This window comes from Engraulis encrasicolus, chromosome 16 (genome assembly GCF_034702125.1).
Source record: "Engraulis encrasicolus isolate BLACKSEA-1 chromosome 16, IST_EnEncr_1.0, whole genome shotgun sequence".
In the NCBI taxonomy this organism is placed as follows: Eukaryota; Metazoa; Chordata; class Actinopteri; order Clupeiformes; family Engraulidae; genus Engraulis; species Engraulis encrasicolus.
In genome coordinates, this window is record NC_085872.1 from 25,249,235 (window position 1) to 25,393,413 (window position 144,179).

At 42.7% G+C, this 144,179-nt stretch overlaps 6 protein-coding genes and 1 long non-coding RNA gene across 9 annotated transcripts; 3 read left to right on the plus strand and 4 right to left on the minus strand.

Annotated features, from left to right (window-relative positions):
- The first annotated feature begins 15,135 nt into the window (after window positions 1-15,135).
- vipr1a (vasoactive intestinal peptide receptor 1a) lies at window positions 15,136-51,003 on the plus strand. The gene is made up of 13 exons (XM_063219090.1): window positions 15,136-15,962; window positions 17,845-17,932; window positions 22,006-22,116; window positions 31,641-31,747; window positions 33,806-33,909; window positions 44,491-44,620; window positions 46,258-46,411; window positions 46,679-46,739; window positions 47,643-47,709; window positions 48,060-48,151; window positions 48,258-48,387; window positions 48,773-48,814; window positions 49,229-51,003. The coding sequence occupies exons 1-13, from the start codon at window positions 15,915-15,917 to the stop codon at window positions 49,418-49,420; spliced, it is 1,326 nt and encodes a 441-aa protein (XP_063075160.1). The 5' UTR covers window positions 15,136-15,914; the 3' UTR covers window positions 49,421-51,003.
- On the minus strand, window positions 39,584-42,682 carry LOC134465437 (uncharacterized). The gene is made up of 3 exons (XR_010038156.1): window positions 42,321-42,682; window positions 41,255-41,398; window positions 39,584-40,624 (listed from the first exon to the last, which is right to left on the minus strand). It is a non-coding gene; the product is annotated as an uncharacterized LOC134465437 (long non-coding RNA).
- Window positions 51,004-55,978: 4,975 nt separating the features above from the next.
- On the plus strand, window positions 55,979-64,271 carry zbtb47a (zinc finger and BTB domain containing 47a). The gene is made up of 6 exons (XM_063219092.1): window positions 55,979-56,069; window positions 58,641-60,119; window positions 60,803-60,950; window positions 61,299-61,414; window positions 61,812-61,956; window positions 62,816-64,271. The coding sequence occupies exons 1-6, from the start codon at window positions 55,989-55,991 to the stop codon at window positions 63,259-63,261; spliced, it is 2,415 nt and encodes an 804-aa protein (XP_063075162.1). The 5' UTR covers window positions 55,979-55,988; the 3' UTR covers window positions 63,262-64,271.
- A 2,263-nt stretch (window positions 64,272-66,534) lies between these two features.
- On the minus strand, window positions 66,535-76,134 carry klhl40a (kelch-like family member 40a). Its single transcript, XM_063219094.1, has 6 exons — window positions 74,776-76,134; window positions 74,047-74,207; window positions 73,195-73,302; window positions 72,758-72,943; window positions 71,384-71,542; window positions 66,535-67,893 (listed from the first exon to the last, which is right to left on the minus strand). Exons 1-6 carry the CDS (start codon window positions 75,895-75,897, stop codon window positions 67,782-67,784), a joined length of 1,848 nt encoding a protein of 615 aa, XP_063075164.1. The 5' UTR covers window positions 75,898-76,134; the 3' UTR covers window positions 66,535-67,781.
- Window positions 76,135-79,622: 3,488 nt separating this feature from the next.
- On the minus strand, window positions 79,623-88,080 carry hhatla (hedgehog acyltransferase like, a). Its single transcript, XM_063219095.1, has 12 exons — window positions 87,893-88,080; window positions 86,473-86,613; window positions 84,894-84,961; window positions 84,654-84,767; window positions 83,104-83,298; window positions 82,621-82,830; window positions 82,086-82,257; window positions 81,607-81,751; window positions 81,468-81,503; window positions 81,075-81,276; window positions 80,808-80,949; window positions 79,623-80,465 (listed from the first exon to the last, which is right to left on the minus strand). The coding sequence occupies exons 2-12, from the start codon at window positions 86,576-86,578 to the stop codon at window positions 80,320-80,322; spliced, it is 1,536 nt and encodes a 511-aa protein (XP_063075165.1). The 5' UTR covers window positions 86,579-86,613; window positions 87,893-88,080; the 3' UTR covers window positions 79,623-80,319.
- A 7,287-nt stretch (window positions 88,081-95,367) lies between these two features.
- ctdsplb (CTD (carboxy-terminal domain, RNA polymerase II, polypeptide A) small phosphatase-like b) lies at window positions 95,368-122,379 on the plus strand. Of its 2 annotated transcripts, XM_063219096.1 has the most exons (8): window positions 95,368-96,096; window positions 111,699-111,856; window positions 112,845-112,877; window positions 116,089-116,190; window positions 117,301-117,357; window positions 118,377-118,469; window positions 119,298-119,483; window positions 119,733-122,379. In XM_063219096.1, exons 1-8 carry the CDS (start codon window positions 96,021-96,023, stop codon window positions 119,856-119,858), a joined length of 831 nt encoding a protein of 276 aa, XP_063075166.1. In that variant the 5' UTR covers window positions 95,368-96,020; the 3' UTR covers window positions 119,859-122,379. The 2 variants fall into 2 exon arrangements, with proteins under 2 accessions (XP_063075166.1, XP_063075167.1); XM_063219097.1 differs by lacking the exon at window positions 112,845-112,877.
- A 357-nt stretch (window positions 122,380-122,736) lies between these two features.
- Window positions 122,737-139,127, minus strand: plcd1b (phospholipase C, delta 1b). Of its 2 annotated transcripts, none has more exons than XM_063219099.1 (15): window positions 138,959-139,127; window positions 135,944-136,105; window positions 134,561-134,789; window positions 133,916-134,045; window positions 133,478-133,706; window positions 132,435-132,636; window positions 131,760-131,904; window positions 130,233-130,385; window positions 127,999-128,142; window positions 126,973-127,132; window positions 126,279-126,395; window positions 124,962-125,140; window positions 124,691-124,823; window positions 124,409-124,558; window positions 122,737-123,906 (listed from the first exon to the last, which is right to left on the minus strand). In XM_063219099.1, exons 1-15 carry the CDS (start codon window positions 138,984-138,986, stop codon window positions 123,803-123,805), a joined length of 2,265 nt encoding a protein of 754 aa, XP_063075169.1. In that variant the 5' UTR covers window positions 138,987-139,127; the 3' UTR covers window positions 122,737-123,802. The 2 variants fall into 2 exon arrangements, with proteins under 2 accessions (XP_063075169.1, XP_063075168.1); XM_063219098.1 differs by lacking the exon at window positions 138,959-139,127 and adding an exon at window positions 137,315-137,596.
- Window positions 139,128-144,179: the final 5,052 nt, after the last annotated feature.

Genomic DNA, 144,179 nt, shown 5'->3' on the forward strand with positions numbered 1-144,179 from the left:
CAGCTAATTCATGCCCATCACTGATCCAAATCTGCTCTTTTGCTGAGCACAGTAATGCAATAATGCAATTTTGGAACTTAATTAAATACCCTAATGTTTCAATGATAAATGGTCTCTCTTCCAGTATATCACCTCTGGATATACCTTTTTTCAGTTTCTCCGACCTAGGAGAAAAGGGAGGGTGTTTCCAACTGTGACGTTTTGATTTACAGAAGGAATATCCCAGCTGCCTTCCCTTTGCATGTGATAACCAGACTGCGGCATTCCAATCAGACATAAGTGAAAGCTTTTAATATTGTTCAGCAGACACATTGCCAGAGGTCAGGGTTCATCGAAGATAAAATCTTTGCAATAAAAATGTGCCCTATGCAACCCACTTATCTGATGAAGGTCAGCATCTACTGTATGCGTTTGATAATCACAATGTCAAATGCAGCCCTGCACATTTTATGCCCGAGGAAGAAACACTCATTTGGGCTTGTCCTACCTTCACCCCAAACATATGTGTGCAGTGAGCCCACCACACAATATTATAATGACTATTTGGAAGGAAGAACAAAAAGGGCAAAGCTAAGTTATAATGACAGGATGACATTTCCTATTGAGCATTGAGCAAGCAGTTTCAAAAATGTGGTATGTTTTGTGTGTTTTGCAAAGAAGACATTGCCTCATTTGCAACTCGTATCTTGCATATTTTTCCATTTCTTATCGCCCTTAACAGTTATCCATTTCTCTGAGGCAAGACAGATTAATACCTCAGTGTTGCAAGTGCTTGCTTTCGGCGTCGTGTTTATTTTTGTGCACTAAATATTACCACTCTTGCGTGCATTCAGAATAATCAAAACATTTGGGATGCAAATTCTTTGCAATGCATTCAAAATGCATGCCAGCATTTGTCACCAACATGACTGTAATGGCAGTGCTAATGGCACAGCTGTAATTGTCTTTCAGGGTAGTGCCCAGAGAGAGTAGTAGTCCATGGGCCGGAGCAGAAGTTGGTATCACCTGGGTGGCAAAGTCTATCAATGTTTTTTGTAATCCTCCATGCCTGAGGGACATTATTTGGTATGATAGCCCTCTGGAAGTGGTAGCTTTCTTATATTTTTACTAGTGGTGGGCCGTTATCGACGTTAACGTGCTGCGATAATGTGAGACTATTGTCGCGCGATAAAGAAAATATCGCACGTTAATCTATTCTCAAAATATAGGTTTGGAGTTTGGGTATGCACGTCACCCTAGCGTTTAATTGACAGACGCTTTCAGACTGCGCTCCAGTCGTTTCTCATCTCCACCTGTTGCTTCAGCAAACTTACTAAATATGAAGTGTTTACATGCTGTAAACATTAATCCCTCTGCCGTGGTAGGTGTTGTTTGAGTGCTTTTTCATAAGTGGTAGACTAAAAAGACGTTATTGTTTGAGGTGAAGCATAGAGAGACATTATTGTGTATGAGTAGGTTACCAGCCCGACATAGCCTACATTTCCTCACGAATTGCATGGGACACATAGCCTAAACATCTTCCAGAAATCTTGCCTGTGCCATAATTGTAAAACATTCCGTGTGATATGCATTTTGAAGATTGTCAAACTGAAAATTGTAATATCTACTCTCACTGAATGTTTGTGTTGCAATCGCGCACATTTGCGACTCAGTGAGATATTCTCATGTCAAACGGTAGCCTACCTAATAGCCTAATCCTCGCGGTTGTCGCGCTTATTTTTTTTTTGCAAACTGAATTCATTTCGAGTTGTAACTCCTCTGGTGTTCTAACTGAGAAGAGCTGTCAGGTTTAGGCCAAATCGCCGTGTGCCAGTGCTGTAGGATCTAGATAGCCAGTAGCCTGGCTCTGCTGAGGGCTGCTGTGCTACTGCCTACTGCGCGCAGAGCTACTCTCTCTCTTAAAGGAGCCGCTGCTCTTTTTACCATCAGTGGCAGATTCTCTCTCTATCTCTCTATCTCTCTATCTCTCTCCATTAGAAATGCTGAATTGTTGAGGTAATTTTGTTTAAATAGCCTAAATGTTTGATAGATTTATCTGTATTTGCCTCTACAACTTATAGCTGTTAATTTTGAAATTTCAGTATCTTATAACTGTAAATGCTTCCTAACATATTGGACACCCATTACACATATTGCAGTGTTTTTTTTTTTACATCACCAAGTATCAACATGACCATTTTTTGAAGATGAGATGCATTTTGGAAAAAAAAGAGGAGCTCTGGTCTAATGCGCCATCTGTTTTAAGAATCCCCAAGGTTTTTTTCGGCATTATTTCGCTAGCGTGCCTATTCTGAATGAGCCATTTTGATATAGATTAATCTAGATTAATCTAGATTAATTTCATAATTACAGTGAGATTAATCTAGATTAAAAAAATTAATCTATGCCCACCCCTAATTTTTACTCACTTTTATAATGACACCCTGTGCATTTCGCAATACATGCCTATATATGGATGTAGGCGTATGCAAGTGTCTGTGATGATGGGATATATTTTTATTGATGTTACATCACATGTAGACACCTTAGGGATTTAAAAACCTGTATATTTTTCAAATCCCTAAGGTGTCTACATGTGATGTAACATCAATAAAAACATATACCATCATCACAGACACTTGCATACGCCTACATCCATATACAGGCATGTATTGCGAAATGCACTGGGTGTCATTATAAAAGTGAGTAAAAATATAAGAAAGCTGCCACTTCCAGAGGGCTATCATACCAAATAATGTCCCTCAGGCATGGAGGATTACAAAAAACATTGATAGACTTTGCCACCCCAGGTGATACCAATATGTGAAAATTTGGCCTCTGGCTCACAGCCTATAGAGAGAGAGAGGTTCCATTGGCCCATTGTTTCCGGGTTCTATTATTGCAATGGGGAGGGGAGGGGGGAAATCCCCCTTTAGGCAGACCTAGGCAGACCTAAGGACTGTTCTATTCATTCTAGGAGCATTATGACACGCCCCTTTAGGCAGACTAGAACCTGGTCACATTAGGTGCCCATAGAAACCTATTATGTTGGCATATCTCTATATACTTAAAGAATCTCTGGTAGTGCCCCTTTGTCTCTCCGTATGAGCCCTCATGCAGCTCTTCCTGTGCTGGGGCTCCCTGTTACAGATGATCTGCTTGATGCGTCTGTTGTAGAGCATGACACGGGAGTGGATTTTCACTCCCATCCCATCCCGGTCCCAGAAAAAAAAACCCATCTCGGACTGCAGTAAAAGAAACAAGTCCTATCCCGTCCACTCCTGAAAAGAATGTTTCCCAATCCTGCCCACTCCCACTCAAAATCATTCCCACTCCCGTTTCGTCAAGAACACGAGCCTTTTTTAAATGAAAAAAATCATCATCTATTTTTGGCATTCCCGCTTCCGCTCATTTTTATTCCTGCTCTTGCCCACTCCGAGTCATCTTTATTCCCGTTCCTACCCGCTCCTGATCATCTTTAAAATTTTGACTCACATCCCGCGGGAATCCTACGGGACCCACAGGAATTCCTGAAAAATGTCATCCTCTAGTCTGTTGCATAATGCTGACATACACACACCATTCAGGGGGTGGGAGTGGAGGTGGGGTTTGGAGGGGTATGTCCTCTCTGAGATCAGTAACTTTGTTCCTCTATCCTCGTCTTGTTGGAAGTGATGACTTATGGCTCGTAACTGGGCCTTCGGAGCTGTTAAACCATATTTTATTAGCTGGATCCCACTCTCCAGTCCGCACTGACACTTGGAAGACCCTGATCAAACACAGGCTCTCAATCTTGTATGACACAGGAATCTCCAACACCGTAATCCCGCCATGAAACACGAGCAACAGCAAAGCCCGGGGCCGTGACTCATAAACTGGTTCCAGATACAAACATTACATCTGAGTTAATATACTGTAGGGGCCATGCCGCTCCTCGCTATGCATGCAGCCCTTTGGCATAGATGACTCAAGCATTGTGTTCTCGTCCAGTGTATTTGGTTAATGATTAGGGAGCAGAAACACTGGGTGTGTGTCATCATATTGACAGATGTGTGTTTGATAGAGTATCATACGAAGGGAGAAGCAGCTCAAAGGCAGTGCGCCCTGGGAAATGCCCTGCTGTGAATCTTTAGAGGTTTAGAAAAAAAAATCATATTGATGAACTGATGAACTGGCTTGTAGACCACACTTGATAAGGGGAAGCCCTGGTGAAGATTGTTGTGACAACCAACCAACCAATCAAGACTTGTGTTTCTGGTATTGCTAAACTGCCTCTTGATTTTTTTTAAAAGATTCTCTTTCATTTTATGGACATCAGTTTGACAGCTCAAAATATGACTTATTCATCAGCTATACCCACTGACGTATAGTCACTGCAAGTTACATAGTGTTCACCTCACTGCCTTACAGCGAATTCCCTACCACAGCAGAGAATGTGCATTTACAACTTGCAGCCATTTGGAATATGGGTGCAGTATAGTTATATATATAGCAGACATGCACCGAAGCACGACTACGCAGTGTGGTCATGTAGGCTATTAAAAGACGTAGAGTAGACGTGCAACACTTAGTCCATTCAGACTAAAGTACGATTGTTTACTTGCTTTGGTCCGAACCAAATGTTTTCATTGTTCAAATGTTGCTATTATTATTCATTTTGGTGCAGTTCGCTTTCACATTGTGCATTTTAGTAAGTGCATGAAAATCTGTCCACAAAGCTATGTGCCCAGAGAATGTTTAGCCATTGGTCAGAAATGAAGCACGCACAAAATGCTATTAGCGAAGTCCAAAAGTTTGCAGTACAATTAATTTTCTATTGTACAAGACAAGAAAGGGCAAGGCAGCTACGGAGATAGCGCTCAAATCAACATGGTGCAGATAGACAACGTGAGGGGGGAAACCTTGTACATAAAATATATTCAGGGCTGATAGTATTCAGGCTCCATGCCTGATTTCAGGCTTGACAGAGTTTGCAAAAATAAAAACATTGATAATAATTAACCATTAGGTTATTCTTATCTCAGAAATTGTTACAGTTTCAGGGTTTTCTTCTACTATCAGGCTTGAATAATGGTCATACACAGGCTATTAAATGTTTGAATAATGTGTCAAAATAGGCCTACGTTACGTCACTATGCAGTATCTTGTCGTCGTCGTTAGAGCAGGGTAAAAAGTTCGGATTTTTTTTCACTGTCACCTCTGTATATTACATACAGTGAGTCCAATATGTATTTGATCCCTTTCTGATTTTGCCGGTTTGCCCACTAATAAAGACATGATCAGTCTATACATTTATGATAATATGTATTCAAACATGGAGAGACAGAATATCACAAATAAATTCCAGAAAATAACTTAAAATAATATATTTTAATTTATTTGTATTTAATTTAGTCAAATAAGTATTTGACCCCTCTAGCTAAAGAATATAAAGTGCTTTGTGGCAAAGCCCTAGTTGTCTAGCACTGAGGTTAGATGCTTCTTTTAGTTAATGACAATGTTTGTGCATATAGTAGAAAATATTTTTGACCATTTTTCTTTGCACATTATCTCTAAAACATTAATAGTTTGTGGCTGTAGCTTGGCAAATGGGAGGTTCAGTTCTCTCCATAGAATTACTATAGGGTTAATATTTGGAGACTGTCTAGGCCACTTCACGACTTTAATATGCTTCTTATTGAGCCACTCCTTCGTTGCTTTGACTGTATGTTGTGTATTATTGTCATGTTGGGAGATCCAAAAATGGCCCACCCTTCAGTGTAGTGGTGGAGGGAAGGACGTTTGCACTCAGGATTGCACATTACATGTCTCCCTCCATCCATTCGTTGACGATGTGAAGTTGTCCTGTGCCTTGGCCACACACACACCCTCAAACCATAATGATACCACTTTCATGCATGATGGTGAGGAGGGTGTTCTTGGGATCATAGACAGTAGTACTCTTTCTCAAAACACATTGAATTGTGATAATGCCAAACATCTTGATTTTGGTTTCATCTGATTACAGCACCTCCTTATCATATCCTAAATCAGTCTGATGTCCGTTGGCAAACCTCAAGTGGGACTGCACAGGTTCCTTCTGAAGTAAAGGTACCATGTGTGTACTACATGAATTTAAACCTCTGTGGCATTAAGTGCTACCATAGTTTTCTCTGTGATTTTGGTCAGTAGCTTTGATATCATTGCCTAGTTCATACCGTATAGCTCTAGGGTGATTTCTTTCTGTTCTCATGATTATCAAATCCCTACAAAAGGTCAAATCTTGTATAGAACCCCAGACAGGCTGATGGATAGTCATTTTGTATTCCTCACATTTTGGAAGAAATGCATCAACAGCTGGGTCATTAATACCCAGTCTCTTTCTTGTGGCTTTGCAGCCCCTTTGTTCAGGTCTAAAATCGTGTCCCTAATATCATTTGACCACTCTTTGGTCTTTCCCATGCTGGTGAGGTTGGAGTGTGACTGATTCACTCATACTATGGACTGATTCTGCTGATTCAATGTGTCTTTTATGCATGTTAGTATGTACAGGTGTCTTTAATTCAGATGACAAGTTGATCGGAAGTGCCCATCTGGTCTGTGGGCCCGGAACTGTAATCAGTTGGCAGGGGATCAAATACTTATTTTGCTCGATGAAATGGAAATAAATTAATATATATTCTCTTCAGTTAATTTCTGGATTTTCTTTTTGATATTCTGTCTCTCCATATTAGAATACATATTATCATAACATTAATTGACTGATCATGTCTTTGTTAGTAGGCAAACCAACAAAATCAGCAAGGGATCAAATACATATTGGACTCACTGTATGAACTTTTCCTACCCGTGACAGTAAAAGTAGACCTATTAAATGTGCACTCATGAGCGTTATCCTCCATAGCCACTTTGCCCTTTATTACCAAGGAGGCTATGTTTTCGGTCGCGTTGGTTTGTTTGTCTGTTTTTTTTGTCAGCAGGATAACTCAAAAAACCTATGAACTTGAAACTTGAACAATGAAACTTTGTGGAGTTGTTGGAAGTGATCGAAGGAACAAGTGATTACATTTTGGTGGTGATCCGGATCTCAAACTGGAACCAGGATTTTAAAAAAGAAGCTTAGAAATCTACACGCCCCTAGTGACCGGAAATTGAATTGCGGGACAGGGTGAATTTTGGCATTCCAGTTTCTAACTCTACAAAAAGAAGGCAGAAAGACTTAAAATAAAAAATAGGGTGTAACGTAGTCAAAATGTTCTCTCAAACAGCTTCCTTGGCGGAGGTCTGCACTCTCTGAGTGCATTTCTAGTTGTTCTATAAAATAAAGCTGAGGTGCATAACAGCAGCAAATATAGGCCTATTTTACTCTTAATTCTCAAGATAACATATAGGCCTACTGTGAGGAGGTATCACCCTTCTCACTGATTTTGATGACTTGCACGAAGTTGACACTTGTTTGATGAGCTGTAGGCTATGGACTGAACAAACAGCAGGATTCGTAATGTACTGTAAATAAAATATTTCCCTAAATCCACACGCCTCTACACTCAGCCACAACGTTCATCCTGACTGTGATATGCGGTTGCATTTAAGGTTATATTTTTGAAGGGAACTTGTTGGACATAGTGGCAAGGCGTGGAAGTTTTTTATATGCTTGGGGAGATTAGTTATTATTATGCGTCTTGTTTCACCATCATATGTGCTTGATCATCATGCAGAGGGCCAAAGGTAGGCCTATTGCATTGCTATCCATTCAATTTACGGTGAGGTTCTGAATAAAATTAAAACAAGTATTATCTGTGCCTGTGCTTAATTTGCGATCATTTACACTGCTGGCAGTAATTTCTCTCCAATGCATTCACATGAGAGTGAAATTGTATCTAAAACAGTCTCATAATAGACCATCACAAGGCTACTTGGATATAGAGAAGCAAAAAATATTCTCTCTATGGACAGCTATGCACTCAACTCAGCACTTCTGCAATCGCTGTGTACTGTGTGTAGCTTAAGGCAATCAAAGACTCTTCCCAGAATTCATGGGAATTCAATTCATCATTCAAAGCATGCATTGATATGGCAAAGTGTGCATGCGCGCTGCACAGAAAAAAAGCAGCAATGCATCATCACGAACGCGGCCATAAGTGGATTGAAAATGGCGCTTGCAGGAAACTGTAGGTGGGGTGTTGCTTCCAGACATCACTTAATCATTTGTCCTTTGTGCTGTTGTGTAAAAAACACACTTTCAACACACCCTTTGATTCTGCATGCTAGCAGCAATTAAATATGTCACGCAATGGGTGTTGCACACATCATAGTGTCCGTCCCGTGTGGGATGCTCATACCATCCCATCATGGGTGTTGAAATTTCAAAATGGGGCGCTCAACCAGATCAAAGCTTATTTTAACGGGAGGAGAGTTACAATTTTGTGTAAACCACCTGTCATTCAAGAGGTTGAAAACAGCTATTACAGCAGTAAGCCGTAGCCAGAGTCATTAACACACCTCCTCATTTCATTTGTCGGGTTGCCCCTGCCATAGGTCCCCCTTGTACCTCTCTCCTTGACAATAAGTAAAGCGAGGAGAGGCGATTGGCATTGCCTTGGCAGCTCTAAATAGATTGACCTGAGAAATACAGGTTGCTGATCCAGTTATGTGTGGAGAGGCAAGGCAGTAGGGTGAGAGCGGCCTTGTCTGTCTGAGAGAGAGAGAGAGAGAGAGAGAGAGAGAGAGAGAGAGAGAGAGAGAGAGAGAGAGAGAGAGAGAGCTGTTTGAGATTCAGGACAAAAATCACCACAACAACAACAGCAGCAATAGCTGAGCAACACAAAGTATGTCTATGGAGATGCCGTATACAAATGTTTTATGTCAACCCGTGATATGTCAACAATGACTGTTGGACTATGTTGAGATGTGTGGTGAAGAATATGTGGCATAGTTTTAGACACCAGTAACAAGTCTGGAACTTAAGAAATGTTCTGATAACTAGCCAGAAAATAAAAACTGATGTTACGGCTAATGGTCAGATCTGTATCTCTGTGGACAACCATCCCAGAATGCCATAAACCGCTGACGTTACACAGCCTATGTATCTAGGACACGAAATTCTTTGTCAGAAGTAGAATAGCTCTTTTGCTACTTTAATATCTCCCCAGCCACACAGGCAGTAAATCAAAACATCTGGGCCTTATTTGTGTCTGCCCCCGGTTAGTGGCTCTTTTTTTTCATCTTCCGCTTGTGACAGACAACAACATGCAACCGAGAAAGGGTTTCCCCATCGCCACGCCACCCACCTTCCATGGCCCTGCACACCATCCCCTGGCATTGAGCATTGGCGTGGATGGAGCTAAAAAAAATACTTGCTGCGTGTTGGTAAGACAGGTAATTAGTCATGCTGTATTTATCCACATTCTTTGTCACGCTACCTCTCTGTACAGAGGAGATCTATGCCTTCCCAAAGGACGTTCTCACTACATCTTTGTTTAGACTGAAAAAAAAAAACCCTGGATTTTAGACGGCTCTAGAGTCCAAAGTGGAGGAAGTATAATTGCAAACAGCAAGAATCCCTGGCTCGGATACAACATAAATTATAAATAACACGATATATCACCACTGGGATGTACTGTATGAATGATGATGGAATATAAAAACAGTTAAGTTGGGGATCCTTAGCTCCTCTCGAAATCAAACAGTCAAACCGCTGGATGATAACAAAAAACACCAATAGCACTATTTCTTCAATTGAACATTATTAGAGAGAAAAAAAAATGCTTTTCACATGACAACACTCAGGCTTACAGTCCATGAAATGGCTTATTGCATACACAAGCACAGTACAAATAAATATAAGAATATACTACACAAATAAACACTTATGGAAACTTTTATAACTTATTCATTACCAAGAAAGCCTCAGCTCCCTAGGGACAGGCCAGGCCTTTACTGTAGTTTGTAATCTATGTCCATCTGTCTGCAGATTATGGTGTTTGTTACGGGGCTCCTTCCTTGGTCCATCATAACAAAGACTAGTTAGCTATGCTGCATTACAACGTATAGGGCCCCCGGTCTCCCTTTAAGACCGCAAGCACACTGGCCCCTTGCAAGATCAATCCACGTCTTTGGAAAGCTCTTTCTTGTAAAGCTGATGTCCTGGATTTAAGCCATGCATCATTTTCCACCGTTAGAGGCCTGAGGCGGGCGGTGTGCATTTTTAACCCCCTCTCTGCAAGTCAGAACTTGCATGATGGACACACATACAGTCAGAGTCAGGGACTGGAGGGAACTGGAGCAGACGCTTAGGGGAGTTCTGCTCACATGTCGGATTTCAACTCGACTCGACACGTCCAGTGGTTGTCCCCTTGCTGCTAACGTAAATCTGTCACCATATTCTACACACAGTCTTGGTGTGTGAGAGCATGCTCAGACTCAAGATGGTGTGTTTTTTTTCTGTGTGGATGGTACTTCTCACATCCCCTCCTGTGTCTTCAGCGCCACAGGGGGCTGGATTACACCTCAGTAGCTTAGACCAGTGGTTCCAACAGGGGTGCCGCGGGCCCCCCTCAGGGATGCCGCGGAAATGTGGCTGATAAATAAATTATGTAATATGATACATATTTGTCTAAACTGATAAGTTAATGCTAGTCAGTCAGTGGAATCTTTCATCTACCATTTACGCACAATAAAGTAAATATAGGTCGCCCCAGTCAGCTGCAACTTTGAACGTAGGTCGTGTGACGTCTCCAAATGTGTTACTTTTCTAAGCTTTTGTGGTATCGGATGCGATGCCATGTTATGGCGTGTTGGTTTGGGGTGCCTTGAGATTTTTCATGAATTGAAAGGGTGCCTCGCCTAAAAAAAGGTTGAGAAACACTGGCTTAGACAGCTGGCTGCACTGTCACAGGTAGCAGCACAACACCCCGGGCTATTGGAGAACACAGAAGGGGAAGGATGTGCATGGACAAATAAAGTTTTCTTCCCTCGGAATATGCAGGTTACACTGGCCAATGTTAGAAAACAGTGGGGAAGGTGCAATGTGCTGTGGTGCAGTGCGAATGGTGCTATTTCTTGCACCCACTTAATTGAGTATGTTGTTGTGAGTGATGAATGGAAATAGATGTCTGCTCATCACATCACCGATTTTAGATCAGTTCAGCAAGTGACACAGCTGGTTTCTTTGTTCTCAAAGCGAAAGTGAATTGAGATGAGGCACAAGGTGGTGGCAGCATGGCTGACGTGCACTGATATAAAATCACACTGATGAGAATCCACTACGTTGTTGTTGTGGGTTTTCATGATACATTCCTGTTCAGTCAAAACAATACAGTTTGAACTTCAAGTTGAAGTGTGAATGGCAACTGAGGGACCTATTTGTAGGGCCTACTGTGGAGAAGACATTCAGAGGGAGAGCCCCTTAATTCATTCTACTACACAAGCAAAGTTATACATAGCTTTTCTGTTTGATATGGTTTACCTCTATACCTCTTTGTACTTTCAGTAATTTTCTCAGCTTTGTCGCTTGAACCATTTGAATCAGGACCTTGATCCTGGAATAGTCAAAGTCTTTTTTCTATTCTCAGACACTTTTTTCGCTAGGGTTCTCGGGGTGGGTCGGCTGTGAATACTATACTTCGACTTATACAATTTTAAACATGAAATGTAATAGGTTTGGATTTTGGAACATGACCTGGCAGCCCACAGGGACTGGAGAAAGTGGTACAGGCAACCCTTAAAAAATAAATACGCTCCATTTACAGCAGTGGTTCTCAACCTTTTTTGAACAAATGCCCCCTTGACGTCATTACAAGCCTCCCAGCGCCCCCTTGACATCATCATAAGGCTGCCGATGCCCACCTTAGTATTGAAAAATAAAATGGACTAATGCCCCCCAATGGGAACTATGCCCCGCCCCGACTCAGCTATCCTTCTCAGCGCTCCCCTAGGGCTCCCCAACGCCCCCTGGGGGGCTGTACCGCCCCCGTTGAAAAACACTAATTTCCAGCCTAAAACTACCATGCAGTCTTTCCTTGCCATTGACAGCAAGAATTTCATTCTGCCTTGAAGGAAAGATTCAACATTCAGTATCCATACTCAATCACCGTAAGCTTTTAAATATGTGACAGTTGTGTTTTGGCTATGCCCAGGTGTGGTTTTAATCATGCTGATGCTCGAAGCTAAGAGGTCCTCAGGTTGGGCTCGGTTGGGGGGTGGGGGATGGAGTTGTGGTGGTGAGGTCTGTCTGTCAGGGGCCTCAAGGTGACATGTGGCAGGTCAGTGAGGTAACTGGCCAGGCTAGTGCGGGACTTGCACCATGTGTATCAAGGTGGAGAGATAGATTACAACATGGCCAGAGCAGGCGACATTTTGACACGTGAAATTTTAAACTGGGCTTTTTCTGAGTGGTGCTTGCTGGCGTTTCAGCTATACATGTCACTTTCCTGGCTATAGTTTTTGTAAATGCTAAAACGAGGGTCCCCGGTGCGCAGTGCTCTGCGAGTTTTAAGAATTTCACCATCAATACACTTTCCTCCACAGCAAAACTAAACATTTTTGCGGACAATCTATCAAATAGTCTATGTCGGAAAGACTTGTGTAAAATAACCTACACGTTTTCAACTTCATCCAGTGAACAACTAGCCTGGGCGAATAGCCGACTGTTGACTCCGTCAATCAGTCTGGCAAAAGCCATGAGGAATCTGTCTCCGTGGACGATGGGAGATGGTCTGATCTTACTCTATCATTTAAATTAATTGAAGTTCCAAACTCAAATTAAAACCCATATTGTGCGTTATTAGCATGCCTGTTACGTTATAGCGTCGCAAAAGCATACAAATAACAAAACGAAAGTGTGAATACAGTTACCTTAACCAATCAGTAACGGAGCTCGCGGGTGAGTTCTACGACACCACTCTCAACTGTTTGCTGATTGGCGAAACACTGAGAGAACCGAGCTCGAGGCTTTTGCCAGACGATGTGCGGAGCCAAAATCTTGGGTGGAGTACATGGATGCCGTTGCCAGGCTAGTGAACAACCATGTGTGCCTGTAGTAAAATACTTATATTTATCCCAAAGGAAATTAAGAGGTATCTGATTTTAATAAAGTTTGTTACACATTGTATACTAATCCATACTCTTCCATCTTCACATTTAATTCTTCATTCAGCATAAGAATAAGATTAACATATTTATCGTTATCAGATATTGCATGGTTTGCATTAAATAGAAGAATTGTGTTCATGATAATGTGAAATTTGTATTTTAGTGTCCAATTTAACTCTACCTGTCAGTCCCATTCCTACTTCGTTACATTAGCAAATTAAACAACTGGCAGCTCATAAAATATCTATAAATAAAGGACTTTAATCTTGGAAGGCCGTGAGAAGCAACAGAAGTCAAGTCGACATCATACAGCTTCTACGCAATCTTCTCACTTCTCTGGTCCCTGACATATGATACATGTATGGGTGATGCTTCATGGCTATTCGTTTCTGTTTTTTTTTTGCCCAAGCGTCTCCCACTATGGGCTGACCAACTGTCCCGCATAGTGTGTGCACGATTTGAAGCCCAATTCATGCGGCCTGCAAATTCACAGCTTGTCCTGCATGATCAGTGGTTGATAAAAAAAAGTTGGTCGCTCTATCTCCTTTACACCAAACTTTTTTTTTCAGACTCGCACTCGTCGCTCAAACGTGACAGCCAGCAAACAAGAGCAGACGTTGCAGCAGGAGATGACTAGAGCGTAGAGTTGATACTACATTACATTGCACTTAGCTGACGCTTTCGTTTATTTAAGGCGACTTACAGTTATTATTTTTCAGGGTATTGGTTACAGTCCCTGGAGCAATGTGGGGTTAGGTGCCTTGCTCAAGGGTACTTCAGCCATGGGGATTTAGGGAGAGGTCAGGGGGGATTCGAACCTGCAACCCCTAGATTGTAAGACCAACTCTCTAACCACTAGGCCACGGCTGCCCCACAGCTGCACTCCTGGAGGATCCTGCATCATGGTGGGGACATGTCCATGTTTTGCAGCCACAGTATGTTTATGTTCCTCCTCCTGTTCAGTGAAGCAATTGTAAACTTGAGTAAAGCACTTTGTGTTTGGCAATCTTATTTGTAGGCTACATCTGGTAGAAATAGTACTCTCATTCTCACACTAATTGGCTGTTGCATGCCATTAGGATGTTGTTGTAGTTATGCTAATGTCCTAACAGCTTGTTTTCATTGGGTTATTTATTGGCGATTTTTCTAGGAATATTTATGATGAGGGAGAGCTTATTTATTTGTGCAGACTATGGGGGTTCAGCACTTTTCATCTGATATTTGTGCAGTTCACAAGGGTTGATTCATGAGCACACTCAGCAATGTTTTGGGGACTCCACTTCATGCCTTGTGGCATAGAATGCCTATGGTTAGAGCAGGGGTTCCCAAACTTAGCCATGATAAGGCCCCCCCATCTACCAGTAGTATCTCAGCTGAGGCACCCTAATAAGGAAAGTGTATAAACACTGTCCACACGTGTTCTGCACACCCTTCTCATCTTGATGTAGTTGGCAGATTCCTAAATCTATTAAAGTAGAACAGGCAACGTGTATTAAGAGATATCACTGAGGCCGTTTACATTACCACAATAATCAGGTTATTGGAATAAACAGGTTATTGGAGTAAACCGTTTATTGTCGTTTAATTACAGGCAGTCTGTCTGTTGCACATGTTCCACTCAGGTGTGTCACACTAACCAGGAATTCAAAGCTTGTGATTGGCTACTTTCTATTCTAGAATGTGAATATCCCGATAATATTTAAGGTGGATACAAGTATGTCTTGAGAAATCAGTTAATTAGCCAAATCCCTACCTGTGCGAATCGGATTTCTCATAAACCAATTACTGCAATAAACCGATTATTATGAACTGTTTACTCCGTTTATATGAGCACTTGAATACACTGGTTAGCCTACTCCAAAAACCTGATTATAAACTGTTTATTGATGTATGTATACACTGACTCACTGATCATGGGAAGCAAGAATTTTCAAATTTAGGGCATTTCACTGTGTCTTGAAGAAAACAAATTCATTCATCTTAAGTGTACTCCACTTTTATTTTATTTACTGAATTCTTCATTTAATTTAGCTAATTCTGTCTCTAATTTGCCATGTCCCCTCTAGTTCCACCTTGTGGCCCACAGGGGTCCCTGGCCCCTACTTTGAAAACCACTGATTTAGACAGGGTAACCAAATCTACCATGTAAGATGGTATGTAAGCCAGTGAATCTTCCTGAAGGGTGGGTGTCCCACACATGTCCCTCAGAAACATAGTGTAGGTACCCCTTGTTCCTCTTGGATACTTATTAGTAGGTGGTCACCCTACTCAACAATGAGGCATAGATCTACTTTCATCGACAGATGCCCACTACGCCTTTTCCTCCAGGACCGGTCTTCCCGCTGCCAGAGTTTGTTTTGGTCCGCTGGTTTACAAATTAACTTTAATAGTTTAGAGAACCCGTCTGATACCTTACATCACAAATGACACATTCACTGCAGTCGACTTCAGAGGTGGCAACAGGCGGACAGTGGAGCACAGGAGAGCTCACCAGCGCGCGCTTATTCGGAAATTAACTAGCCTGGTCATGTCACTTTATTGTTTCAATGAAATTGCCTTGGATTTTTCTCGACTTCTGTCGTACAATTACCATATGTGTCCTGGGTTTTAAGGAATACACCTTTTAAGGTTTGCGTTTGAACTGGTTATCTGACTGCGGTAGATCTCGCTCTCAGAACGTACTTCGGATGGATATGATGTGCTCTCCTACACTTGCTCAAGGACCAACGGTGACTTATATGTCCCATGTTGCCCTCGATTGACTGTAAACTTTCCACTGGATTTTAAAAGTGGAGAATTGTTATTGATACACGACAGCAGACAAAAGCGGAAGAAGTTTGAATTCGAGCTTGGTACACTTGGACATGGATACTTACGCCTTAACGGGGTTTCTTTTCATTGCGTTGCGACTGGTGAGTAAACGGTTGTTTAGGCAGTTCATTTAGATAGCCTAGTGCTTATGGACAACATTGATGTAAATCCAACATGTAGACTAGATTCGTGTTTGGGTGTGCTTTGTAGCGTGTATATATAGGCGTACGCGTAACATTAGAAGCAGACTAAAAAGAAGAGACTTTATTTGAGGTAACTTCGGGCGTATGTTCCAGTGCGCAAGGGATTTTGAATCCCTTCTGTCAAAATTACTGGTTTTTAAGCACACGCTCACCAGTTTACCAACAGCGATGTGTTTATGACAAAGTGACTAGTGACTAAGAGTAGCCTTTAACGGACAATATTTGTCCGAGAGATAGAGAGCGACATGCATCACATTCCTCAAGTGGAGCGCTTGAGAAGACAGGTTGTGTGACAAATGAAACATGGACACTCGGGCGAATGCGCTCCCTTGCTCAAGTAATTGCACATTTTACTGGATGAATATTTTTAGTTGAGAATCACGAATGTATGAAGGAAAACTCCAACCAGTGGAATCTGAGCATATATCTGAATGATCGGAGACTTCATGACCCCTCTACCTTGTTCCAACATCTGAGGTTAATCGGAACTGCGACCTATTAATGTGATAGGGCACAGGCGCGCTCGCAAGGATTCACGCCCACCCACAGACACGCACAATTAGGACATAATTGTTGGACACAGATTCTCATAGGTGGTAATATGCCATTTCTTCCCCAAACCTGATGCAATGATAACTAGTTGTTTGTCCAGCTATGATGCATCCAAGAGTATTTTATTCCATATCTGGAAATCTAAGAAATGAAAAGAATATAGCCTACTCCTTTCCTGTAGTGGACTCGTCCTCGTGTCCTTGGCAATACAAAATGTGTCACTCTGTAATTCCTTTAATCAATTTCACTTCCTTGTGTTGGAATTCCCCCTAAATTGTGTGAATGCACCTAATGATGATTAATGAAGCACACCTGTTTGATTTTTACAGTGGTAGGGAAACAATAATCAAAGGAAACAATTGGTGCATGACGGTGCTTATTTTTCCTGCACACTTCTTATTGAGGATACCCTTATCCAGGGTGTCTTTGGAGGACTGCCCTGGGACTTTGTGACTGTATTCCCCTGGGTTGCATCTAACAATAAACCTGTAGTAAAGATTTGATTTATGTGACGACTGGAGCACTTCATCAGCTGAAGTGGTAGCATTGATATATCTCAAAGTCCTCGGCTATGTGGTTCAATCCATGCCAGGTACAGCGAAGAGCATGCTTTCCAGGAGAAATGGATGCAGATGCGTAGGCGGGTAGCTTTCCATAATTTATGTCGCCATATCATTCTCATGCCTCCCGGCCAGTAAATATTGATATATTGATTTTGGCGAAGTAGTTCCTTGTCCATTTGAAGAACCATTGTGCTTGCCTCTGACTGACATCATGTTGTTGATCATCATTTTTGGGGGGTGGCATTTATCAACCACTGTGTGGAGGTGTAGCCTAATTGTGCTGCCAAACCTAATGTCTTCAGAAAATGTTAGCCCTGATTGAATAGAGAAAAAAAGCAAAAAAAAAGCTCAGAGATGTTTTGGCAATTACTAGAGACTTGCCATAGAAAAACAAGATGAAAGCATTACACTTTGAGACAGAAAGGTCAGATTTTGTTTTACTGCCAGGGATTTCACCTTAGCTGTTGTTTGTCTTGAGTTGCTATGAAATACTGAGATAATATTATGACTGTCCTGTGCACTGCGCTGTCTGAACCTGTGTGTGGGGGTCGATGGTATACTTTTCACATGTTTGCAGCATTGTCCTGGATGGTGATGCATTGTGATTAAAGGGGGAGTAATGGATGTCATGACTGACATTTTCCTTTTTTTTCTTCCTCAAACAGTTGCACACAGTGCAGGCGTGTGGCGATGAATTCGACTTGGAGAAGAGTAGGGAGTTATGCTTGTCCCAAGTGGAGAATGTCACGTCAGGTATGTGTCGACACAGTGTCGACACTGTGTCGGCTGTCTCAGTCTTTGCGATCACTCGCATGCCTGTTTGTCTGTTTGTCCGTCTGTCTCGCTGTCCGTCTCTGCGTGTGTCTATCTGTGTGTCGGTCGGTTGATCTTCTTCTCCTCTCTCTTCCTCTCTCTCTCTCTCTCTCTCTCTCTCATACTTGCCCCCTTCTCTCTCTCTCTCTCTCTCTCTCTCTCTCTCTCTCTCTCTTTCAGACGCGCACACACGCGCACGCACACATGCACGCACACATGCACGCATTCTTGTACATGCGTACCATTTTCCTGAGAGTTGTTGTTGCAGGTCAGTGCAGTGATTAGCTTTGTGGACTTGCAAGAAGGTGGTTTGGTGTCCATTCTTGCCTGATGAATCATCGCTTTTGACTAGAGCACTGGTTCTCATCATTTTTAACAAATGCTCCCTTGACCTCATCGTAAGCTTGCCAACCTCAGTATTAAGAAAATAAAACAAACGAATGCTCCGCCAATGGCAACTAAGTACTGCCCCGTTTCGGTTGTAGCCTTCTTAACGCCCCCCAAGGGCTCCCTAACGCCTCCTCTAGGGTTTGAGCCCCCCGTTGAGAAAGACTAGACTAGAGGGTACAACGTGTTTAATAACAGACTGGTACTGCATTTCAGTATATAAGAGTTAATCGTGGATTTGTTCTTTAGTTGAGTTATTTAGTTTAGTTAGTGTTTTGCAGATAGCTGTATACTTCCAAATGTTGCAGTTTTGCATAAATGATAAAACATCTGCAAACACAAAACTGTATTATAGTGATTTAGATTATTCCAAATGGTTATGTGATCATAAATTGAGCCATGATAAGTTAAAGGTACACTGTGTAAGATTTTTAGTTGATTATTTCCAGAATTCATGCTACCCATTCACTAATGTTACCTTTTTTCATGTATACTCACCACCACCATCAAATTCTAAGGCATTTGGCAATAGGCAGCCCAGTTTCAATGAGCAGCATAGTTACATTGCCATTCACAGTACTTTTTCAGCAGGCTGCCTTTTTTATTGCAATTTTGCTGTGGCATGGCATTTGAGGGGTATAGGATGTTTTTGTGTACATTTGCACATTATTTCCTTTTCCAGAAAGGACAAACATACATGGGCTATTTTAGCACACACATAGTCAAATAACATGATGTAGATTTGCTGAAGATGCTATTGAGACAAGTCATGACATTGCAGAAAGACACACAACGTAGTGCGAGGCAACATAGTAACACAGTTAATAATGTACTGCTCTTAAGTGAACGGGTGATTTGTGTTCTCATCATTCTGTCTGAGCAAAGGGTACGCCATCATAATGATGATGAATGAGGTGACTGTTTTCTTGTTTTCTTCTCTCATCTCTTGCTGTACACCCTCTCCCTTTCTCTTTGGTTAATGAAGCAACTGGATGCTCACACAGGAATGACATTTTCAGTGCAGAGTTGGAGTGCAATAACATACAATGGTTGATGCACCTTGTGTAGCAGAGACAGAATCTCAAACTAACTTTTTTTGTTGCTGAAGTGTTGCATTGTTCTTGAAAAGTGTAGGCTTAACTCAGATATTGATTTATTGGTTGATTTGCTGTTTCATTCTAGAAAATGTGTGCGTGCTTGTGTATGATGTGACATTACAAAAGGACATGTGGTAGAGTAGTGATTCTAAATGTGGACTTGTAGCGAAGGGGAGTGGAGTTGCCCAGCCGGGACTCGAACCCGGACCTTCTGGGTTCTGGGTTCTGGACTCGAACTCCAGAAGGTCTGGGTTCAAGTCCCAGCTGGGCAACTCTACTCCCCTTCGCTACGGGACTCTATTGCCATCCAGGGGGCGATAGGGAGCCCTAGGGGGGCATTGAGGAGGAGACAGTTGAGAGGGGGCAGTGCTTAGTTGCTATTTGAGTGCATTCATAGTGGGGTGGAGGGGGGCATTGGCAGGCTCATGATGAGGTCCAAGGGGCATTTATTCAAAAAAGGTTGAGAACTGCCGTGGTAGAGGGACAGATGCTCCCTCATAGAGGTGGATTATCCACATCAAAACATGGCCACCAAGCAGACTGCCCATCCCATGATACAGCTGACACACAGGTGGTGAGTTTAGCTGCACTGAGATAGAAAGATAAAGACAATACAATACAATAGAGATATAACGATGGAATTCACACAGCAGGAGTAGAAACACTAAGCATATGGACAAACCAGGATTGGGTCTCAGTGCCGAAACTTGATTCACACAGCAGGAGTAGAAACGCTAAGCATATGGACAAACCAGGATTGGGTCTCAGTGCCGAAACTTGATTGCCTGATTATCATAGACTTGCAATCGTGATTCGCAACCGAAGGTGTTGCGTCACTAGGAGGGCGCAGCCTGGCTAGAAACTTGATGGAATCGTATGTAGAAAAGACGATTTCGCAAGAGCAAAATGTATAGGGATAGTATACCCAGCGTTATGTCATGACAAGGCCCCTTTTGACCCTGTCAAGAACATTAGACAATTTTGTATACGATTACCAATAAAAACACATGTACAAGAGAAATACGATTTTACGATTTGGCCAAACAGAGAGGAGCGCTTTTCAGAGAATGAGCTCTGTCTCATAGCAAATCGATCTTGACTCTCTCTTGTTCCAGCAGAAGCAAGAGCATTTATTGCATTTTTGATGTCAGATTTTACATTTACAAACACACGTTATGATACATTCTATTTCTAACATGTCCGGTCTGTCCATCTGTCCGATTTCAAGATGAGAGCATTTCTTCAGTTCAGTATTTCAGTATCATCTTTGAGTTCAGTGTTCTGAAAGGTCTTGCACTGAACTATTGAACTTCATTCTGAACTATTGAACTTTCTACAGAACTGTACAAAAGACATTTTTTACTGATGTTATTAATAACAATTTTAAAACAGAAATTATAATTTGAGGAACTCCAACTACCATTGCCATTGTGACACAGCACTCCACAGCACGCAAGTCAACACTGCACACTGCACACGACAAACTTACATTTATGCGTCACCCGTGCAAGGGGCAGCCCCCAATGGCGCCCAAAAGGGAACAGTGCGGCGGGACGGTACCATGCTCAGGGTCATGGAGGAGGATGGGGGAGAGAGAACACTGCTTAATTACTTTCTGTTGGATTCTCTAGGGATGATGAAATGGCCTTTCATGTACTGGACTGAGCTGAATCACATGCCCACACATGTGGCAGAGTTATTTTGAAGAACAGTACACAGTCACACACAGTGGAATGTGCAGAATGTGCAGTAAAAGCTTACCAAAATAAATATTAATAATAATAGATGTAATAAACATCAATTAACAGTCATTTTTCTTGATCAATGGCAATTAATGGTTATGATTGCCAGTTAGATTGTTTTTCTTTTGTTCTTTCGAGTAATTGCCCTTAGTGTCCAGAGCGTGATTAGGAAACGGCTCCTGAGAAGGAACTCAGCGTCTCTCCACCACGTCCCCTCGTGACGCCACAGTGTCAAGTGCTACGCAGCCATGCCTCGTGGGTAATAAGGAACCGGCTGATGCATAGATTGGTCTTGTTTGTGAGAAAATGAGCTGTGATTGCATGGTCTCTCTCTGGTGGGTTTTGTCCTTGATTGTTTGTTAGCCATTGTGCTGCGTGCTCAAAGAAGCAACAAAGGAGATAGAGCCCAGCTAGAGGACCAAGGAGATCTCGCCAACAGACTGTTGATAACAAATGCTTGTGGCATGCAATCACTTTGGTTTTTGGACGCTGCGTCCCACAATTGATGAGCTCGTTCCCTTAATATCAAGAGTTTTTAAGCCGTGGCACACAAGCACATATTGACTATAATAGCATGAACAGGGGAAATAGTGTGTGTGTGTGTGTGTGTGTGTGGTGCGTGTGTGTGTGTGTGTGTGTGTGTGTGGCTGTAAATCATTATCACATGGATTGATTTTCTTGTAATACCTCAGTGTCCTCTATGTTATTGTACATGTATACATGCATCATCACAATACAACAAGTCTTGGTCTGACCTCTGACAAGTCTGTGTTTTCTGGTTTCTTAGGCTGTCTTGGGACTTGGGACATGATTGCCTGCTGGCCGTCTGCTCAAGTTGGACAGGTGGTCACAATACCCTGCCCAGAGTATTTCAGCTTTGTGTCCGGCCACCACCGAGGTAACTACCACTGAATGTTATATTCTGCTATATTCATGTCAGCTGAGATACCTGCTGAGGATGCAGAAAGGGTCCCAAGGAACACCAGTACAGCCCACCGTCTTGAGCTTCAACTTCCACATCTTAGTTGCTCCTGCAGTCTCTGCTTGTAGCAAAGCATCTTGGGTGTTTATCTCATCTTCTGCCTTATCCAGCAGAACGGAGCAGACATGGTCATCTTCTCATATGCATTTATTTGGTGACAACACTGTATGGAGCTTGCTGCTGGTCCCTCTCAAACTTGTGTCCAAAACTTTTTTGTGCTCTTTTTTTGAATGTTCACTTTTGACACTCTGATAGTGCAACTCAGAGAGCATTTAGAGGTTTTCCAGATTGACCCAGATTTAGAGAGAGCATTCATTTAAGAGGTCATGCCTTTTTGTATTTTTGCACGTTGCTACATGACCACTACAGGATGTTACAGCTACATGATTTCCCACCATTAACCCTTTTTCTCTTTACAATTCAACTGTTATGTTTATATAAAACCTGCGCACAGATATTCCTGTTACCTCATCAAAATATGAAGAGTTCAGATGCAAAACCCCCTAACTCCATTTCTGAAGACCTGCAATTCTATTTCTTTTAGAGAACCCCATTGTTGGTTTGGTTTACATTCATGTACTTGATAATACATATAGTTATATGACATTAATTTAAAAAAATGCAATTTTGATAGCTTTGTATTAAATAAAAATGAATTAAGATTATTTTCTGAAATGGCACTTAGGGGGGTTTGCATCTGAACTCTTCATATGTTTGCTTGCAATCAGGTTATACTGTATGTGAGCTAAGGAGAAAGCGAAATGGTGGTAGAGTAGAGTAGAGTAGAGTATCGTTTATTGATCCCAGGGGGAAAGGTGTTAAGTAGCATACACACATACATGAATAAAGACATTGCCCACAAGACATAACACGCATATTTACACATACAATGATCATATATAGCTCACTGTTACAAACATTTTGCCAAGACATCTCTCTCTCACACAACACACACACACTCACACACAACACACACACACACAGAGAATCACACACACACACACACACACACACACACACACACACACACACACACACACACACACACACACACACACACACACACACACCAAAATATAAAGTGTTAAGTGTCCACAGTGTTCACATGAGCTGAGTGGTACATACAGTAGAAGCCATAGAAGGTATGATTCTCACAGAGGTGTAAACTGCCACCTAAGCTGAGTGAGCCACATCCTGACATCGTTACGATATGCAGTGGTTACTTTTATCTGTCATTCTCTACAAAGAGGTAGATAAGGAGTAAAAGGGAAGCGTGTGCTGCCAACGTCAATGCAGTTGAGATGCGATAATACGCCTATTCATAGGATAAATGTGAAAACGTTATGGCTCGGAAAGCAGCTGGTCCTTGAAGGGGAAATATACACTTTTTCAATACGAGTCAATCTGCAGTAAAAATTAATGTTAAGATGATATTTTGTTGTGAATTTATGCCCACTGATTTTCTGCCCTACTCGAGTGCACAGAGGGAGGGGATGGTTATGGTAAAGGGAGAGTAGAGGGAGTTACAAAGCTCTAAATTAGAATGTTATTGCCTCATAGCAATAAGTCAGATCTGGAAGATTCTGTGGTGCTCTACTTGTTTGAAGCCAACGTACATCTATTAGAAGAACACTCAGGTTCAGTCTTAAAATAGCTCTATGCAAACATGTTTTGTTTTCACATGTTTTTAGGTTTCCGCAACACTACCATTAGACAACATCATTAACTTTCACTGTGACCTGAGGAGGTTGCTGGGATGTTTTTTTTTTTGAGCTCGTGTTTGTCTTGACAGTGCTGTGAAAATGGAAACTTGTTCATTAATTAGAGGGTGTCTCAGCAGGACCACTGACACATGAGCGTTGGCTCATGAATTGGCTCCATGCTGGAAGGCATGACTGGTTAGTGAGGGGCAACCAGCCTGGAATAGACATGACGAGCACCGTGGGAGTATGGGCTTGTGCCATGAAATGAAATGATGCCCATTTTTTCCCCCCTTGAACCCAGTGTCAGCGTGTCATTACTCAGGCCGTTATAGACATGTTTGTGCCATTTCTGTGTGTATGTGTGTGCGTGGGTGCGTGCAAGAAATAAGTAGCAAGTGAAAAGATGCAAAATTGTTTGGTTGCCTGGCAATGATGCAAAACGTGTTCTTGTTGCATCACTCTCAAAACAACAAGTTTTATGCTTTTGCTATGAGGTAATTATTGCACAGCCTCCGTTGCCATGTCTGTTTTCGTCTGGCACTGGAAAACCTAATGATAATCCATTACCGTGAACATAGTGGCGTAAATAAGAATCAAAATCTGTGATAGCTTAAGTTACTACTGATGATATTTTGCTTTCAGCCCACTTCAAAGTGTTGGATAGATAGAGCAAGCTCTTCTTTACTTAATGGAGTGGATGCACACAGAGAGAGAGAGAGAGAGAGAGAGAGAGAGAGAGAGAGAGAGAGAGAGAGAGAGAGAGAGAGAGAGAGAGAGAGAGAGAGAAGCTTTTGGAGGAGGACCAGTGCAACGAATGAAGGATTTAGATGCTGTGGGTGAAACGGCCAGGATTTATCTTCTTCATGTGGGCCAGGAGTTCAGTGTAAAGATAGCCTCTGTAGATCAGTGATGAAACCCAGATGTGGTGCAACACGCACCCAGACAGTGTTTGTGTGTGTGTGTGTGTGTGTGTGTGCTTGTGTGTGTTTACTTGTGTGTTTGTGTGCACATGAGGTGAGTAGTCGTGGGCGTGTGTGTGATGAGCATGTCTGTGTCTGGATTTACAGGCATGTTTGTGTGGATGCACAGGTATCCTCTGTGTGCACGAGGGGATGTTTCTCTGTCAGAGGCACGTGCAAGCCTGGAGCCTTCAGTGGAGGAGGGAGATGAGGTTCTTGGAGGAATGCAGAAGTGAGTGTTTGCGTGAGTGTTTTTTTTTTGCAGAACTACTCTCCAATTTCAGTGGGAGCCAAGCCATAGGGGAGCTCCTGTCAATCTCAGGGTTGACGGAAAATGTCCAGTAAAATCTGAAACGGTGTCAAGGCACCCGTACATTTTCCAAAACCCTGGTTGCCTGGCCCGCACATATCCCCCCTGGTTGATGTGGAAACCAGTCCGGCAGGTGCAGCCCCAAACCGCACTCTCTTAATTCCCACCGCTGAAGGCTCAGGCTGGTAGAGTATGGTAGAGCAGTGCACAGCTCCGAGGTGGTTTGATTTATATGACCTGGAGATTAATCAGTTGACATAAAGCCTTAAGGAGCTTCTGTAGTCAATGCAAGACTAAGTAGGTTTCCTTTCATAGTCTCCCTACAGTTGGGAAACAGGGTTGTTTGTCACTCCTTCGAGAGAGAATGCGGTCCTACAAAAACTTTCCTGCAATTTTTCTGCCCATGGAGTATGGCAAACCAGAATGAGGAACATTCTTGATCTTGTTGAAATCATTTTACCTATCTATGTTTTATATAGCTCATATTGTTATATTTAAGTATATTTTTAGCTAAAAACAAGCTGACCAGCTTTGTTTCAACTAGTGCAGATACGTGTCTTAGGTACATATCAGTAGATTTATTGCACTGTGGTGGAGGCCTGTGGCAATTTAGAAGAGGAGCGGTACTATACGGCACCAACATTGCCCGTGAGTAATTAAGCTTGGTAGCTTTGCAACAGATGTAAACACATCAGGTGCACCACGTGTGCACCAGAGTATTCCATTCAGGTCCAAGCCTTCCCAGTCTCATTATGTTATCAGAGTCTCCAAAGGCCGTCTAAAAACGGGCTGTCTGATTCCTTTTTATAAAATCGGTGGAAAAGAAAACAAGTCTTGCGCAACTCGGCGCCATGCAGATCCCGGGACGTGCCATAAATTCAGCCAGGGTGGAGACTCTCTCCCATGTCCCAACATATTTGAACTCCTTACCCGGGAGCCCTTACGGGAAACTTTCCTGAGCCATCCATCTTCTTTACTGTCTTTACCTAGTTTGTTTGACTTGTGCGTTATGAGGCCTAATCTTTGTCGTCATGCTGATGACAAATACTGTATTTTACGTCCTGTTGTGAAGGATGAAGGTCACAGTAACAGAGCAGTGTTGTTTCTGCTTTTTTTTCCCCTCCTTTCTTTTTCCCTTTCGTTAACACCTTATTTTAGGGGTCATAAGTTAGTCACTAATACATGCCTAACAACAGTCTGTTTGACTTACTTATAAGACATGTGTTAAGTAAAGTCCTTTATTATTCATATCGTCAAAATAAGCAACAGGAAGGCCCTTTATTTTGCTTAACACATGTCTTATAAGTTACTTATACAGATAGTCTGCCATGTGTTCGTGGCTAACATTTGACTCTATTCTATAGTGTTACCATTCTTTAATTCATTATCAAAGTGTTCACAAGATAACTATATGGTAATGTATGTAGGTCTTTGCCCATGTTAGTATATCAAACCTTGAACTGTAGAGCTGTACAGAAGCACGTATAGCCCAGGATGACAAACAGGAAATAATCAAAGGGACCCATTGATGTACGGCCATGGTGCCATCGTAAAGCCTCCAGATACCTGGCCCATAAAAGCCTAGCTGTGACTATCGGGGGCCCCCAGCCCATGCAAGCCCTGGAGTCACACAGGGGGATAGCACGCACACAGACACAGACACACAACCACCCCCTCTGTCACTTGGCTAGGCTACACACGCGCACACACACACACACACACACACACACACACACACTCACACACACACACACACACAATCACTCACTAACATGCCCCCATGCACATTCCCCCCCCTCTGTCATTTGGCTTCATTTTCTCTCTCTCTCTCTCTCTCTCTCTCTCTCTCTCTCTCTCTCTCTCCTCCCTCCCTCTCCCTCCTTTTCTCTCTTCCTCTTGCCCATCTCTCTTTCTTTCACTGTTTCTCTCTCTCTCTCTCTCTCTCTCTCTCTCTCTCTCTCTCTCTCTCTCGCTCTCTCGCTCTCTCTCCCTCTCTCTCTTGCTCCCATTCACACACACAAACCCAAACGCGTGTTAAGTCCTCTGCCCAGATCCTCAGGGCCAGCATGCTTTGCACTGTTGTGAAGAGGCCCCTTCAAAAGGCCGCGCTTGCAACAACAGCATGCTGGGTGATTAGCTCCCGTCAAACTCGCGGCGGCGTCATGCATGACGTCGAAAATCCTCCCCCTCTTGTTTCTTGGGATGATGAAAGCATTCTTTTGGCGAGCCTTCATTCAAAACAAACTCTGTCGTCTATGGGGAGGACTGAAACAGCAGCGGCTTATCTCACCTAGGCTAGCTTGGCCAGCCAAAGATTACCCACCCAATTGTTTTTGGCATATGTCATTTCAAGACCTGGCAGGGTGAGCTGAGGTTGAGGTTTTTGAGTGAAGGCATTGTTATTAACTAATACCTGAAGGCTACGTAGTATATAGCCTGTGTGTGTAATCAACATCAACGCATTTGTCCTCGCCACTTCAGTGTTAGATTATGTTGAACATGTAGTCTGCCCAGATCCTTTTGGGTACCAGGAATATTTAGTGTGTTTTGCCTGTTATTGACATTTTGATGTTTTTTTTCTTCTTTGCTGGCTGTTGTTCTTTGCTGGCTACTATAGTTCAAGTATTTCAAATACATATGAACATCACTGAATGTTGGTATGAAAATGTTTTATATCTGTTAAACTAGCAGCAAGAACCCTCAATGCACCATCACAGTGAAAGGGTGTTGTGTAGACATATTTTAATGACATATTCTAGAAATGGGAAACAACAAGCCTATCTGACTTCAAAAGGAAACACATTAAAAATAAATGAGGCAAAGACTGTCATCATGGGAAACCAGTGATGATGACACTCGATGATGACACACTGAAGAGAATGACGAGTGATGATGACACACTGAAGAATTACACAAGAAATTATCACAAGTTAAAACTTGTATACAAGAAGACAACGCCTGCAAAAGGTATGCCCAGTACCTGAACATTTTATAAATATTCACTCACAAAACTGGGAAACCAGTGATGATGACACACTGAAGTGAATGACGAGTGATGATGACACACTGAAGAATTACACAAGAAATGATCACAAGTTAAAACGTGTATACAAGAAGACAACGCCTGCAAAAGGTATGCCCAGTACCTGAACATTTTATTAATATTCACTCACAGTACAGATGATGAAGATAAGGATAGGGCTGCACAATTAATCGAAAAATAATCAAAATCGTGATAAAATACTGAAATCGAACTCATGATTTTAATCGTGATTTAATCGTGGCAATAGTGACCTACTTTTGAGAGCGTCCTTGAAGCCAGAACATACTGACAGGCTGGTGTTTTTGGCCAGAAATCTGTCTACTTAAGTTTCATGCTATTGCCTTTGCATAATTATTACAATTCATCCCGTATGTAATTAATTCTTGGTTATATTTCATCTTGTTATAATTTTCAAAAAGATCTGCAAAAATGAATAACCGTGATTAATAATCGTGATTATGATTTTGACCAAAATAATCGTGATTATGATTTTTTCCATTATCGTGCAGCCCTAGATAAGGATCTACCGTACTTATGAAGGCTAAGGGCCTGAGAGGCGTGCACCAGTTTAGCCAAGGCCTGCCTTTGATGTGCACCCGGGAGAGGATCATAATCGTGGCACAGAGACCACAGTAAGAGAGGCAACATCCTGCCTTACTGAGAACAGCAGAGACACTTTGTTCATTTCCACTTCATCTCTTCTCACATATCTAGATTCATGTTTCATAAAAGGATTTTTTCCCCTCTGATTTTACCTGGATCCAGTGTGATTCAGAAAATGGTACTTGCCTTTGTAGACCGTTTTAAAAGATATTGGTTTGATTCACACTCTTTGTACACGAGAGACAGATAGAAAAGTATCTGCACATTACAGTAAACTATATGTAAAGATGGCACCTGTTGGTATTTAATGTTTATGCAGGCCTAGGGAGAGTTAATGGGAATAGTGTGTGGTGGTCATACTGTACATACTGACATTTGTGATGCAGCTTCCGCTAATCTAAAACAAGCGTTTTTAGGTCAGGCGTCAAGAGCAGGGCATGGATATTTGCATTTTGTTTGACTATGAAAAATATATGTCGTACAGATGCAAAAAAATGTTTGCTCATGCAGCGAGAAAGGGCCCTTTATGTTCTGTGTGATTTGTATATTCATGACACATACACCTTTAACACAAATTTACCACTACCTTGACTGGCAGTCGGCTGCAGCATGGGGTCTGTGGTTTTCGAAAAGTATCCTAAATGGTATCCTTGGGGTGGCTTCCACTGAGAAACAGTGTTGACAGATGTGTCTGATCAAATCCCGCCCCAAAGGCTCTCAAAAATCGCCAAAATGTGCTAAATTCCTAGCCTTGCGCGCCATCCTACGTACTTTCGCCAAGACACTTGGCTCCGCACTACGTCTGGTACCTGTCTTCTGTGGAGCGATGTTGACTGGTAGGATTTGCGCCGGTGTTGCAATTTTATCCTACGGTAGGATGTTCTGTCAGACATGTCTGTTAAACGGTCCTACATCGCCGTAGATAGACGTCAGACATGTTTGTTCAACAACTTATAAGTTAAATCCTGATTTTTCCGAAAATGTCCTTCCTGCTTCCTGCAATCGCGTCTGATCAAGCAAAGTCCAGACCATGAATACGAAATGGAAATGGTAGTATTATGGCATGGACAGGACCAGGCTACTATATTCCGCCCAATTTCTACAAATTACATTGACTTCTATGGGCATAAAACGGCAGAAAAAAAACGCCAAATCCCCTATTTTCCCCGTTTTTACCCACAGACGGCCAGCCCAAGTAGCCCAATTGGGCTGGTAACCGCCAAATCTGGCAACACTGCTGAGAAACTGGTGCCTGTCGGTGCCGTATGGAGGCAGTGATTTGTGGTGTGGGACTTTAAAAGCCTCCAGTTACATAAAAGTGTCCCTGGAGAGACGGGGGGGATTCGAACATTCATTGTGCCATATAAGCCATGTTTTACCTAAGCCATGTTTTAAAAGTTTAAGTGCCAAGAGAACAAGCAAAGAGGGTGACTTGTCAAAGTTCAAAGTGTGGCTCCCTGAGTAATATTTTCTGAATGGCTCAACTTTAAAATAGGGTAATAAAGCCATACAGTAACTGTCTGTTTCCTCAGCAGTGCATTTTTGTCTTTGATGTGTGACACCTGTACTTTTATTTACAGGGGGAAAAAATCATGGTCGAATTGTTTTAAAAGATTATATCAAGCATTAAACATCTACATCAGGCGCTGTATATTTCAAACAGATGTGTAATTGTGAATGTAAAGTCAAGCACATTTGAAAAGTTGGCTTGTTTTACAAATCACACACGATAGGCCTATATCTTTTGACACCAATCTAAATCTTTTAAAATGCACCACTATCACATGTGAAATTCAGAGCACGTCAAACAGAAATAGTTTGACTCGTTTCCATTCACTTCCATCAAAAATGTTCAAGTACACCCAGCTGCGTCCTGCGGGACGGGGCATGGCTGGCCGTCCATTGTGTGACGTCAAGCAAGGCTAGCCGCAGCTGAAGGCTGCTCTAAATTTGAGCTAGTTGTAAACCATGGTCCAGAAAGATAACAAAATAGGCAGTGATTTGTGGCCAACCAATAATTATCTCTTTCAAATAGTTTCAATTAACTCTTCAAAAAGTAGAATGACAAACGTTAAAATGTGTAATAAATTGCTTACCATTACAGGGTAGGCTCTGTGCTGCTTTGACCGAAGGGAATGCATGCTTGTCTGATGCATGTAGCTGTGACTCTGTGAACGTCCACTTGAGTAATAAGCACCAGGCAGGACAGGCGCTGAAAGGTCATCAGAGGGGCAGAAATGCAATTTATATTATGTTCCTTAAGTTATGTCTGCCTCTGTGTTGTTGTTGCTGATCTTTGTTTTGTTTTGTTTGGTTTGGAAAAATCACCTTTACACGTCAGTCTTTGTAATGATACTAGCCTTAGTTTGAGCTCTGTTGGGATATATAGCACAGCTGTAGGTTCTATCACTGAAGCACCACCAAGGTCATTAGGTCAAGTTCTAGTAAATGCTATTAAAAAGATACAATGAAATGCAGATAACACATGAAAGACCTGTTCATCTGACATACCTACAATGATGCCTGGCTTTCGGACCATCTCCGTTATGTATTGATCCAGACCTCTGGGTGACGTGCTTCCAGCCTGTTTGTTTTGTCTCATGGGTGATCGAACCAGGTAATGTCCATACGTCCCTGGAGAGAGCCCTTGCAGTCGCTGTGATATTTAGCCTGCAAGAAAAGTAATGTGAAAGCCATTTCATGTAGGTCAAAGCAAATCATCTTGTGTTTTCTCAGAGCAGACCTGTTTTGTACTTTTTTTGTGGTAATACAATGATGTAAGCACAGCATGCAGCGTCTCTTCTCTTGCCCTATCTCCTCAGGTAATATATCAAAGAGCTGTACCTCCACAGGCTGGGTGGATGTTAACCCCATGTCTATTTTCCTGAACTGTGGCTACAACCCCAACAGCAACACCAGCGATGACGTGGTGAGTGTGGCCATGTTTCACAGATCTGTCCCTTATGGCATATAGTGCCTGTTGTCATATACATACCTTCCCAATGTTTGTAAACTTTTTAAAAAATTGAATGCGCGCACAGCCAGGGATTCCAATGATGGCTAGGTGTTTATCATTGGAAGTCTCATTGGAGCCCTGCACAGTGTATGACAAGAACCTGTTGTCTTGTTGGCTGGCGGTTTTATCCACTTGCAGGCATGCTGTACAGTCCGTAACACCATTTAGAAGAAAATACTGTCATGTTGCTGGTAATGGTTTGGTGTGCTCCCTAAATAACATTATATTGTGTTGCAAAGTGTTAGCCACTGCTGGCAAGGCAGGGTTTCGCGATTGGAGGCAGCCTCTGATTGTTTGGAAGCTGCCGTCACTCAAACGTCCTCCCCACGTGTGATTGGTGTGATACAAAATAACTTCATTTACAAAGCATAGGAATCGATTCTGATGTACTCACATTAAGATGTGTTATCCCAGAATGGAGTTGGTAGCTGTACAGAGACCACAGAAACTGCAACCTCCAGCCGACGAGAAAACAGGTTCTAACCACGCACTACACTGGTCCAATGGAACTTCCAATGTTAAACACCTAGCCGCCTAGCATTTTGGAATCCCTGGCTGTGTACGCATTCGTTTGTATACAAACAGCCAGAACCCATGTATAGGGGAGAGGAATGCTTTTAGAGTTCTGAGAATTCTAGAGCCATTCTATCTGTTATTTACAGATGGATGCAAATCATAGAGTGGACATTAATGTACTCTCAATGAGCCCGTTTACATTACAACAACTATTGGGTTATTTGAATAAACAGGTTATTGATGTAAACTGTTAATTGTCGTTAACATGCAGTCTTTCGGTTACATGTGTTCCACTCAAGTGTGTGACACGAAGCTAGAATTCAAGGCATTTGATTGGCTGTTTATCATTCTAGAATATCAATAATCTGATAATAACCAGATTATGCTGGATACATGTCTTGAGAAATCATCTTATTTGTCAAAAACCTACCTGTGCGAATCTGATTTCTCATAAACCGATAACTGCAATAAACTAATTATTGTAAACAATTTATTCAGTTTACATGAGCACTTGAATAAACCGGTTACTCCAAAAACTATTGATGTGCGTATAAACAGGCTCGATGATGCAAGTTCAAAAATTTGAAAAAACTGTCTAACTGACATTTACACAAGAAGCATTTGCATTTCCCAGCTGAATATAACAACTTATTCCATCAGTGGGTGGAGAATTGACCTTCTTCTTATCAGTTCTGAAATACTGTGGTGCAACAGTCAGCGATCAACTTTCTTTTCAAAGTAGGGCTTTTTCAGATGATGATGAAATGACTTCAGACAAACACACTTCTCTAGAGCAGTTGTTTTCAAAGTGGGGGCCGCGAGGGAATGCCAGGGGGGCCGCGGCAGGTTGACAGGAAAAATATAGCGAAATAAAATGAGTAATTTAATGAATTGAATAACTTCAGTAGCCAAAATAAACAAAAAATAAGCTAAATAATCCCAGTGGAATCATTTTCTTCATTACAATGTTTATGTGCATTATGCTTTCTGTAGCACTTGAATGGGTTAGGAATGCACCAACTTCATCGGGTTGTGAAACCCGTTGCACAGAAAAAATAGTGGGGCACGGGCGGCTCATGTCAGGGGGGCCTTGGCTGGAATCTACTGGTATATGGGGGGCCTTGTCATAGTAAAGTTTGGGAACCCCTGCTCTAGAGTCTGTGTTCAAAGTTCCAATTTTGGATTATCATTGAATCGTGTTCTTGGATCCCCTTTTCACTACCTCAAAATCTAACATTTATGTTGAGCATTATACAGTACATTGTTAAAAAAAAAGCTGTTGGTCATTTGGCTCCACAGTGTGTTACGATAGGCTACATGATCTCTTGGGATGTGACTTCAGTGTGCTCAAGTCAAGTCATCCATTGGATATTGCTGCCAGTGCCAAGTCAATCCATGTCTTAATGTTAATGATGCGCTGTAAGTCACTGGTTGGTGATCGTTTCTGTTTCACAGGAATTTGGCAATGTCTACTCGTCGATTAGGATTGGGTACACTGTTGGCCATCTAACGTCCCTGTTGTCCCTCATCGCAGCCATAGTAATACTCTGCATCTTTAGGTAAGCAGTGTTTAAAATGAACAGAGCTGGGTGTTCCAGTTGTCTACCAAATTTAAGTGTCTAACAGGATGAATGACGAAGTAATGTCTGTGCAGTTCTGGTGACACCCGCTCCAAATTCATATTGGTGTGGTTAAATCAAGTGTAAAGTAATGGTTTCAACATCTCCTCAGCACTCTGTGTTTGGAAGGGCGGTTGTGGTGCAGAAAGGCTGGTTTCTTAGAGACGATAACTTATGTATTGTGAATAAATTGCTTGACAATTTTTTTTAGAAGTTATTTATATTTGGGGAATTTCATATCTTATTTCATACAGAACTGCACATCATGAAGCCCTTTCCGATCATGACAAGTCACATGTCTGTGATACCCGCTCTCCACCCTCCTACGGTACCCACCTTGACTAACCAATGTTGTGTGGGGAGCACTGTATGTTGGAGAGGGCTGTACTTCACAGGGTCCCCACCATCCAGTGTTGCCAGATGTGTCTGATCAAGTCCCGCCTAAAAGGTTCTCAAAAAACGCCAACATGCGATAAATTCCACCCGATTTCAACAAATTGCATTGATTTCTATGGTCATAAATCTGCAGAAAAATGGCCAATTTTTTCCATTTTTGCCCACAGACAGCCATCCCAAGTAGCCCAATTTGGCGGTTAACCGCCCAATCTGGCAACACTACCACCATCCCTCCTCAGGGAGAGCAGGCAGCTGGAGCGCATGGAGAGGCAGAGAGTAGCATGGGTTGTTAATCTTGCTTCAAGTAGCGTCGCTCGCTTCCTTTATGAGCTTTTAAAAGCAGTACACAAACTGTCATGCTGCAACCATGCAGGCGTTTTTTTCTTCCCTTTTTTTTGTTGCCTTCGACTTCTGTGTCTGTGGGTGGGAGTGATTTCGTTCTCTCTCTCTCTCTCTCTCCCTCTCTCTCTCTCTCTCTCTCTCTCTCTCTCTGTCTGTCTCTCTGTGTGTCTCTCTTGCGCTCTCGTGTACGTTGTACGTGTGTTATAATGTCTTCTTCACTGCATTAAAAGTGTGTGTATGTGTGTCCATGCGTTAGTAAATAAAGGGAATGACATGTTTACATTGTACAAGACCGCAATAGCTTTACTTACAAATGACAGAGTTCAGTAAGGGGCAGGTTTTTAACTGGCGAAAATGGGATGCTCTGAGCTCTGAGATTGTGTTTAGACAGGATCCACTAACACAAAAACAGTTGTGTCATATCCAGCTTGGCCGGACAGTGTAAATCACTGGCACAGAACATTTGGTTGATCTGAAAGTTCAGCGCAAAGCTGCACAACCCTGCAAGAGGACCAAGACCAAGCATTGGTTTGATGTCGGTTGTCTTTATCAATCAGATTATATCCTTTAACCCATTTTAGCCTAAGCCCTTTTTGGGAAAAAGGTGCCCATTAAAACCTAGTTATCTCAACCTCCGAAGCACATCAAACATGAAATAAGTTGCATTTAAAAAGCTAGGACCCTCATTTTGCATTAGCATGTGTTCATTCAGCTGTAATATACCCACATTTTAATAAAATCCCTCAAATCTCAAAAGCCTGAATGCAGCGTACAGTATATCACGAAAGTGAATACACCCCTCACAGTTTTGCAGATTTGTGAGTATATCTTTTCATAGGAAAGCATTACAGAAATTTCACTTTGACACAATGATTAGTGACCTTTTAACAACATATTTAACCGCTTAAATTTCTTGTTCACTCAGAAAAAAACAAAATGCCGCTATTAATGTTTGAACATGTACTCACAAAAGTGAGTACACCCCAGATTAAAATCCGGTAGAGAAGGGGCTATGTTGGCTCGAATCGTCTCGAAATGAAACGAAATGAAAAGGGATGACAGTTCTGGTCATCAGTGTGCGTTTCAACCTTTCTTTGCATTGAACTTTTAAATTTTGAGTCTGCATCTGGCTTAAATAGATTAGTGTGAGATTTGAATGCAATCCTATGGAGAATATCAATATCTGCTTCAGTAGTCACAGTGCATGTTGACATGCATGTTTCTTTTAGGTGTATTTCAGATTGCCAATGTTGACAGCATGCATGCATCCCCAAACCATGTCAGTCCCACTACCATGCTTGGCTATTGAGAGGATGCACCTTTTTTGTAAAACTCACTTGTTTACCACCACACATGCTTGACACCATCTAAAGAAAATTTGTTTATCTTGGTCTCAAGAGAGATGAACAGACCAAGGATATGAATCACTGGAACCATGTCGTGTGATCTGAAGAGACCAAGATAAAAAAATTTGCTTTCGATGGTGTCAAGCATGTGTGGTGGTAAACAAGTGAGTTTTACAAAAAAGGTGTATCCTCTCAATAGCCAAGCATGGTAGTAGGACTGACATGGTTTGGGGATGCATGAATGCTGTCAACATTGGCAATCTGAAATGCACCTAAAAGAAACATGCATGTCAACATGCACTGTGACCACTGAAGCAGATCATGATATTCTCCATAGGATTGCATTCAAATCTCACACTAATCTATTTAAACCAGATGCAGACTCAAAATTTAAAAGTTCAATGCAAAGAAAGGTTGAAACGCACACTGATGACCTCCCTTGTCATCCCTTTTCATTTCGTTTCATTTCGAGACGAGTCGAGCCAACATAGCCCCTTCTCTACCGGATTTTAATCTGGAGTGTACTCACTTTTGTGAGTACATGTTCAGACATTAATGGCTGTATTTTGTTTTTTTCTGAGTGAACAAGAAATTTAAGCGGTTAAATATGTTGTTAAAAGGTCACTAATCATTGTGTCAAAGTTACATTTCTGTAATGCTTTCCTATGAAAAGATATACTCAAAAACCTGCAAAACTGTGAGGGGTGTATTCTATGGAACGCTAAATGAGCCACGCTTAATTAAATAAATATGCCAACAAATAATTCATTAAATGTGTCATTAATTTATTTAAAGTAGAAAAGTATTTTAAGTACTCCTTTTACCATTAAGTAATTATTGAATTATATTCATTTAATTATTTCATGGCCCGCGTGTTTCAGCACATTATGAAATAATTGTATCTGTCAAACTCACCCATCAAAGTCTGTGGGCGTATCCTAAACTCTGATTGGTTGCACTGCCTATCAAGTCAAAACAGATCGAGCGTAGAGCTGATCATAGGAAACATTTTGTCGGACGTTCCTGTGTAGGTATTAACGTGAATCACCCAGGTCGGTGAGGTAAAAGGTGACCCGCCAGCATTCATTCACCGTGATCAACATCTCAACTGGTAAATCCATTTTTATAAAAATGTGTAAATTTACACATGGTTAATGTTTTGACCTAGGTTACGCAAGTTCAATTTGAACGGAATGGCTAACCTTAGCAAGCAGCTGTCTACCAGCTAGCTTACTGTGTACTCAGATAGTGGTTGTGCAACTGTTGAGATATAATATTATGGGCTATGGCAGGTAGTATATTCATCTGTTTTTTGTTTTTTCACTAAAAGCCCATGATGTGATATGTTGTTGAGCAAGGATGAGACGTGTGCATTTGACGTGCAAGTGGATAGCCATGAGTGCCCCAGCCCAGCCATCCTTGAAAAATCTGTGCATGCAGATGTAGAACTACCGTAGTTGCTTCGTCGAAACAATCTGACTTCACTGTAGCAATGTGTGTGAACATACTAGGGCCTATAGCTTGGGTAACATTAGGTAACATTGTAGCACACACTTTGTAACGTGTACAGTACGTCTATTCCAGGCAACTGATTACTGCCCGTCTCTCTTTCGCTAGCTGCTACTGCTTCCATTGGTTTTCTTGACCAAAAGCTTTTTTCTTCTTTTTACAGTGAAGATGGGACTGGGACGGATGAACTGATGGCAAAGCCGCGCACCTACCAAAGAAGTGACTGCACGAGAATGCCCCGCAGACCACGGCAGAATGCTGACAGGAACAGCAACAAAACCAACTTCAGATGCATCATGTTACTTTGACGTTTCTGACATACCATGGCCACAAAGTAGTAACTTCTAAATGTACATGTGACATGGGGTCGGCCCTATGCTCCCACATCCCATTAGTCCCATATAGCTTCCACAGAGGTTATCTTGTATTGTATTGTTATTGTGTACTGACGTGGGTTTAAGCATGATTCCACCCTGGTTGTGGTTTAGTTAAGTCCATCTCTACTATTATGAGTAGAGCATGGTTAGAGGTCATTACATCGTGGTTTAGAGGTACAGTAGGTATGGCTGGTGTTAACTGACTGTTAGGCACGATTTCAATGAGGTTAAGGAAAGGTTTTAGGGTGGAACAGTACCATTGGCCTGCGGGACAATTCAGTCTATCCTACCCCCCCCCTCCATTTTTTTTGTTTTTTGTTTTGAATGTTTGTGCTGTGGGACGGGCTGTGGGAACATAGACACACTCCCTTTGGTAGACACTGTTACTCAAAATTGTTACACATAATTACTTGACCCTTCCCTCTCATTCCAGTCTCACATCAAAAACATTCCCAAATCTGCCTTTTTCTATCTCGAGAATATCTCCAGACTTCTGCCCTCACTCTCCGACTCTGTGACCGAAACACTTATCCATCCTTGAAAGGCGCTATATCAAACCAAGGTATTATTTTTATTATAATATTACAATAGATGTCTCAATTGATTAACAGTTGACCAATAATGATTATCTAACCCTTACAGTGACAGTTAAGGGTTTATCAAAGTGAAAATACTGTAGGCCCCTAGGCCCTACAGGGGCAATCAGCAGTTGTAGCATACCAGCTATATTGTATTGATGGTATTCATAGAACGTACTAGGGCTGCAACTAACGATCATTTTAATAGTCGACTAATCCAGTGTTTCTCAGCCTTTTTTTAGACGAGGCACCCTTCCAATTCATGAAAAATTTCAAGGCACCCCAAACCAACAAGCCGTAACATGGAATCGCATCCGATACCACACAAGCTTAGAAAAGTAACACATTTGGTCACACGACCTACGTTTGAAGTTGCAGCTTACTGGGGTGACCTAAATTTACTTTATTGTGCGTAAATGGCAGATGGAAGATTCCACCGACTATCATTAACTTATCAATTTAGACAAATATATCTTATATTACATAATTTATTTATCAGCCACTTTTCTGCGGCACCCCAGGGTGCCCCGGCACCCCTGTTAAGAAACACTGGACTAATCGATATATCTAGTCACGATTAGTCGCGAAAAAAAAGAGACTTACTCCAACCTTTGACAAACCTTCCTGGCCTCTTGCGCAGGGATGAAAAAATTCTTTCAGCTCACATTGATCTTTAAATCTGGATAGTAGCTTATTTACTCCAAGATACAACGGCCAATTCATACGGGCTGGACAATTTTAGGATTCAATAAAGTAATAAAGCTGATATAGTACCCATTTGTCAAGAGTAAGAGCATGTCAGAAGATTGAACAAAGGTCTCGACTCTAGGCTTCTTTGTGGAAAACTAACAGTCTATAGCAGCCTGTAGATGGAGTAAACATTTACAGCATCACAACTTCTTCACTGTAACAAATATGTGGCATATTTGGATAGTCCGTGCCTCTTTCACTGCTTGTAAATATTGTAATTATTGATGGCTAGTCTTCCTCTTGTTATGTATGCCTCCAATAGATACTTTGACTAGAAAGTTAACTTGGCGCAGTTCATGCTGAAAAGAAGATACAATTATTGACAAAGACGAACATTTATTAAATCTGTTCAATTGTGTTTCTGCAGGGAAAGAGCAAGAACAAAATACAGGAAATTGATCTGAAGTGCACAAAATGTGTATCAATGTGAAGAGGTTAGAATAACGTATTAGTTGCTTAAAGATGGCTTACAAGTCTACATCAATTGCAAGATTTAAAGGATTTATAGATTGCATGAATAGAAATACTAAAACATGAAGTGAAATTAAAGTTGTGTGCCTATACTGGGCGTAGCAAGGTTTCTCGCAGGGGAGCTGTCCGCAGCAGCCTCCTCTGGTCTTGGTGGACATGCCGTGGAACTCATCCCTATCTGCAACCTTGGTTGACCACCTCAGTGCTATGATGTGTTTGGCCTCGGCTTGGATGGCAGGTTGACTGCAGTTAAACATGGGAAGAAAGATAAACCAAGTTGTGCAGAATTATATAAACAAGACTGAACTGGAATATACATACATTTAGGAAAATCCTGGTGTAACAAAGAATGGTGATCACTTACACCTAATGGTGTAACTGAACCTTGGGGCCCACCTCTGACCCAATAAATAACACAAAACCCACAAACCAATATTATTTAAAGGCGCATTTGGAATACTGTCCACATTGCGCCCAGTTTGAGAATGAGTGTAATCACTCTACTTTCCTTCTGGCCTCCAGCGCTTTAACCCATTGTAGCCTGGAGACACATATACGCTGCATTCAGGTTCTTGAGATTTGAGGGTTTTTTAAATTAAAAATGTGGGTATGTTAGAGCTGAATGAACACATTGTAATGGATAACATGTGTGTGGTGAGTTGTATAGTAAGTGAGTGCGTCTGAGAGTGCATGACTGATTGTATAGTTAGGTTTTTGTTTTTTGCAATGATACAAGCATGTCATGTTCTGTCTTCGTGTATAATAAAAGTGTAGTACTAGACTACAATGATGATACAGGCCTTGTTTATCTGCGGTTTTCTTGACAGATTTCATTGGACTGGCTCTCTGATCCAGGTGTTGTGGGCAGTCAGGCTTTGTTGATTATCTGCATAAATAATACACATAAAGTCAGATGATCCATGGTCAGTGCAAGCTTGCAACCTCAGCTAAATTGATACTGTGCCATTTGTGGAAATAAGCTCATATTACGCCTCCCCTTGAGTTAAATGGTCGAGGTTTACCTTCCTCCTGTACTTTCAATCGTTTTCAGAGTATGGCTGTGCAAATACTACCTCCATGCTCCATGCTAGTGATAAACATTGAATCCTATGAGACCAGCTGGCGGCTAAAGAAAGGTAAACCTCAATCATTTAACTCACAGCCAGGGAGGTGTAATATGAGCTTATTTCCAAAAATAGCACAGTAGTAGTAGTAGTAGTAGCCTTATGTCCAAGTATTGTCAATTGTTTTGCAGTGGGTGGTACACTTCTCACACCCACACACACAAAACATTTAACAGATAAAGAATTAAAAAAAAGGAAAGGTGGAGGGGTTAAGATAAAATAGTAATCTAAAAGAAAGCTCTACAGAATAAATCTTAAAATCGCTAGACAGTATCACTTCAACACTTGATTAGTCAAATAAGGTTTGATTGTACCACAAGATAGTACAAGTGGGTTACATATTTTACCATTTCCATACATGGATGCAATATACGCAATATACTGTATAATACCACAACGCAGATGATGTCCAGAATGATCTCGGTTGTGCGAAGGTCCAACTCGGTCATGGCACCAATGTGACAGACGTTGTCTTGTGTAGGGCTAGTCTGTATGGACATCAGGCCGGTTTGGTCACAGTATCCCCCTTTTTATTTCTGAAAATACAGTGTGATACAGATGTGGGACTACATCATGGGTACAGCAGATCTTACAACAGATTACTTCTATTCATCGTCCACAATGTTCTGAAGAAAACCAGTGTGTGTGTGTGAGTGAGAGAGTGAGGAACGCTATAGCACTTTATAATTTACACGACAGACATAAACACATTAAGTACTGTACATAAAACAATAATTGAGGCTACTCTATAGGTTACATTGTGGAATACTATGACATTGATAACAACAGTAGGCCTACTGCCCTACAAAGACAACATGCAACATTTTTAAAACGTGCTTAACATACCAAATCAGTTCAACTTCTATAACTGCATTACGTGACAATACAGAATTCATACATATTCAAGAGAGCAAAAATAGTCTCGGACCGCTCATGAACATAACTGGACAGATCTAGTCCCAGAATGTTCTGAAGTTGAACTACCGTAGTAAGCCAAGCACTGGGAGGTACTCTACCTTTAATGTACTCTTGACATTCATACCATTTGCTAGTGACCAAGCTATCCACCTTGAATTCGCAAACTAATCACTTCATACTTGCTTGTTTTCTATGGTGTGATAAGTAACTGGTAATTTGTTGTGTAGTGATGCCTGCTAATGCTATTTTTCTAGCACTAGCACCCTCCTAGAAGAGTAACTGGCTGGTTGACGTCTCGACCCCATTCAAAAACGGGAGCGTCCGCCAACATTGTTATTGAACAACGTTGGTAATGTTTCTTAGCATACCATCTACTTTGTTTTGCCAACAAATGACTCGTTGTCTGCGGTCACTCTGACTGCTACTTATGACAAATGCAACTAGCATTACCACGGTGAAAATGAGACCACGTAGCCGGCTAGTTCCAACGTTTTGTCAGGTTACATAACGGCAAATGCATTTCAAAATTGTCTACATTACCTGTGAGAAAGTGTGTCAAACAACTAACACGATGATGAAGGAGATTTGGTTCCCGGAGCCCTTATAGTGGATAGACCGCGAGGAAGCCAAGAAGAACTTGGAGGCAGCTGTCATCCTCAACGTCTCGACAACATGCATCCACTCCTTTTAAAACTTCATGGCCAACAAGCTAATTTTACGAATACATTTTCCTAAAGATAAAACTCTAAGCCTTTCACTTGAAATGTTGACAGTGCTACAGTCCCAATCACTCACAACCCTTTTTGGTCATATTTCGAATAGAAGCAGCTTTCCTCCTTGATCCATTCATGTCATGTAGGAGGTGTGTTACACTTCAGACCAAAGTAGTCGATAACACCAGATTGGCACTAGTCCCGCCCGTTTACGTAAGTGGTTCCGCCCACTGACTTTGATGGGTGAGATTGACAGATTGATTTAATTAATGATGTGCTGAAACACACGTAACATGAAATAATTAAATAAATTAATTAAATAATTAATTGAATTGCGAAAGAAATATTTAACATTACATTATATAAATTGCCATTTAATTCATAAATTATATATTTAATGCCAATTTTAATTATTTAATTCTACTTTAAATTAATTAATGACATATGTAATTAATTATTTATTGTTGTATTTATTTAATTAAGCGTGGCTCATTTGGCGTTCCATAGTATTCACTATATACTGTATATGTCGCTCCAGGCTACGATCGGTTAAGGTGCACTGTGTACTGTAGTAGGCTGGTGTCCATTAACTGTTTGGCTCGTTGAAGCTGTGCTGCCTATTACCAAATTTGATCTTTTCATGAATATTTACTTACTAAATATTAAACCAATATTCAGTATGACCAAAGTGTTCATTTGTGAAAGGACAGCATGAATTCTGGAAAGCAACGGCTAAAAATATTACAGTCCACCTTTAAACAACACAATATCCACATTTTAGGTCTGTGTTTTTCTTATTACGCTGTGACTGTCACATTATTGACTTTGGCATTTGACTTCAACATTCCCCAATGTTGACATAACATATCATTTCAATTGAATTAACCCTGGGCTGTGATGAGGCAGCAGGCCCGGTATAGGCCCGGTGCAGGCCCAGTGCAGGCCCGGTACAGGCCTGGTAAAGGGCCAGCAACATGTGGTCATGTCAGAAAGGACTCTTGGTGTTCCAGCAGAAAGACAGAATTTTTATATCTGTTGAGATCAAGCTGGTCCACATAAAAAAGACCTGGCCAATAATGACTCGAGCACTCAAGTACTTTTTTTGTTACATTATTGAGGGGTAAATATAATGACGTAAATATAAAAACGTTTCGACAAAGCATGTCTTCTTCAAAGTCATATGGTTTGATAAATAAAACACACTGTGTTGAAACATTAGTCATTTATAACGCACCCACAATAAAAAAAACATATTTGAGTGCTCTTTTGAAGTGGACTAGCCTTCATCTCAATTGTCTACCGTCCGTGTGCACCAAAAGGTTTGAGAATAAATAACATCCCTTTTACAGTATTTTAGTCTGATTGAGACCAGACCAAACCAGACCAAACATTTGTAGGGAAAAAAATGACTGTGCTACCTCAAAGTGCTACCTTGGCAGCGATGTGTAGGTGAAACTACAATAATTTGGTTTGAGGACTGAGGTCCTCACGTGGTGCACCCCAAAAATGTTGGTACAACGCATGAGGACCTCAGTCCTCAAACCAAATTGTTGTAGTTTCACCTACATTATTGGTGCCCTGTGCGTAGAATTAATTCTTTGCACAGTTCTACTTACTTTTTTGATTCCCCAGCGTGAGTAGTTTAGCCTACTTCTCATGCGACATTTATTACACTTTTACTCCTCACATCCAATAATGTAATAAGACATTACATATTTGGAACTCTGTGTAATAATTTTATACTTGGCAACCAAAATTTCACTTCCATTAATGTGACTTCACCTACATTAATGTAATAACTAATAACCCCTACATTTTTGGTTTACCACGTGTGAGGATTTCGGTCCTCAGAACCAAATTATTGTAGTTTCACCTACAAATGGAACCACTCCATGACCAAACTAGATTAACAGTGGCAATGAAATTAAGAATATAGGCAATATGATCTCGATAACTATATGTAAGTGGGTCAATTCTCCATTTCTTTTCTTACTCAGGAAACTACATTGCACACGAAACTACATCCACATTCACCTGTTCATGTCCTTCATCCTGAAAGCAGTGACGATCCTTGTGAAGGATATGGTACTGTATGGCACAGATGACGAAGGCTGCTATTCTGAATCAGTAAGTGAGTCCACACACGCGCACACACACACACACGCACACGCACACACACACACGCACACAAACACACACACACACACACACACACACACACACAAACGCACACGCACACTTATGCCCTTTAGACGGGAATAGGAGTGTCTTTGTGCGTCATGTTTTGTTTGTTGTGCCTATCTATCATCAACATTTAAGAGATATCAGAAATCTCTTGTTTAACAATTAAACATTTTGCGATTAAACCTCAGGTAATCTTCAGTATTCAGTCTAGTTCATTCTTACATAGTTCATCTAGCAAGCCCACCTGTGTGTGTAAGTACTCCTCATTTCACTGTGTGTGTGGAACATGTCAAAGTGAAGCTTTAAAGAGCTCGTGTTTGGAGGGTGTAGCTGTGTTTGTCAAGACCGCAGTGCCTCTTAAGAGAGGTTTACTAATCACACACACACACACACACACACGCATAGAAGCACACACGCACACACGCACAAGCACACATCCGGATACGGGCAGTTTTGATGTTTGTTAAACACTTAAGAATATTGAGCAAGCGGCGCTGGGGTTTGTGTAGTGCTCGCAAAGCTGACCTTGAAGAGGCACCCTTTCACATTTTAAATCCATAGGTCCCCCCATCAGGAGGGGCTGGGGGCCGTGTGGGTGGTGTTTAGTCTTGTCCATAAATGATGCCTAGCTAATGGAGAAAGCTGCTGCAGCTGCCTGCCAAGGGAAGGGCCATAATGTCCCTCGAGTCGACTGATGGCCAAGCCACCCAGCTACTTTACCTTCCAGATCAATGGCAAGGTGCTGTCCTATTATGCTTCTTTTCCACTTTCTGGTAGGCTAACAGCTCGACACAGCGCGACTCGGCGGCCACTTTTCAAATAGGCACGACACAGCTCAATCGAAAAGCAAAAAGCTGCGGCTGAGTCGAGCTGTAGGCCTACCAGAAAACCGGCAGTGGAAAAGAGGCATTAGAGAATGATGCTCAGGTCCTGGTCACGTCCTATACTGCGCCCTTCTGGTTGACCCAGAGGTGACCCTTGTGCCCCGTCCAGGCAGGGGTTAGTTTTACATGAATATTTGTTGTTTCAATGGGAATTGAATGTAAGCGTTCTTCTCTTGCTAAAAGTTTTCAGTCTGAAGTCAATGGTTATTTGTGATGATCTGTTTGTAGGAAATGTACACAGGCTGATCCTGTGGATGAAAACATTAGGCTTACCATTTCTACTTTTGAAGCATATGAAGGATTTACCCTATTGGCTCCGGAAATGCTTTATGCTCCTGACCTCAATAGCCCAATGATTGCGATGTGTATTATTGACTCAAGTGCCCAATGTCAACAGTTCAAGGAATGTTTGCTCTTTGGATCTTCCTTTCCAAACTATTAAAGAAAACCATACATCACTTAAAAACAACACAGATATCCAATACCTAAATCAAACCAAGCAACAAAATTATGTTGACATAGCAACAGTAGACATTACCCAGATCTTTATTAGATTTTATACTGATTATATGAACATAGTGTGGCTACCTTATTTCCCTTGGGGCTGTACATGAGTGGCCCAGAATGTATTTAAAAAAAATATGTTGTTTTTTTGTTAGATACATGGTCACCACTTGTTGTATCTCTCTGAAACAGGCTGGGTGCAAGGTTGCCATGGTGTTCTTCCAGTACGGAGCCATGGCCAGTTACTTTTGGCTGCTGGTGGAAGGACTATACCTGCACGCTCTTCTGGCAGTCTCATTCTTCTCCGAGAGGAAATACTTCTGGTGGTACATTGTCATTGGCTGGGGTAGGTGGCATTTTGATGTTATACTGTGTATAGTATTATAACATTACTGAGGAAATGGTTGAATGGGGCCATCGTTACAGATTGTTGGAGGCAACAGTGGTGAAACGCTTATCGTGACTCAGTCGTATAGGCATATATCGGTTTCTATTTCATGGTTCAGTACCTATGAGTGTAAGGTAATTTGACTAGGGCCGGGGAGATGTTGTGCGTTGTTGTTGACTTATGCCTATGTTATCTCTGTCTCTCTGCTCACTGGACCGTGGACAGGAGTTCCCGCTGTCTTCATCATCAGCTGGAGCATCACCAAGGCTCACCTGAATGATGTCGGGTAAGGCCGGCCTTGATGTCCTACGCGGCGGAAAACACAATTTGCGGAATTGGAAAATAGTGTGTTCTTGAGCTGCTCAAATTCGATTTCCGCAAAAGAACAAAGAACTCGTTTGTGTAGTGTGTGTGTGCGTGTGTGCGTGTGTCCGTGTGTGTGTATGTGTATGTGTGTTATTTGATGTTTGATTCAGCACGTCTCAGGAGAGAGGGCTGTAATAAAAAAAAGTGAAGTGAAAAAAAGAACAACCCTGAGGCCCGATAATGCTCAAGAGAAGAGCTTGCAGCATGGAGGCTGTGGGTGTGGGGGGTGGCTGGTTGGTTGGGTATGGGGATGGTGGTGGTGGTGGTGGTGGGGGGTGGGGAGATTGTGGGCTTCCTTAATTTCGATTCATGCGCTGTGACCATGAGCACACACATGTCTTACTCAACAAAACAGTAGCCAGCCATTGGCTGTGGTTCAGATGACACTGGAGATGCCATTTCAGCCAGTTTGACTCAAGGCTGTTTCCTGTGAGCGGTGATAGACGACCGGCACTCATGGAGGTCACTGCTACGGCTATTTATAGAGTGGTACAGCGTACCCTTGAGGTGGTTTCCACTGAAGAATTTGATCATGTCTCATGATCATCTTGGTGATTTATGGCATCAAAGACGGTCATCAATTACACTCCATAGGACTTCATTGTCATTGTAGTTCACCATATTTGCACCCCCACCTCCAAAGAACCCACCCCCCGCCTCAAAGAAATTTCAGTGTGTGTAATTGTGCAGGTGACAGTCCCAATTAAAAAAAACAAAGCCTACAGTATAGTAGAAAGGGTTTATGTAGCCTATGCAGTGTTTTTGTATTGAAGAGCAGTGCAGCAATTGCTCACTGTAACTGTCTTCACTCCACCTCCTCTAGGTGCTGGGATTTGATCGATGACAAGCTGTGGCTGATCATCAAAGTACCTATCCTGCTGGCCATATTGGTAATGCAATGGCTTAACTGTGCATTTCAAACACATATGGTTCATTCTTTTGAAACCCGGTTGTCAGTAAACCTGAGTTGTTCGGTCTCCTGATATCCGTTGTAAATGCGTTCTATTGCAATCATTGTGGACAATACAAATCTCTGAAAGCACTAATATTTCACAAACTCGGAGTAGACCGAACTGCTCTGAGTTTGTGTGTCAGTATTGCACTTTCCCGAGGCGGAGCTCTGGGTTTCCGACTACTGAGTTTCCAAAGAATGAGCCAATAGTTCATTACTGTGAGAGAAAAAAAGCAACTAAATTTTTTGTCAACATTTCAACACAGTGTGTGTGGTTGCTTTATCTAGGTGACATTTATTCTCTTCATCTGCATCATCCGAATACTTCGTCAGAAGATCAACTGCAGAGATATTGGCAGAAATGAGTCAAACCAGCACACGTCAGTGTTTCCTGCCATAGTTATCTGTTGTTCTCATGATACTGATCGGTACGTGCATATCAGTTGGTGTTTGTAAATATTTGCTTTTTGCTTATTGCAAATACAGGAGACTGGCTAAATCCACGCTGCTGTTGATTCCCCTATTTGGGATCAACTTCTTAGGATTCGCGTTCATGCCTGAGCATCTGGGTGGTTTTGTCAGGGCAGTCATTGACCTGGTGCTGGGATCATTTCAGGTAAATTACTTCCCCTTTCACTGCAACAACATGCATACCGTACAGTAGTGGCTTTTTTGTGTGTTCTGTAATCTGACTTTTTCCTCAACTTGCGTGTGTGTAAATTGCTCTTTGAGACCTTGCATCTGTATTTGTGTTGAAGTTACTATCGGTAGAAAGCAATCCAAATGATAAACTCAAATACAGTCTAAATATTTGTTAATTTTTGTTATGCAGGTGCATATTGCAAATACAGACTTCTTTCTCTTCAGTGATGTTTGCACTCCAGAAGACATAATATTTGAGTTTTTCAGAAATATTTGAGAGGGAGGAATGCCTGGTGCGACAGAGCTGCATCGTTTTGTGTGCTGTCCGTTCTGCTCATCAGTATCTCTTTCTGTCTCAGGGTTTTGTGGTGGCCGTCCTGTACTGCTTCCTGAATGGAGAGGTAATGCCATCTCCCGGTGATTTTACTCGAAACATAAAACCCAAATAAATGCAATAACTAATATACGTACAGTATATGAAGAGTTCAGATGCAAAACCCCCTAACTCCATTTCTGAAGACCTGCACTTCTATATTTTTAGAGAACCCCGTTGTTGGTTTGGTTTACATTCATTTACTTGATAATACATATAAATAGTTATATGACATAAATAAAATTAAAAATATATGAAATTTAGATTTTCTATTCAATAAAAGTGTATTAAGATTATTTTCTGAAAAGGCACTAAGGGGGTTTTGCATCTAAACTCTTCATATGTTTGACCTTTGCCAATTTTGTGCACCCCCTTCCCTTCACTCTTCCCCTGTCCCATGTAACCTCGCCCCCCTCCCCCTCCCCCCTCCCCCCATTTACAGGTACAGTCCGAGATCAAGCGGAAGTGGAGGAGGTGGCACCTGCAGAGGTACCTCGACAACGACACCAAGTACCAGCAGCCCTCTCTGGCCAGCAACGGCAACAATTTCAGTACGCAGATCACTCTGATGGCCAAGACCAGCCCGGCCACACGGAGAGCCAGCGCCTGCCCAGACGACCTCTCGGCCATCTGACCAAGTGTGTATACAGTACACAAACCCCAAACCTTGTGAGGAGAGGAAACAGTAGGCGGTTGTTGAAGTAACCGTCATCCACAACATTTTTTGGAGATGTACCGCTGCCAAGCTCCTCAGATTTTTCTCGCCAGGGTGTCTGCTGCTTGGACTGTGGACCACAAGTGCACTTGAGCGCTTTTTTTAGAAAGGGAATTTATCAAGATAAGGGAATCAGAGTGGTCCAGCTGTCTGGGAAATCCACAGCCCAGGATGAACTCCAGCCTAAAGGGAGATTCAAAACCAAGCATAGGATCCGGAGCCGGCCTACACGGCACACATGGACTGAGTCACACTGACTGAGATCACCAGACAACAGATTCACAAGAGAGACATGTTGTCGAAGATGCTGTGAATGTTTTGTAGCATATTCCAGATTGCCCTTGACTTGAGCACCACAGGTTTAACCTTGTTCCTTAGTTTATAGGGAAAAGGAGGTCAAGAGAGGGGGTTTTAATCAGTCAGTGTTCACACAAATGCCAAGCAAAATGGTATGGTCCTATTTTAGGCTCCACTTCACCTACTTTTGATGTGTAAATATGTAAATGACTTGCATAGACCCAAACACACCCCCTATCCTTCACGCAGAAGCCCCCTGCAGCCAGCTCTCCGGCCTCAACAGAATGTGAACATGCAGATGTACTTTTTTGATTATCGTTCTCATTGTTTTACATAATATAGTTATTTTTTTTATTGTTAAGCGGGACTGTGTACAAAGTGCATTGACATTTCGGTGTAAGAATTGGTGGACCTCCTTCTGTAGGGACAGATGTTTACAGAAAAAAGCAATGAGGATTGTGTAAAAATTAGTATATTTAATATTATATAAATTAATGAATCACTGTATTTTTTCCCTTGTGTAGGTTGTTGGTCATCAGTTGATGAGATTGTGCTCAAGGTTATTGTTATGTTCATTACTGGTCTTCATTATTTCCTATTGTGAAGTGTTAATTCATATTGCTGAAGGGGGCATGCTCACACATGCACCAGATACCTCATAGTCCATTATTTCCATAATGGAAAAACATAGATAACAACTATTCAGTAGTTGCACCCACAGAACATTCATTCCTTGATGGAAATGGAATGCAAATATTTTGACAGTTCACATGTCTCTGTTGTGGAATACCAAATAAATATATGATCTTGAGTACTCTTTATGGGGTGAAGGCAATTTCCTTTTACGTGGTCCGAGGCAGGCCAAAGGCATGGAAACATGGCATAGGATGCATGATGGATTCAAAGAAAAATAAACAAGCACAATTGGAGAACCTCCCTTAAAGAGAAATCATCCATATCTTGGCCATCAAAACTGATATACAAATTGAAACATTTGCATTTCACGTGGCTGCACAACACACTTGACAGCTCTGGTTTTATAAATTGAAAAGCTGAATTTTTATGAGGTTGTGGTTGTGGTTATTACCACAGGCCAGACACTCAAAACTGAAGTAAGAATGAGAAGGCGATATTGAGAAAGACTTTGGGTTTGTTTATTCTGTGTCCCAGTGATAACCCATCTGCTGTGTGTCTACACTCCCTTGCCTGAGATTCCCTTGCTCTCTGTTGCCTTCCACAGGCTCTGTGTAGGTTACACACAATGTTTGGGCAATGTACAACTAACATAACAGGCCTATATATAGTACACACACACACACACACACACACACACACACACACACACACACACACACACACACACACACACACACACACACACACACACACTAATAATAATAATAGTAATAATAATAATAATAATAATAATAATAATAATAAAAAGATCTGGCAAAAACAGTTACATGCCATTATAACCATAAGCCATTATCAGGTGAAGTAGCCTATGTAAATGTAATGCAATGTAGGCCTACTATATAGGCCTAATCATGCAATGTAGTGGGGTCGTATTAGGTGCAGTCATTTCAAATTGGTGTTAAAGTTTGGTTTTCACTTCCAAGTTGAAGTTTAGGGTCTATAGAACAATTTGAGTTCGAGTGTCAAACATACAGATAACAAAATAGCCTGCGGGGGGCGCTCTAAAATATATAAACTGCTATAACATTTGATTATTTAAACCAAATGTAACATATGAGGTATGTATGGATTCAGCATGAAGAGGAGAACCCGGTGAGCTAAGTATTCGGTTATCAGATTAAAGACACACTATGTAATAAACACACTTTTAGCCAATGGGCAGCAAAATCCGGGCTTTTTTTAAGATAAAGGGTGGAAATGCCCTCAAAGTTGCAATGAAACATCATTTATTGTTACAAGCTATTGTAAATAAAGCCTGGGTTATAACTTAACTTGATTTGTTCAGAAAATCCCTGAAGCACACAGATACTTAGGACCTATACACAAATATGGCTGCATAAAGCCTATGTCATACTTAGCACCCAACTTGCAACTTTGAGTTTATGAATTTAGGATCATGAGTACCAGCTTTTTTTCAATCAAGTCATCATTTTATTCACAAAAAACTTTATATCTGAAAGAAAGTTAATCAATAATAATAATAATAATAATAATTAGGATAAGGATGATGATGATGACGATATATACTATGAGGAACAACAGTTCTTCTGGCATTCAAAAACAAACAGAAGACCACATTTATCCCAATACTCCACTCTACAATAACTATGACAGAGAACAGATACAATAACAGTCAGTGGTCAGTCTTAGAAATTGCATGTGCACTTGCACAGACGTGTGCACTTTAACTCTGCCTTCATGCACTTGCACCAAGATCTGGCAGGTCTATTTGTACAAGTACTAGTACAGCTGCACTTCACCTCTAGTTGGAATACATATTTGGTAGTCCAAATCTGGGAACTGTCCATTTGTTACCAGATTGGCAGGCATTTCTGGCAAATGCAGATAATAAGACAGAACGTTTTTTATTCCTGTCAACTGTGCTGGTAACAAATGGACAGTTCCCAGATGACAGAGAGTCTTCATAACAGCAAATGATTGTGTCTTCCATGTATGAAATAGTCCTATAGTATTATGCATTATGCTTGCCAAAGGCCTCTGCTTGCCCCCAGCAAGCGTACTAATTGTTGTCCGACAGTTTATTTTTAAGTATGCTTGCGGGAAAGCATACTAATTGTTCATCAACAGTTTATTATTCTACATTTTTCCATTCACCTCCATTCATTAGTACGGTGACTTTGAATCGTTGCAGCGTTAGAGATAGAGACACGGTTTGAGTGCCAAAACGAACAGCTCGAAAAGGGCTCACGGTGGTGTATTTTTCGCTGGCCTACCCCCTTTCATTCGTTCACCAGACTCGTTTTCCTCAGTTTTCTCTCTGTTTTCCCGCTCATTGAAATGAATGGTAGAATGGTCAAGATGATGTCACAAACTGTGGCAGTTAGAGTGAGAGGTGACCTGTCCTGTGTTTTAATAGAATAAAATAAACCGCTTCACCTTTCGACTAGGTAAAGGCATTGTCAGAGAGGTCTTGGCTCTGAATACAAACTGTGTTAAGAATGATCATTAGCCAACTCTTCAAAATGAGAGAAAGCAGTTTTAAAATCCCTATGATGTGACCCCATTCACTTAGAAACATTGTGTGAACAGCTCAGCGCATAGGCCTGAATATGTCCACTTTTTGACTGAACCATTTGGCCTAGAAAAGTGATCTCAGCTTTGACATGAAGAACAGGGTTATGCCATTTGTGTGTCAATATAATTTGACAACTTGCAAAACTTTTGGAGAAAAGGCTGCACATATTACTCAGCTATTGACTGCCAAATTGTCACCTTTAGAATCTTCATTCATACACACACACACATGCAGCCTTGTAGAACCTGGACAACCGTGGCCTAATATGCTGCTGTGGCCACTCTATACAGTAAGTGGCAGTGGCCTACTGGGTATTGGGTGTCTGTCAGAGGGTTGCAGGTTCGAATCCCACCCTTACCTCTCCCTACCCACCCATTGCTGAAAGGCACCTGAAGCATCTCCATACATGCATGCACCCACACACACACACACCCACACCCACACACACACACACACACACAGAGAGAGCTCTATCTCTTTCCCTCATGTTTCTGTGTGTGTATACGACAGCTCTGTATGTGTATGTGTGTGCAGAAGCCAAAAGCATACTAATACCATTTCTCCGGAAATGCAGTCTTAATATTATTATTATTATTATTATTATTATTATTATTATTATTATTATTATTATTAAGTCAAGTCAAGTCAAGTCAAGTCAAGTAGGTTTTATTGTCAATTTCTTTACATGCACTGGTCATACAAAGAATTTGAAATTACATTTCTTGCTTTCCCATACAGACATAGACTAATCTAGGTAAGGACATAGACTGTATAGACATAGACAGTACTTATACATGGACTTAAGACAGTATGGACATAGACAGTGCTCATACAGACATTTAAAGTGCAAGACTGGACAACAGAAGACTTGTAGAGGACATACATTAAGAGGTATTGTTGTGCTTTTGTGCTTTCCTAAAAAAGTCCTTTATAGCGTTCTGACATGGTAATAGTAGCATTTTGAAGAAAAATAAATATTAAATATTAAAAAGGTCTGTCAAGTCAAGTACACCAGCAGCAGTGTGTGTGTGTGTGTGTGTGTGTGTGTGTTTGTGTGTGTGTGTGTGTGTGTGTGTGTGTGTGTGTGTGTTTGTGTGTGTGTGTGTGTGTGTGTGTGTGTGTATGTGTTTAGTGCAGGTAGAAGGTGCGGTGTGCGTCTGTGTGTGTGTTCGTGTGTCTGTGTGTGTGTGTGTGTCAGTGTGTGTCAGTGTGTTTATGTTTGGGTTTAGTGCAGAAAGTGCAGTGTGCTTGTGTGTGTGTGTGTGTGTGTGTGTGTGTGTGGTGTGTGTGTGTGTGTGTGTGTGTGTGTGGTGTGTGTGTGTGTGTGTGTGTGTGTGTGTGTGTGTGTGTGTGTGTGTGTGTGTGCATGTTTTGAGTTAGTGCAGGTTGAAAGTTCAGTCACAAGTATAGTAGTGCAGGTGGAATGTTCAGTCGCAGATATGGTGGTGGGGGATGGGGGGGGGGGTTGTCAGTGGCCTTGCTGGCTAGAGGCTGACAGTGGAGGGAGAGTGGGTTGAGTGTTCAGCATCTTGATCGCTTGGTGCATTGTGCTGCTCGCCAGCCTGGTGGTACGGGAACGGAGGCGCCTGTACCTCTTTCCAGAGGGCAGGAGGCTGAACAGTTTGTGTGCAGGGTGGCTTGTGTCTTTGATGATCATCAGTGCTTTCCGGGTGAGGCGTGTATTATTGATTTATTTTCTTCCAGATATACTTTTTTGTGATTTTATGTGTTAATAGAATATGGCTTGATTGAAAAAAGCTGGTACTCATGATGCTAAATTCATAAACTCAAAGTTGCAAGCTGGGTCCTAAATATCACATAGGCTTTATGCAGCCATATTTGGGTATAGGTATCCTAGGTATCTTTGTGCTTCAGGGATATTCTGAACAAATCAAGTTGAATGATAACCCAGGCTTTATTTACAATAGCTTGTAACAATAAATTATGTTTTATTGCAACTTTGAGGGCATTTCCACCCTTTATCTTTAAAAAACCCTGAATTTTGCTATCCATGGGCTGAAAGTGTGTTTATTACATAGTGTGTCTTTAATCTGGTGAAGAAATACTTAGCTCACCCGTTTCTCCTCTTAATGCTGAATCCATACATACCTCATATGTTAAATTTGGTTAAACTAATCGAAAGTTATAGCAGTTTATACATTTTAGAGCGCCCCCCGCAGGCCATTTTGTTATCTGTGTGTTTGACACTCGAACTCAAATTGTTCTATAGACCCTAAACTTCAACTTGGAAGTGAAAACCAAACTTTAACACCAATTTGAAATGACTGTCAAATATTGCATAGGCCTACGACTCCACTAATGGTGTCTGAGGGGCAAGTGACCTGTTACATGAATCCTATAAGTTACAAAAGATGGGGATCGGTGAATGTTGTAAGTTGTTAATAACTACTGCTTTTATTTAGGTGTTCCGTGACTGTTCTCTGGTTTGAGTTAAACTTCATTCATTTATATGGTTACATATAGGAAATACAGAGAGCGATGTGGTGTTTTGTTGCACACATGTTCATTACAAATCGCCCCTAGCTTTTTTGCCTCCCAAAAAAAACTGCTGTAGGCCTACCCATTTTGTAGATAGAAATTGAATTCACCTGTATTCACAGAGAATAGATCAACATTAGCCTACTGGGAGTCTGTTACACAAAGTAGGCTAGGCCTAATAGCCTAACCTACAAGTCTACATCACATCATTAGCCTACCTGAATTGACATATATATATATATATATATATATATATATATATATATATATATATATATATATATATATATATATATATATATATATATATATATATATTGCAGCAACAGTAGGACTATCCATACTGATTATCCTCCCAGAACACCTGTCAAAGTCCAGAAGAAAAACAAAAAGCAAAGGTAAAACAAAAGGTGGTTGGTGGTTGCCATGGAAAAGGAAAGGAGCTTTTTTGAAAAGCTTATGAAGCGTAATCGCAAGTCTGTGAAGTGTTCAATGAAAGGACTCCAGTGCGTGAAAAATCTACTTGTGTCCCCAGGAATGGTAAATTTGACTTTCTCTAAGCTTAAGTAGAACATAATATCATCGTGTTACTAAACGACAAACGAATATTTTGTTCATTTGTTTCTGTTTTCTTTTTCTGTGAACACTAATGTGGTCGGTTAATGAGTGGGAAAACAAGGCTCATCACTCCAAAAAGTAATTAATTTCAGTCATGTACAAATCTAGAACAATAGCGCCCTCCTGTGACAGATACATGTCAGTTCTCATGGTACGTAGGCTACAGCCGACTCCAGTTCATTGCGTTCACCGCTGTGTTGAACCGAGTCACTCCAACGTGGACTCCATGACCTTGCGCGCCTCGGTCTGCAGCAGCCCACTGTTTACCTCCGGGGTTGTAGTGGCGACCGTGTGATATCCGTTGTGCTCTTGTGCAGACTATTAAACTGCTTCTGCGCATACTTAATTGAGGATAAGCTTTGCCGAGGAACGCGAAAATGTCTAAATATGCCCGGAAATCCCTCGATTATGGAGTCCCTGTCGCTTTAACGTTCCAGACAAAACGCCCCATATGATTTTGGTGCTCCAATCATCAGTTACTTCAGTGCAAGGCAGACGGCAAATTTTGACGTTTTTTCTTCTCTGAGTACAAACATGGCGAAAGAGGACATATGTCTGGGGGTTGACGTGCTGTAGCGATGTAACGGACAGATGTGTTCATGGAGAGGGGGATTCGCGCTGAAAAGGAGGCGAAACGAAACTCCTGTGCCACTCCAAACAGTTGATCACAATGGTAGGGCATTCTTTGGCTCTCGGCATGTTGGTGATATTTCATGCCTCACAAATGTTTGGAATGTCGTAGGCCTGTATAACTTGATAATGAGGTTGGTAATAGAGATGTGCATGTAACAACAGTGGTGGCTCATTCGAAGATATTCTACATAGGGAAACAGGCAGTGATATTATTAGATTTCATAAAATGTGCATAATCTCGTAAAGACGGAGTTACATTTGCTGTGGAAAGTCGCATTCGCACATATGTATGTTGTTACTATTGCACATTTGGCAACTTGAAATGTGACAATGTGAATTGCGGGGTTCTTTTGTTGAAGTATGGAATGATTTTAGTACAGTCCCATTTGATTAATACTATATTCTTGAACTATTGCATCAGTGCCGTAGTTGTCCTTGTCATGACAGTCTGGGCTTGTCTGCCCTGTGTATGTAGGACGTAAAGAAGGATGCAGAAAAAAGGTCCAGAAAAAATTGGACACGCCACTAACATTTCGGTCAATAGATTATATTCCATCTGAGTAATTCATATACATCATCATCCAAATGGGTCGTAGGAGTCATTCATCCCATTCTAACATCATCCTCATCCTCTCTTCATTCCGCTGATGACAGCTGAGGGAAGAACTGATCAGTGGCAATCAGAGACCGTGTGCGTAAAAGAGAGCGACAAGAGAGATGGACAGACGCAATGGAATTTATCGGGCTACGTACAGTAATTATAAAGTCAAGACATAAGATCACCCGGCGCCTCCTTTTCTGATTGTTTGAGCACACCTTGAGGAAAAGGAAATTGAGCCAAAGTTGTTTTGTTTTTGGAGCCACAGGTGATTATATGATCAGTGGGGAGGGAGGGTTGCTTATGTACGCCAGTCAGGGCTGAGAGACCTTGGGTTCATTCAGGGACACTGAATGTTTTTGCAGCTGACTGGTGGAGCAATCTCCACATAACCCCTTGCATCTGAAAATACCACCGAAGATTTAGGTCAGCGCTATGAGTGACTGTATTGACATCTGCTACTGCACAGTGGTTGTAACTCAAAACAGCATAAAAAAACAGAAAACAAAAACCCCAATCGTTGTTGCTACATGTGATGTGACCTTGCATTGTTTTTACGTCTTCTCTGCATCATCTGTGAATAGCAGTCGGCCTCATAAAATTGGCAATAAAACCCACAGTAAATGTGCCACAATCTTAAGTTTGATACTATTTTTCACACCACCATTGTTGTAATTACTTAGGCTGAATGATAAATATACAGCTGCAGGCTGAAGAAGATAACACCAATAGTAATAGTGATACTTGTGCTGGTTTTCACATGAGTGGCTCATTGGAAACACTGCCAGTTCCTCAAGTCTCAGTTCCTGACTCTCACAATTGTCATGTCATGTCAGGATTTCATAAATACATCTATCAATACATCAACGGTCAATAAAAATTTGTCTTGGTATACTCGCCAACATCATAATATGAACAAGTGGCCCAGCCTAGACTGCTACGCGGGCGACCCGGATTTGATTCCCGACTCGGATCATTTCCCGATCCTCTCCCGTCTCTCTCTGCCACTCATTTCCAGTCCTACTCCTCACTGACCTGTCTAAAATAAATTTGACCCCCCCCCTCCCCAAAAAATAAAAATAATAATAATAATATGAACAAGTGGCGTTCTTCATGTCTTTGTCATGTCATATCTCTCCCACAGTTCATAGTGGAGGAGATGGCAGAGTTCTCCTTCCTGCATGATGTAGTAAAAGTAACAATTCTCAGGTCTCTGACTCTTCTCACAGCTGTCATGTCCTCATGTCCCATATGTCCCACAGCTCATAGTGGAGAAGACGGCTGAGCACCCGACGGCGGAGTTCTCCCTCCTGGAGGACGCGGCGCACCACTTCGCCTTCCTCATGGAGCGGCTGAACGACCAGCGCCTCTTCCAGCCGGACCTGTGCGACGTGGACATCGTGCTGCCCCGCCACCAGGCCACCTTCCAGGCGCACAAGGGCGTGCTGGCGGCCTACAGCCCCTTCTTCCACTCGCTGTTCGGCCACAGCAAGGAGCTGCAGCGCGTGGAGCTGGCCCTGGAGGCGCTGCGGCCGCAGGGGCTGCGCCAGATCCTGGACTTCATCTACACCTCGCGCCTGCTGCTCACCAGCGCCAACCTGCAGGACGTGCTGCGCGCCGCCACCGTGCTGCAGATGGCCGACATCGCCGCCTCGTGCCGGGAGCTGCTCGTCCGGGGGTCGCTGGTGCCCGCAGGAGGTGCCGGAGGAGGAGAAGGAGGTGGTGGTGATGGATACGGGCAGGAGGCAGAGGAGGCGAAGGAGAAGGTGCAGAAGTGGACAACCAACGGCAGTGTCGGTAGCGGGAAAGCCAATGCTGGGGGGAATGGCACCCCTAGTGGTCGGGGCGGAACTGTGGCGGCCATGTCCCCCTTCCGCGCCGCCGCAGACGTCAAGCAGGAAGCCGAACCGGCCAGCGCCAAGATCTACGGACGAGAGAGCACGGGGCCCCAGTACAGCCTGCACGTGGAGGACGCCCCCGTGAAAAGCGAGCACTCCACCTCCAACATCAGCGTCAGGACCGTGCCGTACATTAAGAAGGAAGGGGAGGAGACGGCTCTGCAGGGTACCGTGAAAGTCCCCGCAGACTCCAAGCAGATCATCGTGGAGCTGAACCTGAACAATCAGACCCTGAACGTGTCCAAGGGCCTTGAGGAAGACCCCTCGCCCGCGTCACTGTCCTCCATGCACAGGCACCAGGGACAAGACCAGGGTGGGTGCGGCAACGAGGGAGACGAGAAAGAAGACGAAGAGGAGGAGGACGACGAGGACATGAGCATGAGGGAGGAAGAGGAGGAGGGGAAAGAGGATCACACGGAGGACGACGAAGACGACCATGGTGCGTCAAGCGAGGAAGAGGAAGGCCGCCACAACAGTAGCAGCAACCAAGCCATAGCAGACTTCTTGCCGTGCAGAGCCCCGCGGCAAACCATGTTTGTGGGAACGTCTCCGCTTCGGAGCCGCCTGGGGGGCCACCACCAGGGCAGACAGGGCAGCAGGGGAGGAGCAAGGCGGGCAGAGGCCCAGGACGGGCAGCAGCAGGGTCAGGTGATGCGGCTGGAGGAGAGGCAGGCCTTCCCCTGTGGCAAGTGCCCGCGCAGCTTTAACAACCACTGGTACCTGGACAAGCACGTGAGCGCCGCCCACAGCTGCATGCAGGCGTGTGAGGCCTGCGGCAAGCACTTCCTGCTGGAGAGCGAGCTGCAGCTCCATCAGCAGACCAACTGTGAGAAGAGCATACAGGTCAATAGCTCTCCTACTGTATATACAAGTACAGTACACACACTATATATAGCTCTCTCTCAGATATACAGCACACACACCTACACACGCTTTGCAGCACACAGCACCAATATTAAGGAGAAGTATGTGCTGAGAGCAGTACAGAGAGACACAAAATAGAGACTTTAGGCTCTGGAGAATTTGCTGTTAGCCATCCATAGTTTCTGCATACACGTAGATTTGTCAAAATTATTAGTTAAACTATATATCATGGTGAGGTTCCTTCAATACTGCCATCATCCAGTATAGTACCAATTGACCAATTAATTATCACTTACTTACCGGTACTTACTTACTTACTTACACCGTTCCACCATTGGAACACTGTGACAGTCATTGAAACGTTAACTACCATAGTACTACAGTACTATGACACAACACAGGACCTTTAATAATGCACTACTGCACGCCACGACTTCGTCATTGCCATTCTTGTAACAGCAAAATTATAATGCCGTGTCTTAGCATGTCAATACACCAGAGTTAATATTTCAGTCAGTCTGACACAGCACTCTCTAGCTCACTGACTTCATGCCTCAGTTCAATTGCCTATTGATTCTTTGACCATTAGACAGGGCTCCTTTGTTACGTAGTACACATTTCATGAAATTTAAATTGTGTGTTCATATGTTGTTTTTTTATAGTGTGTTACTTGTGGGAAGGCCTTCAAGAAGCTCTGGTCCCTGCAGGAGCATAACAAGGTGGTCCATGGCTATGCTGAGAAGAGGTTCTCCTGCGAGATCTGCGAGAAGAAGTTCTACACCATGGCCCATGTCCGCAAGCACATGGTTGGTGAGTACTTTGGTGCTGACGTAAATGTTTTTAGCACCAACCGCGCTAACTTTAACAAACTGTACTGAATAACTAGCTAACGAACTACACCAAGTGGTGGCCTAATGGTTTGGGAGTTTGTCTTTGAATTGTAATGTTGCAGGTTTTGAATACCATATCATCATCCAAGGCGGACGTGCCCTAGATTAGCTAATAGTGTTTGCAATAACTAATCCACATCTGGTGTCTGTCAGAAAACTCAGCCTAATGCACACAAACATAAGCAAGTCTTTATTGTTTGTTGATCCATTCTCAATTCGAACCAGTCACTCCAGTTCACTGTTCATATTTGTGCTTTTGTATTGCTAGCACACACAAAAGATATGCCCTTTACCTGTGAGACGTGTGGAAAGTCCTTCAAACGCAGCATGTCTCTCAAAGTCCACTCCCTCCAGCACTCGGGCGAGAAGCCGTTCAAATGTGAGGTAATAACACACCAGTCATTGACGAAGCGATAGACATTTCATTTTTGTTTTTTACCTTCACCAAGGAGGTTATGTTTTTGGTTTGTCTGTTTGTTTGTCTGTCAGCAGGATAAATAAAAAAAAATTATGGAGTTGTGGAAAAGACAAAAGGAAAAAGGAAAAATTACATTTTGGCAGAAATTTTACACGGTTCCAGAACCTTTTAAAAGATTCTTCACAATTGCAGGATAGGCCGAAGTTTGACTTTCCGGTTTCTGTCTCAGGCAGAAAGACTTGGAAAAAAATTAGGTGTAACATAGTCAAATGTTCTATCAAACAGCCTCCTTGGCGGAGGTCTGCACAATCTGAGTACATTTCTAGAGTGGCACGTGATGAGAGTGTCTGTGTGTCGTTGCAGAACTGTAGCGAGCGCTTCCAGTACAAGTACCAGCTGCGGTCCCACATGAGCATCCACCTGGGCCACAAGCAGTTCATGTGCCAGTGGTGCGGCAAGGACTTCAACATGAAGCAGTACTTTGATGAACACATGAAGACACACACAGGTGAGGACACACACACACACACACACACACACACACACACACACACACACACACACACACACACACACACACACACACACACACACACACACACACACACACACACACACAAGGACTTCAACATGAAGCAGTACTTTGATGAACACATGAAGACACACACAGGTGAGGACACACACACACACACACACACACACACACACACACACACACACACACACACACACACACACACACACACACACACACACACACACACAGACACAAGGACTTCAACATGAAGCAGTACTTTGATGAACACATGAAGACACACACAGGTGAGGACACGCGGACACGCACACACACACACACACACACACACACACACACACACACACACACACACACACACACACACACACACACACACACACACACACAGACACAAGGACTTCAACATGAAGCAGTACTTTGATGAACACATGAAGACACACACAGGTGAGGACACGCGGACACGCGCACAGTCGCACACACACACACACACATACACACACACACACACCTTTTAAGAATGTGTTATGACTTACATTGTTATTACACGAAAATACACTACTATGTATTAACTATTGTAAATCACCCTGTCGTGGTCTTAATTTTGTGCGCGTGCATGTCTGTGTCTGTTTGGTAATAACATGGTTGTATGCTCCACAGGAGAGACGTCATACAGTATATCTGTGAGGTGTGTGTGTGTGTGTGTGTGTGTGTGTGTGTGTGTGTGTGTGTGTGTGTGTGTGTGTGTGTGTGTGTGTGTGTGTGTGTGTGTGTGTGTGTGTGTGCGTGTATGTGTGTCTGTTTGATAATAGCATGTTTGTATGCTCCACAGGAGAGAAGCCATATATCTGTGAGATGTGTGGTAAGAGCTTCACCAGTCGGCCCAACATGAAGCGCCACCGCCGCACCCACACGGGCGAGAAGCCCTACCCCTGTGACGTGTGCGGCCAGCGCTTCCGCTTCTCCAACATGCTCAAAGCCCACAAGGAGAAGTGCTTCCGGCTCAGCAACCCCGCCTCCTCCTCCTCCTCTGCGGAGGCCGAGTGTGCCCCGCCACCGTCCTCCTGTGCCATGGCCACAGAAATGACTTCCTTGACTGACGATGGCTTTGGGTCCTCCAATCACGGCACGGCGGTGTTTCCGCATCCAATGCTGCCGGCTGACGGAGGGTTCCCCCTGATGGAGGGCACCCCAGCGCTGCCCGCCCTCTCCCCCATGTTCTCTTCCTCCTCCTCCTCCTCGGCCACCCCCGCTCGACACCAGGCTGGGAACCACTGATCCTTCTCCTCAGTGTTTCACAGCGCGAAAAACTCTGCAAAGGTACGCTTAGTCGAACTCTGTATCAGGAAGCATAGCGTCTTATATTGAGAACAGTTGAAAGTGATAACTCTATATTTTATACCTTGAAACCCAAATATACTTTGTCAGTCTGCAGTATCCACAAGCGAGTATGCGAGTTAATATACCCTCTGTGTATTGTATTGGTGTTATAGAAATATATGTAGCGAACCCTAGATTTTAAGCACTTTTTCAATGTCATGACACATTTTATGTTTTTTTATATCAGTTTCTGTCTGTCCTGTTCTTCTGATTTCGAGTAACATCAAGTGTTGTACTAGTGTTTTTCATGTGATTTACATTTTCATCATTATTCAAAATGAGGCTTAAAGTTACTAAACTCCCCCTCCTTGTTCAAACAATCAGTCAGGCTGCTTTGTCCTTAGGCATCTCACGTTACTATAGTGCCCATAAGAAGCAAGTAGAATAACCTGAAAAGGTTGATTTTGTGTGACTGATTGGGGATTTTTCTGCTTACATCCTTGTTACTGACATCGTAAACCAAACAGAGGTACTTCAGTTGGCAGATAGTATAGAAGTAGTGTAGTAACTTTGAAGTACTTCAATTGGTTGGTATTTATGGATGTCTGGATGGCACTTTAACCGAGATTAAAAGAGGTTTTGCATTCCACATTCAATCTTTGATGTACACAGGTACACTGTGGGGCGCTAGCTCTGTTTTAAGGAGCTCTGGGCAGACAGTACATAGAACAGAGAGTACATCATGAATATATTTTGTGGTTATTGTTTAAAGTCTTCAAGAAATTGTATGTCTTTGGTAAAAAGTTAAATCTTTCATATGTGGTGACCAATTTCATGTGGAAAAGGTGGAATCATGTCTGAAATCAGTACTCTGAAAATGTCTTTGAGATTATTGTAGTTAAGAGTAGTCACTTGTGATTGAATGACATGTAAGGCTGGCTGTCTAAAGAAAGCTATACCAAACACAGTGTAGCTGGTCTAACTCTGTAAGCTGTATGGTACTGGTCTAAGGTCAGTAATAATTGATAATATTGGCCAATACAGCCCTTAACTATATTATATCAAGGCAACCAAATACTTTTGCAAATCAAGCATTCAAAACAGCATTATTGTCATGTAGGTTTTTATCGCCCATGCATATTTTATGAATGATGAATGTGATGAGTTTTTAAATTCCAGAGTGACACTTTAAAAAATATATATAAATAATTTCTGGCTACGGCTTTGGTCATAGCCATTCTGCAGAGCAGAAAAAGGGCTCTAAATTCACATCAGAGAAGTGAGGCTAAATTAGGCTTTTCATGAAAAGGCACTTGTTTCACAAAGTTGATTGAAATTGTGGTGCATAGCAATGGCTGACTCAATTATAACATCCGCTCCATGCGCTGTGAAAGTTTTAATGCACCTTATGTTGCTTTTGTGTATTAACAGACTTATTCTGTGTTACGTTAAGGCTATTCAGTTTTTTTAAATGATGTTGTCATTGGGCAAAGCCCAATTGCATTTAATGAATAAGTCAAGAAGATATCGATGCCTAATGACCTTTATTGAAAAGAATGTCAATGTAAGTAGTAAGTACCCAATGCCATGTAGTTATGGTAATCCGGAATTGGCTGACAGGGAGGTGTTTTTTGTAATTTAACATAATTAAATTATGTTTTTGAAGGACTATCACTGATGTAACACACTCCAGAAATCATACTTCCATATTGTTATGCAGTGTCATCACGGTTATCTGCTCTGACGTATCCATGCTGTGGTGGAGTCGTAGCTCACAGGGCATAATATAGCTTGAGGACATTGCGGTGAAAATTGTTTTTTTCCCCTCACTTTACATATTTCATTTATGAATGTCTGTGCTTGGGTTATGTTTCCAGAAATGTTCATATTTAGTTTTTGCCAGCCTATAAGCACTTTAGTGAGGTGCCACGTTGTTGTTGTTGTTGTCATGTGTATTGATGTGTCCTCATAATAATGGCTTGTACATGTAGTGCTTATCTATAAGAGGAGCTCTGAATACAAATCTACTCTCTGTTGCTATACAGCATAGACCCCCAAAGACAATTTAGAAATATGTTTTAGACAAACACAATTAATACACAATGTGGTTGTGCTTTACAAATATATATATAAAAAACAATTGCATAAAGCCTACATTTATGCTTCAACAAGTCCTCAGTCTTTGTTCTATGATGGGCATGACATGTATGGTAAGTTGTGCTATTCTGTTCTATTTGGATACAATTTTAATGTTTAAGGTTGATTTGGCAATCCAGGAGGAAAATCATACACGTTGGAAATTCGTTTTCAAAATGTCTGCTGCCTTCCTAAAACTTTAAAGCAATCTAAAGCCATTTTTATTACTTTGTTGAGAAGTGTGTCAAACATAACTTATTACACAGTAAAATGCACCTGTGAACTCACTTTCTTGCCCTCAAAGGACTCTTAAGTGCACTAATCAAGGAGGATTGGACTAAGGAGGATTGGACCTTCGTTGTTCTCTGTGAGTGACATTTCAGCTTTTTTACCTGTAGGGCGGCAGTACTTAGTAGTAGCCAAACACTACTTACTTAGTTTTGCTTTAAATATGTATGGCAAGTCGACTGCTGCTGCTGGATTGGGAAGTTGACTCAAAGTTAGTGACCAAAAGGAAACCTTGAGCAAAATGCCCCTCAAATGTGTACCTGTCATTACCCATGGAAAACTCCCATGCTGATACATTGTTATCATTACCTGATAATGTCTATGACGTGGGCCTTTTTTTCTTCATTATTCTTTCCCTTTTTGCATCCATAATGCCATCTTGTTTGTTTGTTGACAATTACGTTTAAGAAATGCATTTTTTTATATTAACAGATGCTTAAAAGTTGTGGAATACCACGCCCTCTAGAGGTGCTAATATTATCTGCCTATATGTTCTGTCATTTACTGTGTTCACTTGTGTACTACATGTGCAAGGCGGGAAGAATAGAAGGTGCTGGATTGCAGAATATACAATGTCCTTTTAAAATGTTGGCCCCACTATTTCAGAGTTGCAAAATAAATATGTTTCTTCTATGTATGTCATGTGTCTCTTGTTTAAATTGGTTTATGTCTACGCATGTGTGTACAATTGATGAAGCTTTGCAACTTAACCTGAATTGCTGGGTTGTGTGTTATACAGTACTGTATGTAGCAACTTGTTTGTGCTGGCAGAAAATCCAATAGCCATTAGATCTTCTTTCAAGTTTCTTTCATACAGTTTTTTAATGTTTTCTTTGTAATACTAAAATCTTTGGTGACAGACATGAGCAATCATAAAATCTTAAACAAGCACTTGATAAGCAATAACAAAACAATCCATCCTTCCTTTTTCTGCTTCGAGAAGGCACATGCAGCATCCTCATTCCTCAAAAATTACATTTCAATTTTGCCAGCATTCAACATGGACTTCAAAGAGATTAGAGGTAAACATACAACTGCATTTGTTATTGTTGCTTACAAATAAACTCTTGAGATGACATGACCTGTTCAAAAAATAATCTTTACTGATAACAAGGACTTAAAAAATACAGCCTGATCTGACAGAATTCTGTGAAATGAACAGGGATCATTTGGGACACAAAATCAGTGGCAGTTTCACAGATTTTGCTAAAATTCTCTGATGTTACTCACAAAAGTGCTTTCTCTATGTTCCCACAGCACTATGTGAAGTCTGGTATTAGAAAACTGACAAACCAGTGGTTAAATAGCCTACCTTTTCCAGTCTGTTAATACAAAATTCTGTTTCTAATTTGCTACAGGAGTTTAAGTAATTCAACTTTTCCACTTGGCCTACCAAATTGCTGTACTAAACGAAAGAATGCGTGCAGTACAAGCTTAGCCCAGACCAAAACAATCCATATACCTCTCAGTAAGAAAAGAGGAAAAAACAAATATATGAAATTAGAAAAAATCCTGAGAGAACACAAGTTGAAACCAAAAACTGGGAACATGGAACACAAGGGAGCTGTGAAAATATAGAGAATGCGTTTTGAATTTTGTGTCACAATGGTGCATGTTCATTTCACAGACTTCTGGGAGATCATGTTGAAAAACATCATGGTCTCTCTTCTCAATTTGCCCAACTAACTCCCTCTGGTGGAGGACACTGGGAACAGCATAAACAGGGAACCTGGTCCAGGCCAAAGACCGTGTTTCTTTCTTGCAGCTTCACATTCCATACCTCATGTTTTACGAATCATTCAAACAGTCTTTTGTAACCAAATGTCACAGTTTGTTCTCCTGGTGGTATGAGTATTAAAAAAGTGGAATGAGCATATTAAGGAAGGCACTTGCACCATTGAGGCGGAGGCAAATATTTCTAGTCCGATAACCGTCACAGCCCCCCCTGTGCGACTGTGGGCTCTTTCCCGAGCTCCATATCTGCTGCTCTTGCTGTTCCTTGTGTTCAGTCACAGGCGGGCACCCCTAGGTGGCAGTCGGGCGAGCATGGCTGATCAGAGCTTCTTGAGCCGGAGGACATTGAGCCGCACGGCGAGGATGGTGGCACCCTCTGCATACTGGATCTCTCTCAGGATGCCGTTCCAACACCTCTCCTCCTCATCAAACCTGACAGGGAGTGGAAGGTAGGCATATTCACACAATATTTTAAAATATATTAGTTTTTCAAAATTTTACAATTTTAAAGTTTATGCAATATCATTAAAGTGTAACTTGCAGGTTAAACACCACTAAATCTCATTTTAAGAACCTCAATACATAAATGTAGATGTGATATATGTCAAAATACCGAATTATTGCATAAACAACATTTTCAGAAAACTTTGTCAAAAATAACGGCGGCTTCTTTTAAACAAACATTTAGAATCCGACGTAGATAGAGGGAGTCGCCGCGTTCTACAGACATACTAAGCACCGCAGAGAATAGGCCAGATTATAATATTGTAACACCTTTCCAGACCTATAGGCTAAATTTCAACAAGTTAAATGGCCTTAAACAGTGGCAGTATCCACCAGATACCGTCTGAACCATTTTATTATTTAAAATAATAATATTTTTTTGTAGGTTTCCTCCATGTCAATGCGCTGCAGCAGCGCCATGAGGGTGTGCCAGACCGTTATTAGGCTACCGTAGGCCTATTTCCTCGATTTGTAGCCGGCCTCGTTTTGTAACCGGGTGTTGTGAAAAATCGGAAAAATAGACACCGGCCCCGTTTAGTAGCCGGCCTCGTTTAGTAACCGGTGCGCTTTAAATTACTAATTTTGCACAACGTGTTAAAGTTTAAAAAAAAATCGGAACGTGTGTAGGCGATGCCTACTTTAATAGCCTAAATTGTAACATTTAAATGCCTCCTCTCCAAGCGGCACAATCGAAACATAAGGTGCTTGCAAATTCGCCTGGTAGCCAGTGGTGTAGTCTACGTAGAACGCGGGTATACGGAGTATACCCACTTCTAAATTTCAGGGATTTCAGTATACCCACTTAAAATGGATTGCTCCATTGTTTTGAATAGCACAAATATATACAGTATACCCACTTAAAAAAATGCTCAAATATACAGTATACCCACCATAAAAAAGTAGACTACACCACTGCTGGTAGACAAGACAAGCCATGTGACATTAAACATAGCCGTCGTCTTGCGAAGAGTTGGCGTGTGTGTATGAGAGAGAGAGAGAGAGAGAGAGAGAGAGAGAGAGAGAGAGAGAGAGAGAGAGAGAGAGAGAGAGAGAGACGTGCTTCCCGAAAGCGCTTTGCAGAAAGGGAAAGGTGATGTCTCCAAATATTAGGCCTACACAAAATACCTCTTAGTAAAGTAGACATAAGTGAAGTATTTTGCTTAATAGCAAAGCCGACTCGATTGGTTCATATTGCTCAGAATAGACCTCATACCGAAGTCCACGTTTTAATGGAGTTGCATGCGCGAGGTTGCAACTGTTGCGACTGTGCTCGATCACGCCGAACAGGTGCTTATACTGGAGGCTCTTGCGCAAACAGTTAAGTCACTGCATACCCCGCCAATGATGAAGCAGGTTTCTGTATTAGTTTTAAGAAAACAGCCTTCCCGGCGCACAGGGTGCAGCCATTTAAAAAAACTGGTGCCATCTCTGACTGGCCAAGATGAAATCGTATGCACGCTTCGAGCCTACATCGCATATGAGATGATTATGAGATGACATTGCATTTCCCACCACTATCACGAGACATTGTCTTTAGACGTTGACGGGCAGCGGGAGACATGCATCCACATCTCCCAAACTCAACGACGAGTGCTGCCAGTGCACATTTCGCCCCTAGCACCACACACGTGGACAGCTCGCAATGCAAAAATAGGTAGGCTATAGGTAATATTTGTGCTGGCATTTTTGTTTCAGTTTTGTAACGAGGATTATAGCATCTGAAGACTTGATTTCTTCTAGCCTACGGGAATACTTTTTTAGTTTGGTATAATTACGGACAATGCAAATAACTGTTTTTTGTGACATGCGGACATTTTTGGAGGGAATATAATCGAAAGTCCCGCCGCCTGGTTTATTGTTTTGTGACGTGCATGTGGATGAGCTTTATTGAAGTTTAATGTAGCCTAATAGGCCTACTGAGCAGTGAACTGAAATTGAATATAGGCTATATGCCATTTTTACAACATGGCATTTTTCTCGGGTGCTATGAGTATTGTTTTGCACCGAGTAGGAAACGTTTGACGCCATGCCACTCACAGTGAGTGACCATGTTATTTCTCATCATTGTCGGCAAAGGGTAGGGCCTTCAACCATAGCCTATTATATAGTTTGGTCTTTTTGTAGCCTGTAAACCAACCCCCTCGTGAAACTGTAACGCGCTTCACAAAGGAGTAGTGCCGCGGTTTCAGCACCATGGACAGAGGGCGCAAGTCCATTAAGGCGGCAGGCATGTCGTTATACTCCACGGCAAATGCCGTTTTTGGGGGGAAAAAAATTAAGTAGTCGCTATTTCTAAGTAGCCTATGTAATGGTCTACTTTGAGACTATTTTAGATTTGCCTATGAAATGCATCTCTCATGTGAAAGCAAAGGAGAGATAGGCCTAGATATCGCCCCCCTGTTTATAATCGCAAATTACGCATGGCCACAGACAGCGCGGATACCCAGAACAGTTTCATATTCTAGATAAACCGATAGACCCGCTGATCTGTCTTTTTTAATACACAATGCACAAACACAGTAATAGACCATTTTCAATAGCCCACATACAATATAACTGTCCACTTTTCCCAGCCTCTCTACTAGAACCAAAATGGTTGGTAAGCCTACATCCACAAGCGAGAGCTGAGCCAGAACTTTAGTTGGACTCCCTCTATCTACGTCATAAAGGCTCTGCCAGTGAGGAGCCCAATACTTCAGAAGTAGCTGTAAAATGATACATTTTCATAAAAATATTGCAGTTTGGCTTTGTTATAGACTGTGAATTTCACATATATGTTTCAAAACACCTCTCCTGACAACATCCAGTATATATTTAGTTATACATTTAACCTAAACGTTACCCTTTAACTGGGGCTATGGCATTAGCAGTGTTGGGCAAATTACTCAAAAACTGAAATGCATTACTGATTACATGTTACTGTCTTTTCAAAATAATCCCTTACACTACAATATTACTATACTTAAAATGTAAGGCATTACACTACTTTTGCATTACTTTAGTTACTTTCGCCAAAAGATCTGTAGGCCTAAATATGCCCTGTGATGCCTTACATTACAGCATTACAGTAAAAAGTAATGTATAACAGTAATAAATTACTTTTGTAATGCATTGCTGCCCAACACTGGTCATTAGTTTGTTGTCATAACTGAAGACAGCATGTCTCTTTCTCTGTATTACAATGTAACAGGCGCAAGTATCTTCCCAAGTGAAACTGAATGGCAGAAATAGGTGGCCATGACAGCATAATCTCTAAAGCTACAGCTACCTTTTCAAACTCAATATGTTTATCTTGAAACCGGTTTCTCTTCATATCCACAGGCTTCCATGTCTATAGGTGCAGTTGGGTGTGAGCGTGAACATACATGCATTCCATAAAAAAGCAAACAATACAAAACAAAAGCCAAATGTCACTCACTTCCAGATGTCGTGCATTTCGGTGGGGACGAGCTTCTCGCTGTCTTCACTTTCCTCGCTCGGCATCATGGCGAAGCCTCCCACGGCGTACAGGGCCCCGGTCAGGGTGATGAGACTCAGGGAACTCCTCTCCTGGGGAAACTCCTCCCCCGCCGACCACCTGGGAACATGGAGGAGGATAGATTATTTTACTGCTCTGGGATAACAGTTTGTCATTTATTTCTCATTATATGCTAGATCTATAGTTATATAGACGAAGGACAGGAGAAGCTTTTACTACTCTGGTGATAACATAACTGTTATTACACATACACTACACAGACTGATTAGTCCTCTTATCCAAAAAAATAAGCTGTACACAAGTGTCTTGAAAGCCCAAAGAAAAAGTCCAGCTGCTTAAAGCAAAACTCTTTGGATAACATGACAGAGATAGAAGATGCGTCTACTGCTCTGGAATAACAGTTGGTCATGCAGTAGAAAAACATCTTGACTTTTCGGGCTGACAAGTCATCTTGACTTTACATGTAGGTATAGTGTATTGTATGATCTGTTGCAACCTATCTATACTACATATCCTTGGTCTTCAAACAAAGGCCCTCGGGGATGGCAAACATTTGGCCCGCCATGAGGTCAGAACAAATGAAAACATAAATGTGTGTGATTTTCGATCACTAAAACTTCAGTGGGTCCTATCTCTCGAAAGTATTCACATAGAGTTAGGCTAACAGTCTCATAACAGTCATTGAAGCGAACATCTGTTCTCTGTCCAGACATCTAACTTGTTTCTCATTGGGTTGGAGCGTTGGTTTGGCCCCCAGAATCAGTTGCTCTACATAACGTGGCCCTTGGAGAAAAATAATTGAAGACCAGTGCTGTATGTTCTGTGTCTTTAACATTTACAAAGGTATGACAGTTAGTCATGCTCTTCATATAGACTATACATGTACACATGCCGACTATAGTCATCTTGACTTCATATTGTGTGATCTGTTGCAAGATATCCATGTATCCTCCCACTGATTGTGTCTTTAGGGCAGTGATTCTCAAAGTGTGGTCCGGGGACCACTAGTGGTCCGTGACAGAGCTCAGGTGGTAAAGAGGAAGGGTATTTCTACTTTTCTAGCAGGCTATATTTGTAACATTATTACAAAGCCAAACATGTCTGAAGTTATATATTCAACACAATAAGACAGGCTTGTAAATGTAACTAAAAAGTAAATCATCGGATTAAAATTAGCAGTGTTAAATAGTACCCGTCAACTGTCAATTCAGTTGACAGGTGGTCCCTAAACATTTTGGGGGGGACAGAGTGGTCCTCCCTCTGAAAAAGTTTGAGAATCACTGCTTTAGGGAAGCACAGACAGGTAGGACTCACTTGTTGCTGGCTATGTCGTAGATCTCAACACTACTCGTCAAGCCATCATCGGTGACCCCCGTCACCACGTAGATCTTGTCGTTATGCACCGAGCAGCCAAAGAGAGAGCGGGCTGTCTTCATCGGGGCCAGATCTCTCCACTCAAACTTTGTCGGGTCGTACACACAGACCCTTCTCAGGCACTTCCTGTTGCACAAGATGAAGAATTAGAATTGAAGTGATGCCAAGCCACAGTCCTTTATTGCAGACTGTTAAATCACGCCACTATTTACTACTGCATTGGGAATATTAGGAGCTGACTTAAACTTTTGACCGGGAAGAGTTATTGTCAAGATTACACTCCTAAATCCTAGTTGCAATATGAATAGGAAAGTTTCCATATCCATTCCCCACTTTACCCCAACTGTTGTATTCAAGGCCACTTCCAGGAAACTTACTTGCTTTCAGACTTTCCGCCGATGACATAGACCAGTCCTTTGTGTGACACAGTTCCATGTGCATAGACGCTGTATGGAAGAGGATCCGACTCTCCCCATTTGAAAGACCTGTACACAGCAGGGAACACGGAATGTGTAAGAAGACAAGGGACAACAAACAAATAACAAGGTACAGGTGTAATAACTTGCAAACAGGTGAGGGACCATGCCAAACTCATCCTTTTTTAAATGTATTTTTGGTCTTTTATTAGTTTATTTATGACAGGATAGTGAGAGACTTGACAGGAAAAGTGAGGAGAGAGATAGGGAAAGTTCGGCAAAGCACCCAGGCTAGACTCGAACCCGGGTCGCTGAGCGTAGCAGCCCAGTGCCCTACCGTTAGAGCTATGGTAGGGCCCAAACTTATTCTCAAGTGTGATGGAATGGTCTTGGTAAGAGTGTACATGTGAGAATTTCAGTCAGAACGACCAAGACAATCACCAATTCCCAATGTCAAGTAGCCAGGCCGCGCCCTCCTAGTGATGCAAAACCTTCAACGTTGCAACTAGTCAGGTCAAGAGCAATGCAAGTGCTTTATGAGTTCCCGAAAATACGGGAACTCCTTTCACTTTGTTGTGAAGTAAACCAAGGGAGGCGGTCAACCATGTAATTTGGGAAATGTTAATTGTTATACTCTCGGTCTAAGTCTCGAATAGATTTGAACATCGATGATAATCAGGCTAAATATCAAGACTAAGTAGTGCGTGAAAGTTTACCAAAGAGTATCCAATCACTGGGTATTTCACGCACTACCAAGGCTAGAACACTTGACATTGAGAAATAGTGAATGATTCAAGAGATTATTATACGTACTGCCTGTCATAGATCATGACAGAGTCCAGAGTGTGTTCCCCTTCCTTCAGCTCCTTTCCTCCCACCACAAAGACCGAGTTCTCCACCTCCGCCAGTCCAAAGAGGCAGCGCGCATTGGGGATGGAGGGCATGCCCAACCAGTTGGAGCTCACCGGGTCAAACTGAGTCATAGAACAAAAACAAGAGTGTGACATTAAATTGCTTGAGTTGTCCTTTCACAGAGCCGTTCATGCCACTGATGCTCAGTTGAGTATTTTCCAGAGTTAGCTACCAGCTGTTGAGTACATAACTAAACAGGACATGGTCTGGTTGACAAAAGCTATGAAACACAGTAGGCTTATATAGTGCATTTGTAGCTCCCTTACCTGCCTGGCAGAGTGCATTTAATTACAGTATATTTACATATCGGCGTATAACATTGATTTTTCACAAAACAATCTATCAATGAAATAAAAAAAAAATACACCTCCTGCCTCTATTTGCCTTTCTCTCTGTCTACATGACTGCCTGAACACATTTCATTTTATACATGTTAGGAAAAATCAACAGAATCTAATATACATTTCCTGTCAGGGATACATTGTATGATACATTACTACATTCAATTCACTCATCTGTGTGATGTACAGTATTGGCACATTGTGACAAATCATATCTGTGGTCTGAAGCGCAACACAGGACAAAAACAGCCCGTCGTCTACCAAGATGTTTATCAATGGGCCCCTTTACCTGTAGAAAGTAGGAGGTCAGTGGCTCCTCCTTGTTATTCTCATCAATAAAAACGCCCCCGGCCACAAAGATCTGGTTCTCCTTGGTCACCAGACTGGAGTGATTCTTTGGCACCTCGGTACTGGTGGATGCGATGTAGCACACATTTCCTAACGGGTCGTACGCGATCGCCCCAGAGTCAGTGATCATCAGAATGAGGTCCGTCAGGAACATGCCGTAACGCAGGTTATCGTTCAGAATACCTGGAAGCAGACCTCCTTCCTCTTCCTCATTGTTATCTTCCTCATCTCCAGACGCTCCCTCGTCCCTCCCTGGCACTTTGGGCTTTGGGAATATCCCTTTCTGTGCGTCTTTGATCAGCTGCAGATGCTTCTTGAGCTCCGAGTTGGGCTTGATGAGCCGGTGCCCCTCCACCTGCGCCGCGAAGTAGTCCTCCGGCATCAGCCGGAACCGCACGCAGTGCAGCAGGTCCGGCAGGTCCTTCATGCGCTCCTGCTTGTCGTAGTTCACCCAGTCCATCAGGGACTCGAACACCGCCTCCTCCTTCTCCACGTTGAGCGAGTCGCACGTGATGATGGCCGCCAGCTCGCCAGGGCCCAGCTGGTGGAAGTCCTGGTCGCGCACGATGAGCTCGTAGCGCTCGCAGATGAAGTCGCGGGCGTCCGAGGCCAGGCGCGGGCAGTCCAGCAGCAGGCCCAGCCGGAAGATGGCCAGGCAGTTGCTCAGCACCAGCTTGCCCTGCAGGTAGGACACGCACACGCTGAAGATGGAGGGGATCTGGAACATGTTGGCCACCATGAAGATGTCCTGGACATTCTGCTCGGTCAGGTTGATGTCGGAGGTGTACAGGTAGCGCAGCACCATGCCCATGACCAGAGGGTCCACGTCCTTGAGCACGATCTCCCTCTTCTTGCTCTCCTCCAGGTTGGAGAGGAACATGGCCTTGAAGTACGGGCTGCTGGCGGCCAGCACCAGCCGGTGGCACGGGAACTCCTTCTCCTGGACCTTCAGCACGCAGTCCACGAAGCGGTCGCTCTCCAGCAGGTCGCACAGCCCGTCCTGCAGCAGCGTCTGCTGGTACATGCGCGGCTGCTCCACCGGGTCCACTGGCGCCATCGCCATGTTGGTGTTGTGTCGCTGGTTTTGGTGTGGGGCTGTTGGTTGGTCGGTTGGTTGGTTGGTTGCTTGTTGACTCTGGGACTCTGTGAACGCACGTTGCTTGTTCTCCAAAAGAGAGAGTGTCCCGCTGGAGTTCAGGGGCTTACTGTTCGCCACACATTGACGTAGAGAATGACATGGCAATGTGGGAAAAAGAGAGAGAGAGAGAGAGAGAGAGAGAGAGAGAGAGAGAGGTGGAGGAAGGGAGAGACAGAGAGAGAGAGAGAGAGAGAGAGAGAGAGCAAGAGGTTGAGAGAGCAAGGGAGAAAGAAGGAGAGGTAGGGAGAGAGGGTGTGAGAGGGAGAGAGTGAGAGACCAACAGCACTGCCTGTTCTGATGTTTGTCAGAGTGAATGAAGTGACTCCTCTCCTCAGCTGTCTCTGGCAATCAGCTAACCCACTAGCCTGCATTTATTTATAGACACCCACTCACAAAGCTCTTTGGGGTCCATTTTGGAAAGGGTGAAACGCGAGCCGCCCATCCTCCATCTTTACGTAGGCCAGACCTCACCAGAGGCGACGCATGCCCACAGGGAGTATCAGATCCCCCAGCCCTACCTTTGACCAGGGTTGGCCTGGCTGTATCACAGTATCTCAACTAACCCATCAATGGTTAATGGGTGCGTCATTGTCAGCCTCAGCCTCATCTTTTGTATTTATCTATGAGTAGAGGAGTAGGTGTAACTCTGAATCATATGTAGATACAGGGCACATAAATAGATATGTGCTAGGAGGATGTTGAAAGCCAGAGTTGTCAGCATACTGTAGCTGGGGCCCCCTTGTGGCAGAGGGGGGAAGTGCCCAGTAGCATAAACAAGTCATAGTTTTCTGAGTAAGATGATTTTAAACTTACAGTGTGCATGCAATCTTAAAAGTGATTTTTTTTATGTTAAGCCAGTTTGTACTGTATAGTTTGTATTGTAAGTTTATTGTAGTTGTAGTTGTAGTTGTAGTGTATGTCCTGTAAATCACAATGATTTAAAGACCTTGTGGGAACCCAAGACACCCTCACACCCTCCGTTTTCTGACTGTGAGAGAGAGAGTCACGGGCCGGCCATTGAACTCATACTGCATGCTTTAATCTCCCACTGAGTGTCTGACCCATATCAGCAGCAGGGTTGCCAGATGAGGTTGATAAATTCCAGCCCCAAAAATGCTCAAAACCTGCCTGGAAGCACTAAATCCCGCCCAAATCTATTGAATTCTATGGGCAAAAATTGGCCGCTTTTTTTCTCCCAAAAACATTTTTACCCGCACACGGCCATCCTAAGTAGCCCCAATTGGGAGGGAAAGCACCCAATCTGGCAACTCTGATCAGCAGACCATGACCCTGCAGGGCTCTTGACTAATGAGCTGTGCCCACCAGGCACCTCTGCATGCCACCCAGCAAGGGGCCCCTGACAGAGTGATGCCGCGTGGCAGAGCTAATCTGGACCCCCCCATACCAGATGGACTACGGTGGGTTGGAAAGTGGAGTGGTAGGAAGTGTGTGTGTGTGTGTGTGTGTGTGTGTGTGTGTGTGTGTGTGTGCGCGCGTGTGTGTGTGTGTGTGTGTGTGTGTGTGTGTGTGCGTGCGCGCGCGGGCGTGTGTTTCTCTTTGTGTGGGTGTGTGAGACCATGTGATTCAGGAAGGGGTGGATATGAGCAGTGAGCACACTGGCCTATTTTAGTGTCATGCCAGGACATTCTCCTCATACTAAGTCATACATTAAATAAAACTTAGTTACCTGTGGTTTAAGTGTGCTGCACTGACAGAGAGTTTACACACTTGATTCAATATTTGGGTAACACTTTATTTTAGGGATACATCTATTAGCACTAATACATACAATGTGCCTGTATAAGTAACTTCAAACATTGCAAACATGCAAAATCAAACATTTGTTAGGCATGTATTTGCAAATGTATTTTGCGAATGTATTTCGCAAATGTATTCGCTTGTTCATGCACAATAAGGGATTTATTACCAATTTAATCTTAGTAAGGACATAGTAGGCCTTAGCGTTTGCTTAGTGCATGCCTTACAAGTTACTTATGCAGGCATTAACATTGTATGTATTTCTGCTAATAGATATATCCCTAACATAAAGTGTTACCAATATTTGTATCATTTGTATGAACATAAAATTCAGTGACGAACTGACCATAAAGAGTTACTAAGGCCTGGCATCATGTAGTGTTGTTTCAGTGATGGGCAAGTGTGGATTACTTACAATGTTATTTCTGTCATCACCTGAGAACATGTGCCGTGTTAGCTACAGCACTAGTGACTGTGGTAAGGTTATCACACACACACACACACACACACAGACAGACAGACACACACACACACATACACACACACACACACACACAGACACACACACACACACACACACACACACACACACACACACACACACACACACACACACACACACACACACACACACACAGGGCTTAGAAAGGATCGAACACACACGAACACACACACACACACACACACACACACACACACACACACACACACACACACACACACACACAGACAGACAGACAGACACACACACACACAGACACACACACACACACACACACACACACACACACACACACACACACACACACACAGGGCTTTGTGGGGCACTATTCCTAAAAGTATCATTTTACATCTATTGACTCCACTGTACTGTGCGTGAAACAGGCTGTGTTTGTCTGGACTGATAGTGGCTCAATTGCTGGGTCACTGGTTGGAGTCCAGATCCTACTGGCTAGGTCGAATCGTCCTTCAGCGAGACACTGAACCCCATACAGATCCTAGTGCATTGAAGTTGTAAAGCCCTTTGGATAGCCTGCCGAGTGTGGGAAAGCACGGTACAAAGGGCAGGTCTAGCAGGATGTGCTGAATGACAGCCACCAAATCAGATGTCAAGACAATGCCCAAATACCTGTGTATTGTGCCCCATGGCTCTTTCATTACAATCAGTAGTGAGTGAACAAAGTAAAAGGAGTAAGCCTACAAAATAACTCCAGCCATATTTTCCATTCAACACAAGTCGCTTCACTGAGGAACTGGTCCACAGTTACTATAGAGCAATATGATTCTACGCTGGTTGGATCAAATGCGAGGGGTTTTCCTTTTAGTTAGATCAACGTCCAGCCACCTCATTAAGTACAATGGAATAACAAGTGTAACTACTGTGTACACTGTAAAACACCCATGTTTCATGTTAAGCGTTGTCCTGCTTTAAGACAAGTTAACTTGTCTTAAAGCAAGACAACGGCTTACATGAAAAACAAGACACTTTACCACCTTTATAAACCCCAGCCAACAATTTTAACTGTATTAAGCCCCAAAATAGTGGCATACCCCTTTAAGATAACTCAACTTGAGACCAGAGACGTTCCATTCTTAGAATGTAAAGAATCTTTGTTGAGACTTTGATTTCTGAGTTAACACAAATATAAGCTTAAAGTTGAGTTAACTTATAAACAGCCAGCAGGGCAACTTACTTTTTAAAGTTTAACTAGTTTGCAATGTTTTACAGTGTGGTAGCATACTAGTGCTACTTACACCACAAATGTGCGGATTTCTACTTTAACTTTGGCCACCTCTGGTCACAATGGATGAAATTGTTAAAGTACTACGACAATATAATGATGTAATGCATACTCCAGTCACACACAAAAATCTGAACACAAAACCATAGATAAATGTAGATATATTACCTTTATTTAATATACCATACAGTGTCTCGTTACTTATTTGCATAAAATATTTGGCAAGGCTTTTAATATTAATGCTAGTTTACAAATAAAATGCACTTGTGTGCAAACAGTGTGTTCTGCTCGTGTGTGTCTGTGTTTGTGTGTTTGTTTGTGTTAGAAGAGAGGGAGAGAGAGAGAAAAAAAGAAAGAGAAACAAAGAGAGAGAATGTGCTCATGTGTTTGCATGTTGTGTTTATATGTTCATGTATATCTGTCAAAGCACAGGTCATGTTTATCTACAGCAAGTGCACTTGAGGACCATTCGCAGTTCAAAATGATGCAGGGCCTGCTCTCTGATGAGGGGTGATGGACTTGTGCAGCATGGCGGTGGCTTAGGTGACGGAGCCGGTCAGCTCTGGTATGTAAGCTCACACAAAGGAAAGAGAGAGAGAGAGAGAGAGAGAGAGAGAATAAGTGAGAGAATAAGAGAGAGGATGAGAGCGGGACATGTGAGGCACAGTTTAAACTTGACTGGACGGGACAGGATAGGATGATTGTCTTTCAGTCTTTCTTTCTTGTCTTCTTCTTTTTGTCATTCTTTCTTGTCGTTCTTGTGTTCTGTTCTTCATGTCGTTCTCGTGTTCTATTCTTCTTGTCGTTCTTGTGTTCTGTTCTTCTTGTTTGTTTCATTCCGCTGTCATTATTCGGTCTTGGGTTTCTCTGCTGCTGCTGCTGCTACAGCTGCTGCAGCCTCCTCCTCCAGGGCCTGAGTCCTCTCCCTCTCCTTGATCAGCTGCACGCCACAGTAGGTCACCATCAGCACAGACAGAGTGGACACGGGGAAGCCTGCAGGGAGAACAAAGGCCACAACTGTACTCTCGCCAGCGCACACAGTCCCTCGAATCTCCGGTGTCCGTATATGCATGTTACGCTCTTCTATCTTTTATCTCTCTTTCTCTTTCTCTCTCTCTCTCTCTCTCTCTCTCTGAACCCTTTGTTTTTTGTTCTCTTCCTCATCTTGTTTACTTCCTTTCCCCTCCACATTTATCTTGTATTGTATTACCGCTAGTTATCTTAACCTTGCAGTTTAATTCATCCCGTGGATAAAAGCATCCATTGAAAGAAGAGTGGTGGGATAAATGTTACTCTAATTTACATTCATGCGCCAAACTCCAAACTCTTTGTTACCTTGAACAAGCAGTCGCTTAGCAACAAGCTTGGCGAAGTCCAGACTATTCAGGGCGAGGATGTTGTAAAGAATGATCTGCCAGAAGTTCACAGCATTGAACAGCCCCCTGATTCTGCGTGACATGGCCTCTGACATTACACCCTGTGGAGAGAGTGTGTTGAGAAGGGCTTATTTTCACCACAGCGTGAGAGCAAAATATATCACTGCTCTGGTTTTAGTCGGGATAACCATGGACGCTGCAGATTGTGCTTTCTCAATGTTTTTACCTCAAGAGTGGAGAAAGGTGGCAGGGCAAAGAGCTTAGCCATCCACAACTCAAAGTTAAGACCGAAGCAGTTGAAGAAGGACCAAATGTAAACAATCTCACAGGGGCCGAGCCACAGAGTGGTGACGATAAAAGTGCAGATGGTTGCTAGAAGTTCCCTGAAAATTCCGTCGTGGTCCTTGCCAATGTAGTCGTAAACGTACCTACAGGGAATGGACAGAGAGGATACATTCATCAGCTTTCAGATAGACCCCAGTACAAACATCTGAATGGCCTTCAGCTCAGAGAAATATGACTGATATCAGCCTAAGTAGTGATATTTCTGGTAGGCTACTGCATGTAGTGTCATTAGATATATGAATGATGATTAAATGATTTTTGACTGGTCACTCACTTGCACAGCCAGTCATTGATTCCTCTGTCAAAGTGACTGGTAAGGGAAAGAGACAGAATATAGATATTTACTATCCAGTTTTATCACATTTCATGACACACATATTAGGTTTTTTTTCCTCACAAAGGACAATACCTACGTTTCAGCAAACACATAGAGCATAGTAATACATTTAGGCGGCTGTGGTGGGTCAAGGTGGTCCAGTCTGGACACAGTGTTGATGACACCGAACATAACGGCGGCTTTTACCCAGTCATACACCAGGTTGGAGTAAGCCAAACCAGCTGATGAGAAAAGAGAGATAGAGGGTGAGAAAGAGACAGACAGACAGACAGACAGACATAGCGTTAGGAAGTGCAAAAGAGAGAAAGCGCAATAGAGTAATCGGAGAGAGGGAGAGAATGTGTGCGTGACTGTGTGACAGAAAGAGTAAGACATCAGGTGAGGGAGGGGGATAGAGTGAGTGAGTGAGAGAGAGAAAGAGAGAATCAGAAAGAGAGAGAGGGAGAGAAAGCATTTAGCAGATACAGCATTAGTGGTCATGCACGCATTAGAAACCTGACAGTAGCACTAAAGAGAAAACCACAGACATTTGAGAGGCCATAGACGCAGACCTACCAAGAGACCAGTCAGAGATCTGCTTCACCAGTTTTATATCTCCAGGGATTGTCAGAATGTAGAGGAAGTGGAAGAAGACATCCACCGCCAAAATGACACCCAGTTGAACAAGCGCTTTCATCGAAATGTCCCATAACTCCTTGTCCTTGCGAGTCAGATTGGGGTTGTTAGCCTGCGTGTGATCAAAAGCACACCCACGAATCATCAGCAAAACACATTTTATTTACCTTATAAGCCATGAGAGAAACACTGGGCATGTTGAGAGCATCACACACATGTAGTTATTCACAGGATTTCAGAGACTACACCCCCAAATAAGGGAATACCTCAAAGGCTCATTTGAATAGGCCTATATTAAACGGTCTGCTGTAAAACTATCTACGTGTATGTCCATGCAAATAGAACCACAAACAAATATATACTTAAATTGGCAAACTGTGTCCTGCTTGTTGGATGAGGAAATGGGGACATGGTCTACTTTGTATTTTTGACCATGAAGAATTCAACAAAACGACAGAAAAACACAAGGATTTACCTGAACATGGAATTGATCAAACGTCATGATAGGTCCAAAGTAAAAGAAGGGGAGGTAGAAGTTGTACTTGAGTAGATCGACGAAAGTGTAGTTGCCATCCTTCTTCTCACAGTTCTCCAGTGCGAAGCTCATACAGCGCATGATGGAAAATCCACAACCCCCATAGAAGAGGATGTCCTGCAGCTCAAAGGAGCCAGTCACTAAGTCAGCCTATGGCAGAGGAGAAGGCAAACAGATTATCTTCACTTTGAAAAGACCGAAATGATACAAGGGTGAAAAAAATACTGTGGATAAACGAAGGCACTAATTCTCTAGACCTGTGGTACACAGTTGGAATTATATATTGCAACAGCTTCAAAAGATTTGAGAGCAAAGTTCCATGTGGATGTATATGTAAATAATGTATTAACCCTTAAGAGGCAATCCTTAACAAGCTCGATACAACATCTCCCTTCACCGTCAGTCACCCACCCACCCACCCACCTGCCAAGACCCGTAGGGCTCCAGCTTGAGGGTGGCGAGACTTGCGAGTCCAGCCACGAAGCAGAGGGACTTCCTCTTGAGCAGGGCGACGGTGTAGAGCATCATGCAGTGGGCCAGGATGAGGGAGATGAAGGACCAGCCCATGGTGACCAGAGTGGCAACCAGGCCGTAGATCATGTAGACCATACCCCTGTGCTGTGGAAAGTGGCCCACCACCAAAGGAACATGCCATTCATTAACAATGGCTTTGGCTTCATGTAAAGCATTGGCATGATTGCGCATTTGCTTTATTGGCATTGCGCATTTGAGCAGTTGCTTTTGGTAAGTAGTGGTGTGCATTGGCTCAAAGCTGTTTATAAAGCTTGTGTTCATGAAGGAATGTGAATGCGTGTTTGAGATGAGGTGTTTCAGAAATTATCATTGGTTGCTTGCTGGTTGCTCTGATCTGATGTGAACTGATGAGCTAATTGAGCTATGGCAGTGTCATTAATTATGAGAAAAAGAAACCTTATTTAAACAACAGCAAAAAAGAACAGAAAAGTAATACAAATATTTCAAATAATCAGATGGGACTGTATGATGGAAACATGAAATGCTTTCTGCAAATAAGATGATATTCTTCCAGATAGCGAAATTCATGTTACCTGGCCTCCAAAACCAATCTTCAGTGAATGCAGGAAACAAAGCACATGTACAAGACACTGAATTACAAATCACTATAAATACTGTACAACTTGTCAATCAGCGATTCATATATTTTACTGATCCCATTTCAGGAAATAATAAAAACATTGAACATGATGAAAAACACAACAGTAGTTACAGGGGTTGGACTGTGACACCTGTCATTTTAGTGTCATTTTGTTCCTCTTGCGTCCACAGTTAATCCTGTTGGATGTGGTTCATCCTTCTTGGTGGTATGCAGACATTACCTTGGATACTGTGGCTTTTGATACATCACAAAGACTTACTGTCTTGGTCAAAGATGCAACAGTTACACACGTACCAAGAATTTCTCCTTTTTGAACTCTGATACGTCACCCATAATGTTGTGTGCATTGCATACTGCATGTGCAGAGTAATACTGTGCTCTTTTGCCACTAATTGAACCTTCACACTTCACTTAACTGGTGCAACGTGCCATTAATGAAGATTGGCCAACAGGCTGGTCCACTTGAGCCATGAAACTTCCCACTCTAAAATGACGGGTGTCTCAGTTATTTTGTCCGACCCCTGTAAGTACTAGCCTCTTTGTACAGATGGGCCCGCCAGCAGACTTGTTCACTCATTACCTAAAAGATTCAACTACATCATAACAACACTGCTATGACATTACCAACAGACTTACGTAACAGATTAAGGCCTGGTCATTACAATTTTGGTGATAATAAGGTTATAAAATAGATTCTGCCCAAAGGCTTGTAAACATTAACACAATTTTTTAACACAAAGTAAAGGTAGTTGAGACTTGCAAAAAAGTGTTAACACGCAAATAGTGAATAAAGAGTCTAATCTCGTCTTCAAAGACAGCCCTAACTCATCGCACCAACCTTAGGGGAAGCCAGGGAGCAAATTTTGGCAAAGATCACATGACCGGAGAGGGCAAAGAGAATGTGGTTACGGAATGTTGTGAACCACATCACCCACTCAAAATCAGCAACATCCTGAAAATCAACACATAACGATGCAATTAGGAATAGTTCACCTACCTTTTTCAAACATATGTGTACATTAATATTATAAAACAAATTTTGTGTGGGGGCAAAAAAGATTATCTACATCTGGTTTACCATTTTCCTGCCAAAGTAAGTCCATCCTGACTGCACATTTCCTTTGAACGCTTTTCTGCCCACATTCTCTGAAAGGAAAGAAAGATGTGTGATATCATGCCTGTTTTTTGGGGGGTTTTTTTCAATGTGAAAGTGTGACAAGAATCATATCTTGGTGGAAATTCTGCCATGATGTTATACTAACAGCATTGCATAATTCTGTAAAAATCACCAGACAACACCGGCTGCTCTTGCTGCAGTAATCCCCACACACCATAATCTATTTTGGGATTGTACCAGATTCTCCTCCTTTGCTTAAAAATGCATTACATAATCAGCAACAAAGGGAAACACTCATCGCTCGGTGACAGTGACCAGTGACACCAACTTCACTGCTTTCGTGTGATGTTAAGAAGGTAATAGCTCATCATCACTACTATTAGTGAGCGAGTGAGCTCATGATTGATTTAATAATCACCAGGGAATATGGGTCAGGGTAAAGGCAGACATGCTGGCTACACTGAGCTGTAACATCAGTGCCAAGGCAGGCATGCCACTACTACCACACTAGTACACTATTGCTATGGTAGGACACTTAAACACAACAACTGTTGGTAGGCAATGCAGGATTCAAGTAGGTATGGGGACCCAGGTCGTCTATGCCTGATTACAGTTGCGGTATAATTGAGGTGAACATGTATGTGACTACATGTACAGTGAGGCTATAGTGTTTATTCTTGAGGGGAACTGATTTTTTTCCCCTTGACCATTGCAATCCAGAAGGTATTTATCATCAAAATATTCAGTAGGCCTACCAGCAGACAAGAACAACTAAGATTAGAAAGGATATGCCATGATCACCAGGGCTCTAAATTAACTTTTTTCATCACCAGCCAAAATGGCCAATCTACTGTAACTAGCCAAACACACACCCACTAATGAGTCAAAGTGGCTTGTAAGTTGGTCTTCTCTCGCAACCAAACTGAATTTTCACTAGCATTTGACTGGTTGGTGGGTGTAAATTCAGAGCCTTGATCTCTACACACATAATCTTTTTTAATATGTAGGCCTACATTTTCTTTTCTTTTTTTCTTGCTGCTTTTGAACAAACATTATCTTTGTAAGACAAGGGTTGGCGGTTATTAACTTTCGCGAATTTCACCCGCCCTGAACAAATAGGCCAGCACTAATTGGATTTTTCTGTGAGTATATATGATCACCCTATCCCCTAATGATGGGATACATTTAGTGCAAGCAGAGGGACCTCTGTGTGGAAGACTTGATTGTTCTACAGTTCTGGAACTGAATGTGTAGTAGTGCATGCCTGCAGTTACAAATGCCATTGCAAGACCACACAGCACAGCAGGACCCCCCCCCCCCCCCCCCCCCAACTACCACACACACACAGGGCCACTGAGAGCTTTGGCCGGGCCCAGGACAAAGTCATCTAAAAGAGTCCCCCACCCAATAGAGTTCATGCAATGAGGACCCAATTATGGGCCACCCATTTCCCTTGGGCCCGGGACAGGTGACCCCTTTGCTCCCCCTTGTTGGCTTTCCTGCACACACATACCAGTCAATCACAAACAACCAAACTCACCGCTTGAGGCTTCTACAATCCAGCTGGCAGCCCATGCCAGCGCCAGGCCCAGCACGGCCGTGTAGAGGTACAGCTCAACTTTGGGGAGGGCGGCCTTGATCCCCATGGTTCAACTTCTAGCACCAAAACCACTAGGGTGTTCTGTGTTGAGACCAACAACATACAGTAGGTGACAGAGTCAGATTGATGAGGGTTGTGGATGTCGCATAATACCGTATATCTCGCCCCTCTCCTGCTCAAGTGCTAGGGGGAGGGGCAGCCGGATTCATTGATCATTACAGCACATCAAAACAATCCCGTATTGGATGGGCAGGAGCTATCAGACCTCTACATGAAATAGTGTCCTGTTATTGTTAAATGAAACCATGCAAAGAAACAAATATAATGACAGTCTTGTGTAACTAAAATGGCAGAAATCAACGAAACGTTCAAGTGTTCAAGAGCTAAGGGGTACTGTAACCTCTGAGTAAAATAATGTGACTATCCACTCATGCCAGTTTTGCCCCAACCACAATCAAAAGCATTGATGTTTGGCTGGGCACATTGCAATGATCAAACATAAAAAGTTATTAGCTGAACAACAACACAACAAGGCACTGCCATGTTCAGATTTGGATATGAATCCAACAATAGCTTGAAACAACATGAAATTATATAGGCTATATTGTTTGTTTTGACTCCACAATTGAGGGAGGTTTTTCTCGCAATAGATATGGCAGAGAAACGTAAATAACACTAGACACCCTCTGTATAATCACCCTATATATCTATATGCCTGCTGGACAGACAATTGAATAGTGTTCTCTTTTTGTAGCCTCAAGATTGCCATTTGAATAGTAATCTTCTCAAGACATGGGGGCCGAGGAAAGTCAGTTACTTAAATGGGAGTGCCTCACTTCACAGCTCCTGAGAAACAGCACCGTCAGCTGCGCGATGCAGCCTCTTCCTATTTTAGTATGAGCAGTTGCTCTCCGCCACGGTAGGGCAGCTGCAGCGCTATGTGATCTCGAGACGCATCAGGGAATACTTCTAAGTAGCCTATGAATTAGCGCTGCCCAAAACACACCGGTGACCAACCCCAGAGTAAAACGAATGGAAATAAATTCATTGAATTTTCTGTTGGGGAAAAAAACGTATAATAAATATCTGGGTAGTTTACGCACAGTTACGCGCTGTCTCTCGAAATACATGTGAGCGCCTTGAAATGCCATGACAAGTGAGTAGGCTAAGGTATGTTGCATATACATAGCCTACTAACATGTGCCTCGAGAAAGTGCTCTATACACGCTTAAAGAGCAGTTGTGATGTTGTGATGCTGCATTGTAGGCAACTAAAGGCTCGCACACTCGGAGCTGCTGGGAAAATGTTTAATCGCACTGCGCACTAAAGTATTCAAATGGTGCACTTGTTCAATACTGACCTTATGTCCGCTCCTCACCGGCAGCCAGACAGCTGGAGATCTGAAATTGACCCCCACGAAAAAAAAAATGTAAAAAAGAAAAGGGGGTTAATAGTGAGGTTTTTTCCTAATACATCCGTCCAGTTTTATAGAGCCGATGGTACACTCGGTCCCCAGCAGCGGCCAGTGGGGATGTTGCGAGCTCTGCAGGAGGGGCGGGGGTGCCGGGATATATTTACATTTACACCGGCACCGCATAGAGGGGTGGCTCCATGTCTGTCTGTCAAACACGCGCAGGCACGTATGAACTGTGGCGGTAAAACGAAATAGTCCAATAGCGGGATATCAAGATGAAGATGAGCAGGAAAGACCTAAGCTATTTGCATTCTCAAATGATTCCTTGCAGACCAACACGAAATGTATGCTACTCCCTCAATTAACACAATCAGAATTTTATTGAAAAAAACACATTGCAATTAAAATTGACACATGCGCTATGTTGCTTGGATACACAACATTTCGTTTAATGCAGTTAAGGACAGCTGTTCTAGTTTTGTGCCACCTCTGCACCACAGTTAGCCTTCTGTTCAATGCGTTGAGGCTACAGGACTAGAGGTATCATCATTGCAGTGGAAAATGAGAAAATCATAGATACCTTGTATGATATGCACTCACCATGACACCTTGGATGCGTAATGCGTCACGCATTCGCACCTGTGCTCCACTGCCGATGTGTTGCTGTGGGAAGTCGGGGAATTTGAGCTTCAAGTGGACGAGCGTGGACGAGTTCCGCCACAGAGGTATATTAGTCTTGAAATGTAAAATTGTCAAGTCCTGTTTCAATAGGCTACCCTTATCCCCCCATCACAACTAAAACGTACGTAAAAGCCGACTAAATCGGTGTGCGTAATTGTCTGATCATTTTAAAATTAGTTGATAATTTTCTTGAAGTGCCAAAGCGATTCCAAAGACTTAGGCTGCCATCAAATGTGTTTCATATTTAGGTGAGAATTAAGCAATTTATAGCCTATAAAAAAGTTCCCTGAGGAGTATTCGTTTTGTCACTGTGGAGGAGCCTCAAAAAATCCCCCAAGGAGCCTAAAAACTCTCAGAGGGACCTATATATGAGAAAATAGTTTTTGAATTACAAGGTTTTCTTGAAGGACCATGGAACCAAATGGTTCTTTGATTGACACTTAGGAAGAACTCCCAGGTTTTCTAAACTATAATACCTCTGTTTCACCCCAGAACGTTTAGGGCACATTTGAAAAACGAAAATGCCAGATGCTGAAGTTATATCAACTCAATAACACCTCAAATGGTCAAGTGAGTGAAATCACTGCTCTGAATATGTCTTTTTAGTGCCTGACAATACTTTACTTTCTGTAATATAGGTAGGCCTAATATAGTGTATGTGCAATCGTTATGGAAGATTTAGGTATAGGTAGAACTATAAGAAGGTGGGTACGAATCATCATGTAGGCAATATACAGAAGTAACTAAATTGCTAAATTGGGGCAGTTGTCCTGGGCCCAGGGGGAGTCCTCATTACATTGTGTAGGCCTATATTGGGCTGTGGGGCCCTTTCTGACGACGCTGTCCTGGGCCCTGCCAAACCTGTCAGCGGCCCTGCACACACACACACACACACACACACACACACACACACACACACACACACACACACACACACACACACACACACACACACACACACACACAGTATGGGCAATACACTCTATGCACACACCAAGTGTGGATGTAAGTATAGTATACACATATACACACACATGCATGATCAGCTGTGTAATGTATATTCAACAGTAGAGAAGTGATGTACACAGGGTAGCCGTGGCCTATAGGTAAAGGACATGGACTTTAGATCAGAGGATTGCAGGTTCAAATCCCACCCTTCCACTCCCTACCTCACTCAATGACAGAGATGCCCCTGACCACCTACTATCCCCACACTGCTCCAGAGACTGTAAGCAATACCCTTCCCTGTAAATAAGTTGCTTTGGCTGAAAGTAGTGTTGCACCGATACCATTTTTGGCCCCGATACGATACACGATACCTGGCTGTGCAGTATCGGCCGATACCGATACCATACCGATACCGATACCACCCTATTTGAAATGCATATATATGAAGGGCTGTAGTGCATACTACCGTGTTAGCCCGAATATAAGACGATCCTGATTATAAGACGACCCCCCATTTTCAGGCTCATGTTTTGGGGAAAAAAGTTTTTTGAAGACTTAATTTTGTTTCACATTGGAAACTTTTCTCAAAATGCAGTTTTTAATTTGTTGGAAAATCTGAGGCTTTTTACAAACAACAAATTTCACAATATAATTTTCATGGAATTTCCATGATATAAGACCACAGATGGCTACTCATATCCTTTTCCTTTCTTTACTCACTTCACCTGTCAAGCGCCAATAGGCACCTACAGGCTACAGCCGCCTGGGCACGCCTGTTTAAAGTGCGACGCAACATAGCCTACACTCAGAGCATTAGTCTGCGCCAGCCAGGCAACCAGTCCAGTAGAGATAGGCAATCTATTGTGCAATGCACAGATTTAGCAAAATGCTTAGTTGACAGCTAACATCTAACCAGCAGCCGTCTCGCCAAATCGCTGTTCATTTTATTCATCCAAAGTTTTCCGTTGGATTTAGAAACCGAACGTGACCAAAGGCAGATTGACGCATTGCACTTGAAACCCATGCGCTGCCTATCAAGACCATTGCCATTAGAAGTCCGATTGATATTCATTTCGTACCAAGGGTAAAACTCCTAGTGATTTTATATGAACAAGACAATCTCTTGCCCTAACCATTATTCTGTGTTGTTGCATCGTTGCGAGGCATATCGTCAAAGGCACCGCTTGTCAAAGGCGCCGCTTTCTCGCGCACACACAGATGACCATTGATTGGCTGATGTCAGCATCCAAAACTTAGCCTACAGGTTGTTCGTCAAATCACCCTTCATTTCTTTAGTTTCTAGTGGTGTTGTCGGCTGACCAGAGAGAACGACCAAAGCTTTCCTGATGAGACTGTAAAACCATACACAAATAAAAGCAGAGCAACGAGCCGCGATTGACTTGTGTTTTTCCCCTTGCACTGTCGTCCGCGTCGCGTTGACATTGACAGTTGATAGACCTGCGGTGCAACAGTCATAACGAAACAAGCATCTGCAAATTTGATATGGACAAAACAATCTCTTAACCCGTGTGGCATTGTTTTTTGTTTTTTTAAACTTTTTTCTCTAGCGCGCGAAAATAAGACGACCCCCCTTTTTAGAGTAATATTTTTATAACAAAAACCACGTCTTATATTCGGGCCAATACGGTACTTGGATGTAAAATCATTGCATGGCTTTGTCAGGCTGCTGCCTACCTTTGTGAAACAAAAAGGCTAATACAAACTATTAATAACTAATAACTAATTTCAAGGCTGTTTAAGTGTCAAGCACCTGTAAATGGTATCGGTGCCCTATTTGTTGGTACACGCCGATACCGATACCACCATTTTAGTGCCAATCCATCGATCCACCGATCCACCGATCCACCGATACTGGTATCGGTATCGGTGCAACACCAGTTGAAAATGGCAGCTAAGTGGAATGTAATGTACAGCCACAATACCCAATGTGCAGTTAACAAGTGCAAGAATAAGGCAACACAGTTTAGTAGGAGTGGATTGCTGTCAGCAGTGGAGCAGTTTCTTCTATACCATATTTTTACAGAGTGGGTCAGGGTACTCTCTATTGTGTAGCGGTATAATTGGCCAGGATGACAGCAGACAGATGGTTTTTTTTCAGTGTCCGCTGGAAGAAGAGATTCTTATGGACCATCTTCGGGTGGGAGGTGTTGGTAGTCCATGTCAAGTTCCCTAAGATGTGCGTCCAGGGGTGTAGCAGGCAGCATATTGTGGGCCCTATGTAGAATCAGAACCCCCCCAGTAGGGGTGGGCGATATGACGATATTGTATCGTGAATCGCGATATTGAGTAAAATATCGTCTCGAATCTGCCAAAGTGTAGAAATCGTATAGATCGTCTTGCAGTGAGGATGTTTATTATCAGTATCAGAGTGATGTTTTCTCACTTGTGTTGTTGTCTTAACTTTATTCTTTACATTATTGTATTCCAATTGTACACTTTATGAGAGTATCATCAGTGTGTTAACATTTTATTGACTGCAAATTACAAATTGCAAGTATATGAAAGTTGTTTTTTGTTGTTTTTATTTTTTGGATGGAAGATCGTGATAAAAAATCGAAATCGTGATTTCATGTTAAAATATCGTGATACAACATTTTTGCCATATCGCCCACCCCTACCCCCCAGCCATATATCCACATGAATCAGACACTGTGAGGATCCCTATACCAGAGAGAGGAGAGAGAGAGAGGTTCCATTGGCCCATTGTTTCCGGGTTCTATTATTGCAAGGGGGAGGGGGAAAATCCCCCTTTAGGCAGACCTAAGAACTGTTCTATTCAATGCTAGGAGTATTATGACACGCCCCTTTAGGCAGACCGGAACCTGGTCACGTTAGGTGCCCATAGCAACCCATTACAATGGCATATCTCTATATATTTAAAGAATCTCTGCCTATTGTGGCTCTGGTAACTCAGTCACACTTTACCCTGCTGAAAGACACCCCTGCAGGCGTCCCCAGTACTTTGAAGCTGGAGACACGTTCTACCTCAATGCCATTGATGTGAAGGGAGGGAGTATGCATGCTTCCCTTCTCGTTTCTGATCTGATCTCTTTTGTTTTGCTGGTGTTAAGCAGTTTGTTACCCGCACGCCAAGCAGCAAGGTGTTGTACCTCTGACCTGTATGCAGACTCCCTGATCCTTATCACTGATGAATGAGTCCTATCACTGTAGTGTCGTCTGCAAACTTTATGATGGCTTTGGATACATAGGTCTGCAGTTGTGGGTGATGAGCGGAGATGGAGGGGCTCATCGCACATCCTTGTGGTGTGCCTGTGCTGAGTGTGAGGGTGGAGGATGTGATGCTGTCTGACCTAACATAAATCAAGTAGGTAGCAGGCTTCACTCAGGTTTCTTGATAACTTTTAAGGGTGCTGTCCCAAATCAATACTTAGAATCAAAGAAAAGGGGGGCGCATCTTGCATCAATTTTTGTCTTTATTTTTTTTTGTGCACAGACGCGTTTCGGCGTGTGCCTTCCTCAGTGTCTGTGCACAAAAAAATAAAGACAAAAATTGATGCAAGGTGCGCCCCCCTTTTCATTGAGTCTGACCTAACATGCCATGGTCTATTGGTCAGGAAGTCCATGATCCAGTTGCAGAGCGAGGTGGTCATTCCAAGGGCTACATGTTTTGTGACTGACTTGGCAGGGAGGATGATGTTGATTGCTGAGCTGAAGTCAACAAACAGTATTCTAGCATACGTGTTTTTATTGTCCAGGTGTGAGAGCACACACCGCAGCGCTGTGGAGACTGAGTCCTCTGCACTTCTTTTGCTGAGGTAAACTTATTGGTGTGGTTGTGGTGGGTCAAGTGTGGTGGTCTTTGAAGTGTGTCAAGACCAGCCGTTCGAAGCACGTCCTCACCCGTATAGGAGCTAGTGCCACAGTGACCTCCGAGAGCTGCTCAGCACGAGACCTGAGCACACATTCTGCAATACCATCAGGGCCAGCAGCCTAGTGTGCCTCCATGTGGCTCAGTGTGTTATGCGTATTGGTGTGTGAGAGAGAAAGTAGCTGATGGTTGTCAGAGGGTGTGATTTTCATGCCCTTTTTCTCGAACCGGGCATAGAAGTTATTCAGCTTATTTCATTAGGATGCATGGTCTGACCTTAGCAAATACACCATCGCCGGGAACATAAAGGGTTCAGAAATTCTTGTATTTGGCTGGATATGTAATAAATGCATTATAGGAGTTGCTCTCTGTCTATTCTCTGATATAGCAAGTTTGACAAAGGGAAAGGTAATCTGTACTTTTGAAGTGTTTATCTGCCAGGTCCACTTCAGAGGTCCACAGAATTTGAAGCTGGAGACACATTCTACTTCCATGCCGTTCATGTGGATGGAGTGTGCGAGGACCTTCATCCCTTTAATGACCTGCATCATGAAAAGAGGTGGAGCTTGCTATCTTCCTGATTTACTGTACTCATACAACCAGTCACCTCTTGAATGGCCTCCAGATTCCACCGAAGAATCAGCAGGCTGAATAGAGCCATCAGTAGAGGAATGAATTAGGATCATTTAAGCATACTTAGTTTTTATTTATTTAGGCCAGGGGTGTCAAACTCAAATTGACTAAGGGCCAAAATCAAAATCTGGAAAGAAGTTGCGGGCCAAGCTTAATTTCATTTGACTAAATTGACTAAAATTGTGCGTGCAAGCACCTAATACTCAGTTGAATTTCACACACATTCTTTCCCATCATACGGCTGATCAAATGTGCTTGCACATATTGTGTTGTATATGGTTATGAGCTGTTTCGTTGGCCTGGGCCAACTCGTATTCCTGCGACACACCACATTTCATGTTCAAGTCTTGTTACGCTATATATCAATGGTGATGAGGGCCAGTTATAATACACATTTTAAATGATCTGGTGGGCCGAAAAAACTGACTGGGCCTGAGTTTGACTTCCCTGATTTAGGCCTATTTATTTATTTCAGGAGTTGGAAAAACAATTGATCAGCAAGGCCAGTTACTGTAGGCCTAAGCATGTCTAGGATTACGGTTTGTCTTTTGAATAGTGCCTTGAATGACAATTAACTACATTATTAAGGCTACACCACACTTCTTCTGCTCTACTTTCTTTTCAGTCTCTAATGTGGATCTATCTGCTCGTGTCAGATGTCACGTCCAGGCAATGTGAAGACTTGCATATGCCTAGGCTATCCATCGAAAGTAGGCCTTAAGACCCCTAATAAATCCTTAAATCACTATATGGGCATACATTAATAAAGAGTGTTTGGTTGAATAGTGGCGTGTATTATTTCCCTCAAGACATTAGACAGGCACGATGCTGCAGCCCACCTGCTAAATAAACCCCCGGCTGCAATCACACACTTGAACACATGGGGGCGGTCGTGTGCAAAATATCAGTCTGGAGTGGGCATTCCTCGGTATTATTCTTTGGCCCTGAGCTGTAGTATTTACAAAACAACTGTCTTTTTCACGCTCTCTGGGGTCTTTCACATTCACATCTACGTTTCCGCCTTTGCATTAGTAGACTGGATAGGCCTAATTGAGCTTGCATGGATGCATTTATAAATTAATCTTTCTTTCGTGTATATTGAAATATAACATTTCCCCCGTTATTATGGTTGTAACTTTGAGTGTTTTCAATTATTCCTATGATGAGATGAAAAGAAGTTGTTCTAGTTGAGGTGGCAACACAATGACAGTGTTGGAAAGGCACAATGTTTTTGTGTTTAATAAAAGGGGAGGGTACGGGGTTCCTAGAAACCGCCTCCTTCTCCAGCACCACTAGCTACTTCAAATCTCTCTCGCGAATATTAAACACTGAAAGCCTCCATGTTGGACAGGGAGCACAGATTAAAAATCTGTGTAGTAGTCTTTAGAGGCCGGACATCATTCATGCTGAATCTCAGATATTGCTGGACTGTAAACAAAGCCTCGGGAAAGAGCAACTCCATGATTTATTCTGACTATTAATCTCTGTAGTTTGTTTGCCAACCTGGCTGAGTAGACGTATGGTTCTAGCTAACGTGCACGGTTTAGATGCAAAGGGGAGTTAGCAGATGTTAGCAATCTGTTTAGAATTTGTTTTGCACGAGATGCGTCATTTGTTTGCTTTATTTATGCATTTTGTGTAAATATTAAGCGTAATGCGCTTCGCCTCATTTATGCTGCGCAGTGACGGATTCAATGCGAGCACAACGCTGCAGCTGTAGTGTCTCGTGAACTAGCTAACAAGAAGCGCTAACAGTAGGAGCTAGCCAACTGCGTGTTAGCTGCTGATAGTTTTCTGGCTAGCTAGCTGGCTAGCTGCCATTGATAACAACCATTATCGTGAGACATAGGAGTACATCCACCATCACTCCAAACAAGGTTATTTCAGCCGGACTTGCAAGTTATCTTGCTTACAGCTCAAACAGAAAAGAAGAAAACCACTACGGATTGACCTCTTGTTTCCATGGACAACACGTCCATAATTACGCAGGTTACCAACCCAAAGGAGGAGGAGATATTATCGTCAACTCAAGAAAAGGGTAAGAAAATCGTGATCAATGTTTATTATCTAGATTGACACATGCGCCGTAAATTGTGATATCATATAGAAAACTTAAGGTTCAGAGAGAGTTGATTTTTCTCCACAAAGCTATCTCAGATCGCCATGTTTTGACTGCCAACAGAACTGCATGCCAAACTAATACCGTAGCTTGACGGCTTTTTACCTGATAGCACGTCGAGTGCCCTCCTGGTGACACAGAAATCTTTGAAAAGGATAACAGCAATAGTTTTTCCTTACAATTAAAGTTCTTGCAGTATTTTGTACGCTACAATATTCCCTTTGACTTAACAACTACTATGGATGGGTCTCATCGCACGTTACCAGAGCTTGTTGTTATTATTGTCGGCAAGGCATTATGTCCATAACGTGTAATTAATAAATGGCAGAGATGGGTGAAATTGTGTTAATTTTGCAAATGTTTACTTTAAATAATTTTTAAAAAATCGTTCATGATTTGCGTCCAGGGCAATCGTTGTAAGAACTGTGACTGTCATGACTGTTTTGTACTGTAGTGAAACGGACAGCTCTAACCCTTTATTATGATTGGCTGATCCGCGTTCAAAACATTTTTGTAGGCTACTCTTCAAATTTCCAATGTGGCTGCACAAGATGCACATTGCGCCATATATTGTTCACTTTTAAATTGTTTAGGAAGTGATTCGCCAGAGAACATCTGTCAAGTTGGAAGTAGAGATTAGGCGGATAGGATTGATGAGAAAAAGAGAGAGAAAAATTAATTGGCCAAAGAAACACGTAAATACCAGTCAGTGGCAAATAATCTGACTCTCTGCTTTGAATTATCAGAAACATCGTTACTAATGGATCTGAATAGGGCCCACTACTGTAATAATTGTTGGTCTTTCGTGTAAGGTGCACTGTGTGGGATTGTGGCTAGAGTAGGTAGGCCTATTGCAACTATGTTGCTCATTGGAACTGTACTGCCTATTGGCCAAATATTTTCATGAATATTTACTGCATAATGATGAACTAATATTTACTAGTATGACCAAAGTATATTAAGTTTTGCTGCTGAAAATGTCCCTTTCTGGACATTCAAAATGGCAGACCATTGAGAAGATCCCCCCTTTTCATGTATGAAAAGTGTAATTTTCCAGTCATAAGACACATACACCATATTTTTAAACATGTAACTCAAGTTGTATAATTATGTGACACTAGTTCTGTTCATGGTTTGAATTTTTGTTGTGCACACCTCTGGTTCCTTGATCATAGCACTGACTATGGTAACTAACTACCAAGGAGACTAGAGATAGGAGGGTGTACTGACGTCATCAGAGCGTAGTATGGCTTGGCCATGAGGGGAATCGCATTTATTCTACGGTCAGTACTGGAGATATGAAGGTAAAGTGCAATGCCACTACTGCCAGGGTTGGAGAGTGGAACAGTCACAGGAGAATGTGAATGTCAGCTGCCCTTAATTAGCCCCCACAATTACAGCTGACCGACAGCTGCAGTTCATTTGGCTACACACTGAACACCGACAACCGGATATCCTCTTTTGACCGATTTTGCGGAGTACAAATACATGGGTTCACCGTGTTTATAAACACGGTGATGTGAGGAAGGGCAAGACACTGGCAGCCAACCGTGTGAGCAATTTTTTTGTCCGACAGCGGTTGAACAATGAGAGGTTGAGTTTTGCGCTGCTAGTGTCGTAGATCCTGAGGGCATACCGATTGGGTTTGAGCAGTCGTAAAACGGTTGCTCGTCGAGGCGGCGAGATGATTGGATAAATGACAGCGCAGCTCAGCAAGCAATTGGCTCTTGTTGCCGGACAGGTGGGATATGTGCAAGCATGCGCCATATTAGCGTAACAAACAGCACTTGTTCATTCCTATGGGCGCTTGCTAAAGTTTTCCGTCTATTAATACATGGGTTCTAAATTTTGTTTATAACCTGACTGCGCGAACCTAGCCGCGCGCAACTCAACCTCTGATTGTTGGAAACCGCTGTCAGTCAAAAAATTAGCTCACGTGGTTGGCTGCCAGTGTCTTGCCCCTCCTCATAACATCGTGTTGATAAACACTGAGAACCCATAGAGACAGTGGGCTCGTTCGTGACGACGGTTTTTGCAAGGCATTCTAACCAGAATGCATCAAACTGGCAAAGTGCGCATGCCCACTGCCTAGCAAAAATCTTACTGCGTCGTCACGTACGAGCCTAATCTCTGCTTTTCCATCCACTCGTGTCCTCAGGCCACACCCCCGTGCTACACCATGGCCAATGCATTTTCCATTGAGTGATAGTTCTTATCCAATCCACGTTCTTTGGTCCCAACTAAGGTGCTGTTTCCACGAAGCAGGATATTTTTTTAGCAGGGTATTTTTTTCTCCTGTTGAGGTGTAAACGCAACATTGGGATAAAAATAAATCCTCCATTGTAACAAATGCGTTTCAGCCCCCTTAAGAGGATATTTTTTCTCCTGTTTTTTATACCTGGATTTTAAATGTCTGCTACGTGGAAACGGAAGGCCAAAACCAATGCAAAACCAATGCAACCAGGAGAAAAAAATATCCACATATAAAAATATCCGGCTACGTGGAAACAGCACCTAAGTTACATGTTCCACCTTAAGCATGAGTGAAGGCCAAAATCCCCAACTTCTGATACTTCCTTTGTAGGGGTTCATTTAAAAAAAAAAGAAATAAACACACACTTTACTTAATACTCGGATGGGACATATGAAACTACAAAACTACTAGGCCTAAACGATTTTGTTGGGGGATTTTGCTGTTTAGCAATGCATTAGGCCTATTTTCTGAGCAAACATTTCATTGATTTGTTATAACTTGAATTGTGAAATGTCAGTTACTTATTCATTATGGTAATGCATTACAAGCGGCACGCAAAGCCTGCATTGACTTATACCAGGCTTATACCAAGGCACTTTGATGCCAATGAAACTTTCTGTAGTTCTTGTAAACTTCCTGAGTTCAAAGAGAACCTTTGCTTGGGCAACAGAGTACCTGGGCTTACAACTACCTTAGCTTAACTCTTGTCTCAGGGTAGGGTCAGAAATCCTTGCTGACTTAACTTGGCTGAGGTGTGCAGGATGACTTGCCAAGATTTCTAAAATCCCTGTCTGTTGCAGTTAACCTGATCTTAACATCTTAACAGCTAAACGCGAAGCTAATGAAGCTCATTAAATTTACCTGTGGTTTAGTTTCTCTGTGGTAGCTTATCTTATTGTAAGCTAAAGGAGTAACAACCAGCACCGTCCACCTGTTTCAGTAGTCCTTGACAGTAGTCAAACAGATCAGAATTCTTGAGGATGCCATCCCTGGCCACTTGGATGAGAATCGACTTCTTCGTAAACTCAGACTCCTACCAACTACTAACTGTCTAGGCCTACTACAGTTCTTGCTGAAGTCTGTCTTAAATGTCAGATTACCAGACTTGACTTTCAATTCTTTCTGTTGGAAAGAATTTCACTCATTTACTTGTTTACTTGTGTCACTTCTTCACTGGTTTAAGAGTTTTTTGACTGGCTATTTGGACTGTAAGAACTGAAGGGTATGAACTATTAAACACAGACAATGGTACCAATTTGCGATGTGAAACGTTAACCTGCAGGGAATATTAAGCCCCAGAAAAGGCAGTGAGTTGCTTTAGCACTGCTTTCAAAGCTACATTGTTTGATGATAATTTGTTCGTAATAGCCACACCACAGCAGAGAAACTGAACTGTGTTTTCCACTTATAGGGCTTTCAGGCCGACCAGAACGGAGCTGGAGCCGGTGCCCGCACCAGTTACATTCAGCACTAAAGTGCTTATCTGCGAACCGCCCGTGTTCATACCGGGCTCTGAACTTTTCCCGCACGTGACTGCGTTACCCGGATGAACCTGCTGACGGGCACGCCGTCGTCACGGTTCGCAGAGAAAAACCTAGTATTTTGCGGTTCGCATTGCAAACCAACTTTCCGGTTCGCGAACGCCAAAATCTGTGTCGTGAACACGACGGCCAATTCGCGATTAGATGCGGGAACGGGCTCCAGCGCGGTTCTCAGTCGGCCTGATCGCGCTATTTAGCTCTAGTCTTTGGTCTTTAGGTTATATATGGCAGGCAGTATGTGTGGCCTGGTGGCACACCACAAGAGGCGTCATCTCTCCATTTGGTTCTTCTATTTGCTGCCAATGTGAACATGTAAGTTATGTTTACAGGTGTGCTGGCGTTGATTGCTGCTGATTAGAGGAGAGGTTGGACCTGTTCCCTCTCTATAAACCTGGCAGTCGTTGTTTATGGGGCAGCCGTGGTTTATAGCTTTATATATCAGGGGGTTGCAGGTTCAAATCCCGCCCTTCCACTCCCTACCATACTCCATGGCTGAGGTGCCCTAGAGCAAGGCACCTAACTCCATACTGCTTTAGGGACTGTAACCAATACCCTTTATAAGCGACAGCTAAGTGTAATGTAATTTTAATGGAATGACGTCCCTCATTTCAGGAGAACAGTGACCAAAAGACTAAGAAGAGTGTCTTTGGTTTCCCTTCAACACCCATAGCTGTGTGCCTTAAGGGGACTTTAAAGCTCATGGGCTTGCTCTGCCAACCTTTTCTTGTTTGTTTTTGGTTTTCGTTGATTATGTGCTTGGTGTTGTACCGCTGGCTCTATGAAGGTAAAAGAAATGAGCTGACTCTGTGCCTCCTTTAAGTTATAGCTCTTCAAGAGCATAACACCTGCCGTTCTGCTCACCTGTCTTTGTTTTTAAAATTCTTTTAAATAATTATTCAGTATATGTTTTTGCCTTTAGTAAATTCTTCTGTTATTTTTAAATGTTTTGAAGGTGTGATGTTTATGTATTCCACTGTGCAGATAATGCTGTGTGAGTGAGGGGCTAACTTAAACAACATTGATCAGATTGAGGCAATCACCTGTAGACTAGAAAATCCTGAAGAATAGTTACAAGGCAAATTATTTTGTTTTGTGTAGGTGACATGGCTATACTGCATAGCTGGTTAACAATAAAAGAAACCAGTGTTAATGGACATGAGTAGAGTAGAGTAGAGTAGAGAAACTTTATTGATCCCCAGGGGGAAATTCAGGTGTCAAGTAGCTACATAAAAACAAACACAGACACACAGACACACACACATATGAAGAGGTTCCAGATCTGGGCCAGCTCTGGCATCTCAGGCAGTCCAATCCCCAATAATGATGTCCTTCTTAGTGTCCTTCTGTATACTGTTAAACAGTTGAATGGCCCAAGGGACAAAGGACCTCCTTAGCCTGTCTGTCCTGCAGGTGAAAGCACGGAGTCTGTGACTGAACAGACTCAGTTGGTTAGTGAAGGTGGCGTTAAGGGGGTGATGCTGATTGTCCATAATAGAGTCCAGTCTGCTCAGTGTTCTGCTCTCAGCTGTTGAGGTGAGTGACTGCAGCTCCATGCCCACCACTGACCCCGCCTTCCTCACCAGTCTGTCAAGGCGTGCAGCATCTCTCTTCCTAATGATGTTCAAAGAAGAAACCACAGCCAAGTTTTTTGTAGTTTGTAGTTTTTTGTGCCTTTGCCAAGAACCCACATCGTCTAAAAGTGTACTCTAAAGGTATTATGTCCGCACACTCTTTATAATGTCTACTCAAGCTATTTCTAGAGCTGTAAAAAGTGTTGTGCTGCCCTCAAATGCCAGGATCCTCAACACAGCTGCTATGTCACTCTGAGTAAAACACCAAGATAGGAGCAGGAATTATCCCTCCGATCATCACCATCCGTCTCATTTATAAACCAGTTGGCTGTAATACAGAATAAAGAAAAGGGGCCTTTAAAGATTTATGCATTTTAGTATTCTTTTGCTTCAAAAGGGCACAGAAATTCCTGTTGTCATTCAGACTTGGAGTGTTCTATTGGTGTGCATGAAAGGAACACTAGCTCTGCTAAGGATGTCCGCCTTGCTGACGGAACACTTCCAGGCCTCACCCTTTGACCTGCCTGCGTGCGTGCGTGCTTGCGTGTGTGTGTGTGGGCGGCTGTGTGGGTTTTCCTGTAGCTGCAGATGCTCATCTGATTGATACAGGAAAAATCAGTCTGCCTGATCAGCAGTTCTTGGCACGAGGCAGTCTTTCTCTCTGACCGTGTCATTGTGAGAGCATTGGCTTTGATACAACATCCCTGCACTGTTGTCAGCCATACCCCCTGGCTGTGTGATAAGTGTGTTGTACAAAGCTACAAAGAATCGAACATCCTAAAATCGCCAGCCATCATTAAGCAGGTGTTGTTCCCAAACTACAGTATTTAAAGACAGCATTTAAAGAGCACCTGTTATTTATGAAACTGACATCAACGGAAGTAGTGGAATAAGTCAATTTTGTATTGTATGTGCTGAGTAATGAATTGAAAAAGCTTAATCATTAGATACGAAGAATTATGTCATGAATCAGTTTAGCAGTGAACTCTGAACACCAGACTTTTCATAGTGCTTCCCACTCAAAAATGGAAAAAGAAAGTAATTACTGTACTATTTATTCTATGAATATAAAAATGTCATACTAAAAGTGTGGTTGATTGAATTCCATGGGCTCCCACCTGTGCGTCTGTGTAGTTGTTTTGACCTGAACAAGCCTATGTGCAAACATGACTATGTGTACACATTATTTCCACTCAGCGCTGGTAAGAGCAGCCCTGTTGATTTGGTAAACCCTGACCCAGAGTCCTCTTGGGTTTCCCTCCTTGACAGCAGGACAAACTATGGGCCCCCTGTCTACCTGGCCGGATAGATTTGATGTGATTGCAGATGCCATTAGGGACATTGCATCATTGAGTGCTTACGTGCGTGCGTGTAAAGTAACCCAGGTGTGCCATAAGCTTTGACCCAGTCTGAGTTTGTTGGTCAGATAGTCACCGTTGGAAGGGTGTGTTTGCAATTGGAGTTGCAATTAAAATCTCAGGGCTGCAAAGCCTTTTGTTGAACTGCTCGATTCTGCCACCAATACATAACATCTTTCTTTGTTTTAACTTACTGACACTGAGGTGGCACTAATTCCCAGTAGGTCAACTGCTGTATAGGGTGTAGTTTTTAGCTACATGTCCCTGGTTGTGTGGCTAGACCTTTCTTCTCATATTTTGACCAATCTGAGCAAAACCTATTTTACAAACAAACAACAAAATAAGACCGTACAGCCTAATCAGCACAGCAATGCATCAAAGGAGTACTGTTCCTAAGGTGGGCATCACAATAAGAAAATACAAAGTGTTCACTTCTGCTTGTTTCAGGCATTCGGTAGTATATCACCACGAAGAAGGGAGTAAATCAAGAAGCCTTTATTAAATGTGGTTGGCTACTCTCACAATTGAAATTAGAATGCCAACATGTTTTCATCAGGGCAAACCAAAGACAGTCTTAATAAAGGCTTTTTTAATTTACCCCCTTTTTCTGGTGATATACTCCTGAGTGCCAGGGACCTGTTGCTTTTCTGATTGTATATTTCCCTACCCCGAGAGCACCACTTTTGGACTGCTTGTGATACACCTGAGTGCTGGGTTGACTTCTCTTTTTATCTTCTGCTTGTTTGCCTGGTATTTTAAAGGAGTATGCCACTATTTTGGGGCTTAATACAGCTAAAATCGTTGGCTGGGGTTTATAAAGGTGGTTAAGTGTCTTATTTTTCACGTTAAGCTAAGTGTTGCTTTGCTTTAAGACAAGTTAAAAGAGGGAATATGTCGCTAAGCTAGTGAAAGTCAATGGATCCGTGATCCATTGACTTTCACTAGCATAGCGACTTAACTGTATTAAGCCCCAAAATAGTGGCATACCCCTTTAATATTCCCATGGTTTTCTGTTGAGGCGCAAGTAGCAAAAGCAGCGGCAGCAGCGGTGCTATTGTGACGGAGGTCATCTTGCACCTGTTCACCCCCCTCGGGGATCGAACGTGCGACCTCGTCAACTACAACGGTTCGGCAATGGGAGACACAGTACGATACCGCTGGGCCAAGAGACTAGTCTCTCGGTAGCCTGGGAACTCCCATACTGCCTTTAGTTCTACACAATCGTTTCGATCTGAAAGACAGTATGGCGAGGATGACTCATAACGTACAAGATCATGGGATCTGTGTCCTAGTTAGCCTCCGTTACACTCTCCCCCTTANACCTCATTCCCATCCCGGGTCAGCGGCACCACTGTGACGGAGGTCATCTTGCACCTGTTCACCCCCCTCGGGGATCGAACGTGCGACCTCGTCAACTACAACGGTTCGGCAATGGGAGACACAGTACGATACCGCTGGGCCAAGAGACTAGTCTCTCGGCCCAACGGCACGAGACTTCATGAGGCTATCGGAGGGAGGTTTACCAACGTTCCACGCCAACTCTGTGCTAGTTAGCCTCCGTTACACTATGCATCGACCTATTCCTGTCCTGCCCTTCCCTCACACAGCTGGCACAGGTCTGGGTCCATCTCTGTCTCTGCACACACTGATGGTTTAGTCTAGCAGGGCTGCACAATTCATCGAAAATAATAAAAAATCGTGATAAACTCGTGAAATCGAAGTCGTGATTTTAATCGTGGCAAAAGTGACCTACCTTTGAGAGCGTCCTTGAAGCCAGAACATACTGACAGGCTGGTGTCTCTGGCCAGAAATCTGTCCACCTAAGTTTCATGCTATTGCCTTTACATAATTATTACAATTCATTTTATTTTGCTCATCCCGTATATAATTCTTTCTTGGTTATATTTCATCTTGTTATAATTTTCAAAAAAATCTGCAAAAAAACAATAATCGTGATTACCGGTAATAATCGTGATTACGATTTTGACCAAAATAATCGTGATTACGATTTTGACCAAAATAATCGTGATTATGATTTTTTCCATAATCGTGCAGCCCTATCTAACAGAGGGTTGTGCTGTTGGCGACGTGTGTGCATGTGCGTGCGCATGTGCGTGCGCGTGTGTGTGTGTGTGTGTGCGCGCGTGTGTGTATATATGTGTGTGTGTGTGTGTGTGTGCGCGTGCGCGCGTGCGTGCAAGTGTGTGAGCGAGCGAGAGAGACACAGATAAAGCGTGTTGCTCCATGCTTGTTTGTGATGGATGAGTCACCCCAGTGCTTTTCGTCCCACAGGGCCGTTTTAGACATGACCATTAAAACAGGGACAGTGTGTCATAATGGAGATCCCCTCTCTGATTACCACTGAAACATTGGAGGGCACGTTCAACCCACACCCAGCCCCCCCTTTTGCCCGCTAGTGCTGTGCTGTGCTGTGCTGTGCTGTGCCACGGCTGACCAGGATGGTTTCAGAGCCTCATTTATATTTGATGTGATTAAGATCATCTCTTGGGAAGCCGTGTGCAGTGCATGCATTGACAGTAGGGGTGTAACGATATCGAACCGAACCAACGTACCGTACCGAAAAGACCTGTACCGAATCGAACTGTACCGAATCGAACAGTGCTGTACCGAGTACCGAAAGGTTGAGTAAAAGGCTACTCTGTTCATGTTTTTACATTATGATGCTACTACATGCAGAGGCTCGTGCAGAACCCTAAGAGAGAATGCAAGAAAAAACAGGTGTAGGGGCTTGTTCTTTGTGAAACCTTGAGGAGAAAGTTCTATTTCTTACACTGATGAAATCTCCGACCCAAAGTAGCAGGTTGAATGTATTTCCTTTTTTTCGTTTGTATTTTGACAATATCTTGGTGAAATTAACAATGTGCTGAGGAAGAAAATGGTCTTCCCAAAATTCCCATATACTGTACCGAAAATGTACCGAACCGTGACCCCAAAAACCGAGGTACGTACTGAACCGTGATTTTTGTGTACCGTTACACCCCTAATTGACAGCTTGGTGTGTTGCTGCCTGCCATAGCTAACAAGGACTGGAACAATTGAACAGATGCAGAATTTTCAGGCAATCTCGCCTTGTTACACAGGTGTGTGTGTTTGAATGTTTGTGGTTGTGTGTTTGTGTGTGGACAAACATTGAGCTTGCCATGTGTTAAGATTTGGTCCCAGGACATCTGCTCTGCTGTTACTCCTGCAAGTGCCCGTACCAACTGTGTCGCTGCCACTTTCACACACTCTCTTGCCGTATGACCTTATTGTGTCAGCCGCAATCTGTTTCTCCATAGAATCAGTCCAGCACTCCGGTCAGTCAGTCAGACTTTTCAGCCGTTCCTCTCGTGGCCATGGCTGGCTCCGGCGCGTTTGGGGTAGGGCTGTCCTAAACGATTATTTTTCTCCCGATTAATCTATCAACAATTTTTTTTAGAATAGTAGACGAGTCAAACGATTATTTTTTAAGTACTGTAGCACTTACATTTTGAAGGAAATTGGGAAAAAAGAAAGAAACCGTTAAAATTAGGTCCCTGAGCTCACAATGAGCTTTAAATCATGATAGTAGCTTATTTACTCCGAGATACAACGTCCATTTCATACGTGCTGGGCAATTTTAGGTTTCAATAAAGTAATAAAGCATTAGTAAAGTAAGTAAAAAAGCATTGAATTAAATGAAACGATAAGTCTAATTTTTATAGTCGATTAGTCGATGAATCGTCCCAGCCCTAGTTTGGGGCATAATTGGTTGGCGGCCGGTGGCCGTTTTAAAGAGGGAGGGCTATTAAAAGCCGTCTCCCACTTCGAGTGCACAGAGGATAACCCATCTGGTGCCAGGGAGCATGAGGTCAGGGTGAGGCTCAATGGGCTCCTCTTACAAGGCGGCTCACTTACTTACTGCTCCAAAAATGACTCAAGCCTGTTGTAGTATGCGAAGGGGGGGGAGCATGAGACCTGTCTGCCCAGCCCCTCTGCTCACTCTTGAGCTGCTCTCTCGCTTTCGCGGTCTGTCTCTCTCGCTTTCTCCCTGGCTGTAGCTCATGTTTGTGTTGTGATTGAGGTGCCTGAAATAGCCCTCCTCCACACAATGTCGAACGACAGAAACAAACAAACAAAACAGAGCACCCTCTAAGGGCTTAGAGGAGCTGTTTCATTGCCAGCACTTGGCATTGTGTTTTTCTGTTACACTTTTCCCATGGTGACGCTCTGATGAAACTCTCGCCTTCTGACTGTTGGATGACCCATTGGTGCGGCCCTGGCCAGGGCTTTGAACCGTTATTTTTTCCCAAGCGTTCCGTTCCGAACAGAAACGGAATTATAACGTTTCCGGTTATGCGTTCCACCAATAAATTGACGTTCCCGAACCGGTTAGAACAGAAAAATACTGTTCCCGGAACAGTTAATTTCGTTCCTGTCAGCTGATTACTCCCATAGGCCTAAATGACGTTAATTAACCAAGAAAGACGGAAGTGCAAATGAGTCAGCCTACATTCCAAACTGTTTATTCAAGCAGATGAAAAGAATATCCTCCACAATTTTGTCATTTAGGGACGACCTAAGAGGAGAAGCGGAGAATAAACCTCAATGATGAAAATGCACACTCCACGTTGACTTGGGTCACGGGGAGCGCTATGATGGACATTGTGAGTTTGTGCATATTTAAAGCTGCCATGGATGCCCAATAACGTCGAACACATGTTGGTGCGCTTTACACGTGCTTTTCTGCAATGTCTTACAATGATGCAATGGAAACTTTGCCCTTTTGTATGACAGTGGTTTCTCTTATTTAAGATGTGGAGTGGAGACTTTGTAGTCCACAGCTCTCTCTCCATTCAGTCAGAGAATGTTTGATGTCACACAGGACGTGAACCTCAGCCGTCATGGTAACATGCGCAGGAAAATAATTACTTTTTTTGTTTGTTTGAGGAACGGTATTAACCGGTATTAACCGGTTACCATTATTTTTAAATAAGTGTTCCTGTTCCAGAACATAAAAAATAATAACGTTTCCGGTTTCGTTTCTGTTCCCTGTAAAATACAAAAAGTTCCCGGTTTTCGTTTTCGTTCCTTGAACCGGTTCAAAGCCCTGGCCCTGGCTGATATTTTGCTCAGGACAGGGGCGGCAGGCGAGACGAGAGGACTCTCAGAAGTGCTTGTGTTTTACACAAGGAGACAATTATGTGTGATGTGTCAAGAGGCAACACCCCACCCACCAGTCTGGGTCAGGCTTTCTGGCATCCAGAGGTGGTGCTTAAAGGCTGAAATAAACACACATCCCCAAATTAGCCAGTCCATACTGGATTTGATGCTGTGTGGAAAAAAAGAAAAGCAGGGAAAAAATATCTCCCGCGCTATTAGGCTCTGGAGATATTTCTGGATCCGTTTTTTTTTTAATTTTTAAATAGCTTAAAAACTGACTTTGGGGGTGTTCGTGATGTAAAGGCACTCTTTTGACCTTTGACCCGTATGTCGACACCTCCGGATTGGCCCCAGTCTATCTTTGTCTGGTCGATTTTAAAATGAGTGAGTGTCTGTGAGCGCAGTGCACCTGTCTCTTGTCATTGCTGGTCCTCCCCGCAGGCAGGTACCCCTGCTGTGCCTCCAGCTCGCTCTGAGCCAAGAGCTGTGATTTATCAACTCCTCTGTTTGAAGACCTCCAGTGTTGTCTTAACTGCAGAGCAGGGAAGTCGCTGGGGAGAGAAAATATTCCAAACAGTTGTTGGCTTAACCATTGAGAGCACAATGTGTGCCGTGCCCCTTAGTGAACCTTAAACCGAAGTTTTGCCTAATGTAATTCAAAACTGGCTACTCTGAGTTTAAACACCAACAGCTTATTTTGTAAGTAAGGCTACTTTTTTTATGGTGAGGTATGAGGAGTGAGTGAACCAAACAACTGCATGTGGCGTGCTACAGGCACTTGGGCAGTGCAACGTTCTTTCCTAGAGTAAATTCGACGATGTCTTAATGCATAATTTCTCTGTAGAATCCGAGACGGGCTCTGGCATCAACATAATGCTACGACGACTTGGAAACTGGTCAGATGGCATCAAAGCACATAGAACACTTGGCATTCCAAAATAGTTTCTGTCAATTCAACTGCTTTGTCTGGCAGCAAGGCCTTGGGAGTGCTTACTGTTGGATGGATTTTAAAAAGAAATTGATCTGCCATTGAACTTCAGTCTTTGTGTAAACATCAGGGCACTGCTCATCCTCTTGGTACTCCTGCATCACATTAAGCTTGAAAACCTCAGAGATTTCCTTTTGGGTTCATCTAACTGGGATGGCCATCCACACAGTGATGGGAGAGACAAAAACGAATGAGAAAGGTTTGAGAATAAGAAGAGGAGGAGATCTGGAGATGTAAACAAGGAATGAGCTTAAAGAACAGAAAAAGGCAATGGAGAGAATAAACGAGGGGAATGTGTGTGGAGAGGGAAGGGGGAGCACAGACCAAAGGGGAGTATTCTTTCCTTTGCATTTCATAAACTGAGTCTGCCCCACTGTGATGCAACTCATGTGGTGGAATAAGATGTTTTGAGGAGCAGGACATTCATCAGAGTTCATTCATCGTGCCATAGGCCTAATCGGAACTGTAAAAAAATACACTGCACTGTGACACATTGTACTATGTTGGACGTACTGTATTTTGCAGAGTAATTGTTCCATTTGAAGTAGGGGTGGTACGGTTCACAAAATTCACGGTTCGGTTCATATCACGGTGTCAAGGTCACGGTTTTCGGTTCTCTACGGTTCTTTTTTTTTAGTTCATGATAAATGGTGCACTGGCTAATAGAATCGGACTAATCACTAAATATCTTACATATGGTTTGTATAGGCTTATAATGTGAAAATGGTGTGATTTTAATTGTGTCATCCTCTGATTTGGTCTTATACGCTAATGTTTTAATCAGAGAGACTGGATAAGATACTCCTAGAATCTCTGTTTTACATATTTTTCTGGGCAGTACATGAATTGTGGTTTGCGATGGATTGCACGGTTCGGTTCAGCATGTGTGTGAATTGTACGGTTTCGGTTTTCGGTGCGGTTTGTGCCATCCCTAATTTGAAGTGCCCCTCCCATTTTTGAAGTCATATCTTAGAAATAGAAAAACCTATTTTGTAATCCTTGTAGAATGGCTAGAGGAAGAGAAATTAGGCCAATGAAAATGGTTGATGCTGAAAAGCACTTCCTTTAATTATGTTTAATCTTTCAGTCCTTGTTGACATTAGGTGGATTCCAATATGCAAACTTCCGTCCTCCCTTGCTCACTTGCCTGCTTATGACCTCATGATGACATCACTGACATCAGAAAATGAATTAAATATCTTGCAAAAGCTCAATTCTAATGTAATTTTCTCATTTGCAATCGGGATGGTGAATGAAGAACAGTCCCCCAAAAACTGTTGTAGCTAGCGGGGAAACTTAATTTTTTAAGGGCATCAGCAAAACGCGAGGCCACAAGCACAAGGAGTGTGCATATTGGAATGCACCCATTGTTGTTGAGTAGGAGGGTAAAAAAATGGCTCCACATTAGCTTGCACCACACTGCCCTTTTAACCGATAGGAATGCTCATGTGGTAGTGTTTTGACAGGAGGCACGTCTCTGTTTCTTTCTCTGTTTGTTTGTGTGTGTGTGTGTGTGTTTTTAATCGTGGTATGTGCATGTGGTTTTTGGTTGTGTGTGTGAGTGTGTGTGAGTGTGTGTGAGTGTGAGTGTGTGTGTGTGTGTGTGTGTGTGTGTGTGTGTGTGTGTGTGTGTGTGTGTGTGTGTGTGTGTGTGTGTGTGTGTGTGTGTTTAATTGTGGAATGTGCTTGTGGTCTTTGGTTCTGCACATGTGTGTGTGTTTGCGCATATACACATACACGACTGCAAGGTAGGCCCTCTGCTTTGTCTGGAGGGGGCGGGAGAGGAATGCCACACTCTCATAGGCTGTCACGTTGCCTTGCACCTCCCTCTTTCCTCGTTCCTCTCTTCCCTCGTTCCGTTCTTCCCTCCCCCCCAGTCCACCCTTCCTCCTCCCAGTCACTCCGTGCATGCCACCGCACTCACCCAGACGCCACACAGAGGGAAAGAGGGAAAATATTAGCAGGCGCTTAAAATGGAGGTGCAGTTGGCAGCCAATGGGTGAAGGGCAGGGGGGGGATTGGGCAGCCTTAATGGGGATTGCGTAGGGAAAAGGGAGGTGGGGGATTTCATTGCTTTCTCTTGTCTCCGTTTTTCTTAATTTAATGTCCCCACACCCAGCCCACCCTGCCGCTGACATCACCGGTAGCTTTAGAACTCTGGGATGTATGTTGGGCTCTGAAGAAAGGCCATTGAAATATGAGGGAGAAGAGGTCCCTCACTGTCAGTTCAGCAGTCCCACAAGATCCCACCATAACATCGCTGACCATATGCTACCCAGACCGAGAGTGGTGCCATTACAAACAGCTCTGGTGTTGTCAAAAATATGAAGTTTTTAGCACCATGCTGGTGGTCTATCCTGTAGTTTATTGCTCACCAGGCCGCTAAATATTATTTCACCCTCCCATTATTAATGTTGCCTGTGCTCATACGACACAACTCGCAGCAGCCAAAACAATACTCAGATTGACTTAAACAGCAATTAACTTCAGTCATCCCACTGTGAATGTCAATCTGAAGCTGGAGGAATCGCAGGCTCGTTCTCCTAATGTGGTTTGAAGTGACGTTTCTTCATGTTTCTGTTTTCCATCCTAAACTCGTCTCTCTGTTTTCTTCATCCCTGTCCTGTCCTGTCCCCCATCCCCTGCTCTCCTCCTCCCTCTCCACAGTCTCGCTGTCCAACAGCAGCTTAAAGAAACAGAGGAGCCGCAGCATCTTCAGCTCGCTCTTGTGCTGCTTCAGGAGCTACAATGTGGACCCACCGGCCACCAACAACAACACCAGCGTGCTGCCCCCACCCGTGGAGGAGAACGGCGCTCCACCCAAGGTAAGCAATCAGGAGACCCTCTTCCTCTTCAACACAAACACACGTCCCTGCACCAACACACAGACACACATGCGCGCTCTCTCTCTCTCTCTCTCTCTCTCTCTCTCTCTCTCTCTCTCTTTCTCTGTCTCTCTCTCTCTCTCTCTCTCTCTCTCTTTCTCTTTCTCTTTCTCTGTCTCTGTCTCTGTCTCTGTCTCTCTCGCTCTCTCTCTCTCTCTCTCTCTCTCTCTCTCTCTCTCTCTCTCTCTCTCTCTCTCTCTCTCTCTCTCTCTCTCTCTCTGCCACTCTTTCTTCCTCTAGCTCTACATGCTCATACACACACACACACACACACACACACACACACACACACACACACACACACACACACACACACACACACACACACACACACACACACACACACACACACACAGCTCCACTGGTGACCTTGAGCAGCCAGAGTGTGTGTGTTGACCCAAGTGATATTGCCCCTCCTCAGATCCTCACTCTGCAGAGTGTTCTGCTGAAGAGCACAGACAACACATGGCGGCGCTTCCCAATCATTATATTGCACACGTGTTCAGATTGACGTCACGCCATGTTGTTTTTCCCCAGTCAAATGTATGTTCTTTTTTTGTGTTTCCACACTCGATGTGCTTCTCATCTACTCCGTCTCTCTCTCTCTCTCTCTCTCTCTGTCTCCCACCCTCTCTTCCCTGTCTGTCTTTCTGTCTCTTTGTCTCCCTCCCCCGTCTCTCTGTCTCCCACCCTCTCTTCCCTGTCTGTCTTTCTGTCTCTCTGTCTCCCTCCCCCGTCTCTCTGTCTCCCACCCTCTCTTCCCTGTCTCCCACCCTCTCTTCCCTGTCTGTCTTCCTGTCTCTCTGTCTCCCTCCCCCGTCTCTCTGTCTCCCTCCCACCCACCCTCCCTCCCTGTCTCCCGGTCTGTCTCTCTGTCTGTCCTTGTGTTACCTCTCTCTCCACTGTCTCCATCTTGCCTGTGCCCCAGTGTGACCAGGTTGAGGTCATCTCTATCCCCAGTGTATGTATCGCCTGTTTTTTCTTTTCCTTTTTTGCATGCTTCCTGTATGCATGTGCAAGAGCTCTTTTTCAGGAGCTGATCTATTTGAATGAATCTAAAATAACTGTATTGAGTTCACATTTTCCCCAATTTGTAAATGGTTGTTGTACTAGTGTGGGGAAAGTTTGGCTCATTAAAGAAAAGAAAGAAAGAGAAGAAAAGTAAAAACCACTGTATCTCTAGTGTATCTTACACGTTTTTGGACTGCATACTTTGGCTCAGTTGCCAGCTCTGGCCAGGGTAACCTGAGCTGGATAAAAGTATTCCGTCGGCCTCTCCTGTGCTTGGGGCGCGGAGTACGTGCAGAGTCCAGCCAGAGGAGAGGAGTGCCCTGCACTTATAAAGAGTGCATAAGGGGCCTGGGAGGCGTGGGCTTCAGGAATTGGGAGCCCTCTGGACTTTTTTATGTTGTTAAAGGAAAGAAAAAAAATCTCTTAACTGGTGGGTGGGTGGGTGGGAGAGGCCATGCATGCAATGATCTGCATTCTCAAGTATGACAAGCGCAGCTTTACAGTAAGCAATCTGGGAGTGGTATTGAAAACCCTAGAAGTGATCTGAAGTGTGTTGGTAAAAGGGGTTTTTAATCTTGACCTGTTAAACTCTTTGGTTGGCCTTTGTGTTGACTAGCCTTAAGTCAGCCTCCTTCCTCAGAGCTGAGCCCAGTTGATCCACTTAGTCGCAGGGGATTATGAACACTGGATAATTTAGCCAATTAATCTGAACAGGAAGCAAGTGAAACTGTTAGCTGGTGTCTGTCTTTCTTTTACAGTTCAAGGTGCCATGGTACTGTAGGCCTCATGTATGCCGACCTTAACGCAAATCAATTTTGAGCATTTCCAACAGCTCAGTGAGGCATGTTTTTTCCCCATTAATGCCAATATCCGTAAGTACTGGCGTTGATCAGAAAAAAAATCAGTACAGTCAATCTTTTGGGGCCCCAAATTATTTATTGTGATGGGGCTCAAAATCAGTGACACACCTAGTAATCAGTGCATATATGAACTCCATTGAATAGCCTACTGATCAGGAAATGGGGGCAGCGCTGTAACGTGTCCTGGCCTGCTTTTTTTTTCTTTTCTTTTTTTACAGATAGGTTGGCATATACAGTGCCCTCCATAATTATTGGCACCCCTGGTTGAGATGTGTTTTTTAGCTTCCAATTATTATTATTTTTTTCTAAATAATATGGGACCTTAATGGAAAAAAAGAGAAAAATCCAACCTTCAATACAAGTGCATTTATTCAGTGGGGAAAAAATCCCACATAAAGAAATAATTATTTGACATCAAATAATGTGTGTCACAATTATTAGCACCCCTGGTGTTAATATTTTGTACAACCCCCTTTTGCCAACAAAACAGCACATAATCTTCTCCTATAATGTTTCACAAGATGGGAAAAGACAGAAAGAGGGATCTTCAGCCATTCCTCTTTGCAGAATCTCTCTAAATCATCCAGAGACCTGGGTCCTCTCCTCTGTACTCTCCTCTTCAGCTCACCCCACAGGTTCTCAATGGGGTTGAGGTCAGGGGACTGAGATGGCCATGGGAGGAGCTTGATTTTGTGTCCATTTTGTGTGTTGGTTTGGTGAACCATTTCTGTGTAGATTTGGCCATATGTTTAGGGTCATTGTCTTGCTGAAAGACCCAGTGACGACCCAGCTTCAGCTTTCGGGCAGAGGGCAACAGATTTTGATTTAAAATGTCCTGGTATTTCAAAGCATTCATGATGCCATGCACCCTAACAAGGTTCCCAGGGCCTTTGGAAGCGAAACAGCCCCACAGCATCACTGACCCACCCCCATACTTCACAGTGGGTATGAGGTGCTTTTCAGCATGCGCATCTTTCGTGGTACGCCAGACCCACTTAGAGTGTTTGTTGCCAAAAAGCTCAATCTTGGTCTCATCTGACCAAAGCACACGGTCCCAGTTGAAGCCCCAATACCGCTTGGCGAACTCCAGACGCTTGCGTTTATGATTGTGAGTGAGGAAAGGTTTTCTCCGTGCATGCCTCCCAAACAGCTTGTTGGCGTGTAGACAGCGCCTGATGGTTGATTTGGAGACTTTGTGACCCCAGGATGCTACCATTTGTTGTAATTCTGTAACAGTGAGCTTTGGAGATCTTTTGATTTCTCTTACCATCCTCCTCACTGTGCGTGGTGGCAAAATAAACTTGGGTCCTCGTCCAGGCTTGTTTACCACTGTTCCAGTTGTTTTGAACTTCTTAATTATTCCTCTCACAGTGGACATGGGCAGCTGCAGTTGAGTGGCAATCTTCTTGTAGCCTCTGCCTGACCTGTGAAGGTCGACGCACATCTGCCTCACTTGTATGCTGTGTTCCTTTGTCTTTCCCATGTTTAAGAGTGGATAAGAGAAATGGCCTCGGTGTCACGTCATATTTATACCCCAGGGAAACAGGAAGTGATGAATTACTAATTAAATGTTCCTACATACTCTGGTAAACTTTGTAAACTACTGTAGAAATGACAGAAATGCTTCAATTATATTTATTTCCTGGGAATTGTTAAGGGTGCCAATAATTGTGGAACAGGTGATTTAATGAAAAATAATTATTTTTTAGTCAGGGATTTTTTTATTTTCTTACAATTCATTTGAGTTGAAGGCTACATTTTCCTACAGTTTTCAGTGTGGCAGTATTCTTCTGCAATAAACACTGAATTTATTTTAAGGCTTTTAACACATCTCAACCAGGGGTGCCAATAATTATGGAGGGCATTGTATGTAGCGTAATACACTGTTGATGAGGTGAAGAGGAAAACTACACTGTATTACAGAATTGTGCTCTTGTGTGCCTAACACTCAATGATGTGTGATCTTGTCTGCCTGTGCCTACCCTATACAAGCTTGATAATCTGGTCTACCATGCCCAACGCTAATTTGACAATTGACAACAAAATCAACATTAGGCCTGCTTTACATGAAAGTGTACAGTAACCCTTTCATAATAATACCACCATGGTGTCATTGTTGCATCTTTCAATTTTCATATTGCTGCACTTATTTGACTCTTTACTTCCTCATCCCTCCTGCCCCATATCTCTCTCTTGCTCGCTCTCTCTCTCTCGCATGTGCACTCTCTCTCTCTCTCTCTCGTACACTCTCTTTCTCACTTTCTCTCTCTCTCGCGCTCTCTTTCTCTCTCCACCTCTCAGACTCCAGCCCCATACCTCCTCCCAGAGGTCAACATAAATGACTATGGCAGGAAGTGTGTAGTGATTGACCTGGACGAGACCCTGGTACACAGCTCATTTAAGGTAACTTTTTGCATTGATTGGCACCTCCAACATTGTAGCGCGCCGCTACCCCATTGTAGTCCACACACACACACACACACACACACACACACACACACACACACACACACACACACACACACACTTCGGCACAGTGCCCTGCCTTGCACAGCAGCAGCAGCAGCAGCAGCAGCAGCAGAGGCTGTGGTTCACGGATGACAGGGCGGGCGCTCCATGACCCATTTCTATCAGAGTCCTCCGCTCAGTGTGCCTGGTTCCATCCAGCGTGACTGGGCAGTCAGGCCACATCCACTGGCCCAGAAGCAGCAGGGATGGACAGCACAGGAGATGGGAGGAGATGGATAGGGCCAGCGGGAGGATGGGTGGATAGATGGATGGATGGGTGGATGGGTGGATGGGAGCATAGTGACTGAAATTACTTCTTCCCTTTATGGGGTTGGGGGTGAAAAGAGGGTGTGGGAAAGAATGTTTTTTTTTTTTTCTTGGTTGAAGAAAGAAACAGCTGATCACGTGTCACTGCCAGCTGTCGATTACGTATCACAATCGCATGTCACATGTCATTCCTGAGCCTCTAGAATGTGTCATAATCCTTCTTTGCCACTTATAATGTAATGGCACGCGGAGGGGGCAGATAGAACTAATGGCTATCAGGCTGTGCGGCTGCAAGAGCGTGCTTAACTGGGTAAGAACGGCATAGTTTTAACTGTAGGCTATAACTAGAGGTGTGACATTTGAGGGAATAAGTTCATGCATGAGGCTCCAAGTTTCCAATTTGATGGGTTGTATTTGAAAGACTGTCGTCGTATGATGGACAACGGTGCCCCCTGCTGTCGATTTGCTGTACTACAGCACAGCCAGCGGCAACTGAACCGCCTCAAGTACAAACACATTTTACACACTCATGTAGTGCTCATGCTTGTTCATCCCTGTTACTTCACTGTTATATTAACACCATATTTCAGATACAGATACAGGTGTGACATTCCAAATTTCTAATTCAATTTTACAGTGTTGTACTGACTGATGCTTACAGTGAGCACTTGCTATCTCTATCTACTATCAATCTACTATCTCTAATGCCATCCTGGTCTTGTTTCTCTTGCATTGCAGCCCATCAGCAATGCAGATTTCATTGTTCCGGTGGAGATTGATGGCACTGTGCATCAGGTAACGTGGGGACAGGGGGGAGAGATGCCATGTGTTTGTAGAGATTCCATTGTGTTCTCCAGAGCATTGATGGGCAGGTCTCTGTGTTGGCCTGATTATCATCAAGAGATTATTTCTCAAATCTCTTCGAGACTTGGTCTGACCAAGAGCATGACAATTAACATTTAACAATTAACGGCATGGTTGACCCGCCTCCCTAGATTTGTTACTGGTTGTTTGCTTCCCGACAATGTGAGAAGAGTTTCCGATTTTTCTAGAGCTCAGAAACGATATTTGTATTGCTCCTGGCCTGCCTAGAAGCAGCGCTGAAGGTGTTGCGTCACTAGGAGGGCACGGCCTGGCTAGGTCCGTGTCCCCTGCCAGGTCCTGGTCTGCAACCCCTACTGACTACAGCTGCCTGCTGACGATTTCCTTGTATTGGTCTCCCTTGGCCAATGGACTGAACATCTGCGCCTGTATATGAGCCTTGACCTGGTTCAAGTAATCCAGGATAGGCTGTGTGTATCTTGGGTGGCCTATTCCTGATTACTTGCACTGGGCTTTGGCTTCTCCTCTTCGTGGCAATGTGGGCTCACGTTTTCCTTTTCAATGTCTTGCTGTCCATAGTGGACAAATGAAAGTGAAAGCCCACCTGGGACTCCAACTCCCATTGTCATTGTGACACAGCACTCCACGGCACACAAGTGCACACAAGGAAATTGCATTTATGCCTCACCCAAGGCAAGGCAAGGCAAGTTTATTTATATAGCGCATTTCATACACAGGTGCAACTCAATGTGCTTCACAAAGTTAACAACACCCATGCAAGGAGGCACTCCCAATGGTGCCCCAAGGCAAATACTTAAACCCTCCTTAATTTCCCCCCGTGATCAATAAATGATACTCTACTCTCTCTGATACTCTCCTGCCTTGTCACTATAAATGATCAATGTGTTGATGCAATGATGGTTTTGTGTGTCATTAGTGACATAGTGTCGAAGGTTTACGCTGCGCAATGCCTCCCTGTCTTTGCTTCATAGGTGTATGTGCTGAAGAGACCTCACGTAGACGAGTTCCTGCAGAAGATGGGGGAGATGTTTGAGTGTGTGCTCTTCACCGCAAGTCTAGCCAAGGTTTGACAACAGCCTGACACTTCACACACCCAAACCAGCACCATCATCCATCAAGCTTGGACATAAAACCGTAAAAGGACTGATGGAATGAATTAATCTCATCGGCAATAAAATGTCTCCGTTTTAGCAGCTGGTTTGCATGGCAGGGATTCTCTCTTTCTCTTTCTCTCTCTCTCTCTCTCGCTCTCTCTCTCTCTCTCTCTCTCTCTCTCTCTCTCTCTCTCTCTCTCTCTCTCTCTCGTGGGTTTGCGAGCCTAATCTCTCCTTCCTTCTGTTTTTCTGCGTGCCAATGTCTTTAGTTGCTGTGGGTAAGTGTTTCCATGGTAACGATGACACACTTAAAGCTGATGTGTCCTGTGCTTTGCTAGTGTAGCCCAGAGCTCTGGTTAGACTGCTGTGGTAGTTGTATTAGGTATTAGATTAGTCCTGTGAGCCTGTAGTCTTGTAGTGCCATTCTTGTTGCCAATATTGTTTCTTGTCCTCTCTAGATATTAGGCCGGGTAGGCATTATGCCATCATATTTGGTAGGCTTGTCAGTTTTGTGGTTGCTAGTTTTAGTTTCATGTAGGGTTTTGACTTGCACACTTCATACACAACCAAAACTGCTGCATTTCAGGGCAGCAAGAATCCGTTTTTTTGCAAGTTGGTTACTTCTACAGTACCCAACTCGCTCTAATGAGGTACTATTTTCATTCTGCCAAACTGTGACAAAATGACTTGTCTGTGCTCCTTGCCTGTTCTGGTAAAAAGCAGAATGTCCTATTTTCTTGCCGTAGCGTCCTTGTTCTGCCTTTGACCCCCTGACGCTTTCCTCTGTCCTGTGTGCAGTACGCGGATCCTGTCGCCGACCTGTTGGACCAGTGGGGCGTATTCAGGGCGCGCCTGTTCCGAGAGTCCTGTTTTTTCCACCGGGGCAACTATGTCAAAGACCTCAGCCGCCTGGGCAGGGAGCTCCGAAACGTCATCATTGTGGACAACTCCCCCGCCTCCTACATCTTCCATCCTGAAAATGCGGTGGGTTCCTCGACCTTGCCTGACATAAGATTACACAGGGCATGGTGTTATGGTATCAGTATTTTGTGACTTGAGTTGGCACAATCAGTGCGGCAACCCTGGGTTTGTAATGCTGCCTATTCTCTGCGGGATCCTGCTCCATTGTCTGAAGTCACCCAGTCTGCACGCTTTCAATTGAAGCAACAATGCAGCTTTTTGTGCTCCAAACATTTATATGACCTTTCTCTGGATTCCTTTTTTTCGTTGCAGGTGCCAGTGCGGTCGTGGTTCGATGACATGGAAGATATGGAGCTGCTGGAATTGCTGCCTTTCTTTGAGGGACTGAGTAAGGAGGAGGACGTGTACGCAGTGCTGGAGAACTGGAGAGGGAGGTAGCCTCTGGGCCTGAGCTATACCAGCCTGAGCTCCGTGGTGGAGACCCCTGAGAGTGGGGCCCGGGATGGGCCAAGCCACCCTCCGACGAAAAAGCACTATTACCGTGGTCTGCTGTCTTGACAAAACGTATGCTGTGTGGTGTGTATCTGCATACACACTCGCACACAAACAAACACACACCCCAACTTAACTTAAGGTGGCCATGACCGTGGCTACTGTGGCTCTCTTACAGTTGCGCTTTCACGTGCATTTACACCCGTCTGCAGCGAACACCTCCAGACACAGACTCCTTTTCAGTATGAAACAAGAGATTCTCTTATTTTCTCAAGTGCTTATTAATAACCAAAAATATTATAGAAATGAAAGAAAAAAAAATAGCAACACCCACCTGTTTCTTCTCTGGGAAAAGAGGAAGTCCTAAGTTTGTATTGAAAGTCCTGGTCCTTGTATTGTCGCTATGCAGTCTACAAAGGTTTGTAAAGGACTGACGGGCATGATTTCTCTTCTTATTAAAGCCAAGTGCCTTTTTTGAATGTCATTTTTATGGTAAGAAAAAGATACATTTTTTGTACATGGCATATTTACAGAGAACTCTAATCTTTTAAACTAAAGATATGCTTTAAAAATGGAGATGGGTCAGGATCTTTATATTCACACAACACTGTTATTGAAGCCCAAGATCTTTATGTATAAACCATTTATAAGCAAGCTGTATGTTCTCCATTGTAGCCTAGGTTTCTCCTTTTGTTTGCTCTAGCTTGTGCCATTTATATAGAGGTGATTTTATTGTTATACATACGATTTTGTCTGTTATTATCCTTAGTCCTTAACATGTGCAAAGAGTTCGGTTTCATGTTTGGTGTTCTTACACAATTTATTGTGGCTGTTTTTAAAAGACCTCTTTTAAAAGGGAAAAAAACAGCTAAGTTGACATGAGTTGAGGTTGAGAGGCAAAATATGAGATGTGCAGTGCCAATGGCCGGTGACACAGATGATGCTTTCTCAGGCGACCATCTCCGCGTTAACAAAGACTCCATGTTGGAAAGGACTCTCTTTTAGTCCTTGGGAAGTTTCAGCTGGTGTTCATAGGCCGAGTTCCCCGGGAACGCAATATCCAAACTGTTTCATACTTGAGATCTCGTGTATATTTTTTTAGAGTTGGATTTTAATATTTTTGACATTCTGTGGACTTGATTTCAAAGGCTTTGGGATAAACGACCTGGGCACCGGTGTAGGGTTTCAACACTAAGTGGTAACCATTACAACATGGCTCTCCAGCACCACCACCACTAATGTGTACCGTTAAATGTTTCAATCTGCATCTAATGTTTTTCATTTCTTTATTGTGCTTTTACTTTTCTCCCATTTCTTTTTAAAAAAAGAAACGACTTCCTTGAGCCTACTGTGTATTGAGCCAATCAGATTTTATTTATTTTTTTCTCCTTGATTTTAAACTCATTGTGTTTGTGGCCCCTGCCCAGCGCTGCTATTGTACAGTACTTAACTAGCATCCTCACGGTAGGCCCCTGGGCAGTAGTGCAGCAGCGTCGGTCCAGGTGACGAAGGCTGGGTCCTTCTGAGGAGACGCGAGTGCTTGACTGCAGCTTAGCACTTGGCTAGGTGTAAAACTTGGCTTCAAGTTTTCTCTGCCCATTTCACTTGCGGTTCTATGTGTAGTCTTGAGTGCTGGTCTGGCTCTCTGGTTCTGTCCCTTATCCACCGTTGTGCCTAAGAGGAGATGAGCAGGGGGTTGCTTGTGCTGGGCATACTGGTAATCACAGACCAATTCTCTTATCCCCACCCCCTTCTCCTCTTGCGCTTTCACGGCTAGCTCTAGTGTTTCTCTCTTTCACTCGGTGTCCTGGGTTTTCCACTTCACTGGCTGTGATGCTGCATCAGATATCTTCTAATTTGTTTTTGATGGTTACTGTTTTCACTGTTGATGTTATTTGTTCCCCCACTTCACTGGTCTGGTGGACTGGACTGTGTTGCGTGCCCCAATCCTTTTCCTGCTGCTGCTGTTGATGCTGCTGCTGACAATGACGAGAGTGTCAGCCAGGTCTCTATCTCCCTCACACTGGCTCTCTTCCATCTGATGATTGCAAGCACTTTGTTTAGTACCTTTTGGTTCATTGTCACTTATTTATTTTTGTTTTGTTTTTTGTTCAGAAAATTCAGCTGTTCTTCACATGCAGGTGTTCTCTCCATGCAGGGACTTCAAAGCCACAGTATTTATTATCTGTTCCTCAAGATGGTGTTTTTTATGATTGAGAGCTTTCTTTATATACTGACGGGGTTTTCTCACACATGCATCCTGGGTATTTACCTTCATGGCATGTGCCTGTGGAGCAGTCAAAAAAGAGCAAAGTTCAGAGTGCTGTCATGAACTATGGGGAAGGGGTTTTTCTGTGCTGTGTTTGCAGTATGTTTTTTTTTTTTTTTTGGTGAAGTGATTCATGGTTTGTGGCAGATTTCTTCCAAACTATGATGTTATATTAAAGCACCTTTTTATGACGAAACATTTTTTTCTCTCTGTCTCATTGTTTAGCCAAATGAACATGAATCATAGAATATTAAATAATAAAAAATGGCATTGTGCAGTTTACAATTAGGCTCAGACCTAAGCAGTCTAGCTTCATCCTGTGAACTCCAGGGCAGTAAAAGATTAACTGAAAAATGAAAAAAGGTCGCACCATGCATAGGTTTCTTTATTACACAGACGCGCACTGAGGAAGGCAGAACGCCGAAACGCATCTGTGTAATAAAGAAACCTATGCATGGTGCGACCTTTTTCATTTTTACAATATTTTGGTCAGCACCCTTGAAAGGAAGAAAAAGACTGTTGGGTGACGCCTCCTCCAACCCTTACGAACAGTAAAAGATTAAGTTTATCAGTATTCTTACTTTGGCACTATCAAGAGTAAGGGCAATGGCATCATGTGCAAGCGCAAATAAAATGTGTGTTGTTCACTTGCATCCTGGCTTTTGGCCTGTAATTCAAGTGTACAGACTGTTGACACAAGGGGGCGCTTTTGCCAACCTAATGAAAGACCTAAGACCACATTCATTATCACAACAGTATGGAAATGTATTGTTGGCATTTATATGAAGCAGGGTGTTTCAACTGTTTATTTATGCATTTCTCTGTTGTTACCAGTGGCTGTCTCAGAATATAGGTTTTATGTAGTGACACTGGTTTCTGTTTTGAAGTCACTAACAATGATAAAATGCAAAAAGCACTATTTATTACATCACTTGACATGTAGGTACAGCAAAACGACCGAGTAAGTGTAACAACACAGTTGTCATTAAGTGTTTTGATTCCACATTTACTGCATGTGTAAATGCGACTATAAAGTTAAAGTACGGTTCTGTGGTTAACTCAGTACAGATACAATCACAAGTAAATGTTTAGGTATATAAAATGACAATTCAATATGGTTGTGTCAGTAATGTGTCTGAAGCTTTATGAAAGTCTTTGCCCTGTGTTTACCAGCACAAGTGGCTGAAAATGGGTATGATTTGTTATTTAAATATTTGCAAATTGAACTGAGCATGACATTTAAATCACCTTTTTTGCAAAAGCAAACGAAAGCAAATGATAAGTCTTGCAGTAATATATCAATCATGCACAATAAAAGAAATCATTATCAAAAATATTCAAGAATACAAATACTGCTGAGACCTTTTTCCACTGTATGTACATTAAAACATTTCACCGCATAAATCGATTAAAATAACCAAAAGGTCAAACATGGCAGTGATTTGAGTTCATATTGGTTTCTTCATTCTTGAATGGTAGTGCAATGCCTGTGAGTGCTTTTCAGAAAGACTGTTTCAAAAAAGGCCAAATACAGTTGTTGTCAAGCGCTAAATTCACAGTGCAAATGTTCTTTTGCTGATTTTGGACTGCTGTTTAAAGTGAATATTTTGAGCTCCGACTGTTATGATGACTGTGCCCCCTCGTCTGTGATCATCGTGTGAACAAAGAGACCAGCTGAGGGTAGGAGATCCCCGTTCTTGTTGAGCAGTGGCACATGGTGATACCCTGGAAATACACATAACGAATCCTTTTGACTTATTGCATCCTGTATGACATCATGAAGCAAGCTATTTTCCAAGTTACAAAGAAGCTTTTGTGGCTCCCTCATGCAACTTTGCATTCTATACATGTTTCAGACAAACGAAACTACATTGAGCTGCATGTTTGTGTGAATTGAGCTATACAAATAAAGTTATTACAATTGAAGGGTTCAGATGCAAAACCCCCTAAGTGCCTTTTCAGAAAATAATCTTAATTAATTTTTATTTAATACAAAGCTATCAAAATTGCATATTTTTACATTTTATTGATGTAATATAACTATTTATATATATTATCAAGTACATGAATGTAAACCAAACCAACAACTGGGTTCTCTAAAAATATAGAAGTGCAGGTCTTCAGAAATGGAGTTAGGGGGTTTTGCATCTGAACTCTTCAATTATTATTAGTATTATTATTACATTACTGGAATTCTCAAAGTGAACATTGCAGATGTGAGACTTACCACACTGTATGCTGGTGAAGGGTAGACTGTACTGCCCTATAAACTCATTGCCAGAAGTGGAATCGTAATCCTCCACCACAAAGCGTACCAGAGCTAATTCTGGCACAAAGACATCAAACTTGAACGTCGTATTCCACATCGGCTTAAATCCTAAACACAAAGAAGACAAAACAAATTCAAAAACAATGGAAAATGGATATACTGTATATGGGCTTGCGTGTGTGAGAGGCACCAAACACAGGAATTCTTAATACTGTACTCAAAGCTGGGTATAGATTGTACCATTGTTGTCAACGTGCTCTGTTTCTCTTTGCGCCACATCACTGTTGACACCGTATATCTCCACCCTCACCAAGGGGTCAACGATGGACGACTTCTTCTGATTGACTTTGGGTAGCTGCTGAGCAGAGATCACCTAGTAAAAACAACATACCATGTTAAATCAAATTAAAACATCTCAAAGCACCCAACAGTTCTTGGTGATTGTGTATTAGCATTATACTGGGTTTGCTCTGCGGTCCAGGGAATTAACATGGAAGATCAGGGCACTGACCATAATGTGAAATTTCTTGTGCTGAAGCCATGGTCCTCGGGCCATAGTGATGGGGTCGAACTCGGTGGCGCCGTCCCGGAGGTACGCTGGCTTCAGGATGTACCCGCTCAGGCCGTTCTGGAGGAACCGACCCTGGTGCACGTCCATCTCGTGGCACGAAGTCTGGAAATTTAAGGCAACTGACGGGAAGGAAGGAGTAAATGAAAGAGGGAAGCAAAAAAAGGAGATAAATGATATGATGCTGAAATAGTTCATCACAACATCTGAAATAAATAAAAAAAAACATTCTTTTGTCTTTTCGGCAGATGAGAGCAAATGTTACATATCCCTTAACTCTATGAATGGCTTTGCAGGCAGATGTGTCACCATGCTGTCAGGGCTTGAAATTAACGTTTTCACCTACCGGCCGCTGTGGCTAGTGGGTTTCCTCAGTCACTAGACATTCGGATATTCCACTGGCCACAGATTTTACAATGGTTTTTTCCCTTTATCATGATGGTGTCGGCCTACGTCTGACCTCAGCAGATAAGGTGCTAAGGCAAGATGATTGTATAGCTTTATACATGGAAGTATATCAAGCAAATAGAAACTGAGTTGGTGAGCTTTTGTCTTGAACTTACAATAAACAATTGATACACAAGGGTCAAACAACAGAAAAAAAGCTGCTAGCCAAATTGGCTAGTGACACTGAAAGTATTACTAGCCACAGCAAAGTTTTACCAGCATTTGGCTGGTAGGCTGGTGCCAGTGTCAAGCCCTGCGTGCTGTGTGGACTATGCCACCTCAGGCATTGCATCACAAACACTGGCACACACCTGCACCTGCAGGAGGAGAGAAGTGCCGCACACTCTCAAGTTAAATAAACAGTTTTTAATGTGACAACGTTTCGGCCTGTCGGCCTTCTTCAGGTCACACACCTACACCTGACCAAGACCATGATGAAGGCTGAAATGTTGCATATAATAAACCAGGAGTTGCAACAGTGTGCGGATCTTTCTACTTTCTCCATTAGCTAAAGCAGTGTTTCCCAAACCTTTTCAAACCGAGGACCACTTGGTCCAATCCAAAATGCTCAGGGACCACCTGTCAACTGAATTGACAGTTGACGGGTGCTAATTTGACACTGCTAATTGTGGTGACTTCAGCTATGTTTAGGTTTGTAATTCGTTTACAAATAAAGGCTACAGCTAGCTCGTCTCGGAAAAGTAGAATTCCTCTCGCGGACCACCTGAGCACTGTTGCGGACCACCAAGGGGTCCCTGGACCACACTTTGAGAATCACTGAGCTAAAGCATTGCCCCATGTGCAGTAACCTACCTAACTGACATCCAGCATTCCAGAGAGGGACAGGGTTGTAGTTGGAGGAGTCTGTCCTCAGGCCCGCCGGATAGATGCGACTCAGTTTGTCAACATTGTGGTGGATATATGGACGTGCTGTAACAGAGAAAAAAAAAAACATGCTTACACCTCACCCTTGATTTGCTTTTATCTTTCAGTTTGTGCTGTTTTTATCTGCTATGATGTCATCCAGGTACCGGTATATAATCAATGATCACAACACAACCTTTGAAATGGCAAGCTGCCATTGTGGGTGAGGCTTTGTGATGTTCTTGTACACAGAAGTAAGACACTATCCTTGGACAAATGCAATCTGCAAAAGTAATGTATTGCAATCTCTTCAGGGAACTGGATAATGGGAGCCAAGGCTTCCTGCAGGGTCGCTGCTAATGTTTTGAAGGCCCTAAGCACAACTGGTCAGGAGCACCCCCCCCCCCCACACACACACACACACACAATTAAATAATAATAAATATGATCTACTAATTGATAACTATATGTTTTGTAATGTAATTCTATATTTTTTCATGACGTTTTTAGTCAATCTCAATTTCAGAGACCCCAATTTTGTGGCCAAAGTGATTGGTGCCCCAACATTTGCCCCTTAGCACTCTGCGTACTCTGCTTATGTGTAGTGGCGGCCCTGGCTTCCTGTCAACACCAAATATATTACCTGACTCCTCGGCCAGCTTTACTGCCTTTCCCTCCTTGAAGGAAGACATCTCGTAGAAGCCAAGGTTTTCCTTGGCATCCTCAAAGCCATGGAAGTGCACACTTTTGCAGTAGATGACGATATCAGACAGTTCCTTGGCCAATTTCAGCTTTTTACTCTTCTGTAAGACCAAAGAAAACATGTCGTCGTAAACAACAAATGATGATTGCTTCTTCAAATCACGACCACAGAACTTCAGAGGGTGAATCATGTGAATGATGTGAGTTGCATAGAGTTTCCATAAAGTTTACATACTGTAGAGTTGGCCTTCTCTACAATTCAACCAGAGAGCAGAGGCCTATACTAAGAAGCTGGTTCAGGAGTAAACCAGATTAAAGGACCAGTTCAGTCAATTTCAATATGTTGTTGTATTGCTCACGCTACCCTTGACTTGTCAGTACCCGGTGATGCCACATTTTTCGGCTAAGCCCTTTCCGAGATATGAGCTATTCTTAAGGGGGCAGCGTTTATTTACATTTTAAAAAAAAATGAACATAGGCCTACTCCAAATATTTTCCCATAAGGTACCGCTGTTTGCTAGTTGTCTGCTGATGTTGTATAACCTTTCGGATGTTTTTGGGAATAAATAAAAATGTTTTTATGAAATGTAAACAAAGAGCTGCCCCCATTACAATGACCAAGATCTCGGAAAAGGCTGAAGAAGAAGGAAAAAAAACCTCAGGTACTGACAAGTCCAGGGGGTAGTGTGAGCATTACAACTGCATGTTGAAATGGACCGAACTGGTCCTTTACGTTAAAGGGGCAATTTGGTGTAAAATGGCTTAAATAGTGTTAAAACATGAGAGACGGGGAGGATCGGGAAATGACCCTGGTAGCAGTTCAGTACCCAGCCGACTAAGTCACAGCTGCGCCAAGTCCTCATTTTCAAAAATGAGGAATCGAGACTCTTCTATTAGGTGATTTCCTTCTTAACTTAACCTGGTTTACTCCTGAACCAGCTTCTTAGTACAGGCCCCAGTTCTGTACCTTTGGTTTCTGATCTTCTTCCTCATCATCGCCAGACTCTTCTTCCTCAGTGACGTCGTCCTCAGCAGTGTTGGCTTCTGTTGCAAAGCTATCCTCCAGTTTGTTCAGCCGCTTTCCTTTAATCAAAAACTTCCCTTTCAGCTCCTGCACAGACATGCACGCACACACACACACACACACACGCACGCATGCGCACGCACACACACACACACACGCACACACACACACGCACACACACACACACAGATTGCTTAGGTCATGCTGATACTGTTATGGATATGAATATGCAATACGCTCAGACTCATTTTGATTTTAAGTTGTTTGCACCAGTCATAATGAAATATGTAGCTGACGGTACATCAGTGGACCTGGGCCTAATTTCTTGTAATTAAGTTGTTATAAATCCACCACATAGATACTGCAGATACACCATATTGCTCCCATTTCTCTACATTTCTATATGTTTGGGGGCAATTAACAAGGCAGGAGGATTACATTACATTACATTACACTTCGCTGACACTTTCATCCAAAGCAGCGACTTAAAGTTATTTTAAGTACAGGGTATTGGTTACAGTCCCTGTAGCAGTGTGGGGTTAGGTGCCTTGCTCAAGGGCATTTCAGCCTTGGAGTGAGATAGAGTGGAATTTGAACCTGCAACCGTCTGATGCAAAGCCAATCTCCTTAACCACTCGCTCACAGCAGCCCATTCTTGGCGATTAGCTATTATGTAATAACAATAACAATAACAATACCAATGCCTTAATGACCTACTTCCCAGTAGTTTACAGCACTGAAAATATACATTCAAAACAGTTTATGGCGCCTGCTGCCTTAACTGCTCTGAAAAAAAAGAAAAGGAAAAGGAGAACAAGGACCATTGTGAGGTGCGGTCTAACCAAACAAAGGCACGCCTCAGCTGAGAGCTCTGAAGGAAAACAAATATTATGTCAGATATAATTTTAAATTCCTCTGTGATGAAAAATAAAACACATAGGCATAGCAATTATGGTTGATTTTTTGATTCAGCACCACCACAGTGGCTTACCACCTAAATGTGAAGGCTGAGTATTTACAGACATTTGCCACTCTCAAAAGCCTCTTCTATACATAGAGTTGTGGCATTCATTCTTCATAAGGGCAACATATGCAGGCAGCATGTGGACAGCAGTGTTCAGTGTAGTCAGAGATACAGCTGCATGTCATGTAGAAACACGCCAGATGCGGAATGCTTGGGTCTGTATGATAAACAGCCGTTCGAATTCCAGACATGCCATTCTAAAAACTGTGCAAGAAGCATGGTTTGAGAACTCAAGGTATTCATTGACTTTAAATCTACATATACTGGCAACCAAATGTTCTGCTCTCTGCATATTAATTTGTAGAATTTACAAAGATTATTTTTTATTTTCAGAGAGTTTCTAGATGAGCAATGCATAAATCCTTCCAAAATCATTATAATAATAAAAAAACCTATTTACCATGAATGTAGCAATTCAGAAGAAAAAATGCTATCCGTAATTAACACTATGGCAAAATACATTTTAACCCAATTCCAAAGTAATTTCACAGGATACTATCAAAAGTGACAACTTCTTGGGTCTTTGAGAATGACAATCTATAGTGGCATGTACATCTTGTCACCAGCATCATCTGCCTTTCACCTCTAATAAAGCGCAAACCTCAACCAGGCATTTATACACTAATGTTACACACAACTTTGTAGCACACTTAAAATCACCTTTTGTTGTTCTTTTATTGTTTCATGGCTGGATTACGTTTTGACTCAACAGCCTTCATCGGATTCAATCTGATGAAGACTGTTGAGTCGAAACGTAATCCAGCCAGGAAGACTGTTGAGTCGAAACGTAACCCAGCCATTAAACAATAAAAGAACAACAAAAGGGATTTTAATTGTGCGGGCTCCTCACTCTGAAAGCTACAGTCGGCCTTTGTCCTGCACCTTTTCCTGAGATGTGCAGTTCACAATCTTCACCTTCAACACAACTACGTATGTAGCACCGAATAGCATATACAGTATAGACTCCCTTGAATGCATTATTTAAACTTAGACATGGTAATGTGATGATAATGGCATCCCGCTCGTCCCATTCTAATGAGCTGGGCCTACATCCGCAGCAGGCAGCTGCTGAAACATGACACCTGCTCATGGGCATTGGTCACTTAAAGGATGCAAATCAACGCTGCCTAGCACCGGTGGAACGCGTCCTCACCTCTGGAGAAGGGAATCCCGTGGGCATCTGGTCCCCGAGGGGCTTTGTCACCAGGGCACTACCCATGATGGAGATCATGTGCTGGGCCATCAGCTTCTGTTGCTCCACGCTACAGTGGTTCTCCAGAGACAGGATCACTGGGTACTCGGATGTCTAATAAAAGAAACACAACAGAAAAAGTGGTGTATTTTAAAGTAAAATTTCGACTTTTTTCGCACACCTCAGCTGGCAGGTGCGTCGAGATGACCCATGGGTCACTCTGCAACAACTTAAAGAAACTCCCGCACACTGATCATTTCGCTGTTCTTTCTTTAATAATGACGTTTCGGTACTAGACCTTCATCAGGCAATCCTGAATGCCTGATGAAGGTCTAGTACCGAAACGTCGTTATTAAAGAAAGAACAGCGAAATGGTCAGTGTGCGGGAGTTTCTTCAAGTTGTATTTTAAAGTAACACACAATGTTGGCAGGTACCTACAAGAGAAGGTTATTGTTGAGGGATACTCACAGAATGTTCTTTGCACAATTACCTTTTTATTCTTTACTTCAATTTTTATTTCCCCCTCCCTGCCTATTACCTGTGTTATATGTGTCTTGAAATGTCCATGTAGGCATTTGTGTATCTGTGTATTCATGTAAGGTACTTGACACCTGAATTTCCCCCTGGGGATCAATAAAGTTACTCTACTACTATTCTACTCTACTAACTTCTTTGTGATTGAACTACAGCTGCACTTGATCTATTCTCCGAAGAAGGGATCAATGGATATTCTCAGGTGTAATATAAGGAACAAAACGGTAAACCGTGTGTCCTTTTATAAGGTCACACAGCAGTGATATTGGTATATAATAAAGGGCTATTGTTGAGGGATACTGCTTCTTCTTCATGACCGAATTAAAGCTCCACTTGAGTGAGCAAACTTGATTCTATGCACCGCCATTTATAACAGCTTTATTGCTATATTAGTCTACTAAAATGTAATTGGGGGCATTTCTCTGGAAAGGAATGTGGTCACCCAGTGTGTGACTCAATTACTCAGTTGTCCAATAAAACACTACCCTGGTAAAGCACCAGAGCACTTTAGCTTGATCTATAAAGTTTAGTTTTAATCTTTGTAAGTAAAGTATAAGTAAAGTTTTATCTTTGGCAGACCTTATCAACAGCCACAACTGGAGCTAAGTCTTTAAGAAACTATAAAGTTTAGTGCAGGAAGAGAAGTTCTGAGGCACTCAAGGTTGCGATTTTTAAATATTTTTTATTTGGCTACAATTGCCTATACGCGTTTCAGCCTTAAAGGCCTTCAGGGCGTGCTTTGAAGAAGCCTTGAAGAAGGCCTTTAAGTCTGAAATGCGTAGGCAATTGTAGCCAAATAAAAAAGTATTAGAAAATCGCAACCTTGAGTGCCTCAGAACTTCTCTTCCTGGACTAAACTTGAGAGCCCCTACACTGATGAGCACCAAGGAAAAAGGTGAAGACCCAGAAGCGCTCCAATTATCTGTTTGTGTTTAGCCTGATCTGTGTTGTACCTTAAAGGCGTAGTCTTTGATGGCTTTGATGGCGTCTTTGAAGAGGATCTTCGACGTGAGGGTGTAACCGTGGTAAATGACCGGCTCGCCGTCTGACCCATCCCAGCAGTCCAGCTCCACGCAGCGGCAGCTCTTCAGCAAAGCCCTAGGAAGGGAAGGGGTGATGGTGGGAGTTATAAACATCAAACAGCTATAAGATTTACTGATTTCAAGGTATCTTAGTCCATAAATCTTTTGCCACGTAGTGCAGATGGGCCCATCTGCCTACTCACTATTAGTGAAAAAAACTGAACTACATATTGAACAACATAGCTAGAACTTACTGAGAAGTTTGAGGAGCAGATTACTTAGACATAGTCGTTACCATTTTGGTAACAACAACATTTTAATAGCGGCTGTGCACAAAGAGGCGAATGAGAGAAAACAAGGTAAGTATAAAAATGTATGGAAGGATGACATAAATTATAGTAATATTAATGTTAATATTCATATTAATATTGTATTATACAATTTATATTTATAACATTATTATAATATAAATATTATGAAGAATTAGTATAGTAGCTAAGAGTAAGACCTAGCATTAGCAGATACTAGTAGCTGCTACTAAAACTACATAGTAGTAGCATTATTTATTCCTTGATTGGCCATGGCCATGATAGTCTAGTCAATTACCGTATGTACGCCTCAGTGCTGCTGGGTCCCTTCAGTTGGTCCTCCAACAGATATGTGTTGTGAGAGGAGGAAATGAAGTAATGATTGAGAGGTTGAGTCATGTCCTGGTACACACTCTTGTGGGCAGGATTGAAAATCAGACCCTCAGGTTGGTGCAGGTACATCAGGAAACCATCCTTGGTCATCATCTTCTTCTCTTTGGCTGTAGAAAACAAGCACAACCAGAAATGGCATCCTGGCCCTGATATAGCCAATGCTGTGGGTGACAGCTTGTGAAGCTATGTTGGATTGTAATGAAAGTGTACGAGTATGTTTCAAGTCCCAATACAGCATTAGTCTACAAACCAAACCAAACGGAGCCACAGCGGACCCCAAACTGAGTTACTGGCAAATCAACTGGGCGGACAAACACAAAGGCAGATAAAAAAGCCAAATGGCACCATCTTTGAATGGCGAGTCAAAAAAACGGAGTTGAAAATTAAATAGAAAAGACGGCAGCTTTAGCTTATCTTCTTTGCTTTAAAAAAAATGTTGAATGCACTGAGTCCATGTGCGTATGGCTTTGCGACGAAAGGCATCTCTGTGTAACCTGGACATGGCGCATCAAACTTTTTAACCCATTTTAGCCTGATGACTCGTATATGTTGTTTTACCTTTGGTGCCTGGAGACACATACGCTGCATTCAGGCTCTTGAGATTTTAGCTTTTTAAATAAAAATGTGGGTATGTTACAGCGGAATGAACACATTGTAATACAAGATCAGGGTCATAGGGTTTAAATGCTACTTATTTCATGTTTTTATGTGCATCAGAGGCGAAGGTATTTAGGTTTTTATAGGCTGAGGGCAACTTTCCTGACAAGGGCTTAGGCATTCAGCAGGCGTTTTTTGTCGGTGCTTTAGGCATCAATGGGTTAATAAAGGGAATAACCAAGAGAGTGTAGTCTTTTCTACTCCATCTGATGACTGTTGACTATTGGACTCGTACACAAAGACAGCAACTTCTAATTTCCTGAGTTTGAGCAAGCCTTCGGTTGCACCTACCAGTGTCGTCTGGCTCATACTTGTTGATTAGGCTGATGGCATGATCCAGGTCCACTGCCTCTCTCTGCTCTGTGTTCAGGAACCTCCTCAGGTCTTCTGCGCTCATCAGGTCTCCTGAGTTGGCAAAAGACCCGTAGATGACGTCAATCTCCTCGCGTTGTGTGAGGACCGTGTAGAAGTGCTCAATCTCCTTGCCGTCCAGATATCCACACTTAGACGTATCACATTGCTGAAAGACATGGGATGTTTTGTGTCATGATGACGATGATGATGGAGCATATTACACTATTTCAGAGAAGACTGTATTCTACAGTGTGTGAGTGTGTCACACTGCATGCCTGAGTCACACACACACTTGGACAAGTTTGACATATGTTTGTTAAACATAGGTAGGCCCATGTTTGTATTCACAATAAGAGCAGGTCTGAAAAGCATTACCTCAAACAATTGGCTTGCATACTCATCGTCCACATCAATGTTGATTTGACGCATGAAGCTCTTCAGTTCCTTCAGAGACATTTTGTTGTTGCCGTCCTTATCTGCTTTGCGCATCTGGTTGAAGATCCAGCTTAACATCTGATGTAAGGCTTTTACGTACATACAATGGGCGAGGGATTTTGTAGCCTCTTAGTGCAGATGGGGTCGCCGGCAGGCCTATTCACTATTTGCTGAAAATACTCAACTACATCATAACAACATTGCTATGACATTACCCATAGCCTTAAGTAACCGATTAAGACATAGACATTATAATTTTGGTGACAGTAAGGTTATAACATAAGCTCTGCGCTAAGGGGTTAACTTGTGATTTTGTCGCACACCCAGAGACGTTTGGCAAACCTCACCTGGTAGGTGTGTTGGGGATGACGAGATGGTCGCTGATCAGAAAAAAACTATAAATATTTGTTGTCGTAAACTATTTCTTTACAGCACAATAAGTCAAATGCATGATATCTATCCAAACAATTCAAAAATCTTACAGGTCAGGTGTATAATGATACTAGGTTAATGTAAGTCTTATTATTCATTAACATGCATTTACACTACAACCCATTCTCAGAAATCCTGTAATCAAAAGGATACTGCTCAGTCTTCTGCTGATGAGTGAGCTTGCCAATGTTGGACATCAGCTTTTCCAACCCAGTGATCCATTGCTTCGCTTCCTCTGGCGAGCTAGCGATTAAGTCCAGATTCTTACGACGACTCTTGAACATGATGGAAAAGGCCCGACCTTCGACCTTTTCGTCTGTGTACTTCCTCAGTCCCTCTGTTTGACGGCCATGTCTCACCGCCGCAATGTCTTCCACCATGACTAACGAAAGGGAAGCACAGCGTTAGGAGTCCATGCAACAGACGGTTTGCATTTCTGCATTTCACAGACTCAGCTTTCTGCCAATTCAGCTCTATCGTTTGTTGTTGGTTAGTACCGACAGAGGATACATTGGTATAGATGTGTGCTGTGGCCATGTGAGTAATCACATTCTTATTATGTTAAATGTGTATGGGTTTAGGCTACTGGAAAACATAAATACTGACAAAGCATTGGGAATCAGGAAGTAAAGTCTTCAGTGATTGTGAAAGAGAACCACGATACCACACACTCACAACGTTTTACCCATTCACATGAATCAGACTAGCTGTGCTGCCACCAATTGTCTAATGAGAAACACTTCCCCTCCTAGATTATCTATTACAGCCATCTGACTCACTTACCTGCTGGCCATATAACAGCAATAAAGGAAGCATCTCCATGGGAATTATCTACAATTTATTGAATTGACCATAGCTTACAGTTTAACTAAAAAGAGCATGCTTCTCTACCGTACACTTGGTCAAGTGTCTGACACAGGGTGATATAAACGCACAATACACATGCAATAGTGGACCATCAGCTGTCCTGAAGATCTAGAAACTGTGGTGCCAGCCACAGAAAGAACTAAACAGAACAGAGTACAACTGAAGGATTTGAAATGTGCTATAATACAGCAAAGCTGGAACTGTGTGAATGCATTTAGGTCTTCAAAGATGCACACTACAGTCGGACACTATTCTTACAGTGCCTCAGCCTGGTTAAACTTCTACCATTCCCAGATATGGTACATGTGTTGTATTTATACATAGAAATGTATATTTTATATGTCAGATTGCAAATTGCAAGACTGCACTCAAATGTTCCTACAAAAAGTCTGCTAATATACCCTACTAGTGGATAATGATGTTCAACAATAGAAGGGAAATACACCACACAACCCAACACCTTCCTTCAACCATAACCTGATATAAAGTGAGGCAGGTGCTGTGATTGCAACCTTGGGGAAATCAAGATTTGTTTTACGCAACAGCTCACAAAACAAAACCACCACCTGGCCTTTGTGCAAAGCCAAAAGATACACAAGAGTGGTGACAACAACTAAAATGCTCACACACATGTGGGGCGGCTGGTGGTTATTCTGAAGCAGGACTCACAGTTGGGTTTGACGGGTCTGATGTTCTTGTGTGACTCGTACCACAGGGTCTTGCAGTCCTCCCTCAGCTTGTAAAATCGTGTCTTCTTCCAGTTGCTGGAGCGCACCTTCAGCAGATCTCCTCCGCTCAGCAGAAACTTAAGGTTTGGATCATCACGCAATCCTTTGAAAAAAAAGATATACAGATAAAGATGACATATTGCCTACCAATCACTTTGATGTCACACATCAGTTAGGTATTACACACACACACACACACACACACACACACACACACACACACACACACACACACACACACACACACACACACACACACACACACACACACACACACACACACACACACACGTTTCCAGATCTATTTGAAATCCACTAATCCAAATTTCACAGATTCCATGTGAAAAGTCAAGTGGGTTTATTGTCAATTTCTTAACATGCACTGGTCATACAAAGAATTGAAATGACGTTTCTTACTTTCCCATAGGCTACAGAAATAGACAGACAGTATAGAGATAGACAGCAGTTGGCTACTCATGCAATACTAATACAGACATTTAAAGTGCAAGACTGGACAACAGAAGAACATCATTATGAAATATGAATAAATAGAATAGAAATAGAATAGAAAGCCTTTATTGTCATTATACAAAGTATACTGAGATTTTAGCTTCCCTACGAAGTGCACAGTCCTTTATAGATGAACATTGTCCAGTAAGTGTGAGTTCATTGTTGTAACAGCTTTGGGGAAGAAGCTGTTCTTCATCCTATTGGTTCTGGCCTTGTAGCCAGAAAATCTCAGTATACATTGTATAATGACAATAAAGGCTTTCTATTCTATTATATTCTATTCTATTCTATTATATTCTATTCTATTCTATGAAGTGAGTAATCTGTAATGCGCATATTTAGCCTACATTGTCCTAGTATGGCATTCTAACTTCGTATTCTTCCAACTTGGCATTCTAACGTCGTATTGGTGCATACAAAAAAATAAGAGCTAGACAGCTAAATGTGTTGTGTGTATATTTACATTTGGGTTGGTAACCAGTTGTTCAAGCAGTGAATCATGTGGAACTACACTCAAGAGGTTGGCAGATGTATTCCACAGAAATATTCTGACATAACCGAGCATCTGCTACATCAATTCAGGATGTCTTTTCCACCCCGATTCTGGGACAACCATATCAGCAAACACATATGTGTATAAAGTGGTAACTGATGAAACAAAAACTATATGTACTCCCCGATGACGACAAACGCTATATCATTTGCTCCTTAAACCCTACAAATGAGTCAAGAGTTCAGCATTGAGCAAAATTTTCTGAGAAAAAGGCATGCTTTTGAAGTTGCTTGTTGCATCGCAGCTTACCCAGGAGATCAATGTTGACTTGCGCAACTTTCTTGCTTTGTTCATATGCTAGTAACTCCTCGGATTTTGTCCTTCTCGGCTCTCTTTGTATACACTGCATAATGTCACCTTCCTTCTCCAAATTGTGTGCTAGGAGATCGATTGTTTACTGAGCAGTGCAGGGAGACGCTCCCTGGATATCAGGTCCATGGGGCGTGTACTAGCCCTATTCAAAGTTCACTGCTCGAAGCGTCATATTGCACTACCAAACATTACAATGTGCACAACCCAGGGACCTATGAACAAGTGACATACTTTTCCCAAAGGATAAATATAACTGACCATGATAAATACATCATACCATGAAACAAACCACAATAGCCGTGAAGCCAATGTGAAGCCAATACCGCATATGGAGTTCAGATTAGGCGACAGCGTTCATAGAGATGATTAAATATTCAGCAACCCAAAACTTTTAACATGGACCTCAGCATGACACCGACTTAATGAAAGAATATCTGGTTGAGGACACGGGTCCCACGGAACGCTACGCACACTCGCTTCAGAATGAGCGCTTGTGATGCGCAAAGGTAGGGGGCCATCTAGTGGTTCATGGCCAATACAGACCAACCTTGCCATTGGCTCCAATCCAAACAATTACGCACGATATTACGACAAGCAAACTAATGTCAAATTTGGGGAAATGGTTATAGTATATTATTGTGACATTACAGAGGTTATGTGGCGCAGCGCGTTAGGGAACCCATCCATGAATGGACTTGCCCATGGGCACCTAGGATGGAGTCCGGCCTGGGTCATGTCCCTGAACAGCGACCCCCCCCCACCCCCCCACCCCCCTCCATCTCTCTCTCTTACTGGTTTTTTTAATCTGTGCTATGCCAATAAAGGCTACAGTTTCGTATATCTGACAGAATGCTTGCATTTAACGTTAATTGATCCCATAAATGCAACCATTGGGAAATGCATGTCCACGTTGTGTGCATTTTTGATTGACTCATTTTAGAGGATTCGTTTCATTGCGCACAGCTGGACAGTTACATTTTCCTTGGCTGTCCTAGGCTAAATGCATCGCCTACATCAAGGATACTGCGCTTTGTAGTTGGACGCCGTTGCCTTTCATTTTTAATGCAGACATAGGGTGATAAGAGTTTTTAAAGAATAAAATAATCTATTATTTTAGAATATTTAAAGCATTCCTGGACCATTAAGCAATAGCACCAGCCTTGGCCTGGGCAGAGGAATATTTGAAACCACCTGACCTGCCCCACCTCTTTAACACGTCTAGGAATCACCTACAGGCAATTAAAGCATTCCTCATTTCACCGCTCAATAGCCTAGGTTACCCACTCCTGCATTGTGGATATCAATGTCATTTAGGTTTCTGCCATGTTTCCGTCAGTTTCTACCATCTTACAGAGCATAGCATGAGATTACCTATCATTTCAAAAGGAATGTGATTGCTCGGTTTACATGATGATGATGAGCAATAGAGTAATTGAAACTTGAATGAATGAACACTGTCTCTTGTATCAGTGATGAAGACACACTTCATGCCCAGTACAATTCTTTTCACGTGACATTGGGAAGTCGACACGGTATTTGAAAGATGTTACCTCGTTTTCTCAAGAACAGGGGTTGTCTTACCTTGACTGTTGGTGGTGTCGTCCATCATGTGCAGTTTGTGAGCTTTTCCGTGGAGGCAAAAACTCTGTTGTGAAAAAGAGAGATTGTTTTAACGTGTCGTTCATGCGTTACGCAGACACTCAAATTCGGATTTCACTCAATGTCGATCACCGTGCCGTGCGTCTTTACAGAACTCAACCCATAAGTCAACTGGAAACCTCTCTTGTACGGTAGGAGTTTCCCGGGGGCCACTCCTACCATACCATACCGGTCTAACGAGCCCACGAGCGGTGCGGGATGTAAACACTCCAGTTCACTCGCTCATTATATCAAGTTCGTATATCATCCATTCCTGACATAGCCAACGCAAACTGTAATGGTAGAAAAAAGACAGATCAATGCATACTGTATTTGTCCTGTATTTGTCCAGGAGTAGTATTTCAATCTGCAGCTGTTGGACACTTGGTGTATCCAGTTTTTCATAATTTCATAGGCAACACGATTTTTAAGGTGTGCCTCACGTCACGTCACCTGAAAGTGTAATGAAGTTGACCCAAGCATCATTCTGGCAGGTGTGTCAGGGGTGCGGTCAAAATATTGCTGATGGATATTCTCAATCAAATAAACTTCCATGAATTGTTCTTTAACAATCTAAGATGCAGTGTGTCAGCGAGATGATCACTGTTACATATATGATGCTGGAGTATTACATTTGAATGGATGAAACCACATGATTATAAGAAAAAAAGCATAGTGCATCTGTAGTGTATAGTATACCTGCTGGTCAAACAATCAGCGTGCGAGAGCTAAGCCAGATTTCTTGTGATACTCAGCAGTCCCATTCATGTCCGGCTTACTCCATCAGCGGAGTCAGCACTGGGGCGTAGGGGGGGTGCATTTTCACACTGGACTTATGGTCTGTTATGAGGAGAGGCAACAACCCTGGACCTCTCTGTGATGATAATACTGTGACTATCATGTTTGGAATCACCACTTTTCTGTGTTTAAATGCGGATATGGCCCCAGGATTTGTGCAAATCCTAGCAAGAGTTGAGTGTGAATGTGAAAGAGTTGTGTTTAATGGGCACAATACTGTAAAGTTTCTGTCTTCATGCTGATGTGGATCTCTGTTGTCATTCATTCTGTGTGTGTGTGTGTGTGTGTGTGTGTGTGTGTGTGTGTGTGTGTGTGTGTGTGTGTGTGTGTGTGTGTGTGTGTGTGTGTGTGTGTGTGTGTGTGTGTGTGTGTGTGTGTGTGTGTGTGTGTGTGTGTGTGCGTGCGTGCTATTTTGACATAATCCATGTGTTAGGAAGTAAGTTGCCTCATTGTTCCTGTCTGTGTTTTGTAAGGAATAATTATTATGTTGCCATGGCACCAGTGTTGTTCTCTGTTGTTTCATGCATCTCAATTAAAAGTTGGGGGTCCCTGTTCTGTTCTGTGTCATTGTTAAAGGAAGTCAAAAATGGGGTCTTTACACAGGCCACTTAATGTGGAATAATGCATTTTCCAGTGAGGTTTTTAGGCACAATAACATGCTTTGAAATACACCATCACTTTCCAGCTAAAATAATGTTACATACCAGGTCCGAGCACATCAAGGATTATGAACAAATATTGGAATAGTAGTGTAGAATTATGGCCTCTTTAAAGATAAACCATATCAATTCAATTCAGTTCAGTTTATTTGCCGGACTCTTGGTCCACAGTCACGTAATACAGAAGGACATAAAAACACACATCAGACAGGAACCCCAAGGTTTCCAATGCGGCAGCTATTGCTACCCACCAATTAATGTTCATGCTAGAGCTCAATTAACATTGTCCATGAGTTGCGGTATGTGCCTCCTGGCATATCAGACATCAGCTATTCTGGCTGGCCAACCAGGGAAGAAGCCCCATTTTACTGGACGTGGAGGTGTAGAACCACAGTGTCCTTGCACTCCAATTGGGGCATTCCAGAACTTTGGTAGAAGAAGAATATTTGGCTGTCCCTTCCATGCATTTCTGGCATTGTAATCACAGTCGTTGCAAAACCATATCATGCCAGAAAAAAACACAAGGTGCCTTACACAACTGCTGATCCTGAGTCTACCACCGCCACACCTAATGAGACATACCATAGTATTGTAGGTTTCACCATCAGGGATCTCCTCTGTAAAGTTGTTTTGACTTGTTGATCGAGCAAAGAAGTTATAACAGACTGGTATGGAGGCTTGGAGGTAGCGCCAGAGAGAGCAGAGAGAGAGAGGTTCCATTGGCCCATTGTTTCCGGGTTCTATTATTGCAAGGGGGAGGGGGGGATCCCCCTTTAGGCAGACCTAGGCAGACCTAAGGACTGTTCTATTCAATGCTAAGAGTATTATGACATGCCCCTTTAGGAAGACCGGAACCTGGTCATGTTAGGTGCCCATAGCAACCTATTACATTGGCATATCTCTATATACTTTAAGAATCTCTGGTAGCGCTGCACAACTATTTCACTAACCTAACCTCAGCTGTGGCAGTTCTGGCTGTCTGTACAGTATTGCATCCTGTAGCCTAAGCCACTCCTGCTGAAAGAGAGACCTGCTACGGTGCCTCGTCAGCCCCGGCAGCGCATTTACTTTAGAGTTGCATGCAGGGGCGCCACTAAAAATGTTGGGCCCCATGAAAGATTAAAATTTTGGGCCCTCAAAATGTCAAATTATGTTATCAGCGTCCTTCCAGGGGCCCTGTCAGTGTTGTCGGGCCCTTAGAATCTGTAACACCTTTCCCCCCCTCGCGGCACCCATGGTTGCATGAACACAAAGCTCTCCATCCATCAAAAGCAGATCTTGGCCCTACCATGGCCTAGGTAGGACAGTAGGTCTACACCGTGACCTGGGTTCAATTCTGGCCTGGGTCATTTGCCACTCCTTCCACATCTCTCGCTGCCCATTCGCTTCCTGTCCCTCTGTCACTGTCCTATCATGAATTAAGCACAAAAGTCAAAAAGAAAATCTTTTTAAAAAAGCAGATCTTGCACTCTTACATGCACATCTTGTCTCTCCTGTCTCAGAACGTTTCAGGAGAGACCCAAGCAAAGTCCCAAATCAACAACACCTGTAACCAGAAACCAACAACCAGCACTGACACCTCAAAAGACAATAATGATGACGGACACAATCACTCAAGGCTTGGTGTATCCTTGCTGGTATGCCACCTTACATTTCAACACAGCACAAGACATACCAGCGGCACCACCTGGGTTTATCTACCTTGTTGGGTTACACATACAAAATTCCAGGTTTGCAGATACAAGTCCAGGCTGGCATGCGTTTGAAATATGCAGTACACAGACAGGAAGGGGGCCGTGAAAAGTGGGCGCTTTGGCATTCACTTTCATTTTACCCATTACAACATTTATAATGACAGATGTAGGTATGTGTGTATGCATTTTGTGTATTTTATGGATATAGCTGCTTGCATCTTCCCATGAAGAGTTCAGATGCAAAACCCCCTAACTCCATTTCTGATTCTGATTATTTTCTGAAAAGGCACTTAGGGGGTTTTGCATCTGAACTCTTCAGATGTAAAACATCACAGTCTGGCTCATGTTGACACATTTATTATGTAGGCCGCACAGTAATGTGTTGTTGAATTGATTATTTGTTTAATCTTCAGTTGTAACTTTTAATGACATTACTTTGGTGAACTGATTTTGTTGAATAGGGCCTACGTGGACCCCATGGAATAGTGGTGACATTGCTACAGGTAATTGGGATCCAACAAGTAAACAAATAAACAGCACATTGTTGTCTCTTTGACCGGTATGACTGAAGCCAAATTATAGTTTTAGAAAAAATGAATGAGTTTTTATAACAGTAGGCCCTACGTTAACAGTAGGCTAGCAAAAGAAAACAGCACCAACATGGCCAGTGTAATTTCAGTGGAACAATGTGGACAAAACCCAAATTGCATGGAGTGAGGTGTTTGGCTATTGCTGAGGAATTCAATTTGCTTGGAAACCCTTTTTTCAATATATTTGTCTGCATGTGTAATGCTGAAATTCGCGGCGGATGCTCCAATTGAAGCATGTTACGTGAATCTTCTTCTACTTGGAGCTTAATGAGAGCATGAGCTTTGTGCAAAAATGCAAAATATTGTAACACGTTCCAAGTGGAGCAGCCGCAATGGATTTCAGCACCACATACGCGGACAGCTCCCCTTGAGAGCAACTTTTAAGTGCAATGTCACGAAGGCCGATGTAAATGGCGGTACGCTGTAGCTACTCAACGGTCAAATATCAGGAACATTCAGCACCAAACGCTTGGACAGTCCCCCTTAAGACCAAATAGCCTAGGTAAACCTTTCGGAATGGCGATATCAAAAATAAAAGTGTCGGAATGGCGGTTCCCCCTAGCCTAGCCTATACATGGGTTCACAGTGTTTGTAAACACGATGTTGTGAGGAGGGGCAAGACACTGGCAGCCAACCACGTGAGCACATTTTTAACCGACAGAGGTTTCCAACAATCAGAGATTGAGTTGTGCGCAGCTAGGTTCGCGCAGCCAGGGGAAAACAAAAATTTAGAACCCATGTACAAGGACAGATCTTAAAGGTACTGTGCAGGAAATTGTCAAAAAATGTACTGCAACTATGCTGCTAATTGAAACTGGAATGCCTATTGCCAAATTTGATCTTTTCATGGAAGTTTACTAAGTAATAAACTAATATTTTTAGTATGGCCCAAGTACAGTCATTTTTCCAGCTAAAAATGTCTATTTCTGGAGATTCAAAATGGTGGACCATGGAGAAGACCCCCCTTTTCATGTATGAAAAATGCAATTTTTCCAGTCATAATGAATACTTGAACAGGGTAACATTAGTGAATGGGTAGCATGATTCTGGAAATAAACAACAAAAAATCTTACAAAGTGTATCTTTAAAGGGCAACTCCTGCCAATTTCAATGTGGTGTTGTATTGCTCACGCTACCCTTGACTTGTCAATACCCGGTGACGCCACAGTTTTTGGCCCAGCCCTTTCCGAGATATGAGCAATTCTAATGGGGGCAACTTTTGTTTACATTTTTTTAAAAATGACCATAGGCCTACTCCAAATATTTTCCCAAAAGGTATCGTTGTTTGCTAGCTGTCTGCTGATGTTGCATAACATTTTGGAAGTTTTTGGGAATAAATAAAAATGTTTTTTTGAAATGTAAACAAAAGTTGCCCCCATTAGAATAGCTCATATCTCGGAAAGGGCTGAGCCAAAAAATGTGG

Bases quoted from the DNA above. Each gene is read 5' to 3' on its own strand.
- vipr1a (XM_063219090.1), top strand. From the start codon at position 15,915: ATGGATACTTACGCCTTAACGGGGTTTCTTTTCATTGCGTTGCGACTG. The intron at 33,910-44,490 runs GTAAGCAGTGTT...TTTCTTACTCAG, and splicing joins GTAATACTCTGCATCTTTAG to GAAACTACATTGCACACGAA. The intron at 46,740-47,642 runs GTAAGGCCGGCC...CACCTCCTCTAG, and splicing joins GCTCACCTGAATGATGTCGG to GTGCTGGGATTTGATCGATG.
- zbtb47a (XM_063219092.1), top strand. From the start codon at position 55,989: ATGAAGCGTAATCGCAAGTCTGTGAAGTGTTCAATGAAAGGACTCCAG. The intron at 56,070-58,640 runs GTAAATTTGACT...TATGTCCCACAG, and splicing joins TACTTGTGTCCCCAGGAATG to CTCATAGTGGAGAAGACGGC. The intron at 60,120-60,802 runs GTCAATAGCTCT...GTTTTTTTATAG, and splicing joins ACTGTGAGAAGAGCATACAG to TGTGTTACTTGTGGGAAGGC.
- klhl40a (XM_063219094.1), bottom strand. From the start codon at position 75,897: ATGGCGATGGCGCCAGTGGACCCGGTGGAGCAGCCGCGCATGTACCAG. The intron at 72,944-73,194 runs GTAAGTTTCCTG...CTTGTGCAACAG, and splicing joins GGCGGAAAGTCTGAAAGCAA to GAAGTGCCTGAGAAGGGTCT. The intron at 71,543-72,757 runs GTGAGTCCTACC...CCATGTTCCCAG, and splicing joins TACGACATAGCCAGCAACAA to GTGGTCGGCGGGGGAGGAGT.
- ctdsplb (XM_063219096.1), top strand. From the start codon at position 96,021: ATGGACAACACGTCCATAATTACGCAGGTTACCAACCCAAAGGAGGAG. The intron at 112,878-116,088 runs GTATGTATCGCC...TCCACCTCTCAG, and splicing joins AGGTCATCTCTATCCCCAGT to ACTCCAGCCCCATACCTCCT. The intron at 116,191-117,300 runs GTAACTTTTTGC...CTTGCATTGCAG, and splicing joins TGGTACACAGCTCATTTAAG to CCCATCAGCAATGCAGATTT.
- plcd1b (XM_063219098.1), bottom strand. From the start codon at position 137,414: ATGCAGTGTATACAAAGAGAGCCGAGAAGGACAAAATCCGAGGAGTTA. The intron at 133,707-133,915 runs GTAATGCTTTTC...CATGTCTTTCAG, and splicing joins ATGCAAGCCAATTGTTTGAG to CAATGTGATACGTCTAAGTG. The intron at 125,141-126,278 runs GTAGGTTACTGC...CCTTCCCGTCAG, and splicing joins GAATGCTGGATGTCAGTTAG to TTGCCTTAAATTTCCAGACT.
- hhatla (XM_063219095.1), bottom strand. From the start codon at position 86,578: ATGGGGATCAAGGCCGCCCTCCCCAAAGTTGAGCTGTACCTCTACACG. The intron at 81,504-81,606 runs GTAGGTATTGTC...TTCCCTTACCAG, and splicing joins CTCTATGTGTTTGCTGAAAC to TCACTTTGACAGAGGAATCA. The intron at 81,277-81,467 runs GTGAGTGACCAG...CATTCCCTGTAG, and splicing joins ATCAATGACTGGCTGTGCAA to GTACGTTTACGACTACATTG.